The following is a 121,451-nucleotide window of genomic DNA, read 5'->3' as shown; positions in this document are numbered from 1 at the left end:
TATTATTATTATAATTAGTAATAAATATATTTAAATTAATATATTGAATTCAATAATATTAAATTAACGGTGTCATTACCATGTAAAAAATTATTATTAATTTAAAAGTAGATAAATTATTATTAATGACTAAATATGAAGCAATATCATAAATTAAATTAACTATTTAAAAAAACAATTTGTTTTTACTGATGAATTTAATTATAATAAATAAAAATAATAAAAGTTGATATATTATTACTACAATAATTAATGAAGGAAAATTATATCATTAAAACTATTATACTATCAGTTATAATATAATTTATAGTATTATATCAATTATAATATCATTAATAATGTTAATAATAATTCATTTATGAATAAACATATAATTTATGATTATCAGATTTTGAAATCGAAGGATTATTTATCAATTTTGAAATCTGATAAAAATAAATATTGAATTTTAAAATTTAGTGTGTGACATCCCAACTACATAATAACCACAATCATATAATATGGGCGTCAATATCCAAATAAAGAGAACAATTAGAGTATGACTTGTAATAAGTACGGAATTACAGTCATCCAAATATGAAGACAGAATTTTAAACTTAAACAGTTTAGAGTATTCAACACTTCAAGCGTTCAAATAGGAAATTCCTAAGTAGACTGCACTGCAGCATCAGTGTCCTCTAATTCTTGCTCCAAAGGTATCTCCTCAACAATTTCTGCTCCCATCCAAGTGGATGATCATCACAAAAGAAAACATACAAAAGCAACACACCACAAGAAGCAAGGGTAAGTTAGATAAACAAGCAATAATCATATAGTACAATCAATCGATGTCATCATGCTTCGTTACATATAAAAGAACAATTAAAGCATACCCTTTAAAACATGACTCAAACACTCAACAAGACTCATCCGGATTGGTATAACTGTCGAATTATTGGTCGTCTTTGCATTTGCATAGTTCAGCTGACCCTACCCAACACTATGCAAGGTAAATCCTCCAATCTGTCTATGTCTAAACTCTAAGACTATAGACGAGGACCTCCCTCTACTCTCACCACTCACACTGTTCTTCTCTATTTGAGCATGAACAGTGCTTTGAGTGTAGGGATAAACATACCAGTTCAAAGCTCCATACAGACAGAACAACATTAACACCCCGCACATCACTTTCAATCATCTCACCTTGAGATGTCCAGTTCACACTCAATTTCATCATTACAATTTGCAGTCATATTATTTCAAGCCACACAATTCAAATATATGGACATACATGACACTCTGTCAATCAAACAACATAACACTAAACCGAAAACCATCTCAAATAGACAACACTGTTATGTTATCTCCATCACACCACAAAACTCTACAATTTCTTGTAAAATAATACATCCCCACAAATAAAATTAATTTAATTAAGTACATAATATCATCATAAAATCTAAACTACCATTTAATTAACACTAAATAAATAAGTTTTCCAACATTAAAACTATTTACTTTATTTATTTTATACTTTTATAGTTTATTCAGTTTCTATATAGATTCTCGAAAACAAACTTCTTATTATATTATCCTAATTTCCCTTAACTTTTTATAATATAATATTTAATTATATTTCAAAAGATTTATATATAAAAACAGATATTGCACTTCTCTAAAATCCTTATATTAAATATATTATACGTCATCTATTTAAAATATCACAACACCGCTGTAACTCCATAACTAATATCATAAAATAATATTATAAGAATACCAATCAAATAACAATTATGATAACTTTATATAATATATTATTATATAGCATACAAAATCACAAAACTGAACTAAAACCAAAAGAATTCCTACAGCATACGCAACACTCCAACCTTTTCCATATTCAATTTTATTTCTAATTTCATTTAATCACACATGCCCCTCCCTTCTCTTTTAACAACTTACATCACTTCTACTTTGTGTAAACCTTAAAGGCCCCACACCACTTTCACTCATTAAGACCCTGGACGGCGCCCCAACCCCAAAATCCATTTCACCAATTTATTTCATGCACTTGATTATGTTAAGCATGCGAAACCATTTGGTTTCTCTCACCTCTGCACACAACACATTACATTACATAAAACATCAAACCCATTTTCCAGTGATCCAAGTTTTTCTTCCATCACCACAGTTTGATCACGTCCACATACTTTCCCAACTCTACTCTTCATGTACCCCACCCAACCTATAAGACCCATGGATTCTCTAAAGATTCTATGATCCCGCAAACGTCACAAAAACCAGATTCATGGCCATAAACACCCCAGACAAAGCACATACGTAACCAATATTTTTCAAAGAGAATTAAAACCATGAATATACTGAACAAGACAACAACCATTATCATAAGTGCTTAACATCCCTATCATATGACGCACGAAACATTCTTCAGATAAGCCAATGAAAACTAAACGAGACCAAAAGAAAGCCTAACCGAACTCTACAAGTAACAAAGATGTATTCATCACAACATACATGAAATCAATCGGAGATACATTAAACCATCCAACCAAACAAGCAGAGTTATCTCCCCTTACCTCAAAGTTGTATTACCAAGCTCACAAGGAAGCCTCTTTTTGGTATCTCACACACGCGAACTCAATCCAAACCCTACAAACCACCAAAGTGGTGACAGCAACAGCTCTTAGAGCTTGATTTGACAGAAACAGGAAAACGAAACCCCCTAGTAACATACAACCAGTAATGTTGCATGCTCTAGGTTCGAAGATAGTGAAAGAGAAGGGAAAAACGACTTACCGGTCCAAACGAAAATACGATCGGTTCAAAAGGAAGCCTTCGGTGTGATGAACGTCTGAGCACCTTCCAACCCAAGATTGAACGGTTCAGAGAGCTGGAAATTTAGAGAGAAGGCAGAGAAGAGTTTAGGACAAAGAGTCTTAGAGAGAGAAGAACTTAGAAAATGAAAAATCCTGAGGAGCCCTTTCTAAGGTTAGGTTGACTTTAGTCTGATGGGCCTGACTGCCCCACGTAGGACCCAATGACCTAAAATTAAATCAATGCTAATAATTTATCAATATAATCAAATTGCATTTGATCGAATATTTAAACAACTTTAATAAAATTTAAGAATATTTATTAAGTGTTGATTTTTTAAATAAATAATAAATGTTTCAATATTAAACATTATCATAGTAAATAATCAATATTTTTTCTTATTGTATTAAAATATTTTGTCTCTTTATTTTTTATTGAACCAACTATTTTTCCTAATATTATTAATTTAGAATTTGAATGTAATTGTGGGGACTATAGTCACCACCTTCATCTCCATCCAAGAGAGATAATCCCAAGATGATAAATAAAACCTTTCTATCTTGGTATTGTCTAAATCTATATGTAGAACAAGGCTTATCACTTGCAACACACCTTAGTAAGAACAAGGCTGTAATAAAACAAAGGAAAATGTTTTTTTAATAACTTTTTTTTTTACAACTTTTTTACAACAATCTAGTATGTGGTTGGTCTATTTCAAATATATAAACTAATAAAATAATAACACATAATATATTGTGAAAAAGTTATTAAAAAAAAGTTGTTTACTGTCCATCAAATTTTATGCTGAAAAACATTAGAAAGATTGTTGACAAATTTTTCAGACAAACATGTCAAAGTTTTCAGACAAACATTAGGATTCCTAGGTAGGAGTGATGGCTAATCAAGAACATTTGTATATTTTTCACTTTAAGCATATGAAATCATTTCTCGATTACAAAATTAATGTATATGGAAATTATTGTTGAGATGGTGGATAGGTGATCACAATAGGACTCCTCACAACATGTTTCACGTCAGTCCAAGTGACGTACCCGAAACCCTCCCTCTTTGGACCTTCAATTCTTAACTTGTAATTTAGCTTCTGGTTCTTCTCCTTGAACACCAACTTGCTTGGGGTGATGCTAACATTGAACCCTTTGATTGGTGTAACCCTAGCAGTATAGATTGTTTGTCCCTCCCCAACATTGGTCACTGTTCTAAAAAATTCCCAAGTTCCCATAGACTGTTTAGAAGAACCATTTTCACTGAACAAAGCAATGAAAGAAGGGTAGTTAAGATCCAAGGAAGGTTTGGAACAATTGTAGGAAGAGGATCTTGTGATGGTTTTGATGTGTTGTTGAGTTAAGTTCATTGCGCAGAGAAGATTGACGTAATCCTGAGCACCCGCATCGTAAACAAGTCCAGGGTCTAGGGCTTTGTTGGGGTTGACATGACCAGCTCCCATGACTAAAGGAGATGCTGGTTTGTCTCCGTCACCAATGTCTTTAATGGGTTCCTTATTGTTGTCGAATATATCCGATGTTGTCATGATGGCTGACCTAATAGCTGCAGGGCTCCAATCACGATGTGCTCCTTTTAACAATGCTGCCACACCTGCCATATGAGGGCATGCCATAGATGTTCCAGATAAAAGATTGAAGTTACTATAAAGGGGTATTGATCCAGGACTGGACACTGGAAGATTTTCAGGCCATGCAGCTAAGATTGATGTACCAGGAGCGGTGATATCTGGTTTCAACACAAAGGGGCAACTAATTGATGGCCCTCTAGAACTGTAACGATCCACTCTCGGTGCAGGTTTAATACCTAATGTTGTTATCTGAAAAGACATGCTTGCTTTCGCATCAGAGTTACTCTTGATGTATGCTTTGATCGTTTCTCCATTTCTTGGGTTTACAACGACGCCTACAAGACCAAGCTCATTAACAGTTGCAACATCGTTGAAAGTTGAAATGAACACTGATGCTAAAACATTTGAAGCCTTTATATTACACAAGATTTGGAAGATTTGCATCCATAACCTCACACACCACAATCTTGTTACGTGCTTTGACTAGTTCCGTGAAATTGTCACATGAACCGGAAAAAACAATAGGAACTTGGTGTGCTGAGAAGTTTCCTAATAGATAAGTTGATAAACCGAATAGTTTGACACCATTGCCAAGGGTAAGAGACGCCTGAATTTGACGATCCAAAGTGCCAGCAGCCACGTTTATGACCCATGGTATTCCATTGTGCAGAGTTTCACGTTTAGGCCCTGAATTCCCTGCCGACGTGGACACAAAAATGCCTCTATCCATGGCTGCAAATGTTGCTATAGCCATAGGGTCTTCGAACAAAGTCAAAACATTATAGCCAAGTGAAAGGGAAAGAATATCAACCCCATCTGATATTGCAGCATCAACTGCAGCTATCAAATCAGATGCGTAAAGCATTTCACCCCACAAGACCTTGTAAATGGCTACTCTTGCCCTTGGAGCAACTCCTTTCGCTGATCCATTGACATTTCCAAAGAATGATGCATTAACAACTTGGCTTCCAACTGCCGTGGAAGATGTGTGAGTTCCATGGCCATCTGTGTCCCTAGTTGAGTGCACAATTTTGGCCGATTTGGAATTCTTGGCAAGAAACCCTTTGTTAAAGAAGCGAGCTCCAATGAGTTTCTTGTTGCATTTGATAGTACTTTCACATTTGCCATACCATCGTGAAGGAAGCTTATCAGGCATCCCTTTATCGTTGAAGCTTTCACTTTCTGGCCATACTCCAGTGTCCACCAAACCAACAATGACATCTTCACCAAATTTCGCAGCAGGCCAAGCTCCTGTGTTGGGATTAAGGCCAAGGAATTCCGGTGAGTGTGTTGTGTCAAGCTTGGTCGGCAAATCTGGTGTGGAAGAAACGTAGCCCGGGGAGGTTTTGAGAGCTTCAATTTCCTGTGGTGACAAATTTGCAGTAAAACCATTCATGGCGTTGGTGTAGGTGTAAATCAGTTTAGAAGAAGCAATGTCAAGATTGTCATCATTGAAGGTATGAGCATTATCCAATACAGAGGAAAGAGTGGACAAATACCAAGCATGGTGGGTGGAAAATGCTTTCGGCATGGCTAATTTGTCCATGTGGATGATATAGTTATCAGATTGAGCCATGCTATAGACGAGGTTAAGGATAACGATGCAGGAAAAGCATAGAACAAAACGAGTCATGGTAGCCATGATCGAAGGCTATTTTGAGTACGATTGATCAAGATTGTGATTTAAATAAGAAAAATATTTTATGTATACTGAAAATATTAATTAACATTTATATATAATTAATGAGGCAAACATAAAAAATATTAATTAAAATTTAATATATGTTTAAAAAGGAAAGAAACTATCAATTAAAATATAATATATGCTTAAATAGGAAAGAAAATATCACTTAATATTTAATATATATGCTTGAAGACGAAAACAAAAATATTACGTTTAAAGAGGAAAATAAAACAAAAATCATAAATTTATAAATTATATATTTTGTAACTTCCCACACATTCAATAAACAAGAACAAATACTCAAAAAAAATACATATAATATGTTATTTTAGTTTTCCAAAATATAACTATAAAATATTATATATATATATATATATATATATATATATATATATATATATTATATTATATATATATATATAGGGGTTTGCTAACGCGCGTACGCCTGTTTTTCAGTTGGTACATTTTAGCAATGTGTACCGCGTTTTAGTAGACAAAAATATCCTTATATATCATGGATTCTAAGTTTTAAGGTTAAGGGTATTTTAATAATTTTCATTCTCAAAACTTAAAAGAAAAAAAAGAGAAACCCCCTAACCCTTACTCACCTCTCTGATTCCTCTCAATCCTTTCTCTTTCATCTCTCTCACTCCAATCTTTTCTCTGTCATCTACTGTAGTCCCAATTGAAAAAATCAGAAACACTTGCCTTTAAAAAATTGCCTTTGTAAAGAGTTCAGTCATTGACATATTCATTTTCAAGGCAAAGGTTCATTTATTTCATCATCTTCACTAACCTCTCTAATTTCATCATCTGTATTTGTTGAATCATAATCTCTAAAAAAACCCTCCAGGCCAATTATCAATTCTTTCGGATGTCATTATGCTTGTGAAAATTAGATAAAATTATATACGACAAAAATTATAAAATGAAAATTCATTATAAAGTCATTTTTTTGTAAGAAATTGTTTAACAATTGAGGGTTTTTTTTCTCTATCATCCTACTTTAGCCCCAATTGAAAAAATCAGAAACACTTGCCTTTAAAAAATTGCCTTTGTAAAGAGTTGAATTATTGACATATTCACCTTCAAGGCAAAGGTTCATTCAAGATCTCTTCAATTTCACCATTTTCAATAACCTCTCTAATTTCATCATCTGTATTTGTTGAATCATAATCTCTAAAAAAAACCCTCCAGGTCAATTATCAATTCTTTCGGATGTCATTATGCTTGTGAAAATTAGATAAAATTATATGCGACAAAAATTATAAAATAAAAACCCATTATAAAGTCATTTTTTGTAAGAAATTGTTTAACAATGGAGTGTTTTTGATTTTTTTCCAGGCTAATTACCAATTCCTTTGATGTCATTATGCTTGTGAAAATTAGATAAGACAAAAATTATAAAATAAAAACTCATTATAAAATCATTTTTTGTAAGAAATTGTTTAATAGAGAGTATTTCTGATTTTTTTCCAAGTCAATTACCAATTCCTTTATGCTTGTGAAAATTGGATAAAATTAGATAAAACAAAAATTATATAAGATGAAAACTCATTATAAAATCAGTGTTTTGTAAGATTGTTTAAAATGTTTCTGATTTTTTTCAATTGGGGTTATAGGTAGGAATGACAGAGAAAATATTGGAGTGAGAAAGAGGAAAGAGAAAGAGTTGAGAATAATGAGAGAGGTGAGTAAGAGTTTGGGGGGTTTCTTTTTTTTTTTTTAGTTTTGAGAATGAAAATTATTAAAATATCCTTAACCTTAAAACTTGGAATCCATAATATATAAGGGTATTTTTGTCTACTAAAATCCGGTACACATTGCTAAAATGTACCAACTGAAAAACAGGCGTACGCGCGTTAGCAAACCCCATATATATATATATATATATATATATATATATATATATATATATATATATATATATATATATTAAAACTAAAATAAGTCTTTCAAAAACAAGTGAAAAGAAAAGAAAAAAGATAACATCACATACTTGAGCAACATCAACATCCAACACTTAATTCGAAAAAACAGCATTCTCTACTCACACTATCATCATTATAAAAGAAAAACAAACACGCAAATAAACCAAAAACATAAATGATAAACTAATGTATCAAAAGATTTAATCTAAAACTTATACACATGTCATGTTAAAGATATCACTGATTCAAATAATCATACAATAGTTGATATTAACTCAACTTTTGACATAAGACTTCAATTAAAGAAATAGTATATTTTATATAATAAAAATGTTAACTAAAATTCTATTCTTGATCTTTTAATATTAAAATAAATAAGCCTTGTTGTTAAAAACATACTAAAAATACACTATTTTTTAATCTCTTACATACTATAATAAGGAAAGAGAGATAAAAAAATCTAAGATAAAAGAATCTAAAGAAATTAAGGAAAGAGTGATAAAAATATCTAAAATATAAATATATTAGATGAAAATGTACGTGTATCATCCGTTTCTAAATTTCACTTTTAAAATACAACCATTTAATTATTCTATAAATGTATTCCCGTTTTTATTATATTAAAATGAATATGATTTATTTAGTTTTAGGACTAGTCAATTATAAAATGAAAAATAATACAATTTAATATATATATATATATATATATATATAATTTGCAAAAAATATTATTAAGTTATGTAACTAATATTTATAAAATATCTAAGTTATTTACTTATTTTAAAATAAATAAAAGTTAATCAATTCTTTATTTTATTAAAAACTAAACATATTATTTTTTATTTATTGAAGATTAAAATTATGTAATAAAAAACATAACACCATAATAAGTTACCAAATAGGAAGTTACCGAAAATTATTAAATAGTTTTATTAGAAAAGAATATTAAAATACTATTTTCAATCTATTTACTGTTGGAAATATTGATTGAATAATTATCTTGCAAAACATAAAAATCATAGTAAAAGACACTCAAATTATTAAGTATTTGATGTCCAAAGGATATACGTATTTTTGTTTTTAATATCAGAAAAGGTTATACAAATATCAAATAAAAATATAAAAAATAATTGAATAAATATCAAATAATTATAAAAAATGTGGCATCCAAATATATAATAACCAGAATCATATAACTTAGGCGTCCACATTCAAGTAAAGAGAACAATCAGAGTAGAATAGTAGTTCAGTAGCTGATATTACAGTCATCCACAAAAGGACAGAACTTAAAACTTAAACATTTTAGAGTTCTTCAAAATAACACCAACTTAAATTTAGAAATTCTAAAAATACTATACTGCATCAACGGTATCCTCCAACTCTTGCTCCAAGGTCCTCAACAACATATGCTCCCATCCAAGTCGATGATTATCGCAAAGGAAAACATACACAAGCAGCATACAACAAAGAAGTAAGGGTAAGCTAGATAAACAAGTAGTAATCATATAGTTCAATCAATAAATATCATCGTGCTTAGCTACATATAAAGAACAATCAAGGCATACTACTTTAAACCATGACTCAACCACTCACACGACTCATCCGGATTGGTATAACTGTCGAACTATTGATCGTCTTTGCACTTGCGTAGTTCAGCTAGCACTCCCCAACACTATGCAAGGTAAATCCCCTATCTGTCTATGTCTAAACTCTAAGACTATAGACGAGAACCTCCCTCTACTCTCACTACTCTCACCACTTACACTGCTCTCCTTTATTTGAGCATGAACAGTGCTTCGAGTGTAGGGATAGACATACCAATTCAAAGCTCCATACAGTTATATAGAACAACCGCAACATCCTACTCATCACTTTCAATCTCACCCTGAGATGTCCACTTCATACTCAATTACATCATTGTAGTTCATATTCATATGCTTTACAACCACTTAACAACACCATACATACATCCTGGCAGTCAAACAACATCGATCAATACAAACAGAAGAAGAAAAATGAATGAGATCCCCTCCATACACCAGTTTACGTTCATATATATATATATATCATGGTTCTTATTTGGTAACTACTTGTCTAATTTTCATCATAGTAGAGATCTTACTTTCCCCCAATTGGTCACCGGAGAACGTTCAGATGTTTGAATACATCAGACTCACCTTCGGCGCTAGCACATGTGACTAGTCACAACGTACTGGACCAGGCCAGGACTGCTCTATGATCAGGATGTGCCAACTCAGGTTTTTAAGTCCCCTCTATCCTACCAACAAAGAAAGGCTTTTAACAAGTTATGATTTAATTATCTAAGTTATTAAAACTGTCCTACAGTGTTCTAGACATCAAATACCCAATTATATATATATATATATCACTTTTCCCCTCACAGTAACCTTAAACAGTACATGCCTATATACATGCTATCGCATAGCCCTTACTCCCAAACCCTAGTCTCAGTTATAATTATCCAATAAAAATTAACATCGTAGAACAACTTCACAAGAACACACCAGTTCAACATTCAACCTGCATATATTTGTATAAAATAAATTCATACAAAAATAATTAGCTCCCTTACCTGGAAAACTTCACAGTTTACTTGACAGGGATGATCTAAATAGTGCTCCTCACAGCAAAATTCAAAGACACCCTATAAATCACCCAATAGTGATAGAATTAGCTTTTTAGGCTAGAAATTACCACAAATTTGAAGTAGAATACTTCTAGTGACATGCATTGAGTAAAATAACAATGCCCTAGGTGCTAGAAACGGTGGAGAAAAGGAGAGAGTGACTTACCAGTTGGAACAAGAACCCGTTCGGTCCGTTACAGAGCCTTTGACGTGATGAACATTTGAGCACCACCTATTCAAAAATTGAACGGTTCAACATGGTGGTATTTTAGAGAGAAGGCATAGCAATATTTAGAAGATGAGTTTGTAAAGAGAGAAGGAAAAAGTTGACAGAGTGGAAAACTGACAAGACTCCTGCTAAGGTCATGTGCCTTTGATCTGATGGGTCTGCCTGCCCCACATAAGGTCCAAAGGTCCTTTATTAATTTTACAGGCCCTTAAAAAAAGATTAAAAAATCACATATATGTCTTATAACCAAGTTATGAAATTAAAATTAAAAAAAATTAACATAAATTCGTTAGATTATATAATGAATTAAAAGTGTTTTATTAATTTAAATAAGAAAAACGTATGAAAATAGAAATGAATACTGAGATTTATATAGGACAAGGAGTAAAATGGGATAAATATAAACATAAGATTTTAATCTCCTACTCAATTTAAAAAATTAAATATTTTTCACACACACACATACATACATACATATATATATATATATATATATATATATATATATATATATATATATATATATATATATATATATATATATATATATTTATTTATTTATTTATTTTTTATTTATATATATCAAAAAGTTTTCTAGTCAAACTTAGACTGAGATAATGTCCACATAAACGGGTTGATTTACATATCTAATTAAAACTATTTTAAATTAATTTTGAAGTGATTTGTAATTTTTAAGGTGATATAGAGATAAGAAGAATTATTTATATAAATTTAGGTTTTCTTTTTAAGGCATTGATATGTTTTTATGGGTAGTCAAATACTGTATTTATGTTACGTTTGATTTATTAATAGACCTCAAATAAAAATAAAACAAATTAAAATAAATACCAAAATTAAACGGATGGTCAAATGTATAATAGTAAGAAATAATATTAATAATTTTATCTAATCATTATAAGGCGTTTATTTTAATGAGTAGTATAATGTATTTATAATTTATTTGTTATTTATCTTGTTCATTGACTTAAATTAAATTATTTATTATAATTTGATCATCTCTTCTATATATTTTAGGTAAAGATTTATCTTCATCATCTACATACTCAAATAGATATAAACTTAGGTATACTTGTACCCGTTTGTAAACGACAGAAATCACAACAAAAAATAATTTGGAATCTTTAATGTTGAATTTTTTTTCTTTATTGTTTCTCTTTTATATCTTTAAAATACGCTGTTGGAGATTGATTTTGATATTTAAAAATATATTTAAGAAAATTAATTTACCAACCATTTTTAATATTCAATAGAAGACATATATAAAAATCTAATAGAGAATCTGAACTTAAAATAGGCATTATAATTATATAAATATAAAATAAAAGTATAAAAAATCATTAGATAAAAATGGAGTAATTATAAAAAATATCACATATGTCTCATAAAAAAGTTACGAAATTAAGATAAAAGAATGTTAACATAAATTTTTTAAATTACATAATAAATTAAAAGTAATGTAGTAATTTTAAATAAAAAATGTATGAAAAATAAATAAATATTAAGATTTACATAATTATTAAGAGAAAAAATGATGAATGTGAATATATCATCTTATTTTCATACCTAATTTAAAAAATTAAATATTATCCATATCAATAATACTCACATAATCTGTTGAATTGCTTATCTAATTAAAACTGTTTTAAATTCATTTTCAAGTTATTTTAACTGTAATTTTAAGGTGATATAGAGATAAGTAGAATTATTTATATAATTTTAAGTTTTCTTTTTAGGGCATCTATATGTTTTAATGAGTAGTCAAATATTGTATTTATGTTTTACTTTTAATTTAGTAGTAGATTTTAAATAAAAATTAAATAAATTAAGATAAATACCAAAACTAAACGGGTTGTCAATTATATAACAGTAAGAAATAATATTAATGATTTTATCTAGTGCTGACGTTTATTTTAACGAGTACTCTACTTTATTTATTATTTGTCTTGTTCCATTTAAGACATAAATTTAATTATTTATTTATTATTGATTTAATCGTACAGTGGTTCGTTTGGTGAAATTATTTACAAAGGTCTGTTAGGATTTTTATTTTTGAAAAATTAAAGTAATTTAATTTTGCATTAATACAATTAAAAAAGGTGTTATATGTCAAATTTTTTGTAAAAGTTTGGGAAATAACTTATAAGAGTTAATGGAAGACATTTGGGAGAAAGAGTGTTCTTAGAAGCACGAAACGTTTCAACGCATTCGAGCCTAACCCCAATCCAAGGACGCTCCCCCTCAAAACGACAACCAACTTGAGCCGCCACTCTCCCTTGACGATGAAACCCCCCTGTAGCCGCCGCCGAAGAAGGTAGTGGAGCTGGTGAACCCATGGCTCGTGTGGATCCAGTTGATGGAAATGCTCGCGCACCAGAATTACTTCGACCACAGAAGGATGGACGAGGATAAAATGGTCCTCGACTCAGGGTTCAATCCGCCTGTGGTTGCTAAAGGATTTGATTTCACCAAGGATTTCAAGAGCAATCACATGGCGTGTCTCAATCGCGGAAGAGACCGTTTTGATATATTAAGGTTTGTGTAGTCGAGAGTGTTGAATTCGTTTTAGTGATTGAATGGGTTTGGTTATGCAACAGAGGGAGAATAATGGTTTAAGGTTTTACATTGTTAACTAATACAATTTTGGAAATGACTTTTATGATAATTATTGTAAAAGCCAATGATATTGCTATTCAAGGCAATTTCTGATTGATTGGCATTTTACAAATGCATTATACCATCTCTCTTAGTTGGTCTCATTGTTTAATCCATAACACGTTACCCAATATTTAAATACATATTTTGTATAATTTTGATGAGAAATTCATTGATATCATGTCTGTAGTTCCTGCAGCTTGAGAACACGTTGAGCCGACCATTGGACATTAAGAGGAAGCTCCAACAATCTCTGCCAGAACTCTGACGAGAGAGGGAAAGGTCGGTTATCAACTAAAGTTCCGATCAGATACTCTGCCGTCTCCGGAGAGAATGTGCCACTCTTATGCGACGTCGACAGTACCGACCTCATTTAAAGAAATAAGGGTTTTTTCTCGCGATGCGGTTCTTCACCCTTCTACACTCTATGTGTTTCCTTCACTAGTCCGTGGTTTGTTTTTGCTACTTTGTTATTTATTGTTGTGAGATCTGATGGGTGATAGAGATACGAAGGAGAATAAAAAAAAATCTTGATTGAGGATAGAAAAAGCGAGAGAAAAAAAGATGCAGCAACAGTAGAAGAAAGAGAAAAAATTGCAGACAGATCACCATAGACTTAACTCTATTTATGCTAATTTAACGGAAAAGACTTTATTTATACAATTTTTACAACTTTGAGACTCAATAGATTCATTTTTAAAACCGGGTACTAAACATAAATTCACCTCTTAACATGGGGACGAAATAAGCATTTAAGTCTTATATAAACGTTAATTATGTTATCAGAGTAGTTGTGAATAAGGGTAAATTAAGAGTGTCAACGTTTGATAGTAGATCAGAGATGTGTGTGATCGAGTCAGTTATGTAGTAGTTCAAAAAGAATATAAGATTATGTGAAGTGATATAAGGAAGACTTTAGTTTGAAGTCAAGGCTAGCTAATTAATATATTAAAATGATAATCCTTTAGTCAATTTAATATACAATTTGCATTAAGTCCGATGTAAGAATGATCAAATTATTGAGTCTATCCCTAGATCCCAAATCACTTAAGTGCTCTATCTACGTTCGTTCCTGTTAAAAGTTACTTTCCAATAATCAAAGACATTCAAATAACATTATATTTTCATACAATGATAATAAATTCAAGAAAGAGCATATGAACGAACAACGATATATTGAGCAGAAAAATTATAGTGAGTTCATTACATCCAATCCCAACGAAAGAGAAATTTAACTACTCCTAGTCATCTAAAACGTACACATTTGAAGCAATGCCTTGCAACAATGGTGTCTTGATGCCTTGAAGTAGTCTCCGGAAGTTCCTGAGATGTTTTCCTTTCTTTTGTCCGGAACTTCTTTCAGAAGACGATATTTCTGTCGCTCTGTCACGTCTTTTAAAGTCACTTAAATTCATTAATTCGCTCAGCGCACATGTATTGGTGCACTATGCGAATTTTCTTAACGGTTGCATTTTAACTGATATTATTCGCTCAGCGCACAGGTATTGGTGCACTATGCGAATTTTCTTCTTCTGGCAGTGCGAATTTTGGCTTTCGCTTTGCGAAAATTGGCTGACAGAGTCTAAATAATACACCATTTCCTGTACAATATTTTACATAACAATCTACTACCTATTACAACTTTTCAATGAGGAACAACATGAATAATTACAAGATTGAGCTCATTTATAAGTATAAAACCAACTCTTTTTCACACTTATCAACTCCCCCAAACTTGAACTATTTCATGCCCTCATGAAATCACATAAGAAAATGAACATCACAACAGACATTTGACATTTTGATAAAATGGCTCTGCACATCAGAATAATCACATGCATTCCCAAAGATTTCAAACAAGTATGACATGGTGCATCACTCACAAAATCATCTGTGCATAGAATATGAACAACCAGATCGGCATTTATCATTACTCACACTCAAGTGTTTGTCCTCACATGACAGTAGAATTGACATAGAACTTCATCAGCTTTTGCATTTCATTTGATTCACACACTTCACACACTATTGGTTAAGTCCAAAGGTCTTTTCAGGTTAAGGCTTGGCTTGGCTAGAAAAAGAATCATGGTTTTTCTTGGATTCAAACACTACAAGAAATGTTAAAATTACCGGCGGGTATTTACCGAAGGCCTATAGGCCATCGGTAATCTTTTTTTATCGAAGGATCTTCCGAAGGATGTGGGCCGCCGGTAAAGGGCTCACGAAATTGGATTAAACATTTTTGAGGTTTAGTTTCCCTCTTCGAATGAAACATTCCTTTGTGAGCGTTTTTCTCTGTATCCCTATTGAGCACCTTTCTTCCTTCACAGGGCTCCCTTGTGTCGTCTGCTTCATTTGTTCAGTTCTCGTCACCTATCAGAGAGCCTCTTACCGACCATTGTGGTTGGTCGTCTATTCCGCCATCGTTTTCGGCCACTGGTAAGTTGTCCTTCTCCTATTTTGCAAATTGGGAATGTGTTCGGTGTTAAGACAGGAGCCCCTGACCCCTGGAGCCCCATGAAGTGGGTTAGGACAGGAGTAGGGCTGGGTTATCTCCATTGGCCCAGATGAAAAAATTCGGTGCGTGATTTTCACTCCACTGCTTCTTCTTCTTCTCCTCTTTGCACTTCTCTTTTTCTTTGTCGTCTTCCCTTTGGATCCCGCCGACAACCTCATCACCACCGGCACAATTCCTCCATAGACCTCTTCCAATTTCTTCCTCTTTGATGCTATTCAGCAGATTGAGTTATCGCAGCCTATTTACGATTCATCGTCCTCTCATTCAACAACCACTCCTCAACACCATTTGCTACAGGTAACTCATTTTTTCTCTCTTACCAAATTAAAGTTTTAAATTTTAGGGTTCGCTTTTACTCCAAGGAAAAAGGTCCAGGCATTTGTCTTTTTTCTTTTGTTAATTCCCAGCATGTTTATTGTTCCTGGTTGATTGCTTAGTACTGTTCAAAACTTTACGGAGTGTTTTGGAACTGTTTTACTTTTTCTTTTTTTGGTTCGTGTTTTGAGGTTGTTTTTTAGAATCCTGTAACCAAGGTAAAATGTAGATCTTTTTTTCTTTTATTTTGTTTATAAAAAGGAAGTTTACATGAACTGGGTGGTTCTTGGATCCAGCAAGATCATATCTTTACCGAAATTCGAATTCTTTTATTATCAACTGCACCAATTTTGGTGACTAATTTGTGTGTGTGAGAGCGTATGTTTTTGCCCCTAAATTGGACCGTGTTGCATCGTTTAACTGGAAGTTTTTATTAGATGCTCTGTTATATCATTATAAACCTGTAAATTCTAATATGAACTTGGTTTTGAACTTACTTTTGAACTTAGTTTTGAAGTAGAAAGTAGACATTGCAGCTTTGATTTTAAATGCATTGTGTATTTCAGCATGGAGCATTTAATTGTAATATTTGTCTTATTATATCAGTTTTTGGTGCAGTTTTTAGCTACTCCAAATTGCTTTAATTGAACTTATCATAAACTTATTCTCTAAATTTCTCAATCTGGGTTAATCATCTCTCTATTGCTTTTCAACCTTTTCTGTATCTTCCTCTAAAAGAAATTGGGTTAATCATCTCTCCGTTACTTCTAATTTAGAAACACTTTAAAAATCTAATTATAATCCAAAAGAAATTGGATCTGAAAACGGAACTTTTACAATTCTGTCAAATGATGGAATATGCAAATTAGGAGATACATGAGAAAAGTTACTTTCCAATAATCAAAGACGTTCAAATAACATTATATTTTCATAAAATGATAATAGATTCAAGAAAGAGCATATGAACGAACAACGATATATTGAACAGGAAAATTACAGTAAGTTCATTACATCCAATCTCAACGAAAGAGAAATTTAACTACTCCTAGTCATCTAAAACGTACACATTTGAAGCAATCCCTTGCAACAATGGTGTCTTGATGCCTTGAAGTAGTCTCCGGAAGTTCCTGAGATGTTTTCCTTTCTTTTGTCCGGAACTTCTTTCAGAAGACGATGTTTCTGTCGCTCTGTCACGTCTTTTAAAGCTACTTAAATTCATTAATTCACTCAGCGCACATGTACTGGTGCGCTATGCGAATTTTCTTAACTGCTGCATTTTAATTGATGTTATTCGCTCAGCGCACAGGAACTGGTGCATTATGCGAATTTTCTTCTTCTGGCAGTGCGAATTTTGGCTTTCGCTTTGCGAAAATTGACTGACAGAGTCTAAATAATACACCATTTCCTGTACAATATTTTACATAACAATCTACTACCTATTACAACTTTTCAATGAGGAAAAACATGAATAATTACAAGATTGAGCTCATTTATAAGTATAAAAACGACTCTTTTTCACACTTATCATATATATATATAGAAGAGGGGTGTTGGAAGTCTCATATCGACTAGAGATAAGATCAATTTAGAGTATATAAGTAGGTGCAAACCTCTCTTTATAAGCCGATTTTGTGAGGTTGAATTAGACTTAAAATCCATTTTTTAACAAAAGAACTCTAGGAAAGTAGTTTATAAAAAAGATTTTGTTTTTTAAAATAATAAAACTCATTCATACTTAGATACTTTTAAAACAAAATAAACCTACATTAAAATACTTCAAATCATTCAATTTTAAAAGAATGCAAAATATAGTTAATACATGGGTTAACTATATTTAAGGATTTGAAATCTTAATTATGCTTTAGTCACTAATTCACGAAATTAAATAAAATTATGATATATATTTATAACAAAATAAACCATGATCCTTAACCAAGTGTTATATCCCTAAATTTTTAGGGTAATCCAGATTTTTTTTAAAAATTGTTAATAAAATCTCAACAAACCATAATCCTTAAAATTTTACTTCTTCCTTTAGATTGTAGTCCAAAAATATTATTGCTGACGTTCACAAATATTGTCCACGTCTTGTTGAACTTCTTTAACAAGAGTTTAAACCTTAAACAGAAGAAAATATGTCCATAAAGTAAAAAATCAAAGCTTCAGGAAAAACAAATGACTTATTCTCCAATTTTGTTGTTGTCAAACCTTCATCCTTGAACCCTTCAACCAATTTCAACTATGTTTTCCTGTTCGTTAAGTCTTAGGCCTTTACGAAGTAAAATATATTGCAAAATAAGAAAATTGAGGGCAATGTGGGAAATAGAAAACTCAAATTAGATTGACGAAAACCACATTCCATACAATGGACAATTAGATGGGTTACTTCTAATTTTTCAACACAAGAAAATATGTCCACAAGTAAAGAAATCAAGAATTTTCTATGAAAAACAAATGACGTACTCTAACGTTATTGTTCTCTAACCTTCAACCTTCAACGTCTTCCTGATTTTAACTATGTTTTCCTCTTTGTTTTCATCTGCAAGCCTTCAACTTAGTAGACTATGTGACAAAATAAGAAAATTTAGGACAAGGGTGGAAAACAGAAATCGATGGATTAGATTGAGAGAATGCATACAATAGACGGAGAGGTCAGAGAAAGTAAATATATGCAAGGACAAGAAAACCAAACATTTACATATTAAATGAGACTAATAAGGAACAATTTGAGATTTCTCCTTAATAAGTAGAAGATAAATATAGTGAATAAAATAAGTATTACAAATGGTATGATAAGGAAAAAGAATATATATATATATATATATATATATATATATATATATATATATATATATATATATATATATATATATAAAGATAGGAAATTTTGGAGTATAAAAGAATTGATCTTATTTGGCAAGTCATAGAAAATCATATTAGTCAAGTGAGAAATGATGATAATTTTATGATAATTTTCTGTAGAAAATTTCTTTAGTTAATATAGATTTTTCACTTGATTCATGTACGAGCATAGATACATATATATAATGTTAGAAGTCGAATTTGAGAGTGGTGACCACAATGGGACTCCTAACCACATGTTGGATGTCCGTCCAAATGAGATACCCAAAAGCAACTTTTTTCTCTTTCTTCTTTCGTGGACCTTCAATTCTCAACGTGTAGTTCAACTTCTCGTACTTCTCCTTGAACACTAACAATTCAGGGATCACACTGACTTCGTACCCTTCCACGGGTATAAAGCTGGCAGCATAGCTTGCAGGTCCCTCCCCTACATGGGTCACTGTTCTCTGAAATTCTTGTGCTGTACTTGAATTGTTGCTGTTGAAGAAAGCAATAAAAGAAGGGTAGTTGAGGTCCAAGGAAGCTTTGGAACAATCATTGGAAGAGGTTCTTGTGATGACGGTGATGTTTCTTTGGGTGAAGCCAAGAGCGCAGAGCAGATTAACATAATCTTGAACTCCAGCATCGTAAACAAGGCCAGGGTTAAGGGCTTTATTAGGGTTGATGTGACCAGAACCAGATGCTAAAGGAGAGGCTCGTTTGTTGTCGTTGCCAATGTCTTTGATGGGCCCTAAGGTGTTATCAACCATGTCTGATGTTGTCATGATGGCTGACCTAATGGATGCAACACTCCATTCGGGGTGTGCTCCTCTTAACAATGCTGCGACACCAGCAACATGAGGGCATGCCATGGATGTGCCACTTAACAAATTGAAGTTACTGAAAATACTTTGCGACCCAAACACTTCCACCGGAAGATTTTGAGGCCATGCAGCTAAGATTGATGTACCAGGAGCAGTGATGTCCGGTTTCAACACAAATGGACAACTACTTGAAGGTCCTCGGGAACTGTAACTATCCACACTCGGTGCTGGTTTAGTACCCAAAACTGTCATCTCAAAAGACATGCCTGCTTTCGCACTAGAGTTATTGCTCTTGATGTAAGCTTTGACAATTTCCCCATCTGCTGTGGAAATAACAATTGTTGCAAAGCTATTATCTAAGAAAAACGAACTATCGGAACTGTTTGTTATGAACACTGCCGCGACAACATTTGCTTCAAAAATGTTAGACACTTGAAGATCAATGATTGTTCCATTGTCTTCACACACCACAATCTTGGTCCTCACTTTGGCCAGTTCCTTCACTCTGTCGCACAACCCCATGAAAACAATTGGAACATGGCTAGAGGAGAAGTTTCCATGATAGAGAGACATGCCAGTTAGTTGGACTCCATTGCCAAGAGTAAGAGCCCCGTGAAATTCACGGTCCAATGTTCCGGCAGCCACAGTTATGACCCATGGTATTCCGTTGTGAAGTCTTCCAAGGGAAGGCCCTTCGTTCCCTGCTGACGTCGACACAAAAATGTTTTTCTGCATTGCTGCAAACGTGGCTATAGCAACAGGGTCCTCGTACAAAGGTATATCATCAAAGCCAAATGACAAAGAAAGAACATCTACCCCATCAGATATCGCACTATCAATTGCGGCTATTATATCAGACATGTAAGCTCCATCTTCCCACAGGGCTTTGTACATGGCCACTCTCGCACGTGAAGCCATTCCCGTGGCTGTTCCAGAAGCATACCCAAAGTACGATGCACCTTCGACTACGCTCCCAGCTGCAGTGCTTGATGTATGAGTTCCATGACCCTCAGTGTCACGTGTTGAGTTCGCACCTATGGTGATGTTGGGGTTCTTTGCCAACAACCCTTTGTTAAAGAACCTTGCTCCAATGAGCTTCTTGTTGCATTTGATGGTACTTTCACATTGCCCTTTCCATCGTGAAGGAACCCCACCCATTCCATCGTCTCTGAAGCTTTCACTTTCTGGCCAAATTCCAGTGTCCACCAAACCAACTATGACATCCTTGCCAAACTGTGCCGCTGGCCACGCCCCTTCATTGGGGTTTAAGCCAAGGAAGGACGGTGAGTGTGTTGTGTCACGCTTGGCTGGTAAATCTCGCAAGAAAGAAACATAACCGGGGGAGGTTTTCAGAGCTTCAAGCTCTTTAGGTGAAAGGTTTGCACTGAAACCATTGATGACATTGGTGTAGGTGTAAAGCAGCTTGGTAGAAATAATAGATTTAAGATTATTACTGGTGGGTTTGGAACTTTTCAACGCTGAAGAAAGAGTGGATTGATACCAAGTGTGCTGGGTGGAGAATGCTTTGGGCATGGCTGATATATCCATGTGAATGATATAATTGTCAGACTGAGCCAACGTTGAAACAAGGTGGAGGGTTGTGTAGAAGAAGCAAAGAGAGAGACAAATATGGGTAGCCATGATTGGGTTAATGTGAATGACTACAGAGCAATGTTTCTCTTTAAATAGAGAATGTAGCTAGCTATAGATGTGGTATTCCTTAACTAGCCACCATAAGATATTCTTCACTCTCAAAGTTGGAAAATGAATTTTGGGCACTTTTAAGATATTTATTTACACCTTATAAAAGAAAGATAAATAATTAATAAAAAGTATTTATAGAATGTGTCTAAAGTATGATCATCTTAAAAGTTTTCTATCCCAAAGGTATCTTTTAAGAGACCCCATTGCCCCATGATTGAGGAGCAATGTACGCCCGTGCTGTGGATGATTTTGGACACCTTTGTCTGCAACTGATCATTAATTCAATAATAATTACAAATTTTCAGCCTGATATAATAATTCAAAGTTTTATTTGCAAATTAAACTCAAAATAAAAACCTATATTAGGTATTATATTTATAATTCAATGACCAGGCTGTACAAATTTGTCTATGAATCCAGCCTGATATTAGAAACTAGAAAGCGATTTTGTCAGTTTCATTTTGATTTGTTCATACGTGGATGATGGGTTCAACTATGAGGCACATGTATATCGATACTGTCATTAATATATACTATCCCCTTCAATACGTTTATAAAAATTAATGAAATGGTTGCATGGATCGATCTTCATTTAACGTGCCATATGCCACGATTGACTATCCTAATTAATTGATAACTGTATAATTTAATTGGAAAAACATGTTAGTTTTGTTTGTAGTCTTTACCCTCTCTTTTACGCTATCACCACAATTATAGGTGGAATTTTTCTGAAAATTACAAGAAGCAAATTATGTTGTCTGGAAATTACAGTGAGGAGGTCGCTGCAATCTTTCCTAGTATAAATACATAAATTGTTGTATAAAAGCTTACATAATCAAGAACAATATTTCCTGAGGCGTGTAGATTCATTGTCCTTAAGGACTTATCCGCGGTGTATTACGCGAATCCTCCAGAATACAATAGGAACTTCCCAGAATATCTATGAGGATCTCAGAACTAGAAAGGATATATAAAAAAGAGTATAAAATAAACCCAGAATAATTTTAGAAGAAGAAAAGAAGAAAGGAGAAGGAGAGAAGATTGATTTGGGATGTGTTTTGGAATGGAGAAAGAGCTCTCTATTTATAGAGCTAGGAAAGAATACAATCAATAAAAGAAAATAAAAGTCATTTTACCGTTGGAGCACTTAATAAAACGAATTTAAATGTTATTGGCAATTAAAGTTTTGAACGTTGCAATCCAACGTTTTTATTTTGCAATAATCTAAACAATCCCCCACTTATTGTAAAAGAAAGTTGAAATAAAAGGTTTTTGACTCAAATAGTTCAAATACTAAAACACAGATAAGAAACTTTTATGGGTCTCATAGGATGTAATGCATCAGACCTGGTATAGCAAGCTATATGAACCAGTCTTAGATTGAAATACTTAACACACAATGTAGTTGATATAACAAGCTATATGAATCAAAGACACTTGATGTGTGTTTAGAGGTTTATAAATCACAATACACCCCCACAATCCTTTCTGTTATCGTTGTGTTGCGCTTACTAGGCCATGTGCGTGCCCGGTATTCATGAGTGCTCTAGAGATCATGCCAAGATCTCATGCAAGCGGTCCCACTCGACACTCATATAGGTGATTTCATCAAGTGTATGTTGCAAATCATACACCACCCATAAGGGATATGAAAATCATTAAAAACTTTGTTTAAGCTAAAATTCTTTCACCACGTATAATTTAATAACAAAGTTTAGTCTCTCAATAATGCAGTCTCTAGCACTTTCACACACACCATAGGAATGGACATAATTGATTAAAATCAATTTAGTGCTATCAGAGCTAACAAGTGACTTGTTTTTACCCATATGAACCTTATTCATGGGATCTCCAATCACAAAGGTTGGGTTGTCATCACTTGTTTGTTTGCCAGTGGCTTAAGTCCCATTCCCCTTAATGTTTCTAATATCATATTTCTTCCCAAGGGTTTTGTCAGAGGATCTGCTAGATTCCGTTCTGACTTCACATAGTCAATGGAAATAGTTCTACTCTTTAGCAGCTGCTTCACAAAATTGTCTCAATTGAATATGTCTATTCTTTCCATTGTAATTTTTGTTTTTATAGCTATTATCGATTGGCAATCACAGTGTATTGACACCGATGGGTTGGTTTCATTCCTAGTGGAATGTTTGCTAAGAAGTTTTTCAACCACTCAGCCTCACTATTAGCCATCTTAAGAGCGACAAACTCAGATTCCATTGTTAATCTTGCAATAATTGTTTGTTTGGCTGATCTCCATGTAATCACACCGCCCCTAAGTGTGAATATATAACCACTAGTAGATTTTGTCTCATCTGAATCAGAGATCCGGTTAGCATCACAGTACCCTTCTAGTACAACGGGAAATCCACTATATTCAATGGCATAATCCATTGAAGCTCTTAAGTATCTCATAAGCCTGGAAAGTGCATCCCATTGTTCTTGATTTGGACATTGAGTGTACCTACTCAGTCTACCTACTGCATAACCAATATCAGGTCTAGAAAAGCTCATCAAGTGCAGTAAGATCCCAATTATCTGGGCATACTGAGGCTGAGATAATGATTCTCCTCTATTTTTCATTAATTTAAATTTAGCATCATAAGGGATACTCACTGGTTTTAGGTCATAAAACTCAAACTTCTTAAGAAATTTCTCAACGTATTGTTCTTGTGATAGTAATATACTATCTCTCATCCTTATGATTCTAATACCTAAAATCACATTGGCTTCACTCATGTCTTTCATGTCAAAGTTTGATCCTAGAAACAATTTAGTTCTAGCGACAATCTCATTGCATGTACCAAAATTTAACATGTCATCCACATACAAATATATAATGGCACAATCACTATTTTCAAATTTAGAATACTATCAATATCATTAGGTGAAAATCCAAAATATATTTTTTTCGAGTGATTAAGTAAAATTACCTATACTCCACAGTTTTAAAATATTTAAGATTGGTAAACGAAAAAATACATGGTTGTCCTTTTCTCTTTGTAGGTAAAGTATACGAAAATTTACTCAAGTACCTCATCTTCTTCGTCCTCATCCGCGGTCCTTACAAATGCGATCAGAAACCATCATTGCTGCAAGCACCTTGGCAGCCTCCGAAAGTTATGGGTTTCGCAAATACTGAGTTCTGAAAACAAAGTTTTGATCCTCTGGGATTGAGTCGTTGATGTCAGTCACAAGTCCTTAATATTGTTGTATAAAAGTTGACATAATCACGAACAATATTTTCTGAGGCGTGTAGATTCACTAACTTCCCAGAATATCTCTGAGGATCTCAGAACTAGCAAGGATAAAATAAACCCAGAATAATTTTAGAAGAGGAAAAGAAGAAAGGAGAAGAAGAGAAGACTGACTTGGGATGTGTTTTGGAATAGAGAAAGAACTCTTTATTTATAGAGCTAGAAAAAAATAAAATCAATAAAAGACAATGAAATCATTAAATATTTTACGTTAGAGCACTTAATAAAATAAACGTTATTAACAATTAAAGTTTTAAACATTCAATCCAATGTTTTTCTTTTATAATAATCTAAACATATTTGATAAAAACATATAACTAATAGATCCAGTATCTGAGTGGCTGCAATCTTTCTTTTTCCTCAATTGTATTTATTTATAAAACTCGACCGTAAAGGAAATGAAACCTAATAACACTCAAATTATAGACTTGTTGACTTTTATAGCTTTATAAGTCAACCCAGAACGAGATATTTATATTTTATGATTGTAAGAAATTATGCCCTAACTTCATTTTCGTACTAATAAAAATATAAAATAATGCTGTCATGTTATCTTTCTTCATATATCGTTCCAATTGTGTTGGTACACCAGATAAAGAAACGTTAACTGAGAAAGTGTTAGCTACAAAAATAGAAACTGTAGTTATATGGAAAAGCTGCTTGAAGAGATTGATGAATTAAGCAATGATCCACAGTTTAAGGATCTACTCATAGTGCAAATCTGCAGAAAAAAAATTATTATCATTTTCTGTTTTTCAGATTATAAGCACTGCTAAACGTGTTGTATTACATCATTTACAACGTTTTGGTTTCTTCCTCATTTTAATAAAGATTGTGGAAAGTAAAGACATGCATCAAAAAAAGACCAACTACTTTATTCTTAGAGTCTGTAAAATTTAAAAGGATATAAAAACTAGAAAAATTATGATTATTAATTAATGAAGTGTTTCATATTATTTTACTTTTATAATGAATAGCTAAATGTAGTAAAACAGTATGTAGTTTGTGACGGAAAAAAATTAAGATAAGGAGAAGAGTAAAAGGACAAGAGACAACAACGAGGCACAGACCCAAGTCTGTCTAGCCATTTGTTTTTCATCGGAAAACGAAAAATTGCAAAATGAAATTTCAAAAATTAATAGACACGAAAACGATGTTCTAGCTAGAGAATTTTGTCTTTTTGGTTGACGCATTTAAGATTCATATGATGAAAAAATGAGTGTAAACAGCTATTAATTGATATGTAGGTTTCGCTAACCCTGGTCCCAATAGGTGATTAGTAATTTGTCCTCACTTGCTCGTGAAGCTTTCTGGATTTTGGAAGCATATTGAAAGTGAAGTGGGTGACTGAATGAATGGTCTCTGCCAAATTTTGAAGGAAAAAGAATCTTTTTTTTTAGTGGGCACTCACACTTTCATGAGTGTATTGTGGGAATGTGGTCATACATATCATACAGTATTAGCGTCTAGGCAAAGTAACCACTTGGATTCTTTTGTTCTTTTTTTTATTAGTTTAGTAATATTTAAGGATGATAATGTTAATATGAGTGAATAATGTACTTAATGAGATGAAATAAATTATAAATTATCGTATGTATTGGTTTTTGTAATAATATTGTAAATTCAATATCATTATCTTTTTTCTAATTAATTAAAAGTGTAAAGAAATTCAACTTTATTAATTTTAGTATTTAAATTGATCTTCCTTGATAAGGTATAAGATTGACGTCGTCATCATGGCTCACTATATAGTTAGTAACCATAGATGTAGATAAACCTTCAAATGATATCCCACGACGCACTACTTGCAAGTGCGTATTTATTTGGACACTTTGGTTTTGGTCCATCCTCGGACATTCTTATTGCATAAAAATTGTCTTTTTTTTTCTATTTTTTGTCGTAAATAATTATTGAACAAATTTTAGTTATTCGAGGCAAATTAGTTAGAAATAAGATCATAAAACATTGCCTAATTAAGTTTATGGGGGAAAAACTGATGGGCGCACATACCGTATAAGATGATAGCAACCTTGCAACCAAGTTAGCTATTTAGTCATGCATGAGATATTACAATTTCCTTATGCTAATAGGAAAGTTTTCAAAATAGGATATTAAGGAGACTGATTGGAACTGCGAAAGTAACAAAATTCTAGTACAGATGACTACAATTTCAGATTCATCAAAATTTTCGGAGAAAATATTAAAAGGTTATTAATCCAGTAGATATTTTTCATGAAAATGGGAAATGGCCATAAAGAATAAATAGATCACTTATTCCACTTATACTTAAGTAAAAAAAAAAAGTAGGCCTATCTCGTTGACAAAGAGTATGTACAAAATAACATCAAAGGCACTATTTATAGGACTGCAAAAAGTATTACATAAAGTTAATGATCACAAAGAGTTTGTTTTTAGTGCGATAGTGAATTGATGAACAAAATATTACACTAGTACAAGAGATTCCTTAAAGTTGATTTACCAGGTTTATTAAGCTAACATAGTAAAACAAAAATGCGGTCATATAGTGAAATTAAAATTTTAAAAATTTATATCACGATGGTTTTACAAAAAAACTATAGTCGAACTAAAAAATAACAGCAGTTTGATTATTTAACCGTAGTGATATAGCTAATGAGGATTAAAAATGTTTACCTTTTCACTTTCGCGTGCATTCTTCTCTCCCCTTCCCGTCATCAAAGTCCACTCACTAGTAAAAAATAGGGTTTTAAAATCGCGTATTATGCCTCGGTTTTTGAAAACCCGAGACATATAAAAACGCGGTGGCAGAAATGTAATTTTAGAGACATTATATGTCTCGGTTCTTTTAAACCCGCTTTTAAAAAGAGTATACTGCACCGGTTCTTTTTAAACCCGCTTTTGAAAAAAGTATACTGCACCGGTTCTTTTTAAACCCGCTTTTGAAAAGAGTTTACTGCACCGGGTTGGAAATAACCGAGGCCTATATTTGCCTCGATTAGGGTTAAAGTTCAAAACTTTATTATTCACTCTCACTATTCTTCTTCTCGCAACCTCTCAGACTCTGCTCTCATATCTCGCGCTCTCGCTCTCATCTTTGCCTCCCTCCCTTTGATTTCTCCTCTCCACCAAACCCATCATCAGCGTCGCAAGCACCGCCGGCCACCACGCACAAACCTGCAAGCACCGCCGTTCCACCTCGCCTGCTACTGCATCGCCTCTCGAGTGAAGAGCAAGCGGTGGCCAGATCCAGATCCAGATCCAGATCCAGATCCCGTGCCAGTGGTGGAGTCGCTTGCCGCTTGCCGTCAGGAGCCGCTTCGCGCTCGCCGCTTGCCGTCGGTCGCCGCTTCGCGCTCGCCGCTTGCCGTCGGGAGTCGCTTCCCACTTCCCGCTTCCCGCTTCCCGCTTGCCATCGGGAGCCGCCTGCCATTGACGATTTTCAGAAACTGGGAAATGGGGTTTGAGGCTGGGTTTCAAAAGTATGAATCCTTGGTTTCTTTGATTTTTCTTTTCATTTGTTATATGCTCTGTAATATATTTGAACTATTATTTTCTGATTTTCTGATGTATCTGAACTTTAATGCTTTGTAATGATTTTTGGATTATATTTTCTGATTTTGTTTCCATTTGTTATATGCTCTGTAATGAACAACATGAATTCTTTCATCCCAGTGGCTTTTGTTATATGCTCTGTAATGTATCTGAATTGATCTCTGTAATGAACTTTGGTGCTCTGTAATGAATCCCAGCAGGTTCAGTAGTATTTTGAATTTTTTTTTTATTGAATTTTCTAAGATACGGTCTCGGTTCAAAGAAAGACCGAGGCAAAAACCGATCTCTTTTTGACTCGGTTCGCAACCGAGTTATTAAATTTATCCTTTTTACCTCGTCTTTATATGCCTCGGTTGCAGAACCGGTGCCTATAAACGAAATTAACCGGTGCCATTTCCGTGTCCTGTACTAGTGACTATTTCATTGCAAGTTTATTCCACATTGTTCTTCTTCTCCGTCATTTTGTTTCATCTCTTTCAGTCACTTCTTTAGCCATCATTCTTCCTCGTTCTTATGCTCTCATAAGCTCATCTCGTCGTTCATTTGAAATCAACAAAGTGGCCACCTCTCTCATCGTTCCTCTTCAAACCACCAAAGCGTCGCCACTATCTCCCCCACTCTCTTTTGTCCAGCCTAGTGTCGTCGTAATACTCTAGGTGCACCACTCCCTTTTCTCTCTTCTCTTGGCTTTCTTCCTAGTGCTACTCTTCGTTCCAAGTAAGTTGACTTTTCTTTATTTTTTAATTTGATTAATGTTTTTTATTTATAAATTATACATAATTAAGATTAATTGAAACACATGAATCTGTTGATTAGACAATGGACGATAGATTTCAGGACATGATCGGTGATGTTTGAGTACAGTCTTTTGTTGAAGCTGTGTATGAAAATATGTCTATCGATGCAAATACTTTGTTATATCTTAATTCAACTAACTTCACACGATTATCAAACAATGTTAAGGTTGATGAATTTGAAGACATTAAATGGATGGAGTAAAAAAAGTTTCACAAAATTGTTTTAGTTGTTGAAGGAAATGTTTTCTACAAGTAATACATTACCTAATCAAAATTATGATGCAAAGAAAATACTTTGTCCGATTAGTATGGAATATCAAAATATTCATTCATGCTTTAGTGATTGTATTTTATATAGAAAGGAGTTTACAAAGTTAAAAAGTTGTCCCAAGTATGGTTTGTCATGTTATAAGGTCAAAGATAATGACCAGGAGAAATGTACATCAACAAAGTCATAGTGGATAGAAAAAAACGAATTTACATTGCTCCATATATAGCTAAGTAAGTTTATCCTTATTAAGTAAGTTACATTTTAGCTTTTTAAATATGTTTTAACTATTTTTTAATGCAGTCATCATTGACGATTGCAAGTTATACCATTGCATGGTTTTTCTTCTTGTAGAAAAGCCTCATGGCCACTTGAAAAATATAGTAGATATGTAATTTTATTTTTAGAAAAACCTATAAAACCCCATTGACCTTGAACATACAATGTCATTTTTTTTCACATTAAATATTATTATATTTAGTGAGTGATATGTCATATGGCAATTCCTCAAGGTATTTATAATATTATCATTTGTTTACTATGTATTATCATATAATTTATCTAAACAAACTAGTAGTTTTGGGTGTGACTACTATGTCATGCAACGGATGACAATCATTGTGGAAGCTGGTTATGAAAGTGATTGGGATGAAGTAATATGATATATCATTTAAACATATATCTTAATTTATTTTCTTGTGTATTAATTTTAACTTCAATTTACTTTTGCAAAATTTTGATGACGAAATGTTAATGGATTCAGAGGCATTATTCTATGTTAAGAAAACATGGGCAAAGTATTTTTTTTTTAGATAAGAATTTAGAAGTTGATGGTTAGATTTAGTTTAGTAGTTGTCTATGTTTAAAAACTTTGTTTAAAGATTAAATAGTTATCTTTAAGATTCATTATGCTATATTATTATATTTATTTGAATTGACTATATTTTTTGAAACTTTTAACAGATTTTTGATAAAACTTGCAAATAAGTTATTCAAAAAAAATTACTAACTTTCACGACGATTATAACACAATGATATAGACTATTTCGATGAAAGTTATGACGTTGTGATAGACTTGTCATAACCAAATTCTTTGAATTTAGGACTACATGATATCACAACAATTAAGAATCAAACCGCTGTAATAATTTAATTCAAAATTTTAATTATTTTTTATATAATTTATTTGTTTAATAATAATATATAACACTGTTGTAGTTTATAACAATCACAATATTGTTCAAACTGTCATCATTTTAATCAAATTTTTCATAACAACGTGATCAACAACATGATGTTGAAGTCTGTTGAAAAATCTTGATTTATATCAAAGGCAAAATGTTCTTATGAACCTCAATCAAAATTTTGATTATATTAACTAAATAAATACAACCACCAATATTGTGTGAGAATAATATATTTAATATTGATTGAGAAATATATTTGTCCTATATGTTGATAAAATGTTGATTTTTTATATTCATTGTTTAAAAAAATGATCTAAACTGCCATTACCTCAAAATAACAATGAATATCGAATAAAAAAAAGTAGAGTTTAATATTGACTAAAACAATAATATTGTTCAATAATAAAACTTTTACCGTGATAATGTGAAAAAATGATACTGTCTTACATTAGCAAAAAAATAATCCTACAAAAAATTACCTCAATTAACTTTAACCCGAAAGAAAACTCTACTTATAATTGAAAAACTGATATTAAATCGAAGATGCTCTACAAATAATGTTTCCATAAAAATTGAGACAACAATATATATATGAATTAATAATACTCAACTCCATCGCAATATATATATATATATATATATAAAGGACACAAATAAAAAGTCTAAAAAAATTATAAATATAAAAATGTAAAAAAGAAATCAAATTCACACTTTTTATATAAATTTTGTAACATTTACCAATAATACCATTCGAAATGTTAGCACCTATGCAAAGATAAATTAGTTTGAAGTTATCAGCCGAATTTGTTGGTTTTCGTAGGATTTTTCATGGATAAGTGGTTGTCCTTAATTAGCATCAACCAAATTGTCTCTAAGGATATCTTCTTCTTTTTTATGAAATGGTCGGCAAAGTTATCAGAAAAAAAGTCATCAGAATTCTCAAAGTGTGTTTGATTTTTAGTTACAGATTTATACCATAAAAAAATGCACTTAGTCTCGTATCGTATGCTGCAATTTATACACAACCTATGAACCTAGTTACCGTATTGGTATGCGTAGTTCGCTGCCATCAATTTTGTTTATTCTGCTATAATCTTTTATTGTTATATTGCAATCTTCTTTGTCGTAAAAAAGAAATAAAAAAAATAAAAAAAAACTTTTTGGATAGAATGTTTTCGGTACTTCTGAAAGATTTCAAAATTCGGGTTTAGTTACTTTAAAATTTGTTGTCCTCGTAATTTTGAAAAATATAATTTTTTTTACATTCAAATTATTTAAACAGATCTTCATTAAATTTCAGAAAGATTCAATTTAGCAACATAATTCATTTGAGTGACGACTTATAACTTTAAGAACTATATTTTAATTTCAATAGTTTCATGCTCTTGCCTCTCCAAACAACCTAAAATAGATATGGACTTTATGTGTTCAAATTTCGGCTTCCTTTATGCACCTCCAAACTTTCTGTGTGCACCCCTTCATTGCATATGAATGTTCAAAATTACCTTAATTTTTTTAGGACCAATGATATCTTAACAAATTTTTTTAACAATTTTTTAATAATAGATTATGTATCATTGGTCAGTATATTTAAAATAGACTCATCACAATCTATCACATAAATTATTGTTAAAAAATTATTAAAAGAAAGTTTTTAAAAAAACCTTTTTCATTTTTTTAAAGCCTTTACACTGTGGAAACTGTTATCAGGTATTAAGACGTTTTTGGTTATCTACTTTGAAGAAGGCATTTTAAAAAAAATTATACTACAAAATGAGAATTCCAAAGTTTATAATCTAGAATAAAATTTTAATTATTCCATATTGTTAATTCAATAACACCTTGAAATGTGATTAATTGTACTTTTAAATTTATTCTGAAATGTTTTTTCTAAAAATTGAACATTAAACGATTTTGAAAAGTTTTGATTCACTTTTTGAAGGAACAATGACACCTTTTTCGATTCTTATTTTGACAATTCAACCATTTCTCGACTCCTCGTAAGTCCAATTGCATAAAGTGAGAGGAATCTTTAATCTTCTATTCATCTACCTAATCATATCATATCATATCACACAAAAACACTCGTGAAACCTCATTATGCAAATTTAAATATAAGAAAACAAAATATCATGGTAAATATTAATCAAAAGATGCTAAAATCATCTGGAGGACCAAGTAGCGTTTGTCTCCTTATCTGATTAGTGTTATTCATAATTATACCACTTTCATATTCTAATATTTAAAGTTTCACGTTGAATAATCAATTAATAATGAAATTAATTCATAATATAAATAGATATAAATTTCATTCTATAAATCAACTTTATAATATTAAGTTAATTTAAAATCAATTTATTAACCAATGCGAATAAAAATTTAATTAGTATTCCAATGTTGTTGTGAAATTTAAAACAGATATGTCTTGAAATAATTCATTTCTATATATATATATATATATATATTATAATATTTATATTAACACAAAAAGATGTGAAATATAATTCTCTAACCTATCTAATCTGCTGTTATTTTAATACGATCTAACAAAATAAATAAACAAATCTCAGTTCACATGCATATATTTACACACACGTACAACACCTGAAATGAAATATTTAACACGTCCACCAACAAACAAACAAAAAGATAATAATCATACTTGTTAAACGCTAACCAAAAAAGTCAAAAAGGAAAAATAATCAAATAATTAACCTTAGCTTGTTATTGTTCTACACCCATCTTCTCCGACATAGAGCCTTTCCAACTGCTAGCCAAACTCCACTGATCGGAGTTCGCCACCGACGACGGAACACCGTTGCCACACTTCGCCACCGTCCTCACGCTCTCTATCAACGCCTCGGTCCGCGACTCTTGCGACAGGATCTCTGACAGCTTCTCAGGGCTGATCACCAACTTCACCTTCCACACCCCACTACTATTGTATCTGGGGACCACTTCTGGTTCCGTGTAGACATTGTTGTTGTTATTGTTGCTTTTGTCACACGTGGACATTCGGTAAGGAGTTAAAGCCACATCGGATAATTGTCGTGTCATGCTCTTTCGGGAAGAAGAAGGGTTGAGAGGGAGGAGGTAGTAGACTTGGCCGCCGTGGAGCTCTTCCGATTTCGGTAGCGGTTCGGAGAAGATGTCGCGGCGGCTCCGGAAGATGCCGTGGCCGGGAAACTCGTTGGTTATGCACTCCACAGTAATGGGAGAGAAGAGTTCCATGATGCCTCCGTTTGAGGTTACCACCTTCACCATCATGTCTTCGGACATGTTATGGTGAAAGCCTTTGAACACGCAGTTTCCCATAACACGGGTCCAGTTGGATCAGATATAGAGAAAAAGAAGGAAGAACAAGGGGTTTTGGATTGTGTTTGTTGCGGTTAAGGTGGTGTTTTGTTGTGGCTAACGTTAATTATAAGGGTTTGGTTTTGGAATGAGGATGTTTCTTGAGGGTTTCTTGTTCATGGTTGGAAAGATGGGTGAATGAAGAAACCGACACAAAAGGACATGAAATCCTTTTCTTCTATGGGATCCAGAATCGGGTGTGCATTGCTTGGTGGCTATTATTATTAGGAGGGTGGTCCTACTTTGCTTGTATTATTAGGAAGGAACTAATAACTTAGATATACTATGATCCTTTTGTTCTATACCTTGTGATCTTCGATTATCATCAAAATTGCATCACAAGGTCAACGATTAAGGATCATGTGTATTGATTAACTTCATAATGTGTCTAAATGCAAAAATAATAGAGTGGGTAACCTTTGATTGTGAAGTATTGTTTATGTTTAAAATTATTGATTTGTTAGAAACCAAATAAAATAATTGAGAAATGATAACAAAATTAAATATGCAATATTGAAAAAAAAAATACATACCACGGGTTTTGTTTTACTTGGGTTTTTTAAGCATTGATATAATCAATATATTATAAGTGGAAGATTTATGAGATTGATGAATACCTAACTTTCAGGTGTATTAATGTTTTTCAAAAGAGAAACTTGATTTCTTTGCATATTTTTAAAACTCAACCAATTTCTTAGCTAAAATTTCAAAATATAGGTCTTGATGATTTACAGAACCCCATAATAATCTTCACCGGCAACAGTAACATCTTCATCCATACATTAATGATTATATATATATATATATATATATATATATATATATATATATATATATATATTATATATATATATAATATATATATATCAATAAAAATCGATTATCTATACTACTATCCAGCTTACAAGAACAATTTATAAATATATGTTAACCAGTATTGTAAAAACAATAATTCAGACAAAGATACTACTGTTAAAATACTGCTTTTTCACCTTAATTTAATTGTCAATTGTACAGAAGTTTAAATTCTAAAACATACAATACTTATTAATTGGAAAAATTCACACCATATATATAAAAACTAAAATAAGATTCTAAAGATGAACTCTCTTAGTCTTTAATTATAGGAATAAGAAAGTGATTCCAAAGTTCCTTTCTCTTTCAAATCACTTTCAGTATGTTGAATAGTTTCAATAGTTTAAAAATCGAAATTAACGAAGAATTAAATATATATATCTACTTTCTTAAATTTCTAAAACATCTACTAAGAATAAAAAATTGTGACAAAACTCCAAATTTCAAGATCTCAAATGTAATACTTAATGAACAAACCGGATGTGGGAACATGCTCTTATTTTATGTAAAGCCACATTCTTATTTACTTAGATAGAAATTAGCTATTTTTGTTATGTCTTTGAGATCCTTTTGCATATGTGAGTTCATCTATATTTAATTGAGTCTAAAAGCATTTTACCGTGTCGTTCGTGTAATTCTTTAATAACATCCTTCTGTGCATTTGTATTGGTTCATAACACCTTTTTTACAATTCATTTCAAACTCCACCAACTATGGATAAATATGTTTCTCTTATACTTCTTATGTGTTCAGTTATTTTCTGCATTTTGTTCATTCTCCTATTTTTACCTATTAATAACAACAATGAAATTATCTGTTGGAGTATGTAGGGTTGAGAACGACTTTTTCACAAATTGATTTTATTTCTTCTCTCAGCTTCACTTCTCTCTTTCTTCTAGCTTGTCGAGATTATCCTTATGTAGAGTCCAAATCTGAACAGTGGATACTTGTTAAAGACACTTCGACGCTTAAGTTAGTTTTCAATTAGGGATTGATTATTACAATTAAGTCTTAAATGTTTAATAAATGCAATCATTTATCTCTTTATCTTACCTATGTATTTATAGGTTCCGAAGTGGACTTTTGATTAGGATTAGCCCAATTACAACTCAAATATCATCTAACTATGTTTTTACTTTGTTAATCAACAAATAAGGTATTTAGATCGAATGACCATAAAGTTTAGTCCTTTATTCGATATATGTAATTGTGATTTTTCCTTGAAATTGATTTCTTGACCGGTGGGCATAGACCGGTTGATCTACTAAAACTTATATAAAAATATATCTACAAACAAAAAGATTCACTTACCCTTACTCTTTTAATATTTCTATTTTTTTTCATTTATTACGCTATATATTTTTCACATACACATAAAAAACAAATTAGTTTTGCATGATATTAAATTTTATTCCTCAACACAATTTAGTATTTTAAAAGTTGGAAAATTTTACCTCATTAGAAGTTAAGCCTAAATATATTTGGTCTTGTACTTTATACTTTTATGATCAGAAATGGTGATTGTGGTCAATGGTGCATTCCTTTGTGGTTCATATCAAGCTTACGTTTGCTTTATAGAAAGGGGACCCACTTTTGACCAGCTGCCATGAAAGAAGAGTGGGTGGTGCTCTAAAAGTTTATGAATATGTAAAAAATGTAATCAATAGGGATTCGTTTTCATTCATGGAATTTTATTCTTCATTTCACCTTTGCTTTACGAAAGGGGACCCATTTTTCACCGACGGACCAAAAACTATAAGTGATTGGTGTAACGGATTTAATATTAAAATGGAAATTTAACACTTCTTAAGTAAAATGATTACTTTTATCAAGGGTTGATTTTATCTTTAAAAATAAATTAAGTCGATCACATATCTAACTCTATCCAAGAAGAGACTCCTTATAATATTATTATTGCAAGTCTGAGATTTTTTTTTGTTACATGAGTTTCTATTATAGGGATCATTTTCACGATGGAAGAAGAGAGGCTAACTCGTGGGATTAATTAATATATCCAATTACGTTAACTAATTATATAGAAAATAAAACATTACTATTTGTGATAATTTTATCTACTTGAGATAAAAAAATGAAGTAAAGTGTGTGATTTAAAATATTTTTATAATGTACAGGAAAAAGTCTCGTGTGGTAAAGGATATGGTGGGTAGGATAAGGGATTTCGATTGATAAAGAAAGGTTAACTACATTGATTTTGGGGAGTCAAAATCAGACTCTTTGGCGACCAAACTCGAGTTGGCATTGTCTCACCAAATAGGCATTACTGTATACTTGGCCATTGTAATACCATCACTTCCATGGAATTCCAAGCACAGATGATTGCTTTGTTTGAAATTTAACTGAGTTTAAATTTCATTCTAGTGAATTTAAGTTTTAATTTGATAAATATGAAAAAATTTACATCATATTATCTTAAGATTTTAAAGTAAAGTAAAGTTGATTCTTATGTGATTTTGACTCAAGTTTTATATTATTATTATTTATTCTTAGTTAATTTCATTTTAAAGATACATAGTAGTATTAGAGTTGAAAGTTTATTTTGATGACTAACGAGAATGTGAATAAAAAATCATATATAACATATAAGATGAAATCCATGAACTTGGTACTGGAAGTGTATTAATATAAAAAGTATTTATCTTTAAAAAAATTGTTACAAATCTAAGTAGGGGTTAGAAGTGAACTTTAAGCCTAATTCAACCCCACAAAACCAACTTGTAGAGTGAGATTTGCAGATATTTTTAGTGGGTGATCCGATAACAGATGAAACAATATGCCTAACAAACAACAAATATTGCTAGGATAGGCTCTAACCATGACTCAAATACCATATTAGAAGTGGACTTTAAGCCTAACTCAACCCCACAAAACCAGCTTGTAAGGTGAGGTTTGCACCCACTTATAAACTATGAGTTGACTTTATCTCTGGTCGATCTGGGACTTCTAACAGTAGAAATTTAAATCTCTACTGGATAAAAATAAAAATAATTAAAATCAATGAATCTATTATATTAAGGTTTTAATTTTAAAAAAAAAAACTATCGATTTCTACAAATTCACTATATAAATTTTATTTTTCTCACTCAAGTTTTTTGGCTTAAAATTTCCATGGCCAATCGATTATACTAAGCTTGAAGTTAATTTACAACATAAACATAACCATATTTTACAGGATCCTTTCCTTGTTTTTCCCATTTAGCGTTGTGACACCCCTACAACTTTCGGTGATACTTGATTACGATTTGAAACTTGGGTTATAATGATGAAGTACGCTAGATTAAAACAACCCTTAGAATCATATAATAATACCTTTATTCTTTACCTCTATAGGACTACACGTCTGAGGTCGATCATTTGATTTATGTTCACAACTTTGGACCAACTTTTCAATAAATGACGAAAATGTTACAGATACCACAACTCCAACACACTTTATGCGAAAAGGTCTAATTTATATGGCTTTTGGTCATGTCGTTAAAGTTCTCACAAACTAATTAATTAATTATTAGCAAGCTTTTTGTTTTTTTTTTAATGGTCAAATATTCAAAGTGTGAGATTATATACAACACATTATTCCTTATTAATCTAAAGTTTCCTATAATGACACTCAATAACGGCTTTAATATGATGGAGAATTGAAGGAACTTTAATTTTCCTGTTATCATTGAATTCAGAACATAATTACCTCACCATATGGGCTAACTTTTTGTAACGGTTTCAATTGTTGTGAATGCTAAAAATGGTTGTTTGCTAGTTTGTGTTGTTTTTAACTTGAGTCTCAAGAATTTGTTTTCAAGAACAAGTATCAAAGTAAATAATAAACCCTTGTAAAAGAATGTTTGTGGATTATCTATTCATATTTATATTGATAATGAAGTTTAAATTTATATTTACGTATGAGGTATGAGCGTAATCTTTATTTACTATATCATTAAATTTTATGTTTAATGTTTAATTTCAATTTTTTTACTTTTTTTTTAATTATGTCAATTTTGTTCAAAATTGTCCATTTTTTTCTACCTAGTCTCAGTTTATGTAATTGTCTAAATCACATAGTGTCTATGTCAGTCATTATTGAATAAGGTCTAAGTTTTTCATATTTGTGGCAACTTAAATGAGAGTAATGTGGAAACCTGGTAATTAAAAGTGGTCACATCATCGTTTTCAACCTCTGACCACCAAAACTCTAGCCACCATCAAAACAACCACCATGTTATCAGACAATCGTGAAAGTCGTTAGTCATCAGAACCCAACACTATAATATCTTCAACCTCGCAAACCAACAAGCAGCTGTCATCGTGAGCATGTTCGTCTTCCTCAAACAACCACGAGCAACCTGTATTTGAAAACCCAAACCCAAGATTTGTAACCTGCAAAATCAAACAAACCATAACCTAAAAATCACAAACCCTATTGGGTTTTAAAGTATAAGAGACAAAAGAATGAAAGGGAAACTGATATATTTTATTGAGCATAAGCAGTAAATATTTATGCTACAGGATTTGTAACCGACTTTGAGAAATATCTATTAAACTAATTAATTAAATAATGCATAAAATTCTCCTAAAAAATAGGATAGGAATATGTTTTTACGTAATTGATTTGACTCTTTCAACCACATGTCGTTTGAGTCACAAAATTCCAACTCCTTGACTCAAAATTAGCATACACTAAGTTTTTTCATCCTTGACCATATAATCTAAAGTTCCTTCACTTTTAGAAGTCTCGATCACAATTTCTTGCTTACTCTTCACGTCCTTACAATCTTCCGCAACATTCTCATTTACTTGTAGTTATTCTTTTAGCTTTTCCGCATTTTCAACTTCTGCTTCAGGAAGAGTTGTCTTAGGCTACTCTTCTTCCTCTAATTTTTCTGGTTCATTTTTACTTTCACCAACTTTAACACTCACTAGCTCTACTTTCATGCCATTCAGAGATGGGGTTTTTTTAGGTCCTCTAACATCCTTATGTACTAACTGTAGTTTGTTTGTTGCTTTTCAAGATTTGTCTTTTGGAAAAGACAACCTTGTTTGTTTTTCATATTGCAAAGTTGCGCATACAGGTGATTTCTCTTCCAATTCAAGCAACCCTTGTATGTGAATATTGTCTTCAACCTTGTGCATAGCAAACAACTCTTTATCAATCAAATTCAAGGCAAAACTCTTGCCTTTGATTTGAATTCTGAATAATTCTTTATTATCTTAATATTTAATCATGCAGGTTTTATCTTCAAATGGAACTTTATAGTCTTTCTCTAGAAGTTGGCCAACACTCAACAAGTTTTGGTCAATTTCAGGGACATATAGAACATCAGTAATTAATTTCAAACCTGTGCAACCTTCAATCGCGATGGTCCATTTGCCCTTCACTGCTATTTTTGCCCCGTTTCCAATTCTAACTTTTGTGTTGTAGGTTGCATCAAGATCTTTGAATAATTCTTGGTCGTAAGTCATATGGTTCGTGCAACCACTATCAATTAGCCAACTTTCTGTTGATCTTGCAGTAGCAAAGCCCCTTCAAAAATTTAGTTGCCAAAGCCCCTTCAATATGACCTTCTCTCACGAGTCTTCTTTGTTTTGGAGCCTGAAGTGCGGTCAAAAGTTCTACCAAGGTAATAGTAGAAAGATCTTTTGAGTTCTCTAAGGAAGTAAATGTGGCTTCATATCTTTTTGGAATTGTTACAAGTATTGTTTGAACAATTCGAGAATCAGGAATCTTAGTGCCTAGAAGATGTACTTTTTTTGCAATGTCGAGAAGCTTGTCCACATAATCTTTAATTGTCTTCGAATCTTTCATGCTATTCATATCAAGTTCTCAAACCAGATTCAAAACTTGCATTCCTTTTATTCTCTCACTGCCTTCATGCTCTTCCTTCAAAAACTTCCAGATTTCATGTGTCATTTTCAATGTCATTATTCTGTTGAAAATGACTGGAGATACAGCTGTGAACAAAATTGATTTGGCTTCGGATTTTTGAAGCCTCCTTTCTTTGTGACTTTTCATTTGAGCAACCGTAGGATTTTTTAAGCCTCCTTTCTTTGTAACTTTTCTACTGCTTCCCATACACCATTAGCATCTAGATATGCTTCCATTTTGACAACCCACATTTGATAGTTTCGTCCATCAAATACAAGTACATAAACAATACAAAAGCATGTTTGAGATTCCATCTTATGTGTGGTGGCTATTTTGTGGTTGTAGGTGTTTGTGGGTTATATCACATATCTCGTAAGATCCTTTATGCTCTTGATACCAATTGTTGGGTTTAAAAGTATAAGAGACAAAAGAATGAAAGGGAAACTGATATATTTTATTGAGCATAATCAGTAAATATTTATACTACGGGATTTGTAACCGACTTTGAGAAATATATTCTAAACTAATTAATTAAATAATGCATAAAATCCTCCTAAAAAATAGGATAGGAATATATTTTTTTTTAACTGATTTGACTCCTTCAACCACATGTTATTTGAGTTACAAAATTTCAACAAACCCTAACTCGCAAAAAGTCCCAAATCGCGAGATTTGTCTTCTCCTCTGTATTATCAAACCTAAAAAATAAAACAGAACTCAAAAATCACAAACCTTAACTCGCAGAAAGCCACAAATCGTGAGATTTTTCTTCTCTTCTATGTCATCAAACCAAAAAAAAAAAACAGAACCAAAAAATCATGAACTCATCGTAGAAAGTCCCAAATCGTAAGATTTATCTTCTCCTTCGCGTCATCAAACCTGCAAAATACAAAAAGAAAAACAGAACCCAAATCGCAAAGAGCCACCACATTATAATAGAATTGGGAACCAAACACCTGTTGCGGCCTCTCGCGTCTCCATCTTTCAACAAGAGTCTCCACCACAGCAAAATCCTAATTTTTAATGGAAGATGAAATTGTGATGTGGTAGTCCTTCATTGGATAGTTGCCACATATGTCAAAAAAAAATACATCTTATTTAGTAATTGCTAACGTTGATAACAATTTAGATATCGTGATACAAAATAACTAAATTAAACAAAAATTAAAATAATTTGAATATCCGAAAAAGTCCATGATCACTTTAAATAAAATTGAGGAAAACAAAAACCAAGTATTAAATCAAGTTTTTTTTTTATATTTTCTGATATGCTATGACAAAGTATTTGCTTTGTAAAGTATTAGATACAGTGTGGTTTATATATTTTAGCACTGTTTTTCTTTTATCCAAAAACAATTTGATTTTTTAGAACTTTAAAGTAATTCATTTTTCTCAAATATATCCTTAATTAATATCTGACTTCTAGTTATACAGGCATCCAGGGTTAATTTCTTCAATGAGAAACATTTTAGTCAAATACAATACTATTTAATACTTTTATTGAATATATTCTTTTATTTTATGTCCTTTTAAACCCTTTAAACATTTAAAAATATGAAACAGATAGCGTTGGTTATTGTTATAGGATACGTTATTAGATAGATTTCTAAATAACTGATGAAATGTAATAGATATCAACCTATATAGTAAAGATTCACATTTATAAACACATAAGCATGCATGATAAGTTTATTAAATTTTATAACAATTATCTTCAAAAAAAAATGATAACAATCATAATTTCTATTTAATTGACAATGTAAAGTTGTTTTACACTATCAAATATATAAGGTTTAATATTTATTAAAAATATATTTACAGATTTTCATATTTCGAGACATTTTCTGCTACTGGGAACTTTGCAAAATCCACTTATAAAAAATTATGACAAAGTTATTTCTCACAATTTTTTTAATATTTATTTTTCACAAAATATATAAAAAAAATCTGGTAAATAAAAAGTTACTCCTCAACTGTGTTCATAAATTTTCTGAAACAAGGTTATTGAAACACATAAAATGTATTTATAAATGAACTTTTTAAAATGAGTTTTTTTTTCTCACAAACACATTCTCTCTTTCCTTTTTCATCTGCAGCTATGGTGACAGAGGTGATGGGATATGGTGAGGGCGAATATTTTAATCTTTGTTTTATTAATATGGAGTGTAGTTAGTAATATTGGTGGTGCAGGAAGAAATACCCTAGGTTTTGTAATAGTATTGGGCCTAAAATCTTCTGTCCAGAGCCCAAAAAAAATCCAAACAGATATATCAGCGATAGCAAATTAAATGAATTCGATTTGGTTCTACTACTATTAAAATAATTCCTTATTTTAAAAAAATAATATTATGATTTAAAACATATAGCAATATGTTATATTTTATATATCAAATTATTATACGTAAAAATTAAAAGTAACTTTATTAATGTAGTTTAAACTTTAAAAACATATGTTTTATATTATTTTATTTTTTTGGGATTTGAAATTACTTTTAAAGTGGACTGAAATAATTAGTAACTCAGATACAGGGTTAAAATAAATTAAAAGACCGCAACTCGTTTATAGTATTTTTTTTTACACGTAAAGGGTTATGAAAATCTTGAAATTTTTTATTATTTTTCTTAAAAAATATATAATATTTTACTTGTTAGATTTTACTACCGAATTTTCTTTTCACAAAACAACAAATTGTAATTACAAAAGATAAATGAGCACAATACACATTAGAGAAATTGACTATGAAAAGTGAAGAGAGTGTTTTTCCCTACACCTTTCCACATTTTTTTCTTCATCCTCACATTCTAAAAGTAACCTTCTTTAATGGATTTTTCTTCGAAAAATCCTTCAATAAATTTCAAAATTCGTTAAAGAAAAAAATTTAAATAAATATTAAAATTCGTTGAAAGATTTTTCAAAAGTTTCAACCAATTTTCAAAATTTGTTAAAAATTTAAAAAATTTTTAATAAATTTCAAAATTCGTTGAAATTTTTTTTTTTCAATAGATTTTGAAATTTATTAAAGAAAAGAATTGTTGTATAAGATTTTTTTGAAATGCAAGATATAGTATAAAATTTAAAAAAAATATGGCAGTACAGAAAAAAAAATGTGAACAAATATAGGGATAAACACCAAGTGAAGAAGCATCAACAAATTTTCTATCAAAATTAAAATGAAAAAGTTATTAACCCAATGGGTTGAAGAAGCTAATTTAAATAGAATAACGCACTTGATAAATCGGAGTTTTGTAACTTCAACTCTTGCCCATTAAGTCGTATGTTGTGTTTGGTATGTGAGAGATGGTGAAGAAATAAATTAAAGAAAAGAAAAGAAAAATAAATAATTATAACTTTTTTGTTCATTTAATAAACGTTAAACATAATTGAATTTTAAAATTTGTGTGGGTCTTACCCACTAAATCTTTTGAGTATGATTAAGTGCGAAACAAAAAATGTAAATGATTGTGACTGTTGTTGTAAACATAACTGAATAACTGACTTATGTCAGACAGTTACTGGGTGCCATGCACACTCTATATACTTCACTGTTTTTGATTCTTTCAATACAGTTAATATTCCCCACTCTCTCTGTGTGTGCTATCTCTGCTGTTTACAAGTTTCTTCTCTGCATACTGTTACGTTAACAGTGGTATCCAGAGCACAGGTTCGAAACTTGGTGGATCAACTCAAGACGATCAAGAAGATGACTGGCGTAATACACAGTAACTTTCCTGTGTTTGATGGTAAAGGGTTTGATGACTGGTGTGTCAAAATGGATGCCATCTTTGGCTATCAAGAGGTTGACGAGATTATCAAGAAAGGTTTCAAGGAACCAGTAAAGGGTGATCTCGAAGAAACAAAGAGATACAAAGAAAATAAGCGACTGGATTGCAAGGCACGGATGCTCCTACATCAATGTGTATCGGCTGCCATCTTTCAGAAAATTTCGAAAGCAGCTACGGCAAAAGAAGTATGGGAGATCTTGCAGGAGGGATACGGAAACTCAGGCAAGGTGAAGAAGATTCGGTTGCAATCCTTGCAGCGACAATACGAACTTTTGTGTATGGGCGAGCAAGAAACCGTGATAGACTACATCGGAAGGATTCAAGTAATTGTAAATGCGATGAGATCTTGCGACAAAATTGTGAAAGACAAGAAGATAGTTGAGAAAATTCTCAGAACGTTGACACCCCAGTTTGATCATATCGTTGTAGCGATAGAAGAATGCAAAGATCTTGCAACGATGAAGGTGGAGGAGTTACAAAATTCACTGGAGGCACATGAACAAAGAATAATCGAAAGAAGAAATGCAGAGAAAGAAGTGAATCAAGGTACAAACCAAGCTCTACAGGTTAGAAGCAATTACAAAATCAGAGGACGTGGAAATGGAAGAGGTAGAGGTCGTGCCCGGGGAGGTCGAACTGGAGGCAGAAATGCAAGTGTGTCTGATCAGAATGATGAAGATGAGTGTAGTGAAAACAAGAACGGCAGCAAGAGAGGAAGAAAATACTCCAGAGGGAGAGGAAGAAGTAACGTTGATAAAAGAAACATACAATGTTATACGTGCAATAAGTATGGACATTATTCTTCAGAATGCTGGCATAATGAAGATGTAAAGAAAGGCAAAGGAAAAGAGGAGGCTAATCTGGTGCAAGATGCAGAGGAGTCTGATTCAGAGCAAGTGCTATTAATGAGTACAGTCACAGAAAACGAAAGAGAATACAAGAATGGTAACTCTGCATGCAACAACAGATGTAACGAGTGCAAGAACAGTGTCTCTGCATGCGACAGGTGTTGTAAGGCTAAACACGTGTTGTTAGCTGACGAAACACATCATGCAGAAGATGAATCCTGTTGGTACTTAGACACAGGCTGTTCCAATCATATGACAGGGAAGAAAGAATTGCTATTGGATCTGAATCCGAGCATTAAAAGCAGCGTGCGTTTTGCCGACGATAGCGTGATCATGGCTGAAGGAGCTGGAAGAATTATGATCAAACGCACAGATGGACGTCCTGCCTACATGAATAATGTACTGTATGTGCCAAACATGAAGAGTAATCTGCTGAGTCTGGGGCAACTTCTTGAAAAAGGTTATACAATGACTATGTGCCAGAAACACATAAATGTATTTGACGAAAGACAACGAATTGTTCTTAGAGCCCCACTTGCCAAGAACAGAACATTTAAGGTAAATCTTAATACCCTTGCTGTTCAATGCTTAACTGCTGTTGATTCCAAGGAAGAAGCTTGGCTGTGGCACTATCGGTTCGGGCATCTGAATTTTAGAAGCCTGAAATTGTTGAAGAGCAAAGATCTTGTAAAAGGAGTTCCTGAGATACAGATTCCTGACAAAGTTTGTGAAGGATGTGTTGTTGGGAAGCAGACCAGAAACAAGTTTAAACAAACCATGTACAAGAGAGCAAAGCAACCACTTGCTGTTGTCTACTCGGATGTTTGCGGTCCATTTGATGTGGAGACAATAGGAGGTAATAAATATTTTTTGCTTTTCGTAGATGAGTGGACTAGGAAGATGTGGGTATACCTGATCAAAGAAAAGAAAACTGTATACCAATGCTTTGTAAAATTTTGTGCTATGGCGGAAAGGGAATCTGGTTTGCAGGTTAAAATTTTCAGAACAGACGGAGGAGGAGAATTCAACTCACTTGAAATGAATGAGTTTTGCACCAACAAAGGTATCGTGCATGAAGTGGTAGCTCCGTACACACCCCAACACAATGGTATTGCAGAGAGAAGAAATCGGATGTTGCTTGACATGACCAGGTGCATGATTAAAGCAAAGAAGCTGCCACATTGCTTGTGGGGAGAAGCAGTCTCTACAGCAGTTTATCTTCTGAATAGGAGTCCAACCAGATCATTGACTGAATGCACCCCAGAAGAAGCTTGGTCTGGAATTAAACCTACAGTTAAGAATCTGCGCGTTTTTGGATCTATATGTTACAAACATATACCAGATGAAAGAAGGAAGAAGCTAGACAATAGAAGTGAGTCACTTGTTCTTGTCGGGTATCACTCAACTGGTGCCTACAGAATGTATGATCCAAGAAAGAATCAGATAATTGTGAGTAGAGATGTTATAGTGGACGAAGAAAACATCTTTGATTTCAATATGACAAAAACCGAGCCAGACTTTGTTCAAGGCATCTTGGAAGACAATCATGTTGAAGAAGAACAAGTTACTGGAGGCATTGAAAGCAATAACAGACGGTCACAGAGAGTTAGATTTCCCTCAACGAGGCTGTCAGGGCATGAAGTGTTTGCAGATAGTGATGTTTTGGACTCTGGAGACTTGAATCATCTTGTGTTTTTGGCAGATGCAGAGCCTATTACTTGGAGGCAAGCCATTAACATGAAGGATTGGAAGGAAGCTATGCTTGAAGAATTGAGATCCATTGAAAGAAACAGAACCTGGGATATGGTTGAACTACCTCAGCATAAACGGGCAATTGAGGTAAAATGGATTTTCAAGACAAAGTACAAACCAAGTGGTGAGATAGCAAAGCTAAAGGCCAGACTTGTAGCGAAGGGTTTTCTACAGCAACAAGGAATAGATTATACAGATGTCTATTCTCCAGTTGCAAGACTTGAGACAGTAAGACTTGTGATAGCAGTTGCTAGCTGGAATAACTGGAAAATTCAGCAGTTAGATGTGAAATCTGCCTTTCTCAATGGTCCTTTGGAAGAGGAAGTCTACGTGATGCAGCCACCTGGTTTTGAGAAACAAGGTGAGGAACAAAAGGTGTATAAATTGAATAAGGCTTTGTACGGACTCAAGCAGGCACCACGAGCCTGGAACAATCACATTAATGCATTATTGATCAAGCTGGGATTTAAAAAGAGCTCTGTTGAATTTGGTGTGTATGTGAGAAGTGCTGGATTACAGAGTAAACTACTGGTGTGTTTGTACGTGGATGATCTCCTCGTAACTGGAGATTCTGAAGAAGAAATCGATATGTTCAAGAAGAAAATGGAGGAAGAATATGAGATGTCAGATCTAGGCAGTCTGAGTTACTTTCTCGGTCTGGAATTCATGGAAACAGCAAATGGAGTTGTTTTGCATCAAACAAGGTACATCAATGAAGTTCTGAATCGTTTCAATATGACTAACTGTAACTGTGTTCCAACCCCAGTCATTGCAAATTTAAAGCTTGGAGAGCAATCTGAAGAGGAATGTGTAGATGCTTCTCTTTATAAACAAATCGTGGGTTCCTTGAGATACATCTGCAACAGCAGGCCTGACATCAGTTATGGTGTTGGTTTGCTAAGTAGATTCATGCATAAGCCTAGGACATCACACTTGACAGCAGCTAAACACGTTCTGAGGTACTTAAAGGGAACAACAAATCTTGGTCTTCTGTTCCCCAAAGCATCCAGCAGCACAGAAGGCACATTGGAGGTATGGTGTGATTCAGATTGGAGTGGAGACACAGAGGATAGAAGAAGCACGTTTGGTTACTTCATTCAATATGGTGGAGCACCTATTTCTTGGTGTTCTAAAAAGCAAAGTGTAGTGGCACTTTCAACCTGTGAAGCAGAATATATTTCATCTGCAGAGACAGCGTGCCAGTGTATTTGGTTAGAAGCACTCCTTGAAGACTTGAAGCTGAAGTGTAGAAGACCCATACAGCTGATGGTTGACAATAAATCTGCAATAAGTCTGTCAAAGAATCCCGTGTTTCATGGGAGAAGCAAACATATCGATACTAAGTTTCATTTTCTAAGGGATTTAGTGAGCCAAGGTAGAGTTGAGTTACTGCACTGTCCAACTGATATACAAAAGGCTGATATTTTCACCAAAGCTCTCAGGCAGTCCAGGTTTGAGAGGCTGAGAGATTTGCTAGGTGTAATTTCGTTTAACTAGTTATGTTTAGGGGGGTATGTTGTTGTAAACATAACTGAATAACTGACTTATGTCAGACAGTTACTGGGTGCCATGCACACTCTATATACTTCACTGTTTTTGATTCTTTCAATACAGTTAATATTCCCCACTCTCTCTGTGTGTGCTATCTCTGCTGTTTACAAGTTTCTTCTCTGCATACTGTTACGTTAACAGTGACTATCTTTGCTTTTTTATACACATTGTTGCTTGTTGTATTAATTATGTAACGTTTCAAACTCCAGTACAACATGATGGATTTTATTCCTAGGTCAAATTATAAATTTATATATATATGTATGTATGTATCTATGTATAAATATATTGCAAATGATATTTTTTTTGTAAAATGGGGTGTTGTTATCTTTTAATGTTAATAATTTTTATTTTCTTAAATGATAGATGGCAAATAATGAAGAGTGGGGGAGAGTGGTTAGTTGGGTTCAGGTATTAACAGATAAAAATAAATTAAGAGCCAAATTATAATCTAGAATTTAATTTTAGTTTCGAATTTTTGTTATCTTTTTTTTAGATAGAATTGAGTAGAAAGAAAATATAAAGAGAGAGAAGCAATATTAAAATCAGTTATTTATTATAAAAAATATGATTTGATGTGGAAATTATCGTATCATGTCGATAAGGCACACACAAGAGGGAGTTGAATACAACGAAGCAGAGGTTCTGTGCTCCCAAAATGATACATTTTTTATGAATGAAACAGCACATGAAAAGCTTTGAAACAGTAAAAAAAGGTTGTTTTTCTTATTTGTTTCAATATTATGTTCAATCTTCTATATAACTTGTGTTGCAATGATTATATTTTATTATCAGATTTTTGTTTCCTTTCCCTTAGAAGGTAACAATAAGTTATGAATACCCAGAAGCTCTGTTATTACAAATATAATCTATGCATGAAAAGTGTATGAATGCTTTCAACTTTTCATTGATAATTCATTTGACGTCATCTTCATTCGAACATTTGTCATCCTATTTGGAAATTTGAGGTTGTATATCATTTAGAAATACACAGAGTATCTCCATAAAGCAATTCCAGATGGATGGTGGTAACATCAATTCAAGTGAACACATTGATACAACTTCTACCAAAATCTTTGTTGGAGGTTTAGCTTGGGAAACTCAAAGGGACACAGTGAGAAGGTATTTTGAGCAGTTTGGAGAGATTTTAGAGGCTGTTGTTATCACAGATAAGAACACTGGAAGATCCAAGGGTTATGGTTTTGTAAGCCCCATTTTCCCCTTTTCATTCTCATGTCTCGTTTCTTCTCCATTTCAATTTCTACGTGGTTTTTTAAACTATGAGTGGTTTTGTTTTGCTTTTTCTTCATAGATCACATTCAAGGATCCTGAGGTAGCAATGAAAGCAGTTCAAAACCCATATCCAATAATTGATGGACGGAAGACAAATTGCAACATTGCATCTATTGGTGCAAACAAGAATCGCAGACAGGCTCCACAACATGGTCTCAATCTGTCCATTTTCCTTTAACTTTTCCTTTCAATCTTTTACTATTTAGTTATGAATTATGTGTTAAACATCACAAGTTGTTTATGCTCAAAATAAGAAGAAGAATTCAGAAATAACTTCACATGGTGGGTGCAGGCTGGTTTAGAGAAGCACCTGGTTTATTGGCTTCACCTGTTTATCATGATCCTTTCTCTGCATTTTTCCATGAAAACAATGGACAATACACAATTCCTAATTCAACTTTTGGGTAGAACTTTTGGTCATTTTGCTATTTTGAAGCTCTATTTTATCGCTTTTATTTCTACATTCTTTTGATTTTGCTTCTTTGCCACTTTAGCAGATATATTCAACCTTCACATGACATGATGTACCCGATGATGGTAGGTGTTTGTGCAATAAATGTTTCACACGTATAACTCGTACCAATAATTATTTCTGAATGATTGATTATGCACATGTGTCTTCAATAACTTTGGCATACTTTTGTCTGCACAATTTTGTAGAACTGTTATGGAGTACTTGGAGAGCAACAGTTCTCAACTTACTACCCCTACATTGGACCATCTGAACCTATAAGATTGGTCCATAACACTTACCCTTTTTTTTCTCAGTATGCACACCATATCGAAGCTCAAGGTTTTGGATTCCATTATCCCCAAATGATGCATTCTCCAGTTATTCCTAGGCACTATGACTCACCTGGTATCCTTAGATTTCCTTCGTCAATGGAAAGGCCAACTATTAGTGCAGGTAAAATATATATATATATATATATATATATATATATATATATATATATATATATATATATATATATATATATATATATATATATATTATGTTACTGATATTGTTTCTTCAGTTATCAAATTTAAGCAAGATTGCATTAAAAGGAAAAATCATGTAACAGTTACCAGAACTGCAACAACAAAAAGAGAGACACTAAGAACATGTGCAGATGCTTCACAAACCAGTGAAATAACTTCTGAACAAGATTCTTCAGCTGAATCTTCGCATAAATAATCAAATGATGTCTTGAAAGCATGATTACAGAAGAGGCAAAGATACAAGTATGTACCAAGAGAAGTAATCCAACAACCCAAAAACGAAAGGGTTCGTTCAAGGAATGAATTAATGATGTACATTATATTAAGTTTGTCCACTAATTGACCAAATTAATCCTTCCTTTATGTTCTCACTATTGAATGTACTCTTCCTAATAGATTATTTTTTCTAAGTAGCTTACAATAATGACACCTTGTTTGTATGAAATGGCAAATGGCTCATAAGGTTTTATTTTATCAGCAATAAAAGATATATAAGATACAGAAAAAAACATTTCCATGCTCCAACCCTTTTAAGAGAAAGTATAAAATTTCTCTTAAAAAGAATTATGCGACAACTGGTGAAGTCATACAGCTATTTTTCTGAATGTGCCATTTGGTGATACTATTTGAAGGAAATAATTACTTCTTTTAGAATTATATTAATTATTAAAAAAATGTTAACTACTTGGACCCCTTGTAAATTAAACTATTTAGTATTTATTTGTATAATGTTTTCATTTTTTTACAGTTCATTTTATTAAACTTGAGCTTAACATAAAATAATTTACGTTAAAAAATTAACAAATTAGTTTATAGTGTAAAATGTTAGTTTATTTTCAATTAAACGTGTCTTTAACAACCAACATTTATTGTAAAATATTATAATGGCCATGACATTTTTATGCTGTAAAATTACATTTTACAAAAATAAACACACCTGTTGAAGCCAAAATACAGTAGTTAAGCAGTAGAAGTTAGCCAGTATCATATATAGCTTGCTAAGAAACGCTTTAATTTATGCATGCTAATCTTGAAGACATACTCTTATAAATACGTTGAAAACACTGATCCGAACAGTGTAATCACGGAGTCCATGTACATTAATTTCTATGATATATTTTGAAGAAAACAAAAAAAATGGAAGTAGGATAGAACCATAAGAAACAAATGGCTTAGGGAACTTCATGAGACTCACTAAAAAGGCTTCCTGCACATATATGGTCTTATTATGGAGTTGCCACATTTTCCTTTGCCTGTGGAGCAATTTCTTCTCCATCATCAGTTCCAGGTTCACTGCCAGGAACTCCCAAGCTTAGCAGCACTTCCTCCCACTTCTTAGCAGGTCCCTATTTCCAAAACAAATTTACCAAGATTAAAGAAAGAAATATAGTATGATAAGTTTGTAAAACTGGTCTACAGTTGATCATTAAACTTAATCTATAAAATGTAACACTCAGGTAGTTCTGCTCTCACTCACCTTCCATGAAAGATCTTGAGCCATGCAATTCTTGATCATTTCTGTGAAAGCTGGAGTTCCGTAGACTGCAAGGGCCCTTTTGACAGTTTTTGCTATAGCATCCACATCAGCAGCATCCACAGCTTCACACTAGATATTGAAAAATAGAATAATGGTTAGAACTTCATGTACTAATGGCACACTTGGAGATTATGAACCGATGGAAGATATTACCTCAACATTGAAGGAACCCATCTGAAATCCAGTGAAGCCTTCTTTGACAGTGTCAACTAATCCACCGGTTGAGGCAACAATAGGTACCTAGCACAGTGAAGAATAAAAGTTGAAGAAAAATGTAAAGACTGGGAAATGTTACACTAGATATGAAGGATTGTCAAAGCAGGGATTATACTGTTCCATAGCGCATAGCTTGTAACTGAATGAGACCACAAGGCTCAAATCTGCTAGGAACCAATATAAAATCAGCACCAGCAATTATCATGTGGGCCAGGGGAACATTGAATTTTGCCACTCCTCTGGCCTTGTCAGGGTATGCTATTTCAAGTTCCTGAAGCTGTTTTTCCATTTGTTTTTTTCCTGTTCCCTAAAACATCAACAAAAACATCCTTGAATGAGATTTCTTGTTTCTTTTCTTTTGTTTGAAGGGTTAAAAAACTGTTTACTTCCTTTCTTTTTCATTTTATACTTACTAGGGCTACCAGCTGAACATTCTCCTTGATAAATTGGGGAATGGCTTCTGCAAGAATATCGGAACCTTTTTGCTCCTCAAGCCTACCAATGAAACCAATGAGAGGAATATTTCTGTCCACTGGCAAACCAACTTCTGCTTGAAGGGCTTCTTTCAAAAGAGCCTTTGCTTCCGAAACCTAAGAAGGGGAATTCGTTATTTATTCGTTTCTATTATGAGGCATGACACATTTAGAGATACTTTAACTCTTAAAAGAAGTTCCTACTGTTGAAGCATCGTATTTGACGGCTATATACTTGTCAGTGGATGGATTCCACTCCTGAACATCCATGCCATTCACAATTCCAATGAAACGTTCTTCAATTTTGCGAAGGATGTTGTCCAGTTCCACACCTTTGTCTGGACTTGACAATAGTTCTATAGCATAGTTTGGACTAACAGTTATCACAAACCATGATTCTATAATTCCAGCTTTCATCCAATTGATTTTCCTTCCAACCACTGGTTTAAGATGCCTGCAATATTAGAACAACATAAAGTGGTTAAAATTTTTAGCTGTCTGCAATGGTTACAATTCGCAACTTATGAGCAACATACCCATCAATAAAGTCAAAGGAGCTTTTAAATTGGTCAGGGAGGTTTAGAAGTGCATAGTCTGCGAATGCAAATCTTCCTTGGTAAGCAATGTTGTGGATACATAGAACAACCTGGTAATAGCAACAACCAAAAAGAAAATTTGAAGAGCTTGTAAGTTGATCATGCATAGAATAACAAGCCAGTGTGATTTAGACCTACTCGAGCATTCTTATAGATGCCTACTGACTGGTACATAGATTTCAAGTAGCAGGGGATAAGGGCGCTGTGCCAATCGTTGGCAATGAAAATTACATCTTCACCTGCAAAAGAAAAATTTAAACATCATGCACAAAATATTCTCTGTTGTTGTGAGCTTTGAAGAACTTCATCTATGAACTTAGTCCATACCATATGGTCCAGAGAAATATTTACTGGAATTGAGATTGAGAACTCTTGGTGCTTCCAAAGCTGCCTGGAGATCAATTCAAAGAGAAAAAATAAGGAAAGTAAAAATTAGATGTAGATCAGTTATTATAAAGAGCACATATTGCTGCTTCATCCATCACATAACTCACGCAACTCTGCAAGTAGCTTCTTGCACTCAGAATTTCATATTAATACTTATAAACATGTTGCAAAGAGAATATTTCCAGTGGCAAACTACATACATTTTTTATATTCTATTAAAATGTGCCACACCGCCATAAAAATAACATGATGTCTAACAATCTGTGAAGCTAGTAGAATAGTGAAACCTCCTCCCAAGTTAAAACGTGTATCTGAGGAAAAAATACTAGTTTTATTATAATCTTTTCTGGTTGGAAGTAAAAGTTTTCTACCGAAAAGATTATAGAAACTGAAAATATCGAAAGGATGCGATATAGAACCTGGCAAAATAGACTAAAACGTAGTTGGTTGTCATCATAATCATCTCCTGTAGTTGGTCCATAAAGTTTTGTTCCGGTTTTCCCCCAGACCTGGAAGTTCAGTCAGTAATAAGTATCTGATAGCAAAACAGTATGACAGAAAAATTAAGAAATATTCCAACCTTTGCAAGAAACAAAGGGTGATCCACAAAGACACGATCAACTCCCCTCTTATAGCAATGGAAGTAGCGAACCTTTTCAGTTCTATCCCCTACTTTCAGCTGCAATCAGCAGATCCCAATTGGGTGAAAACCTCTTCTATCAGCACAAAATTGAAAAGTCAAGAACATACCTCAACCACAACACTTGTATCCCAGGCATCTTTGTATTGGTCATAACGAGGCGCGATAGTCATAACTCGATGTCCATAACCCTAGAGAAGGACTAATTAGAGGGAATCTTGCTCTCAAGAACTTCAAATATCTCAATCAATAAAACAATAACATTAAGCTTACTGCTAATGCTGGTGGAAGACCTCCAAGAACATCTCCTAACCCACCAGTTTTGCTCCATGGACCCACCTCCGTTCCAACAAAAATCAAATTCATGCCACATATGATTACACCTTTAGGCTTGACATTCTTGCCTTGAAGTCCCTTCCTCTTAGCTTGTACTGAGCTGGTTTTGATTGGGGTCCGGTTAAGTAGCTCATCCACCGGGTTCAAAATTCTCAGTCCATTATGAGTATTGGTGTGCTTTAGAGATTTCAATCTCATTGCCACTGCTTTAGACTCATATGATGCGGTTGGTCCATGTTGGGCATGAGAACTTCCAGAGATCAAGTTACTCGAAGCAGTCAAAGTTGCCATTTTTGGTACCTACTCTGAACAAAAAAGTTTCTTACTTCCTCAACTGAAATCATCTTGAAGCAACACATTTCTATTCAGTGTTATGAGTCCAAAGCTCTGAGCTTTTTCATATATTCAAGATGGCGGCATCATTGCAATGAAAAGGGAAACCATGTTTTTTTAAAATAAAAAAAAAAACAAAAAAAAAACTGTCTTGAATTATTAAGAACAATTGACACTTGAAAAAATGGCACATCAAACCAGGACCACTGAAAAGAGGGAAGAAAGTGAGAAAAGGAACCAACTAACCAGGCAATGAAGAAACCTGACTGAAGAGGTTTGCTGGAGTTTGAATGACCAAGATGCAAGGTTAATCAGAAGGACAAAGCATTAAAATGAAACATTATCAGTGAATTATTGAATTGCTTCAAAACATTGCACTGGGAATGCAACATTTGTAGTGTAGTAGATTCCACGTGGCAACCATAGATTGATTCTGTGTTCCTGCATGGCTTGGACACCTCAAATGATATTAGAGGCTTACAGAGTTTTTGAGATTTCAGAAATTTTGTGGGGGCCATGATGCATTGTATAATTCGAATATGCCTCGTATGGACAATGAAGTCTTAAATAAATAAGCATCCTTTTCGTGGGATTTGATAATTAATAACATTTTAGAGAACCCTTTTTTTCTTTTTGTTAATGATTTCACGGGTCAAGTCGCTAACTCATCATGTTCGTTGTCATTTTCCAGTTTGTGGTTTGAGATTTCGTGTCCGTCAGTGCATCATGTGCAGAAAAAAAAAAAGTGTGCAACGATGAATAGTAAATTTAGAATAACTCCATTTATATTTAATTTGTTTTTGGGAGGATGTACATGGAAAGTGATTCTATTTTTCTCTTCGACGGTGGAGGGCAAAGCTAAGCTTGAACACGAGTTGTGAAAGAGAGAAATTGTGGTCGCAAAAATAATAGAAACAAAAATAGCTAAGAAACAATATATACATACATCTTATATGACAAAATGTTTTCTTCCGTCAGACTATATATTTGAAGTATTTAACTTCATTACTTTTGTTTATAACCTATTTTTATTTAAAAAAATTAATAAATATCTTTAGTAGAGACTTTTCCTCTAAATATATTTTATTTTCATTAATGAAATTCAAAGAGAAATCTTCTTTAAAAAAGTTTAATATCTCGTTAGGTTCCTATTTTCGTCTAAAATCTCAAATAGGTTTCTTTCTTATTTGTCGTCTCAATTGAGTTCTTATTTTTGTAAAATTAAATCAAATAAAGGTCTACCGTTAAATTGATCAAAAAACGTTGTTAAGGAGGATGTTACGTTACGTGACATTAAAAAGGTGTGTGAAGTGTATTTTTTTTTTTATTTTTGAATTAAAAAATGGAGTGCATATAAGGGAAATAAAATTTAAACAAGGTCAAAGTGGGCAAAAGAAATTAAAATAAGTGCATCAGCCCTTTCTTTTTTGAAATTGAAATTAGGAAAAGTGAGTGTTAGGGTTCGTGGGAAAAAACAAAATCGTTGTTGTAGAGAAAGGGGTAACTTCTCGATCGACATTTCCTCATCTCGCTTCTTCTTCTTATTACACAACACCCTCCCAACGGATCTATCTTCACCTTCTTCCTCTTCCCTTTCTAAGTCATGAACAAATTAATCAGTTACCACCGTTCTCTTTGTTGAATATTGTATTAGGCTTTCTGTGCTTTTGTATTTAGGTTTGTTTTTTTTTAAAGTAAGGATTTAAATAACTTAGTTTTTTTTTCTAATTCCATTCTTTCTCTTACTCTCCTGCTCAACAAGTTCCTTTTTGTACAGGTTGCTTCTTTTTCTTTTACCTCCTATGTCACTGCTTCATCGTCTTTCTGTTCAAATTATATGTCTTTTCCACCAATTAATCACAAATTCCAGAAAATTTATAAATCAATTTCTGATTATTTTCACCCATCAGAGTTTATTTATGGAAACAACTTTTAATTAGCTTTTACTTTTCCAACAGATTCAATCTTAAAGTACTGAACATTATACCATTTATGTTCAAGGTAACGGGTGATAACGACATTAGAGTTGCGATTCCTCCATCCTAAATATATATTCCCAGGAGCCCTAAAACTCAACTTCTCCCAATTTGATTTCATTTTCGCAATTGTAGAGGAGAATAGGGCTTTCAGCACTTAATTTAATTTGATTTCCCAACTTTGCCCTTATTTAAATTATATTTCCACTTTGTACACTTCCTTTTTTAATTCAAAAGTTAAAAAAATACAATTGACTCACGTTTTTAATGCCACGTAAATTAAAAATACACTGTCAGAATGTCACGTAACACCCTCCTTAAAGGCGTTTGATCAATTTGAAAGCAGGCCTTTATTTGATTCAATTTTTAAGGGGACTTATTTGAGATTCTGGACAAAAATAGACACTTAACGAGACATTAAACCTTAAAAAAAAGAGTTTAACTTCTATTTTTTATATAAGCTTAATAGAGTTGGTCCAATTGCGGCCCAATATTATCTAAATATATTTTTACTTTGTTAATATGTGAATAAAAAGTTTAGACCGAATAACCATGAGTTTGAACATCTCGATCATTCGGTTTACCAGATTGTGATTTTTCCCAGGATCACTTTTTTATATGGTTGACCAGTCGGTAGGCATGTACCTTTTGATACAAATTTAAAAATGTATTGATATGCAATATTATTTATTTTTACCTTTAACTTTCTTTCAAAAATAAAAAATTATATGCATCATCATTATTATATTTAATATATATATATATATATATATATATATATATATATAAAATTTATATTCCATATTAGTTACACACATGCATGGCTAGCATACTGTACTCATCATCAAGATTTTTCTTTTTGTTGAACTTGTATCAAAAGTTTTGATTCGATCATGAAATGATTCAGGTAGCCTTAACTAGTTAGTAGATATTTCTATTATTTACCTTATTGGTTTTAAAAGTCTTATTGTGTTACATTTTCTCCAAGTCAGTGTATCAAGTTCTGTGTTAACTTAGTCCATGTCAGAGCCATTATCATGAGGACTTAAGTTTCTGATAGGTAAATAAAATGTAGTTGCATTAGTAGTTTAGTTTAGGCCATTTGCATGCATAATTATATTAATTGAATCATTTTATTAAGCATTATAGTTGTTTCGGATCATACAGTTGGATTTTGTGTTTTTTCTTGTTAATAGGTGTTTTGTGAGATTTAAAATCACAAATCAGAAAGAATAAGTGCTTAAGATGTCAAGGTGAAACCAGAGAGCATCACAACTGAACTATGGTTTTTTTACCCAACCTGTGGATTTGCTTCAGGAGATGTAAACTCAAAACCAGAGAGCATCATAACTGAGTTGCGGTTTTTTCGACAACCTGTGGATTTAACTAAAGTGTGCAGAATGGAAACCAGAGAAGTTAACACCCAGATTGTGGATTTTTCCATGCACTGTGGAAACGGTCAGAACAACAACCTCTGATATTACGTGGAATTAAAGATTAAAGAAAAACCAAAAAGAGACAGTTACTGAGAGAAGTAACGGACCAATTCCACTTCTTTGGAGGGTGAACGCACAACGCACGTAGGGGGAAGATATTGCCACAAATTTTGGAGACGGAAAGGACACGGACAATCAGAGGATCCAGGAGGCAAAAGTTTTCTTCTTCTTTCCCTTGGGGTTTTTGGTGATTTTTATTTTCCAGGATGCAGAACTAATTTCCTTTTTGTTAGAGGATTGATAGAGTACTTTTGATTATACTTTCTGAACCTTTTCAATTGATGTTGTTTAATTTTAATTATCCTTGTGTTCTATTTATGTTTTGAATGTCTTTCTCTATGAGCAATTTCACTATTGGGAAATTGGGAATTGCTTGCGATTGTAAATAGAGCAGATTAGAAATTGTCACAATTGGGAAATTGGGCATAGCTAATTAGTTTGCAATTGAGATGATAATTGTTCTTCATAACTTCATTAAATTTGATAACTGGCCTAAGGGATTGGGGGTTAGAATTTGATGAACACGTTTGCCTATCTAAGGAATTAGGGGTAAACAAGCTCTTAATAAACTCAATTAGATAATTATAATTTGCACATCAGTTGGGAAGGGTTAAGAATTTATATGAAAGCGTACAAAAATTCAATTCTCTAACATTGTTTATTTTAATTAAATTTTGTCATTTGTTTATGTTCACTATTTTACTTGAATTTTGGTTGCTCAAAATTATATGAATTAGTAATCTAGTACTCAACTATTTCAATCTCAGAGGACGATATTTTATTACTACAATAACAATTGGTACACTTGCCAAATTGCTAACAAGTTTTTGGCGCCGTTGCCGGGGATTGATTACTGTTGATATTAGTGATCTAATTGGCTTAAGATTTGAGTTGTAGATTTTAGGGAATTTTTATTTTTATTTTTGATTTTTTTTTCTCACGTAATTTCTATTGGAGTATTGTTTTTTTAGTTGTTTATGCGAGGTACTGTTGCCCCAGAAGAATTGCTTTTCGATTCAGAAATTGAACGCACTGCTAGAAAAAATAGAAGTAGTGCAAGAAGAAGAAAGAGAGAAAGAAGACAAGAACAAAGATTAATTGAACAAGAAAAGGAGGCATTAACAATGGCAGACCAACAACCTGTTAGAAAGACCCTTCGTGACTATTCAATGCCAAATCCTAATAGTTATCAAGGGAGCATTGTGAGACCTCCTATTCAAGCTAACAATTTTGAAATCAAGCCTGCGTTGTTGCAAGTCATTCAACAAAATCAATTTGGAGGTGCAAATTCAGAAGATCCTAATTCTCACTTGGAGAATTTTCTGGCAATATGTGATACCTTGAAAATTAATGGAGTTTCAGATGATGCAATTCGTTTAAGGTTGTTTCCCTTCTCACTACGGGATAAGGCAAAAAGCTGGCTTCAATCACAACCTCAAGGGAGTATTTCTACATGGGAGGATATGGCTACAAAATTTGTAACTAAACACTTTCCTCCTTCCAAGTCAGCTAAAATGAGAAACGAGATTACTACTTTTGTGCAACAGGACACTGAATCTTTATATGAGGCATGGGAAAGATACAAGGAGCTAATTAGGAAGTGTCCACATCATGCCCTACCAGATTGGTTACAGGTGCAGATATTTTATAATGGTCTTTCATCCTCTTTTAAAGCAATAATGGATGCAGCAAGTGGAGGATCATTCAATCTCAAAACACCAGAAGAAGCTTTGGAGACTCTTGAGTTAATGGCAAACAACACAGTGAATATGCAGTTTGATCGTCAAAATAGAAAAGCTGGAGTGTTGGAGGTTAATACTTTGGATGCTATCCTAGCCCAGAACAAGTTGTTAACACAACAAATCACTGATTTGACTCAGAAGTTGGGAAATATGCATGCAAATAATGTTAATACAATATCTTCAGTGTGTGACTTTTGTGGAGGAATGCATCAGAATGGTGAATGTCAGGCCACTCAACAAGAGGCACAAGTGAATGTAGTGGGACAACAACCAAATCAGTTTTCTACCAACCTTAATGCAAATTGGAGGCACCAACAAACCAGACCTTGGAACAATCCAATCCAATCTAATCAACCAAAGCCTCCATATCAGTATCAAACACAACCTAGCAATCAAGGAAACAAGATGTCTACGTTGGAAAATGCATTAGAGAAGCTAACTATGCAAACTTCTACCTTTGTGGAGCAGACCTCTAATTTCATGAATGAAACAAGGACTAATTTCAAGAACCAGGAGGCTTCAATCAGGAATTTGGAGAATCAAATTGGTCAACTTTCAAGACAACTCTCAGAGAGATCTCCTGGAACATTTCCTAGTGACACAATACCAAATCCAAGGGAACAATGCAAGGCAATTCAATTGAGGAGTGGAAGAGTGTTAGAGAATGAAAAAAGGAGTGAGATGGAGAGAGAGAAAAAGAAAAGAGTTGATGAAATAGTAGAAGAGAGTGCTGAAAAAGAAATTGAGAGAAAATGTGAGGAGAAGGAAGAGGGAGAAAAAAATCAAGAGAGTGAGAAAAAGATGCGTGAGTATGTCCCTACAATTCCATTCCCTCACAGGTTGAAGAAGCAAGAACAAGCGAAGCAATTTGCAAGATTTCTTGATGTCTTTAAGAAGCTCCACATTAATATTCCTTTTGCTGAAGCATTGGAGCAAATGCCAAGTTATGCTAAATTCATGAATGATTTGTTGTCAAAGAAAAGGAAGCTTCAAGAAGATGAAACAATTATGCTCACAGAGGAGTGCAGTGCAATAATTCAACAAAAATTACCTCCTAAGTTGAAGGATCCAGGAAGCTTTGTAATTCCATGTGAGATTGGAAATATAACAGTGGGTAAGGCATTGTGTGACCTTGGAGCAAGTATCAATTTGATGCCTTTGTCCATTTTTAAAAGGCTAGGTATTGGAGAAGTGAAGCCTACTATGATAACTCTACAATTGGCAGACCGTTCAATGACTTATCCTTATGGAATTGTGGAAGATGTCTTAGTGAAGGTGGATAAATTTATTTTTCCAGCTGATTTTGTGGTTCTTGATATGGAGGAAGATTCTAAAGTCCCAATTATATTGGGAAGACCATTTTTAGCCACAGGAAGAGCAATGATAGATGTAGAACAAGGTGAATTAATGTTAAGAGTAGCGGATGAAAAAGTAACATTTTCTATAAATGAAGCAGTGAAGCATAAATTAGACAAAGAAGACTGTTTCAGGGCTGAAACAATTGACTCTCTTGTGTTGGAAGAGATACACTGTCATGTGAGGAAGAATCCATTAGAGAGAGCTCTATTGTCAGGAATGGAAGCAAAGGACTTGAATAAAAAATTGACTGATGAAGAGGTGGTGAAGTGTGCTCATCAATTAGAAGTTCTCAAGCCAATATTCAATCCCAAGAGAGGAATAGAAGATCTACACAAGAGTGAGGACGGAGGAAAAGAGACATCCAAGATAGAATTGAAACAACTTCCCTCTCACCTTAAATACATGTTCTTGGATGAGCAAAAGCTAAATCCCATAATTATGAGCAGTGAACTTACTACCACTGAGGAAGATAAACTTTTAAGGGTTTTAAGAGAGCATAAATCTGCAATAGGTTGGAAAATTGAAGATTTGCAAGGCATTAGTCCTACTATGTGTATGCATAAAATTTATTTGGAAGAGGACTTTAAACCTGTACGTCAACCACAACGAAGACTAAACCCTACTATGAAGGAAGTGGTAAGGAAAGAGGTAATTAAACTTTTGGATGCAGGCATTATCTATCCAATCTCTGATAGTGAGTGGGTGAGTCCTGTTCAAGTAGTACCCAAGAAAGGAGGGATGACAGTAATGACAAATGAAAATAATGAACTCATTCCTACAAGAAAAGTCACAGGGTGGCGGGTATGTATTGACTATAGAAGATTGAATCAAGCCACAAGAAAGGACCATTTTCCACTTCCTTTTATAGATCAAATGCTAGAAAAATTGGCAGGACATGCATATTATTGTTTTTTAGATGGTTATTCTGGTTACAATCAAATAGCAGTAGCTCCTGAAGATCAAGAGAAGACAGCATTTACATGTCCTTATGGAGTGTTTGCCTACAGGAGGATGCCATTCGGTCTTTGCAATGCACCTGCAACTTTTCAAAGGTGTATGTTTTCCATTTTTTCTGATTTGATTGAAAATTGCATTGAGATATTCATGGATGATTTTTCTATTTTTGGTTCTTCATTTGACTCTTGCTTATCTAATTTAACCTTAGTATTACAAAGATGCCAAGAAACTAATTTAGTGTTAAATTGGGAAAAATGTCATTTTATGGTGAAAGAAGGTATTTGTCTTGGTCATCACATTTCTTCTAAAGGTATTGAGATAGATAGAGCAAAAGTAGAAGTAATTGAACAATTACCTCCTCCAGTGAATGTAAAAGGAGTAAGAAGTTTTTTAGGTCATGCAGGTTTTTATAGGCGGTTTATTAAAGATTTTTCCAAGATAGTAAAACCGATGACTAATCTTCTTGAAAAAGAAGCTCCTTTTGTGTTTGATGAGGCATGTATGCAAGCATTTTTAACCATAAAGAAACAACTTATTTCTGCTCCTATAATTATAGCCCCTAATTGGTCATTACCATTTGAAATGATGTGTGATGCTAGTGATTATGCTGTGGGTGCTGTATTAGGACAAAGAAAAGAAAAAGTGTTTCACGTTATATATTATGCTAGTCGTGTTTTGAATGAAGCTCAAAAGAATTATGCCACGACTGAAAAAGAATTGCTTGCAGTAGTGTTTGCTTTCGATAAATTTAGATCTTATCTTGTTGGGTCTAAGGTTATTGTTTACACTGATCATGCTGCTTTGAGATATCTGTTTGCTAAGCAGGATGCCAAGCCACGATTAATTCGATGGATTCTCTTATTACAAGAGTTTGACTTAGAAATCCGAGATAAGCAAGGTAAGCAAAATTGTGTTGCAGATCACTTGTCAAGATTGAAATTTAATGACATGAACCAGGATATGCGGCCTATTTCAGAGGAATTTCCAGATGAGAAATTATTAGCTATTACTTCCTTGCCATGGTTTGCAGATTTTGCCAATTTTAAAGCAGGTGGTATAATTCCTCATGGTCTTACTTTTCAGCAAAGAAAAAAAACCAAGTTCAAGCAGACAAGCACATTCTTCACCTGATAACAACTCTGTTGGTATTGTTTTTCAAAATGAAGAACAAAGGCTAAGGTATGATACATTGATTAAGAGAGTTATTGTGCCTACACGGTATTTAGATGAAAACACATTGCGGACATTAGGTATGTGGGAGGAAGTCTTTGGGATGATTAATAAACTGGGTTGGAGTTCTTTTGTTGCTCTCAAGTATCCTGCTTATGAGAAAATTACATTTGAATTTCTGAGTTCTGTGAAGACTGAAATTTTGCAGGGAAAGAATTGTACAGAGGGGTTAATTGCATTCAGATTGCATAACACTGATTATAATTTTACTCTCGCTGAATTTAATGCAATTTTTGGATTTCCCTGTGGCGGTAAAAGGAATTACCCTAGAGAATTTGATGCTCATTCATTTTGGTATAAATTGTCTTTATCTCGTGCTTTTGCTTCATCTGACTCTAAAGAATCTCATATACATAACCCCTGTTTTCGATATGCTCATCGCCTCATGGCTCATACTCTTTTTGCTCGGGGTGATAGCACTTCTGCAGTCAGAAAATCTGAATTATTATTTTTGTGGGGTATGGTGAATGATGTCCAATTAGATTCAGGGGCTTGGCTGGCACGACAGTTTACAAAGGTAGGAAGGGCTTCCTCTGGACAAATAGCAATTGGAGGGTTAATCACTATTATTGCTTTGCATCTCAACATTCCCTTGGAAGATGATACACCAATACTAGGAACTTCTAGACTTGATCTAGAAATGTTGGTGAATAATGAAATGTTGGTAAAGAGGGATGATCGTTATTACTTGGTAATGAGTGACTTGGTAGGCATACCACCTCAACCTCTTCCTAATCCTGAGTTCACTGCTGTGCATGGGAAAGACAGGTGGATTTTTGTTGAATCTGATGCTCAATGTCCTTCTCCTCACGCTCCTACCTCTGCTCGGATTCCTTCTGCTTCTACCACATCTTCTATGGACACACTTGCTCATCTTCAGCAGTCTATTACTGAACTACAAACTCAACAACTCAATCATTATGCAGAGTTTGTCCAGTTTCGAGAAGCCCAATTTCAACTCTTGCACGAAATTCTAGCTTCTCTTCGTTCTCGACTCTAGTCATCTGGTGAGTTCTAGCCTTTCCCATCAATCTTATTACATTGCGGACAATGTTAATTTTTAGGTGGGGGGTGTTCATTTGCATTTGCATATATCATTTTATGTTATTTTGTCTAGGGCATTATCATATATCATATATCATATATTATCTTACGTTACTTTTTGTCCTTGTGCATGCATGGACTACATACATTGCATCTCATGTTTTAGTGGAAATTTATCATCTTAACAATAGGTTTTAAGTGTCTTCAATGAGTTTTTTCGAGCACTATATTAAAATTCTTTTGAGCTTGTTTGTTGGGAAACTTCACACACTACAGAGTGATAAATGACATGATGACACTTAAGGAAGATAATTTTTGAGATATACATAAATAAGGTTTTTTTTTTAGGTTTCTATGGTGACATTCAATGCATTGGGTTACTGGAGAATTGTCTGTCAAATATCTTTTGTGTTCTAAAAAAAAAAAAAAAAAAAAAAAAAAAAAAAAAATAACAATAAAAATAAAAATTGAGTGAATAATTTGACACCCCTTTGAGACTGTATGTTACTGGGGAATAGACACTCCTTTGAGACTGAGTGTAATTGAGTGGAAGATCCATGCTTAGTTGACAGGTAAATGTCTTCTAAGCCAGGAACCTAATAGGAAATCCTTTTAATTAATGAGACACCAAAAAATTTCAAATATTATCTGCCTTGATGTCTAGTGTCATATCTCAAATAATTATTTGCACTTAGGGACCCAACAAGTTAGTCTCATTAGTCTAAAACAATTGTGAAAGGTGTGCTTGTGGAATATCATTGTTGAATTGAACTTGAGTTAAGAGGGTATATTTTCATTTAAATTCATTCATCATTTTGTTGCATTAGTGGAATTTCCTTTGCTTGAGGACAATCAAAAGTTTAAGTGTGGGGTATTTTGATAGGTAAATAAAATGTAGTTGCATTAGTAGTTTAGTTTAGGCCATTTGCATGCATAATTATATTAATTGAATCATTTTATTAAGCATTATAGTTGTTTCGGATCATACAGTTGGATTTTGTGTTTTTTCTTGTTAATAGGTGTTTTGTGAGATTTAAAATCACAAATCAGAAAGAATAAGTGCTTAAGATGTCAAGGTGAAACCAGAGAGCATCACAACTGAACTATGGTTTTTTTACCCAACCTGTGGATTTGCTTCAGGAGATGTAAACTCAAAACCAGAGAGCATCATAACTGAGTTGCGGTTTTTTCGACAACCTGTGGATTTAACTAAAGTGTGCAGAATGGAAACCAGAGAAGTTAACACCCAGATTGTGGATTTTTCCATGCACTGTGGAAACGGTCAGAACAACAACCTCTGATATTACGTGGAATTAAAGATTAAAGAAAAACCAAAAAGAGACAGTTACTGAGAGAAGTAACGGACCAATTCCACTTCTTTGGAGGGTGAACGCACAACGCACGTAGGGGGAAGATATTGCCACAAATTTTGGAGACGGAAAGGACACGGACAATCAGAGGATCCAGGAGGCAAAAGTTTTCTTCTTCTTTCCCTTGGGGTTTTTGGTGATTTTTATTTTCCAGGATGCAGAACTAATTTCCTTTTTGTTAGAGGATTGATAGAGTACTTTTGATTATACTTTCTGAACCTTTTCAATTGATGTTGTTTAATTTTAATTATCCTTGTGTTTTATTTATGTTTTGAATGTCTTTCTCTATGAGCAATTTCACTATTGGGAAATTGGGAATTGCTTGCGATTGTAAATAGAGCAGATTAGAAATTGTCACAATTGGGAAATTGGGCATAGCTAATTAGTTTGCAATTGAGATGATAATTGTTCTTCATAACTTCATTAAATTTGATAACTGGCCTAAGGGATTGGGGGTTAGAATTTGATGAACACGTTTGCCTATCTAAGGAATTAGGGGTAAACAAGCTCTTAATAAACTCAATTAGATAATTATAATTTGCACATCAGTTGGGAAGGGTTAAGAATTTATATGAAAGCGTACAAAAATTCAATTCTCTAACATTGTTTATTTTAATTAAATTTTGTCATTTGTTTATGTTCACTATTTTACTTGAATTTTGGTTGCTCAAAATTATATGAATTAGTAATCTAGTACTCAACTATTTCAATCTCAGAGGACGATATTTTATTACTACAATAACAATTGGTACACTTGCCAAATTGCTAACAGTTTCCATTCTCAATTCATCCATCTCCTGATTGTTCATTATTTTTTGTTCGCCAATAAAATCTATTTTCAGTTTTCCATTTTTAAAGTATAACTCTTTTCTTTCTCCCATTTAATTTTAAGTAAAAAAATCATTAAAAATTTATGATTTCTCTTATATTAATTAATCTGCTAATTAACACATAAGTGTGAAGCTCACATCTATGCATCGTACTTTTTAAGTTTTATGCGGGATACAATTATGATACTATATTCATCTAATCAGTAGTATCATAAATAACATGAAAGAGTGGTTACAAATATTTATAAGACAGTACCAACAGAAAATAAATGAGATCAAAGTTCGTGGTGTGTTTTGGTTTCAGCATGAGATTAAGATAAGTTATTGGCATTGATTACGGTTTTAGGTGCTAATTTTGCTGCTTCCTTCAAGCTATTTTCTAAAACTTTTATTTCCTTCTTCCATAATCCACTCAAGCCTTCTCTTTTGTCTTATTTTCTAAAAAAAATTTAAATAGCACACTTGTTCTTGTTGGATTAAGATGTATCCGCAATTACATGTATCCACTTACATGTTTCAGGTTGAGCTATTCTTTATTAGGTAACTCCTTTATGTCTCATTTCGTTATAACTTAGGTGTCCTAAATAAAAGAGTCAGTAGGAGCACTCCTCAAGTTGATATATCTTTTACTTTTATAGGTCACAATGTCATCTTTGAACGTGACTGGAGTGTCTGAAGTGGAGGGGATACTTATAAAACATTCTGATGTTCAAGATAAACATATGTTACAAATGGAAACATAGCAATGAAAATGATTCTGCCTATATACCTCGTGAACAATGACTATCTATAGTACCTTTATGGGTTTTGTCTATTGGGTCTAAGGTATATAGGTTTATACCTTCTTAGGGTTTCATAACCTTGTTTAATTACCTCCATATGATCTTAATTTGTATTGGTGTTGTACCTACATAGGTGGTTGTTGTGTTGAGATTATTTATGAGATGTTCTTTGTCCATCTTCCTAACACACCTCGGTCCTTCCTCTAAGGGGTACTTTGTCCATCTTAGGCTCTAGGTACTAAGAATGAACCTAAAGTTACATTCAAATAGAACTCTCATAACATGATTAATGGCATCTTCATGACTAATAACTGACCCATTATAAGAGAGGGACAAAGTGGTGTAGTCGAGCTTCAACATATGTTTTTACCATTTGAAAGTTAATCATTTTCAACTCCAAATTGTTTTACAACGTATTTTCACTGCCAAGTGACTCCATTTTCACATATATTTATGTTTTATACTATATGCAATCCTTTTACTGTTTCATTCACAATCTAACTAGTTAGAACATTATGTTTTTTACCAAATCTTTATGGATACGACACTTGTTATACTACAAACTACTCAGTATACATGATGGAATGTTTGATTGCTTTGCAGCAACTCCAATAACCATCTCATTCACTCAAACACTCAAGCTCTCTCTAGCTCTCTTTTTCTCATTTAAACACTCTAGCTAATTGGCTCTTGATACTACTACTTTGTAGACAATTAACCTCTCTTTATTGTGATTTTTTTTATCCATCTCTTATTGTTGTTTCATTCATGTATTCAACAATACAATTTATAGACTTACATTTTCATGACTATTGTGCTCAAAATAGACAAAAACATCTATAAACAACTAACTTATTAACTTCCTAGACTCCAACGATTAGTACATTAGCTACCTACAACAGTTAACTATCCACAACTGCTAACACACTTAAGTTTATAACAAACCTAACACATTCTTACTCTATATTTGGAGGAAACAACATGTGTGATTACAAAGGTGTTTAAGCGTGTCGTACCAACCAGTAGGAAAAAATAATTCTGACTAAGCAGAATAAGCTCTTCTTAGTCTTTACCACTCCCACAAGGATGGTTTCATCTTTTGTGCTTCATCATTTGTATTACCATTATAGACACGATATCACACCATAATCAACAACACCAACAGTAACACTCTCATCGGTGTGTGCTCTTTATCCATCATGACAAAATTCATTATAGGTCTTCTCCTTCACTATGTGGCAGCTTGTGTACATGTCTGACTCATTCATTGTTATGTATGTGTCACACCACAAACTACCATCACTCAACATGTTGTTTCTTTTCTCTCTCACTCACCATTCTTTTCATTACACGTTTACTCACTTTATTTCTAAAAAATTATTAAGAATCATTATTCATTTAAATAAAATAACTTATTTATTCAAAGACTACACCTTACCTTACTTTTCATTTCATTCTTTTGAAAATGGTCATTTTTATAAATATACATATTTTTTGTTTACAAAAAGTAGGCAAATCTAGTGGTAAAATTGTATAAATGAGAAAATTTTAAAAGATAGACAAGTCATGTTGGGAGAGGATGACATTAAATGAAGAATTTGTACATCCCCTCACACGACTTTTGTGAATCAATTAGTCAGAGCACCATGCTCAACTTAAAAGTTGTCAAGAAAGAACACAGTGTCCATGAAATGTAATTGATTACAATTGTAATTAATTACATTTTATGGAAGTTGTTGGGGGATTATCAACTTTTAATTTTAATTGAAAGTCATGTCTGACTTAACTTACTTCTAATTTTCATAATATTAAATGTAATCAATTATAGTTTGTGTATAATAGATTGTATATGATTGATTATTAAAAGAATTTTTTTCTTAAACATGTAATTGTTTTTTATTATTATTTTACATCTTTTTCTCTTAAAAAGTTATCATTAATAACATAATCATTTAATTAATTAGGATTTTCGTGAATTATGGAATGTGTCCACTCTAATAAGGACACTCTATATTAAATTGTAATTATAACTTTTTAGAGTTGCACATCAAAGGAAAAAATTCCCACAACAATAGATTGCAAGTATACTATAATTGATTACATTATTAAAGAAATTAGAAGTCATTTATCTTTTTACAACTTATAATAACTCGTCAGCTCCAAGGACTCCAATAAAATGTAATCTATTACATTCTATGAAAATGGCGTTTCTCCTTAACAACTTTTAAGTTAAACATGTACTCACCAATTCAATTCACAAAAGTCGTGTGAAAAGTGTATGAATTTTCATTTAATGTCGTCATCTTCCACTTGTAGTTTTTTAAAAAAATTTATGTTCCATTAATTTTGCCACCAAATTTATTTACTTTTATATAAAAAAAACTAAATTAAAACAACGGATAGAAAAAGTAAACATGAGAATGGAATTGAGAAACCTGATTCTAGAGTGTTTTGTGTTTGTGCAGCCTAAGTTTCGAAAAGAGTCTTTAAATTATTCTTGTTATTAAATTAATTTAATAATTTATTAATTAATGAATTTTTCTCGAAGTTTGTGAGTATTCAACAGCGAGGTAATCCCTTGTCTTACGTAAGAGAGCGTCTCTCTTCATTTCACTTCTTGTTTTTGATCTTTCCAGCACCGGCTTCAATTATTTCTTTTGGTTAATAATTTATTTTAATTTCATAATTCAATGATTTTTTAAATTAACAAGGAGAGGCACTTAAACAAGGGAACGGATACTGATATTGTATGAAAACTTGACATATGAATCTAAATATTCTTATGTAACATTACAATGACTTGAATTATAATTTTTTTATAAAAAACAAAAAACTAAAGTATCACGAACGTGAGATATATTATTTTAACAATTTTTTTTAAAAGTAAAAGAATGAAATAAATAAAAATTAGAAATTAAATTAATTTTCTCAAACGAATTAAAGAAAAAAATATTTATCCAATTAAATAAGCATAATGTGTACAATAAACAAATTAAAAGTGTCAGAGAAGGATACAATGCACTGCAGAGAAGGTGGGAAGGTGCAGAGATTATGCATATGCTGATAGCTAGGTGCCTCATGGTGGTGCTTTAGTTCTTATTATTATTGTGTAATGTTATAAAAGATTAAGATACACTTCCAAAACAATGATGTTTTGTTATGATAGGTGGAATGATATCCTGTTTTATTATTTTTTGTGATGTTATTATTTTATTAAAAATATAATAAATTAATAAAAATAAAAAGTTGTTCTAATGTTACAAAAAATTAAAGATACAGGTCCAAAACAATTATGTTTTGTTATGATAAGTAGAAAATGCTATCATTATATATATTATTTTTTAATATGTCTTACTAAAGATATAATGAATTGATAAATTAATAAAGTATATAAAAAAATTGTATGATAGGATAATGAAAAGTTAAGGATAAATCATGTAACTATTATTTTTTTAATAAATACTATTTAAAAAAGTTTAAAGCTAAAACTATATGACTTTTTTTTGTTTGAGTGATTCTTCCTGTACCTCACGGTCTTCCTCCTGCACCTCCAAAACATATTTCAATTCCAATGATACCCTTCACAGAGAAACTGCATTTCGAACTGCGGCAATTTCCTCCTGCACACCGCATTTCGAACTGCGGCAACTTCCTCCTGCACCTCCAAAAGCGAAAAGCACAAACCCACCGCATTTCGATCTGCGGCTGAGACAAACCGCACTTCGAAGTGCGTTAGATTTTTAGGGTTTAGTTTTTTAATTTTTTTATTAGGTTAGTATATATTTATTTTATTAGGTTTTATTTTTATTAGGTTAGTATAATAAATTTAATTTTTTATGTTAGTTGTTAAATAAAATGTTTTGTTTTAATATATTTTGAGTTATTTTATTTGTTTGTTAAATTTTGTTGAATTTGTTATTTTACAACGTATTATTATTTTCTTAATATATTATTTATTATGTATTTAATTTTATTTAAGTTTTTTAATTTTTTATGAAATTGAAATAATTATTAAATTGTTTATTGAATTAAATAATAATTATTATATGTAATGTTAAATATTATTTTGGATTTAAAGTGCAACAATTAATTAAAACGCACTTCGAAGTGCGGTTAGGAAACAATTAATTAAAATAGGAAACGCACTTCGAAGTGCGGTTAAGAAACAATTAAATAGATAGGAAACGCACTTCGAAGTGCGGTTAGGAAAGAAACAATTAATTAAAATAGGAAACGCACTTCGAAGTGCAGTTAGGAAAGAAACAATTAATTATAGGAAACGCACTTCGAAGTGCGGTTAGAAAAAAATTAATTAAAACGCACTTCGAAATGCGGTATTAATTTTTAACTTTTTGTTAATAAAGGGTAAAAAGGTAAAATTGGGGGTGCAGGATGAAGGCAGTGAGGTGTAGGAAAAATCACTCTTTTTGTTTTCTTTGTTAAATTGAATATTTGAGTTAAAATAATAAAAGAACAAAAGACTTGTGCGTATCGTCGTTGGGCACACACCATGGAGCCCGACGTCCGTTCACTCCTTAACTCTGCCTCCTCCTCCGCTTCTTCCTCCGACGCCGACGACGATGCTCCCCACCGCACCATCGATGAAATTCTCAACGACTGTGACACTTCTTCTTCCTCAAGCTCTCCCCCTTCCTCTCCCTCTCACTCTCTCTCTCCACTCACCAATTCCCATCCTCAAAACCCCACTCTTCAACCAAAACCACTCCAACCCGCACTCGATTCAATTTCTCGGCTCAAACCAGCCGAATTCTCCGACCGCACACGCGTTTCGCGTCCGTTCTCTTCTCTACTACAGGGCGTGCGGTCCAATGCGAAGCCGGGCGCCGCCCTCGCGGCTGCTGCTGCGGCGTCTCGATCCGTTCCTACGCCGCACGCGGCGGCGATCATTTCCAGGAGGAAATCTGCGGCTGCGATCAGCACTGAGTTGAGTTCGACCGCTGCCGCTAGCGACGATTATTCCGATGTTTCTTCTAAAGGCGAATTGGGCGAGCTTAGTGAGAAATACGATCCTGTGCCGCAGAGAATCGAGACTCAGTCTAGTGAAAGTGCTTCTGTTAACGGCGAGCATGTTGAGAGTGATGCAGATATTGCCATTGATTTGAAGGCTGGTAGTGCCGCTGACAATCAGGTGCATATTGATACTGATAATGACAGTAGGGATGGCGATGATGATGGAAATGGCAATTATAATGATTCTTCTATAGTGAGTGAGGAGAATAGGAATTTAGATGAGGTTGACGGTTACCATGGGAAGGATATGAATTCTTCAACGTTTGATGAAGATAATAATGATCGTGACTTGGATGGGAATGATGGTTCTGAAAAGAGAATCACAGCTATGGATTCAGCTGTGGAAACAGAAGAAACGGTGGATAATGGTGAAAGCTCTGTGGATCATGTTAAAAATGAGCTGAGTGGTGGCGGTAGTGACGATGGTAGTTCATTGGGTGATGTTTCAGAGCTAGTGGAAGAGAGGCTTGAGGAATTGGAAAGCAGAAGGGCTTCTAAGAGAGCAGAGAAGAAACGAGAATTTTCAATGAAACCACTTGAATTGGCTGAAAAATTGGAGAAAAAGCGAGCTTCAACTGGTTTGCATTTGGAAGAGGGTGCTGCTGCCCAGCCAATGAGACTCGAGGGCGTTCGAAGAGGGTCCACGACGTTGGGATACTTTGATGTTGATGCTGATAATGCAGTCACCAGGGCGATTTCGTCCCAAACATTCAGGCGTGAGCAAGGTTCTGCCCGAGCCGTGGCAGTTCATGCTAATTATATTGCAGTAGGAATGTCAAAAGGGCTCATTGTTGTCTTTCCCAGTAAATATTCCATTCATCATGCTGATAGTTCTGATGGAAAGGTTGCTTCCGATTCAATCAAACTCTTTTGATCTAGCTCAAGTTCAATGCTTAATGAATTATGGAAATTTAATTTACATCCTTGCCCACAAACCTATACCTAGTCTGATATATTAAACAATAAAAATAATGCAATTCTTAAAATTTGGGTTTAGTGCTTAATTTAAGTTCACAGAATCAGTGAGACTAATTACACCTTCACACCTTTTACCAGTGTTGTTAAATAGCCACTATAAAATTCATGGATTTGCAGTCTTGATTCTGTCCGCTTCTGTGGTCGTTGTTGGTGTCAGTTGCGTCATGCAACCTACATTCTGTTGTCATTTTTAGCGAGTCTTAAGCCAATTGAACTTTTGCGTTAATATTGTGCCAATTTTTGTGCTACTTGCATATAACTTATATTTAACAAACATATATGTCATATTTCAACGGCTATGTGCCTTTTGCTATTTACCTGCAACCCTATCTATTATATGGTGTAGTGAATTATTGCTTTCCGCCATTTTCTGCCATCTATGATTGATAACACTGCCTGGTACAATGAAAGAGGCAGCAATAGGCAAACCAAAGAGGATGCAATTGAGGTGGCTTTCCAACACAACCCCTCGTGCCGATGGCTACGGGCTGGGAGTGTGGACAATGCAAGTTACCCAACGATGGATTTATGATAGATCTTGATTGATCTTCAAATTTAGACTTAGGCTTAATTCAGCTCCAAACAAACTTACAAGGTGAGGAGCCTTATAAGCATTAGTTAGGTCATGTCGCTAAGGCAATGTAGGACAAAACATATCCCCTCATTCCTAGTAATATGATTATAAGGTGCTGGAGGCTACAATGAAGGCAGACCAATGAGGCTGCAGTTAAGGCCTGTCAGGAGTACCAACTAATATGACTTTTAAATAGTAATATTATGTTTAATGCTATCTTTTAACTTGATAAGTTTTTCTTTTAGATTTCACAGTAAAAGCATATTTTATCAGATTGGCTTGAAATATCTGAGGAATGAGAAAAAAAATATGAAAATGCAAACAACTTTTTTGTTTTTGATTTTTATAAAAATAAGGGATTAAACTACCTCACAAGAAAAAACCTGCCTCCCCAACACACATGCACACATTATTAATGGATTAGTATTAAGACACTCTTTAAATGCTTACTAGACAACGCACAAAACAGTAATGCCGACACTTATAATTTCAAGCATTTATGTGACTGAGTTTTGTTATCAGCTCTAACATCATTTATCAATATATGCTGTTTTCTTGTTAGATGTTGATGCTTGCTATGCAAGGTGATCGGTTGCGTGCTCCAGTGACATCTATGTCTTTCAATCAACAAGGAGACCTTCTTTTAGCTGGTTATGGTGATGGTCATCTTATCCTGTGGGATGTACAGAAAGGGGTTGTAGCAAAAGTTATTAGTGGTGAGCATACAGCACCAGTAGTACATACCTTATTTCTAGGTCAAGATCCTCAGAATACTCGTCAATTTAAAGCAGTTACTGGTGATTGTAAGGGTCTGGTTCTCTTGCACATTATCTCGGTTGTTCCTTTGTTTAGTAGATTCTCCATCAAAACTCAGGTATATAACATTTTTCATTAATGTGCAATGGGCTGAGTCTAGCGTTATGGTATAAAGGGGACCTATGGGTTCATTTAATATCCAAGCATCTCACATTTGTCCTTTGTTGAACTTGGGTTAATCTTGTAGTGTCTTCTTGATGGACAAAGTACAGGCTTGGTGCTTTCAGCTTCACCACTCCTTTTCGATGACTTCAGCGGAAGTGCTTCGCCTTTTTCTCAGGGAAACACCTCAACCCCAGCCAGCAGTATAAGCAGCATGATGGGTGTTGTTGGCGGAGATGCAGGTTGGAAACTCTTCAACGAATCCTCTTCTTTGTTGGAAGAAGGTGTGGTTGTATTTGTAACTCATCAAACTGCATTGGTGGTATGGAAATCTGATGTTTGTGCTGGTTGCTGGTTCCAATGTGCCTTTGTGCCATAATTTTTCATTCAGCTTTGTTGAGACTTCTTTGTTATAGGTACGGCTGAGCCCTACATTGCAAGTCTATGCTCAACTCTCTAGGCCAGATGGGGTTCGGGAGGGGTCTATGCCGTATACTGCATGGAAATACATGACACAAACACATAGTTCTACTGGTACCGATTCATTTTATCACAAATTATAATTGATGTTGACTTATTTCTAAATATTTCTTGCTCTTGTAGAAAATATGTCTGCAGAAGCTAGTGAAAGAGTTTCATTGCTTGCAATTGCTTGGGAACGTAAGGTTCTGGTTGCAAAGTTAGTGAAATCAGAACTAAAAGTATATGGAAATTGGTCTCTCGAAGGTGCGGCTATAGGTCTAGCGTGGTTGGATGATCAGGTATTATATAATCTTTTGTCCCTGGATTAGCTAGATGTATGGCCACTTTTTTTTTTTGTGTGGGTGTGTACGACTTTTATCCTTTTACACTTCCTGTTGTATTTCGTTGCTTGTTTGCTATAAGGGTAGTTAAAAAGATATTTTCTTGCTCAGATGCTGGAAGTTCAAACTTCAAGTGGACAACTGTATTTATTTTCCAAGGATGGAACTGTGATTCACCAAACAAGTATTGCCATAGATGGTATTGGAGGAGATGATCTAGTCTCTTATCATACTCACTTCATCAATGTATTCGGAAATCCTGAGAAAGCTTATCATAACTCTGTTGCTGTAAGAGGAGCTTCTGTTTATGTACTTGGTCCAACACATCTTCTCATTTCTCGTCTTCTACCTTGGAAAGAGCGTATTTCTGTTTTGCGGAAAGCAGGTGACTGGATGGGTGCCTTGAACATGGCAATGACTCTTTATGATGGCCATGCTCATGGTGTTATTGATCTTCCTAGAACCTTGGATGCCGTACATGAGGCCATAATGCCCTTCTTGGTGGAGTTGCTTACATCATATGTTGATGAAGTGTTCTCCTACATTTCAGTGGCATTCTGCAACCAAATAGGTAAAGTGGACCCATCCAATAATTCAAATAGTAGAAGCAATTCAGTACATTGTGAGATAAAGGAGCAATACAACCGTGTTGGTGGGGTTGCTGTTGAATTTTGTTGTCATATCAAACGGATGGACATTCTTTTTGATGAAATTTTCTCCAAGTTCGTGGGTGTTCAACAACGAGGTAACATGTTGTCTTAGCATTTTGTAGTAGTTTATTATTAAGAGAGCGTCTCTTTTCATTTCACTTCTTGTTTTGATCCTTTTCAGCACCATCTTCAATTATTTCTTTTGGTTAACAATTTATTTTAATTTCATAACTCAATGATTTTTTAAATTGACAAGGGATTCCTCTTAAGGAAGGGGTGCAGCAGAGAGAAAAGACAAAAAACTAATTCATTGTAAATTTGTAATTTAATGTTGATAGAAGTTCATTCTTTACAAACCAAAACAAAAGAGTAACCATGAAACATCTTCTAATATTTGGATGTTCTAAATTTCCTCTCTCCATGATTGAAATAAATGCTCTGTATTTTAAAACAAGTAAGCACAGAAAGTATTTATTTTTTTGTATAATATTCTTCCTCTGGCAACTAGTGTATCTTTGTGAGTTAATTAATGATATCTCAGTAAAATATTCGATACCACTTGACATAAAATATTTTGTTGAAAACCATATCCTCAAAGTACAACCATTATAAAAGTATTATATTTATCAATACCTCTAGCACTTAGTCCATCCTTGCTCTATCTGGTTAACGTTCTTATTTGGGGCTTCTATTTATCTTTTTCTTACTTGGCCAAACCATATTAGATGCAATTCTACATATATTCTCAATGGTTCAACCTGTGTTACTCTTACTTTCTCTTTGATACATTTAATCGTTATCATAGCTAATACATTCTCTTCTTTGCAACATTGATCTTATGCTCTTATTGGCCCTTCACTTCCCAAATGCCAAACATTCAGCAGTAAACAGAGACCTTAAAAGAATCATGAAAAGAAAATTAACTAAATATTCATTTAAAATTATTACATTGTCATCAACAGTTTAATTCTCTTACTTTTCTTTGATTAATGGTTGCATGGTTGAATGGATATTGTGCTAATTCTATTTTTCACAATTGATTTATTGAGATTACTTGATCCAGGAAAAATGAATAGTTTGTGTAAACGCTCTTACATCATTAATTTAGTCTTTTTCAACTTCAAATGGATAACAGTACAAATACTTCATAATTCTTTCCAGAAACATTTTTGGAGCTTCTGGAGCCATATATTTTGAAAGACATGCTTGGATCTCTACCTCCTGAGGTATTGGATTATGTTAAGCTTTGTTTAACATAGTGTGATAATACATTATCAATATTATCTTTTTGACTTTCAAATTTATATTCTTGATTGTTACTTCTAATAATATCTTTTTCATTTTTATGTTTTTTCCCACTTTTGTCTAGATCATGCAAGAATTGGTTGAGTATTATAGTACCAAAGGGTGGTTACAGCGGGTTGAGCAATGTGTACTTCATATGGATATATCATCCTTGGATTTTAATCAGGTTCTTGTTTGATCTTCTGATACATTTTTTCTTGCCTTTAATTTTTATTGTTGGCACAACTGTCAAATGGTTAATTTGATACTTTATTTAGGTCGTCAGGTTATGCCGGGAGCATGGACTTTATAGTGCCCTGGTTTATGTCTTCAATAAAGGATTAGACGATTTTAGGGCTCCTCTGGAGGAGCTGTTTGTTGTCTTACAAAATAGCCAAAAGGAAAGTGCTACTGCACTTGGGTATGTTTTCTTTCTCCTTATTATTCCACTATCCTATTTTTCTTTCTCCATATCCATGTATTATTTGTGAATTCCAACTCATGGCGAAAGCTAATATGGATTTGTAAAATTTGTGGATTTTGTTTGTCTTCTCAAGTTTAAAAATATGCCAAGTCTCTGAAGAATGCCTATATGAGCAGTGTAGTTATAGTAAGAGAACAAACGGAGATGGTGGCAGTGCTAGTAACCTAATAAATAATGGGAATCTCTCTAAAGCGTTCCTAGTTCTAACATACTTCCATTATTTTAACTTCCCGTGGAAAAGGTAAAGAGAAAAGAAAAGTAAAAAATACCATTATTCACCAGTACCTAATAATTACACAGACTAGCTATGTACAACCTGTATGTCCATTGACCTTATTTAGCTCCAGTTCTGATCTTGCATGAAGCCTTTATAGACAATTTTTAGACGTTAATTTTAATAAAAAATTGAATTGACTACAAATTGTCCGTGGCAGTCTGTATAATGTGTACAAGAAAACAGGTGGCAGTTTATACACTACGAAGAATTTAGAGAAACTGAGAATTGAAAGAGAAGAAAGTTTTTAAGTTAATGATTTTAGGAATCTCTCAACAGATGGCTGAGCTATTCTTAGTAAAGAGATTACAAGCAGCTTTTGTAACTGTCTGTAATTGAAATGACACAATAGATAACTAACTACAGCTGGAATAATCTATGGCTTACCGTAGAAGCTGAAACACTTGAGCTAATGTACAGTATGAGGTTGAGTTCTGTCAGCAGCTTAGAGTTTTTTTTCAAGCTGGTTTTGTGGGGTTGAGTTAGACTTAAAGTCCATTTCTAACATGGTATCAGTTGATCGTGGTTGTGTGACAGAGTGTGCGTAAGAGGATCGTGGATTGGGAAGCGTAGTTTTTGTGTTTTGTTATTTCTTTGGGTTGGTATTTCGTCTTTTATGTCGTCTTGCAAATCATTAGCAATTTGGTGTCACTCGAGTGTAGAAGTAGATATTTTCACTAAGTCGTTATGGATTATATTAGTAACAAGCTTTTGTACATACGATTTGTATGCATAGCTTGAGGGGGAGTGTTAGATATATTATATCTTTTATCTTTTATCTTTTAGATAGTTTGTTATTATTTCTTATTTGTATTTTGGGCTTAGCCCATATTTCTTCTATTATAAATAGAGAACCCTATGTGTGTATTTAACACAAGAGAGATTAATCCCATATATAATTTTCACTATATTCAACAATTTTCATTTTGGAATAACACTATTAATCTCATTACATTTTAAAAATAATTCATAAAGAGAACAATTTCCCTCTTTTGTGTATAAAGGGACAAGGTTTTTATGTTTATATATTATATATACTTATGTTTTTCGTATAGATATATTGGATATACATGCTTTAAAAGTGTGGACACTTGAACATGTATTGGATGCTATCATCAACGTATAAAGACAACAGGCATCCTTAATGAGAATTAGAAGAGAAGGTTCACAATTGCTTCTAACAAAGCCAAATCGTAGTAAGTGTTGGTCAACTTATCATGGCAGGCCCTAGGGGCCTGTTAAGACCACGCCTTTTGCAGCTTGCAAACAAGGGTTTTATCTACATGTTCAAAACCTAGGGAGTGAGCCATGTAGACATCTTCGGAGAAACCATTAAGAAATGTATTGTTATCATCAACTTCCTTTATGTGCTATTTGTGAGTGATGGCAAGGGGGAGGACAACCATAATTTTTATAAAGCTGTGTTACAAGTCGGGCCCTATACTTGTTGATTCCATTTTAGTTTTCATTGATTTGTAACACACAATTGCAACCAACAACTGTTATGTCAGGTGTTGAAGGAATCAATGCGAATCATATTCAAGCTGCATGGCTTGCTTCTGAAGAGGAGAGGAAAAGGCTTGTTTAAAGATATGACCAATTTATATTATATAAAGAGTGCAAACCCAACCTTGAAAGTTGGTTTTGGAAGGTTGAATAAAATTTAAAACTAACTTTCTAAGAAGTGACAGCTAGGATAACTAACTTTAGCTGGCATAACGAACTATGGATGACAAAGACTAACCTACTGCTTACAATAGAAGCTGAAACACTGAAGCTAATATACAATTCACCTACGCCAGAGAAAATTCAGTTTTTTCTGAACACATTAAAAGTGACTAAATATGTATTTTTTTTCCCTTCTGTCTCTCCTTTTAACAGGTATAGAATGCTGGTTTATCTCAAGTACTGCTTTACAGGTCTTCCCTTTCCACCAGGTAATATTCTTCCTTGTACTTTATAATCTTTTTATTTTTTCCTTTTTTTCTAGTTTGAAAATATTCCAATAATACTACAAGATAATGATTCAATTGTTGCATATGATTGTAGGCCGTGGAACTATTCCTCCCACACGCTTACCTTCTCTTAGAAGAGAACTTGTGCAGTTTTTGTTAAAGGACTCCTGTACTTCGAAATCTCACACCATTTCAGATTCTGAGTCCAGAGGACCCCACCCGAATCTTTATCTTCTTTTAAAGTTAGACACTGAAGCTACCTTAGATGTCCTCAGATGTGCTTTTATTGAAGATGAAATTCCAAATGCCTGCTCATCTTCACCAGATTCAGCCAATAAACCTATAGAGGAAGCAAAAAAAGAAGATAAAGCTACTGAAACTCAAAATGCTTTGGTTCAGAACACAGTTGATGCACTCATTCAAATAATTGATACGAATATTGTTCAGACAGATACAACCTTTAGTAGTGGTGAAGATGGGTTGATAAAAGAGTGGTCTTCGAAGGACATAGGTTATCTATTTGAGTTCATTGCATATTATGTTGCTACCCAAAGAGCTAAAATTTCAAAGGGTGTACTGTGTCAAATATTGGAATATTTGACATCTGATAGTCACTCCTCTACCGATATTTCTGTTTATTGCTCAACTCCAAAAAACAGAGAGAAGCAAGTGCTAGCACTGTTGGAAGTACTTCCTAAGTCAGACTGGGATCCTTCATTTGTGCTAGATCTATGTGAAAGAGCCAAATATCATCAGGTATGCATCTTGTTCATTTTGGCAATACTGTCTTCAGAAGCACAGTGATACCAAGTATGGACTTTTTATCTGATTGAGTAATTTTACCCACTTTTTTTAGGTTTGTGGATTGATCCATAGTTTCAGACATGAATATGTGGCTGCACTGGATAGTTATATGAATGATGTAGACGAGCCTATTCATACCTTTTCCTTTATTAATAAAACATTATCACAGTTGACTGACAATGAGCATGTAGCATTTCGGTCAGCAGTCATATTGCGAATTCCTGAATTGGTTGAACTAAGCAGGTAACCCTCCTTATTAGATTTACCCTATAATTAGTTGGATTCTTTTGAAAGGTTATGGGCAATTATGATTTCTGTATTCAAGTTATGTAACCAATCATCTTAATTTACAATTACTCTATCTGATTTCTTGTAGGGAGGGTGCATTCCATGTGGTTATCAGTCATTTTAGCGAAGAAAGTTTCCATATCATAACTGAACTTCACTCTCATCCAAGAAGTCTTTTTCTTTATTTAAAGACGCTCATTGAGTTTCACTTATTTGGCACCCTAGATTTGTCTAATTTGAGCAAGGATGACACTATGAATCCTCTTAATGGAAGGCAGGTTAAGGATCACTCTGAAGGAGTTAGAGATTACTTAGAGAATATATCCAATTTCCCCAAGTTCATGCGGGAAAAAACCTATTCACGTGCCTGATGATCTTATTGAGCTTTACCTTAAGGTGAGCTTTTATACCAATGCCTTTGCATGTCTGGACTAACTTGATTTTTTAATTTTGTTCTTTTTGCCATCTAGAACTAACTGTTTAGGCAGAGTGTTTTTTATGTGTTCTTTGTTCTTTTTGGGATGCACCAAATTGTGTGGTTAGTGGTCACTTCTTTCTATCTCTTAAAACTTCATGTCTCATGGGGTTGGACATACTGTCATCTTTTCTTTTCTTTTGATTTATTTACATAGCATTTATCATTTTACATTGGTTTTAAATTGTTTTCTGTATTGAGGGAATTCATTGTTGGAATTGCAGCAAGAACTAAGTTTTAATTCTTCTCATTATCTAATTTTGCAGTTATTATGCCAGTACGAAGGTAGTTCAGTTCTCAAGTTTCTGGAAATGTTTGATAGCTATCGAGTTGAACATTGTTTACGTCTCTGTCAAGAATATGGCATTATAGATGCAACTGCGTTCTTATTAGAAAGGGTTGGTGATGTTGGTAAAGCTCTTTCAATTACACTTTCTGATCTTAATGATAAATTCGTTAAGCTTGATGCTGCTGTGGAAGCTGTAGTTTTAAACCGTAGCAGAGTTGGTTCTTCACATGTGGAAGTATTCGACACTGTTTTAAGAACAAAGGAGGTTTGTTTATCTATTCCTGATATTATAGCATTTTAATAAATCTCCAAAGATGGAAGTATGCTTTGGTTTGTGTGCTTGTATGTTTTTTATCTATTTGGTGACCTAATACTTTTAGTGGTTACTAATCTAATAGGGAAGTGACATCCAAGATCTATTGCGTGCCTGTATTGGTCTGTGTCAGAGGAACACCCCTCGTCTGAATCCTGAGGAGTCAGAAGCGCATTGGTTTAAATTACTTGATTCGTGAGTTTAATATCAATTTAATTTCCTTCCTTTCACTTGTTCTTACTTGAGGTTCCCCCCACCCACACAAAAAAAAAAATCATGATATTACTTTTGTATAAATATGGTTGAGCAAACAAAGAACATTTTTTTTAAATCAACCTCCTTTATTGCATTTTAGACCATAGCCCTTGTTAGATATTCCACATTTTTTGGAGTTAGGTTTAAAATTTAGTTTATAAATAGAGAGCAACCGCAATTTATAAGTTAATTTTGTAAAATTGAATTAGGTTTTCAATTAAAGTCTGAAATGTCGACGTCTAGTTTTTCAATTTTCTTGCTTGAGAGTTTTCGGTGGAGGGATATGTGTTGGAGATGACTAAAATATAGTATATAAGTAGAGAGAAACTCTTACTTTACAAGTTTGTTTTGTAGGGTTGAGTTAAAATCAAACTCAATCTCTAAGATGATTGTATACCCAAACGAGCATACCTCATGGTTTAACCCATGTAAAGAAGAGTACAACAGTGATTTTCTATTTTATTCCTGACATTTGGAAAACTTCTATATTAATTACCATTTTCCTTTGATTGAAATTCAGGTTTTGTGACCCATTGATCGATTCAAATGTTAAAGGAGCATATGAAAGTAAAAATCATTTTGGAATGTTAGCTGGATCAGCAGATTCACAACAGGACAAGGACGCCTATAAAAGCAGCTGGAAAATTTCAAAGTCCCGGAATGGTCATATCTTGAGAAAATTGCTATCACAGTTCATTAAAGAGATTGTAGAGGGAATGATTGGTTTTGTTCACCTTCCAACAATCATGTCTAAGCTTCTGTCTGATAATGGTAGTCAAGAATTTGGTGATTTTAAACTTACAATATTGGGAATGCTGGGAACATATGGCTTTGAAAGAAGAATTCTGGTAAGGTTACTTCTTTTTCTGTTTATATTTTTAGTTTCACTAGTCAAGATTTATGAAGTGTAGTATTCTTCATAGTTTCCAATGAAATTTGATCTATTGAAGTTTTAAATAGTCTTGTCAAAAAGTGCTGTAAGAAACATGACAAAATTCATTCAAGCTAAGTTCTTACTCTATAATCTTTTTGTATTTGTTATCAATTCTTTTGGAGATAAAATATGGTCCTAAACTTGCTCCAGTACATCAGTTTTATCATGCAAGGGTCTGAAGCATGCCACCAAGTGACAAATAGTTGCTTGGTGCATTTTGTTTATCTCATTCGCTATGCTAAATTGTTTACTTTGATGTATTGTGTGTTAACTAGTGACATTTCTGAGAACAAAATGAACTTTTTTAAGTAGACATTTAAATATAACTTCGGTATAGAATATAAAATTGTTTGACAAATTACCGTTTCTTCTTTCTAGACAGCGAAAGATAATTTAAATTTTCTCTTCATCCATAAGGGCTTTTGTGTATTGTTCTGTCTCTGTTCTCATGTTGCTACTTCTGCACTTAGGATGCTGCCAAATCGTTGATAGAAGATGACTCGTTCTATACAATGAGTTTACTCAAGAAAGGGGCCTCTCATGGATATGCCCCCAGGAGTCTCGTGTGCTGTATTTGTAATTGCCTTCTTACAAAGAACTCTGGTAGCTCTGGAATTCGGATTTTCAACTGTGGCCATGCAATTCATGTCCAATGTGAAGTTTCGGAAATTGAGGCATCAAGCAGAGGATCTTCGTCGGGATGCCCTCTATGCATGCCTGGCAAGAAATCCCAGCAGTCCCGAAACAAATCAATCATTGCAACTAATGGCTTGGTCAACAAATTCTCATCAAGGCGCCAGTACCCCCATGGAAGTACCATCCATTCTCATGACAGTGATTTGACAGAGAATATGTATGGGCAGCAACAGATATCACGGGTAAATGTAATCAAATATTTGTATAATCACATCAATATTGTACAACTTCCAACACATTTATATTGAATTTTTTTCTGCAGTTTGAGATCTTGAGCAACCTGCAGAAAAATCAGAGATTTATGCAAATAGAAAACTTGGCTCAGTTGAAGCTTGCCCCGCCTGCTGTGTACCATGAAAAGGTAAATAAAGTTGCAAACTTTCTGACAGGCGAAAGTAGCAATAATTCTTCTGCTATTGAGAAACAAAGTAGAAACAAGCAAAACCGGGAGCTAAGAGTTAAGGGTTCATCAATCCGGTTTCCTTTAAAATCAAGTATATTTGGTGAGTAATGTTATTTAAGAAAGAAAATTATGGTTTCTCTTTGGTAATGCCTAATTCTGACACTAGGGAAACTTGTCTGCAGGCAAGGAGAAGACAAATAAGCGGTGACTAACTTTTTTGAAAACAGGGAACATTGTAGACAAAGAGAGATCAAGCACTAACAACTGTACAGACTAACAATAGATATCTTCATCTAGCTCAACCCATTGTTATTCTTTTATATTTTATTCTCCCCGTACATTTTACTAGCTGTTCTATCTGTTTGTTATCATACACAAATTTCTGTATGTACGTGTAAAATAGAAAAGCCATTTTAGTGAGTTTGAGATATTCTAATCCTACCATGAGCAAACATCCTCCTCTTTTCTCTTCCCTTTTCATTTTTTTTTCCGCTGGGTTGCTTTGTCTTCTTGCTCTCTCTTCTCAAACAAGCATCGTTCATTTTCTTTGCCGCACCATGTAGTTTTCATATTGTTGGGATGAGAGTGGCATCGGCGATGATTGTTATTTTAACCTTAGTTTCACTTGACTAAACTAAATGTCCTAAAATGCTCAATTGCGTAATATTTTCTTGGAAGTACCGAGATGTATATACTTTTCTTCACAGAAATTGTAGTATATAATGGGGCAAAATTATGAGCAACTCGTAATTAGGAATTGTAACTAGTTCAAGTATTGTTATACTTAGGGAAACAGCTGATCAGTCGAAGTGGGGTAAAATGAAAGAAAACGTACAGAATATAAAAATAAAGACGTCATATTTTGACGAATTTGTATTTTGCTTTTATAAATTCATAGTTATTGGAGTTTTATTTGCAAAAAATGGCATAAATGCTCCAGTTGCGTAATTCTTTCTTGCAGGATATATGATGGGGTCAATTAATGGCCGAATTTATGATTGAAAGTGGGGCTTGCTTAAATAATTTGTGCACATAAAATTCACTTTTGGGGGGTAAAACATAATTAAAAAAGAAAAGGGCCCAACCGGGTTCGAACCGGTGACCTCTTGATCTGCAGTCAAATGCTCTACCACTGAGCTATGGACCCATTTGTGATATCAAAGTGGGACTTAACTATATAAATAAAGTTTCCTGTTTTGGGAGTAAAACACAATTAAGGGCCCAACCAGGTGACCTCTTGATCTGCAGTCAAATGCTTTCCACTGAGCTATCTACCCATTTAAATTTGATATAAATATGTCATTTCTTAGATTTATAACTAGAAAATTGATTCACAATTTGAAGCATTTCCATGCTTCTTTCTCTCTTCGATTATAGTAAATATCATACAATTACCGTATATAATTTATACTTATTATATATGTATATGTAAAGTTTATTTACTACTTTTTGAAGATATTTCTTAGTATTCATGTAATTGTAATATTATATACTTAATTACCTTTTTTATCCATTTATTATTTTTCAATTTACTCCCTTTAATAATAAAAAATTAATAAAGTTTCTCTTAATTTTTAGAATGTATCGATGTGACCATTATATTAAATCCCTTAATTAATTTGTCAAAACATTACTTTTATAAATTATTACTATACATTGATTAAAATTTATCTATATCTATTTTTTTTAATAATTTTTTATTAATTAAGTATTTTCAACTTAAAAATTTTAGATAATAAATTTGAATGATTCATTTTTATATGCATTTAATTTCTTCCCCTCTTAATCCAACACATCAAATGTATATTTGAAAAAGAATTTTTTTCTCTATTTCCATATATTTTGCCATTAAACACACTAGAATCACTTGAAAGAAGTCATTTTCTTAACTTGTTTAATTACATACTAAAATTTTATTATGTTTGAACATTGTTCTATGTTCCTAAATTTTGGAACAATTTTATTACTCAATTTTGAAAATTATTTTGAAGTTGAATATCTCATGTAAGGAAAATTATTTAAACTTTTTTTATATAAAATCATTATATAGATAACCTATATGTGCATGTGAGTTGGAAATTAGATTTTTTATTTGATATGTAGGGATTGTGGTTGGTTAAGAAGAAATTTTAATGTTTAAACTTGAATGTTGTATTTTGTATAATAAATTATTGTTTCATATGTTTTGAATTTAATATTCTTATTGATACGTTGATCTCACTAGATTATATATGTTAATTATGGAATTTTTTTAAATTGAGTTTTGAATATGATTTAACTAACTAGAATAAATTTATCTATGTTTCTTTATATACTTTTATGAAATTGATATAAGTTTAAATATGCACACTTTAAGTTAAGAGACCGAAATTTATTTGAAATAAGTAAATAATGATATTTGAGAAAATCATGATTTAGATTAATCATTGAAATTATTTAGAAATTGTATTATTAAAATACTTTTAAAATTATTCTTGAAATATGATATTTTTAAAAGAGTTATATGGTACTACAATGCTTGTAAAGATTGATGAAATTTGTAAAAATTCGAGATTATTCGTCTCGATAATATTCGAATCCTTATTTTAGTTATTAATTAGGTACTCTCACATATGTTGTAATATAGATCTCTTAGCTTTGCGGATGGTTTAAGTCACATATTGAGATATCAACTAGTAAGAAATTTGGGTAGGAGTTATCACATACTATAACATGTGTAAATATGCGGCTTGGATTATGATGAACTTACTCTTATTTCAACAAAGATCTCTTAGCTTTATTGATGTTTAAGTCACGTATGTTAAGATATCAAGTGGTAAGAAATTCAGGGAGGGTTCTCATATACTATGACACATGTAGATGTGTGATTTAGGTTGTGATGAACTTGTCATAATTTTATGATTCATGAGTTCGCTTGTAAATTCATATATTAGATTGGATCAGATGTTTGTATCTGGTAGGACGTACATAACATGAGTCCTTTGATATGCATGAGTGGATATTCTATTGGTTGAATATCTTTTAATGAATAAGATTCATGTGTAATTATTAGTTGTCATATCGACAAATATACCAAATCGTTCAAGTAATATGAAATTGTAGGAACAAGTATCATTGTTAAAAAAACTCGTGTAATACTAAATAATTATGATAAAAATAAAACGTTCAAAATTATATTCAATAAAAAATATATTTCACAAATATAGTTAATTTTTGTAATACTACAATAATTAATGAAACCATATAATATATATATATATATAATATATATATATATATATATATATTCTTTTTTTTAATTTGTGTTAATGTTTTCAAATCGTTATACACTTTACTTTCCTTTTAATTATTTTCACTTTACTATACTTTATACTTTATGAACTTAGATCTAGTTATCTTATTCATTTATTTTCAAATTATTTTATTATTTGATCATTCAATTTCTTTTTCATTGCAATAACTTTTTGTGCAATACTTTATGACTAATTCACTCTAATTAATATTTCTTATTTTTTATAATTCTTCTATTATTTAAGTCAAATCTAGTCCTTTCTTCAAAATTCTAAAAGTTTTCTTATTGATCTCAAATTACAAAACAATAAAAGTGATTAAATTTTACTTACAGAATTTTTATCGAAATAATATATTCTTTAAATTTATAAAATCTCAAAGAAAAATCAAAAATTATGAAACATTACTAATCTAAATAGGAAAAAACTTACAATCATATTTAAATTTTGGTTTATGATATTTAAAATACATTTTCACCAAAACACTTACCATTCAAATTCGTAATAAAAACTGTTAAGAAATAACATCTGTTTACGGATTTTTGCTTTATACTATAAATAGATAACAATAACAAACTAAAACATTGCATGTCATCTTATTTTAATATTAGTAACTGAAGTAAAGAAAATCAATCCTAAAAATCCATTTCCATAGAAAAGAAAAGGAAGAAAAAAAAAATATACGTATGGATAAGTATTGTGAAGATGATGAAAAAGACTTTGGACTATTTTCATAAATGCTTTGCCACGTGGCCATATAAATAAGGTTCACATTTTCATTCAATGTCTTCATACTTTCTTGTAACTATTATTCACTACCATTTCCAATATTCTCTCTCCTACTCATCGTTCATCCTTATTTCAACAATCATTTCAATTAAAATAATAAATAATAATAATAATAATAAATAATGCAAAACCTTTTCGATTATTACCATAAGATTTCCATGTTAGCTCCTAGGGTATCACTAATGGTAATATGATATCAATGAGTCTGAAATAAACTTTTAATCATAACAATAAAAGTTATTTTAAAAGTTAAATATAAATAAAATATTATTAAAATGTAAATCTTATTATACCATTCTTAATTATATATTAAAGCAAAAGTCATAAAGAAAATCACTTTACACGACTATAAATAATTTATTATGGTCAGTTTCGAGATATTTATATCTATTTGAGAAAAATTAACTATATCGTAATAAATTTATATTTAACAGAATTTTATAAACTAACTTGTTAAATAAAATTTACAATTTCATATATATATATATATATATATATATATATAATATTATATTCTACTTTATTCATATTATTATTTTAATATTTTTATATTTGAGTATTGTTTGTATTTTTTTCACCGAATAGAGGAATGTTTATTTAAGTTACACATTGTCTCACCTCCTAAGTTATTTAAAATTATTACTAAATATATCGAAAAAGAAATTCTTAATTTATATGTTTTAAAAAACTATAAAAAATTACAGAATTTAAAATAAATAATACTAAAAAACAACAATTTATCAAATAATATTATCTAAATAAAATTTAATGAAAATAATACTAATGTAATCTGACACACAAATTTTAACTGATATGATTATAATACACTTTAAATAGTATTTTAATAATTAAATTTAAAGTTAAATATATATTTTTTCCTTAAGTTTTAGTAAAAATTAAAAATATTTTTTTTCAATTAATCTTTCAATTTTAAAAGTACGTAGATTTAGTTTTTTAACTAAATTTTGTTTGATTTATCTAAAATTTAAATACTTTTTAGTATTTGAATTATTTATACTATTTAATATATTTTTATTTAATATTAATTAAGAAAATGTTTGAAATATTAAATAAATTTAATAACATTTGGTTAAAAATACTAAATTTATATTGTTTAAAAGAAGACTAAATTAATCCAAAATTTTAAAAAATTATTTTTGACTAAAAGTAAATTAAGTAAAAACATAGTTAATCCTTAAATTTATATATAATGTAACCTTTTTATATCTTATGTAACATTTCAAAATTAAATTTATAGATTGAAATTTATCTTCTATTTTTTATTTTATAACTTAATTATATTAATATTGAATATGAAACCTCTATTGTACTTTTTTTTTTGACACAGAAATTATTTGCTTTCTTCTAGAAGAGAAGTGATTTCGTGTATGTTTTATATTTTAAATGCACCCCAAAAATAACCCATCATTTGTTGGTTTCCTAGTTATAGGATTACATCCTGTTTTATACTATTAAAACATGTTACAAGTTCAAACATATAAATTTTGAATTGAAAATAAATGTTTCATTACGATAAAAATATACTATATTACTTTATTTTTTATAACAAATAATTAATATTTCTAATGAAAATATCATATACTTGTTAATTCCAAAAAAATAATTGTATAAATATTTCTAAAAAGAATTTAAATAAGTCAAACATATTTAACTATTCTTAGACATCATAATTATTAGAATCCACGATTCTTACGTGAAATCTCCCTTGGACCAAACTTTTTTGTAAGTTAAGTTTTTAATAGATATTACTATTTTAATTTTTCGTTTTTAGAAAAATACAAATTTATGGATGCTCTCAACTTAACATTATTTTTTCTTGTTTAATTTATCCATACGCATTCTTTTTTTCATAATAGTAATATATTTATTGGAGAATAAATTTGTCTTACAAAAGAGTGATTATATATATATATTATATATATTATATATATATATATATATAGATTGTTTTCAATTTAAATAAAAGGATTTAAACAATATTTAGTGTGGGGTAAGAGATAAATAACCTATAAATTTCTTGAATACTTCTTAACACGTTTTATTTATGGTGTAAATTTGTTTCTTTTAGTTTACATTACAACAACTTTTATTTTGTAGGATTATTTTTTTAACTGTGTAAATGAGAAGAAATAATTAGGTAAAAATCAATGACAAATATAAGAACAATTGAAGATGTTTGGATGAAAAGGTCTAGAGAAAAAGTGACTTAAAAATATAAAAAATAACTACAATTTTTAAAGTTTTGTTCTTTTGTTCTCCGACCCATGTGCCATTTTAGTTTTTTCCTCACATCCCTCCCATCTTCACAACCAAACATCTTGTTCAAGATGACCATAAAACTCATTAAAAAAAGGAAGCTTAAATTTGTGAATGTAGGAAAAGTTGGTTGGATTTTGTGGTATTCATTAATGTTTGTTTGCAATTAGAGTAGACAACAACATACATAGACATAAAGAAAGTGTCACTCAACCCAACCTTAAAGACGGTTATCTCCAAGTCTCACTCCCTCGTTACCTCCGCCCCTGTTACTTACTTCCTTGTTTCTCCTACTTCTCTTCTCTTCTATAATAAAGCCCACTTTTTTGCTTCTTTTTCGCCTCAATTTGTCACACTGATTCCATTTGGCGTTTTGTTGCAGGGAGACCAAAATGTCTTTCACTGCAACCAAGTTCGCACCCTCTCCTCTTCCTCTCAATTCCACCACCCCCAGATCCAATGACAAGCCTCTCTCTTTCTCCTTCGATCACTCCAAAACCAACCCTTCTTCCTCTTTTCTTGGATCCACTCGCAAGCTTCTTCGCTTCACTGCTCTTGCCAAACCTCGTGCTCAGGCTCGTGCTTCTACCCCTGTTGCTGATGTTCTTCTCCAGCAAACCTCCAATCTGGTGACCCTTTCTCCTTCTTTCTTCATTGAAAAATTCCTGCTTTCGTGGATGGGTATTGGTTCTCTGACATGGGTTTGGTGAAAATAAAAAAAGTTCCGTTTTTTACTCAATTTAGCTCATTCGAGTTGGACCCAGTTTAATTTTTGAGCTGGCTGATTCAAATGTTAATTTTTTTTCATATAAGTTATTATTTGGGTTGCTGTTTATTCTTTTTACAATACTTTGTTACTTAACAGTTCGTTTGGGTTGGAAATCTCAATTTTTTCATTCAATTGAGTTCACTGGAATTGGATCCGGTTTGCTTATGAGCTGCTTGATTCAAATGCCAATGTTTCTTGTTATTAATTTATCAATTGGGTTGCTGTTTTCAGATGTGTGGTTCGACAGACTGTGGTTATATATTTATATTTTACGGCACAAAAACTTAGATGCATTTCTACAAGTGTACTTGGTATTGTTCTTCAATGAGAATTGGAGTTTCACCTCAATTAATAAAGTAGTCCGTGTTCTTTTACCTTTAATGGAAACTTTTGTTACGTGAATTAGCTACGTGAAAATATGATTGAAAAGCAACCAAAAAAATCATCTATGGAATCGCGATGCGGTTAAGTTTTGTCCTATTTTATGTGGGTTTTAGTTGTGTATTAATTGTCTAACTGGCTTCAGAAGTTCAGATGAATGAAAATTGTTGGTGTTGTGCTACTGCTAAAATATGTAAGTTCGGAAATTTTTTGTTTGGGAGTTAGTGTTTTGAGATTATTGCTTTTGTCTGGATTTGTGAGTGCAGCTTATTACTAAAGAGGAAGGGTTGGAGCTGTATGAAGACATGATACTAGGGAGGTTCTTCGAGGACAAATGTGCTGAGATGTATTATAGGGGCAAAATGTTTGGTTTTGTTCACTTGTACAATGGCCAAGAGGCTGTGTCAACTGGGTTCATCAAGCTTCTGAAGAAGGAGGATTATGTAGTGAGCACCTACAGAGATCATGTTCATGCATTGAGTAAGGGGGTCTCCTCTCGAGCCGTAATGAGTGAACTGTTTGGAAAGGCAACAGGATGCTGCCGAGGCCAGGGCGGTTCAATGCATATGTTCTCAAAAGAGCACAACATGCTTGGCGGTTTTGCATTCATTGGTGAAGGAATTCCAGTGGCCACTGGGGCTGCATTTTCGAGCAAATACAGAAAGGAGGTGTTGAATGAGGCAGATGCTGATCAGGTGACATTGGCTTTTTTCGGAGATGGGACTTGTAACAATGGCCAATTCTATGAATGCCTGAACATGGCAGCTCTGTGGAAATTGCCAATTGTGTTTGTGGTGGAGAATAATTTGTGGGCTATTGGAATGTCACATCTCAGAGCAACTTCAGATCCTCAGATATGGAAGAAAGGACCAGCGTTTGGAATGCCAGGGATTCATGTTGATGGGATGGATGTTTTGAAGGTCAGAGAGGTGGCAAAGGAGGCAATTGAAAGGGCTAGAAGGGGAGAGGGACCAACCCTAGTGGAATGTGAAACCTATAGATTTAGAGGACATTCATTGGCTGACCCTGATGAGCTTCGTGACCCTGGTGAGCATTTACTTGGATAATTTCTTCTCTTCGTAGTTCTTAATTTTGAAGTGTGTATGTTGATGTTCCTTTGCACTTCATGTGGTATTTATCTTCAGTGCACTTTGTATAATCATTACAAATTTACTTTGCCATATAGTTTGCTTAACTTGGTCTTAGATGAGTGATATTAATTGATGGAGGAGGTCATGCATTCTAAATTTTGTTAACAGTGTGAAGAGGTATCATACTCAGTGAAGAGAAATATGGCCTAAACAACCAATTTGTCAAACTTTAGTTATTTTTCTCACATTTGGAATAGCATTTTCAAATTTGTTTAAGCTTGGCTCACACAATACATTTCTATTTCTTAGGTACATATTATAATTGAAAGAAAAACTAACAGATTTAAAGCCAATGGTAGTAGAATAGAGAAGAAGTGTTATTAACCTGACTGAGAGTTTACACAGAATTATTAAAATGGTCTTGATTTAAAGAAAAATACTTGTGTGAATATTGAACCAATTCGTGTAAGGGTATGCATATTCTGATTGACGAACTTCATCAGACTATAACATCCTGTCGGACGGCACCTCAATCTGTTAGATGACAACAATCTGGTCCTCTAACAGATGAAGTTGTCGTCTGATAGTTTGGCTTCAGTTGTTTTTGCTGTCTATTTTCTACCTTAATGTCATTCAAATTACACTGAAATATGATGGTTTTAGGCTTAGTTATTCTAGCATGGTAAATGGGTATCCTTTTAAGATGTTCTCATAAATAATAACTATGTTTTCTACTTACATATGCGTAGTAACCCACCGCAAGTAGTTAGGTGAATACATTTTTATTTCTTGATGAGTTTGAGTAAGCTTTGATAAAGTCTTTTGTTTGTGTATCTTGCTCATAAGTCATAATAGTTACTAATCATAAATTCTTGTGCTCTGGCAGCTGAGAAGGAACACTATGCTGGTAGGGACCCCATCACTGCACTGAAACAATACCTTTTTGAGAACAATTTAGCCAGTGAGCAAGAATTGAAGGCCATAGAGAAGAAAATCGATGAGATTCTTGATGATGCAGTTGAGTTTGCAGACAACAGCCCTCTTCCACCCCGTAGTCAGCTTCTGGAGAATGTGTTTGCTGATCCAAAAGGCTTTGGAATTGGACCAGATGGAAGGTATAGATGTGAGGATCCAAAATTCACTGAAGGCACTGCTCAAGTCTAATCTTTTCTTTCTTTCTTTCAACTTTCAGTTTTGTATCAGTGTTCTTTTCACATGCTTAATTAGTGATGAAATGCTACACAATGTCTAATATAAACAGGATTTGTTCTTTAGGTTGGAAACTTGGCTTTATGTGTCTTACATTTATCATTGTTTGTTGAACTAATGTCAAGAATGATGACAATCTTCATTATAGATCTTCATTGTATAATAAAACTTTTTGTTGTTTCTCTTTGCTCTTGCTTTTTATCAATTTACTGGTGAAATTCCATAGAACTATAATATAGATAGGATCAACGCTTCTTCTAGTGACTGAGTGAATGAGTGTTGTTTCTGTTGTGAATCTTTTCGAAAAATACGATTTTTTTTCCTTATAAATTAGTGAAAGCATTTTTATTAATCAATGTTAAATTGTTGTCAGTTTCACTCCAAATATGTGATTAAAGGTCTATAATGATTGTTGTCTAAATTTACTTGTACTATTTGCAAGAGATTTTTATGGAAGATTTTTAGTTTAATGGCCATGTAAGGTTTGTATAATGTTTTTATACTTTTACTAATAAAAACTTATCGTTTATGCGATTTTAAATAATATAAAGGTTACCATTTATGTAATTTTTTATATATTTATTATAAATTGTTTTACATACAATACTTTTTTATTTATTTATTGAGTGCAAAGTGTTTTTCTTGAAATCCATAATTTAATTTCTTATGCTTTTTTCACAAACATAATCTTATTTAATATTGTTATTTTAAAACTATTTTGGTTAAATTTGAACACAACTCGCAACTATTATGATTCACAAAAAGTTTAGAAGTTATAATTCTTTTAATTTATGAAATCAAAGTATTAAACTAATTTAACTAAATTGAAATTTTTAACCTTTTCAATCAGCACAAAATTAGGTGTAAAATAAAAAGTTTATAAATTATTTAAAAATAATAATTTTTGCATAAATGTTACAATATTACAAAGATATCATAAAAAGTCATAAATATTATATATATTGAATACATTGGTAATTTGTATAATATTTATTGTTATAATTTTAGTATTTATAATATAAAATTTCATCATTTTAATTTTCGATATTAAACTTTTGTTTTTAAGTATTAACATGACAGAAATTATGTTACTGGAGACGCTACCTGATACTACATGTCTGATGAAACCTATCCACTGTGCCAAAGAATTAGAAACCAAAATGATAAAAAAATCACAAACATATTTAAACGAAAATAAAATTTAATCTTTTAATTAAAAAATACTAAAAAGAAATATTCATGAATTATCACTGAAAAACAATTTTGTCAATTAAAACAATTTTCTAATTAGATTTTAGTTTTCATTCTGTACATTTTACTTAGGTTTTTGAGATAGTGTTATAACTTAGGCGCAAGCTTAATTTGTTATCCTCTGTTCTATCTACTGCACTTCTCACACTTTCTCTTTGGGTGGATAAAAGCAAAACAAAACATAAAATGCCACACACCCTTTTTCACACTTTCTTTACACCACCTTCTTCTTCTTATGTGCTACCCTTCAAACTGTACAAACCCCAAGTGAAACGATTCGTTTTACATTTCGGGCTTCCACGGCGTTCCCGCACATCTCCAGAACCTTCATCATCTTCTTCTTTCACTCCGCAGAGGAAAACTAGGGAGGTGGTTGAAGAACGGATTAATGGAGAAGAATCTGTTTACCCTCAAAAAGGTGATGGTTTAGTGGATGAAGAAGATAACGAAAGGCTTGGAAAATCGTGTGAAGTGTACGTGTGCAACCTCCCCAGAAGCTGTGATGCAGCATACTTGCTTGACTTGTTCAGGCCATATGGGACCATTCTATCGGTTGAGGTTACGCTCTTAGCTTCTCTTCCTCTTTTTTTTCTTTAATTACTGTTTCTGTTTTTTAATTTTGTTTTTTCATTATGAATTAGCTCGTCCAATTTATTCAAGAAAAACATGTCTGGTATTTTTGTTTTTAATTTTAGTTTATGTATTATCCAAAGGAAAATAATTCAAAAATGTCACTTTCATTCCTCATTCAAACTTAAATGTTCTTTTATAGTTTTTTGCAAAAATAAGGTGGCATTTATAAATTGTGAATAAAGCTAGTTAGCAAAATATAATTCTGCAATTAAACTCCTAATTAGGAGTGTCTGACAAATGTAACATAAGGAAGAAGTATCTGTGCTCATGTAATAGGTTACAAGATTTTAGTTGTCAAATTTTGCTAGGCCAATTTGAAAACTGTTTATAAAGCAAAATTTCTGGTCATTATCATTATAATCTGAATTCTGACTCAACAATTCAGAAATGATAGGTGAGTGTTATGACTGAGAGTTTGGAATCAACATTAGGTCTTATCTTTATCGTGTTGTACTTGGTTTATTTCAGGTTTGCCGAAATGATGAGACTAATGAAAGTAAGGGTTGTGGTTACGTGACACTGGGATCTGTATACTCAGCAAGAAATGCAGTTGCTACATTGGATGGATCAGTTGTGAAACTCTCTCTCCTTTGCTCGTGTTAGAATCATTATGCATGTCTAGGTGTTTGATTTAGTTTCTTTTTTTCTGTTTTGGACTGAAGGATGTTGATGGGCGCGAAATGAGGGTTAGATTTTCAATTGAGGTGAATTCTAGAAGGAGGGGTTTTAATAAAGCGAACTCTTCCACCAAGAGGATCTTATACTATGAATCTTCTCATAAGCTGTATGTTGGCAATCTTCCTAAGACAATGAGACCTGAACAGCTGAGAGATCACTTTAGCAGATTTGGAAATATAGTTGGTGCCAGAGTATTGCTTGATTTTAAACAAGGGAAAAGTCGAGCCTATGCCTTTCTCTCCTTTCAATTAGAGGCGGAACGTGATGCAGCAATGTCTCTCAATGGAACAGTAAAATCTGCTTTGACCACTTTATGATTTTTGTTTCATTTGTTACTGTTTGTTGCTTAGTTTGATCTTTCTTGCAGGAATTTTATGGCCGAACACTAATAGTTAAAGAGGGTGTTGAGAGGACAGAGCCTTTAACTGAAGCTTAAGTGTCTGCATAACAATGGGAGCAATTTTGGTTTTACTCATGGAGGAAGATTTCTAGTGTGTATAGCTGAGGCACATTTGCGAGGCTTCTACACTAGAAAATGGTCGGTCAAGAAGAGGTGACCCTGTCACTGCGGCAGTTCAGAAAAAATATGCGTTCATTCTATTCTATTTCTCTTGTATTTAAATTGCAATGAGTAATATGAAGGTATTGTTGTTGAGTCAAATTTGTCTTTGAATTTAGCGATGGGATGAAATACTGCTACCATTGCTAGTACACATATTGCAGAGCATTGTGATGTAGAACATGAATAAACTCCACGCAGAGTAAAGCTAGTACATCACGAACAGGTGCCTTACTATAGGTCACAGTAGCATGTGTTAGTGTGTTTAGAAATGGGACTGTTTTTAATCTTGAAACTAATCCCAAAACTATATTGTGGGTAGCCTTCATGAAAAGTGGCATGTAACACAGAAAAAGTGTTTTCTGGACCATTGAAGACGTTTTATTTTATAGTTTCTAGTTTACAGAGAGCTCACGATAGCAACACATGATATTGAGAAATATTGGATGAAAATAAAACAAATAAGAGAAAGTAAAATCCGAAAAAAAAAAAAAAAATATATATATATATATATATATATATATATATATGTTATTAGTATATACACTAATTGAGTAACCTTTATTTGAATTGACAAAAACACTTTCTCTTAGTTTAATTTAAATAATAACATATATATATATATATATATATATATATAATATTATATATATATATATATCCAACTCAATTATCGATGGAGCATTATATCAATTTTTGTTTTTTATTGTTAACTTGTTCTTTTATAAAATATACTTTCTATATATTTATTGAATTGTTAGATAAATTTATAATTGAATTATTATGAATAAATGGTTGCAAAGGTTTTTTAACAAGACTTAATGGTTTTTTTTTTCTATTTGAGATATTTATTCAATGTAATCTCTTAACTTTTTATTCCTAATTCATATCTCATTTTATTTATAAAAAATTAATATAATCTCTTTCAATGTATTAACACGGTTTAGAAGGTAGTCACCTATAAATGACATTCGCTTTCTTCAATCTTTCATTTTATTTTACTTATTTCTTTTGTCTTTATTTCTTCAACTTCCTTCACCTCTTTCATGGTCTTTTTCATTTCTCATCCTTCAATTTTCTGATACCATAACTTAAATTCATGAAAGATATAAAGTTTAAATTAAATGAAAATCCTTTCTTCCCAACTGTTCCACTTTTTATCACCTCCATCAACTCTCTCAGTATCAAGATAAACAATTACTCAAATTCTTCACCACCACATGTTTTCTATTTGGTGTTAATCAATCTTTTGACTTAACTTTCACTCGGACGAGTCTGGTAGCATTTTGGTGTTCTCTTCTTTATGGAATTCCTGGAAGTTGTTTCCTTCTTGTGAATTACATGATTTAAATTAATGTTGGGGTTGAGGATAAGGTTAGGGTTGGGTCAATGTTTGATTTCATCATTGTTTAACAAATTTTCACTAATTGGCGTGATCATGTGTGTTCTTGAAAGATAATTCTTTATGGGAGTTAATCTTGTTGAGGAAGTTTCAATATTTCTTCTTTAGCCTTCAGATCTTCTCCACCAACTAGTTCTTTATTCGAGCATAAAAGTATTGTTATGGTGAGAAAATCCTTGTTGAGTGGTGTAGTCAATGAATCCTTAAAAAGGTTTTCCTAGAGTCATTAACACATAATCACTTTTCAAACAATATCAATAAAGTTTTATCAACTATTTTGAATATTAAAGTATTTAAATAAATAATAAAATAATAGAAATATCACTTTTGAAGAAAGGGAATTAGCATAAAAAGATCAAATAAAATCTAAAAATCCATTCTTTTCACGTGTTCTTTTTTACAAAAACAATACTTTTGTTTCACAGATAGCTTTAATAATATATTAATAATATAATGCTAATCTTACAAATTTACATTGTTATTAGATAACTTATATTATTGCATATGAATTTGATTAAGTGTGAAACTTAGACAAATACTATTATGTGTTTTGAAAACAACGTTAGTTATTATCTTATTTAAAGATTTTCTTTTTTTATCGAGTACCATAAAATCTTAACGCCAATGAGACATAAACAAGTCTATACGAGAGATTAAGATATCATTTTTGACTAAAAACTTAAGGTTCTCCCCCTCAAGTATGAGTCTCTCCACATTGAAACACCTCTCTCTCAAGCAACCATTGGTTTTAATACCATTGGGAGACCATCTGGAGATTTAGCATTAATGGGACATGAAAAAACCCACATAAGAGATTATGATGTCAGTTTCAAATCAAAATATTAAGGAACAGGTTTATGAGACATTCTACTTATATATTGTTCATCTTACTCCTTTTTATCCAATGTCAGACTTTTAACTCACCTTGAATTCCTAACATGATTGATATTTAACCAAGCCAAAGATGGTAGAGATGAAAGAAAGAAAAATCAATTGGGGTTAATCTTTCTAAAAATCCTATCTTTGACATCCATAAAGTTTACTCCCAAAGCGACTTAAGACGTTGAGATCCAACCAAATTTCTTTTGAATTAGTGAAGTCTACAAGAGAAAGCTTGAATGCTGAAAAAGGAGAATGAGAAATTAAAGTTGTTATGTCATGTTTGTAGATAATGCATTTCATTGTAAGAAAAAAAATGAAGGTTGTGGTAGTAGGTCTTCGGAGCCAATTGGTACGTGTTACTACAACAATCTCTCTTTGATCAATTGTTCCACGATAAATTAAACTCTTTGGTTGTGGTTGACCTCTAGTATGTGCACCATGGTATAATTGATGTGGTTTTCAACAATTGTCTTACCAAGAATTAAATTTGTGACATTAACTCAAATATCAATTATTGGATATTTTTAGCAGGGATACACCATGGATATTTGACACTAATGTGCCATAAGAAACCCATGTAAAATATTATTACATCATCTTCAACTCAAAACCTTAACCAATAAATTTGTGGGTGCTTTTTCTTTTACATGTTTCTCTTGCATATATTTTTACCCATTGTGTGACTCTAACTCAAACTTAACTCATTAAATTGTCACTTAAATGTGAGTCTCTTTCACATTGGTTATACTCCCTTAATCAGAACAAATTTTCACCCAGATCATGCCAATACTTATATGAAAGATGACTACCATCAAACTTAAATTAAGTATTGTAGTTGCAAAAACTCTTCATCGTAAGTAGTCAGAGATGTTAAAAGTACATTCCTACACGAGGATATGAAGGAAGACATCTTTATGACACAATTAGAATTTGACGTACAAAACAAGAAGAATCTTGTTTGCAAGTTTCATAAAAGTTTGTATGACTTGAAACAAACACCAAGACAGTGGTGTAAGAAGTTTAATGAGTTATGAATTTTGAGCAACTCTTGATTTCACATATGTGATACTAAGAAATATCTTGAGAATTAGGAAATGAAGAAAATGATTGCCTTTTATTTAGTGACATTGGGAGTGTTATATGTTTTGTTAAAATTCAATCCCTTATTATAAACAAAAGCATATATAACCAAAGTATAATTTTGTCAAAGATTTGATAAGTTCTGAAATTGCCTTTGTTAACGATCTAAATCACAAAATTCAACTAATATGTTAACCAAGATTGTCACAACTAATAAGTTTAGGCTTTATAGTGAGACAAGTAACTTTCAAGGATAATCGATGATGAAAATATTACACTAAGCGATAGTATAAGTCAAACTCTATCTAAAAGAATTACGAATATTGTGGAATTTGGTTTTAGTCTCTCATAATGTCATATAGAGGAATATTGTTCTCTCTGTTGTTATATAAGTAACATATTGTAAAGCTTTTAGATACATCAACATAAAGTACTTCCTAGTATAGTCATGAACTTAGATATATGTATTGTGTAAAACTATGAAAAACTTTGTGTTATTTATTTTCATCTCACATATTTCTTTTGTTTTACTCCTATCAATGGGTATCAAATCCAAGAATTCTATTTCCAATAGGATAATTATTGAAAGGAATATTATTGCATGACATAGGACAAATGGACCCAATCATAATATTTGGATTGTTATGAGTTTAAGTGTTTTGACTATTAATTATAACTTTTGGCCTAATATTAATCATTGGATCCAACCCACATATTGTCTTAAAGCCTTTTATATGAATTGTCTTTTAGCTTACATGTCCCAAATTTTCTTATTTTCACCTAAAATACCATAATGATATTAGAACAAAGTTTATTTTAATGTTTTGGTAAACCCACAACGTTTAAGATTAATGAAAGTGTATTAAAAAACTCAAATATAATTTAAAAATTTAAATATAAATTAAAAGTCTTATATTAAATAAATAAAAATAAAAACTAAACGTCACATAACAAAATTTAACTAATTCATTACATTAAGGTTATAAGTTGAAAAATAATATTATAATTCTTTACACATTTTTCATGACGTCTTGATATTAAAATTTTCGATATTTACTAATATGAAAAAAAAAGAAGGAATATGGATAACGTATTAAAGTGACTGGACTCACAACCAAAAGAAAGGAATGAAAAAACAAATAGATTAAATCTGGGTGACTCCACGTGTCAGTCTGTAGACCACGAGATCAAAGCATTGTAAAATAAAACCAGATATTACTGTACAGAAAAATATCGGCTCTGAGAGAAGATATAAGGACGACAAGTGTCCATTGGGTGGACCCCACGTATGGCGGAAGATCACCTCAAGCGTTGCATATTAAAATAATGGATGGCGGAAACTGCGCCACGTCATCATGGGAGTAGCTATCCACCTTTTGATGATCCAGTGAGAGGGATGGAGATTTTGGTGGGAAGATATTTTTGACGATTTTCGCGGTTGTGGGCGAAAGCTGGTCACCAGTGAATCAGAATCGGAAGCAACTAAAGAAGAAGAAGAAGAAGAAGAAGGGTTTGTTCCAAACAAAACAAATCATTTTTCTCTTTCAAATTTAGTTATTTATTATTATATTATTGTTGTTATTGTTGCTCCTGAAGACGACGACGGTGATGAGGTCAATTTCATTTACTCTGTTTTCTTCTTCTTCGTCTTCCTCGTCGTAACTGATTTGGGGTTTTCTGTTTGGTCGTGGAATGAAGCATGCTTTTGTTCGAGAATGGCTGAGTTGAGTAGTACGATGCAAGAGCACGGGACGGGCAACAATGGCGATCGCTCTGCAGAGGGGGTTCAGTGGGAGAGGTTTCTGCCGCGGATGGTGCTCAGAGTCCTGCTTGTAGAAGCTGATCATTCCACTCGACAAATAATCGCTGCGCTTCTTCGCAAATGCAGTTACACAGGTTGCTTCTTCTTCTTCTTAATTCGGAAGAACCTGTTATCGATTTCGCTGTTTATGTCGTTTTCTTTTGGATAATGTTTGCGGCATTGTATTATTTAACTAGTTGCCGTTAGTTTGCTAAAATTTTGCTTTTGTTCTATCGTTTTGATTATGGTCTATGTAATTAGGTTAAGTGTATAACAGCGGTGATATCCAGAGAATAATTCTATTTAATTTTCCACCTGTTCGATTCGGGTAACGTCATGGATACGTTGGTCAATGTGTTGCTATTTTTTTTTTGTGATAAATTTTATAAAGTTTTTGCAGTTATGATGAATTATGACCTGAGTTTATGAAAATGAGAATCTCTGTTTTCATTCATACATAGGCTTATTTGTCGCTATGTTTAGAGTGTTTAAAACTCAATAAACCTGATTAATTTACCAAGGTTTTTAAAAACAGGCGGCAACCCTGTGCAAGTTCACGAGCATCGATGATCGTAACAGTAGAAGCATAGCAATTAACACGATGAAACTGCAACTCTAACCCGCAATTTAAAATCTTGACTCCCACTGTAATTTTGGTTTTAGTAGAAGTATATTTGGTAATATTTCAATAATCTTTGTTTATCAAGGGGTGTAGTGTAAGATGTTATATATTCTTGATACCCATTTTGTCTCCATCCTTTGAACAAAAAGTGAATAATCCAATTGTTTTAATTTCAGCCTCTTTCGTTTCAAATGATGTATTTATTTGCATTGTATTTCGGGAAGGAAAGTCTGGTAACCGTTTATTATATGTGTGTGTATGTATGTATGTATATATATTTGGTTGGAATATCAAACAATTTATTATTTCAACAAACTCATAATGGAAAACATTATGGATGATCGAATTTCAGCTTGACATTATAATTTTCAGGCTTTACTACTTCATGATAGTTTTCTTTTCCATGTAGTTATTGCGGTTCCAGACGGATTAAAGGCATGGGAGTTGTTGAAGAAGAACGCGTCCGAGCTAGATCTCATAATAACTGAAGTGGATCTGCCAGCAATATCTGGATTTGCCCTTCTTTCTTTAATCATGGAACATGAAATTTGTAAAAACATTCCTGTCATAAGTATGTAAACTTGTTACTTTGTATTTGTATTTTTAGTCTCAATGTTAGATAGAAATGGCTAATGAGCTCAGGTTTATTTTCATCGCTGTGCAGTGATGTCTTCTCATGATTCTGTAAGCATGGTGTTGAAATGCATGCTAAAAGGGGCTGCTGATTTTCTTATAAAACCTATTCGGAGGAATGAACTAGGGAACTTGTGGCAACATGTATGGAGAAGGCACGCTGTACGTCATATTTTTCAATCTTTTTATAGAGATTTTTTGTATTATTTTCTTCTTTTATAATGGCTTGCCCATTTACATATATTTACTTGTTCTTTTTATTTCTTTCCTCTCTCTGCCGTATGCTATTTATTCAGAGTAGCACTACTGCTCCAATTACAACATTTTCACCAAAAAATCTTGAAACTGCCTCCGAAGACAATTCTGCAAGCAATAAATCTAGTGGTTCCGTTGCCTCCTCTAAGGAAAACAACGAATACAGTGAGAGATTAAGTGAGGCTCAAGTAAGTTTCACTGCCTCAATTTTGCGAAATTTGTCTTTTATTGTGATTCTCAGAGTCAATTTTCTTGGAGTTTGGTTTGTTGAGTGTGAAGTGATTGACTTTTAATTTAATTATATTTTATATCTGAAATTCTTTCTACATTTTTCACTCTGCATGGATTGAGTGACATATAAAGACATGCAACCTAAATTTTATTGCACAGTGCATTTACAAAACCACTTCACTTGAAGAAAATATCCTTTCTAGATTAGTTTTGCTTCTGAAATTTCACATAGAAACAGTAAGTTTTGCAAACTCTTGTCTAGAGCACTTGTACATTGCCAATTTTGGATGTTTATAGTACATACGTGGAAACCATGCAGGATGTGCCCCAGCTGAAAAGGTCTAAACAGCAGAAAATTGATTTGAAGTATGAAAAGTTTACCAGATTTGAAAGTGAATCAACTAAGATGGATAATGAAACAAGAGGTATACTAATTTTATTCTACACTTCGATATGAATGTGTTTTTTTGTCTTGTTTTAATGTATTGACTGTTGTGCTATCTGTTAAAACATTTAATGCAGATAATTCAATTATAATTGTATCAGACACTGCAGGGTGCGACAAAACTTTTGAATCGGCAGATTTAAGGCTAGAACAAGACCATGGCTGTGCTGATACTGAAATTGAGGTTGAAATCTTAAAATCTGATTTAGGCATAGGAGATTCTAATATTAGTTCTGAGTTGCATGGATGCAGTGATGAAGGGGTGAAACCTATTAAAGGAGCTATTGACTTGATTGCAACATTTGGAAATCTTCCAAAGCACCCTGATGAAAACTGTAGTCTTAATGGTGGTAATACAACCATGTTTTATGGTGTTACGCAATTGGAACTTTCTTTAAGAAGTGATTTTCCTGGAAGTTCATGTAAACAAGCAAGCGAAGCAACTGAGGAATCTCAAAGATTGAACCATTCAAACACCTCTGCGTTTTCTTGGTGAGTTCTGTGTTTTGTTGTGACTTTTTTGGTTCTTTAAATGACATCTACAATACCGTAAAATCTTTCTTGTAAGAAACTAATTTTGACCAGTGGAAGGAAGTTCTTTGTCGAGTTTTGTTATATTGTTTCTCTCATGTTCTTTTATGTCTTTTTGTCAGTTTGATTTATGCTGTTATAAATTAACATTGTGGTGACAGCTGAACAAATGGTGATTTGGAGTGAAACATAATTTTGAGAGCCTATGATCTATTATAATCTCATGGAAGGATCCAATTCATGGTAAAACTTAGAGCCTTATGCTTCTAAAACCTTAAATACTGAAGAGACCACACAAATGTGCGTGCTTTTGTGCACCGTCATCTGCATTAAGAGGAATTCTTCAATGAGGCTTGTTAAAATAAATTGGATTCTTCATTTTCGAGTTTATAGATCAAATAATCACTTTGTTAAACTAAACAGGTTGGCCCCTCTTTGTTAATCAATAAACTTCTGCACCCTTATGGTTACCCCAACCCCCAGCACCCAAAATTAAAGGCCATGTTTAAGCTTTCACTTGGATGATGTGAAATCAATATCCAATCTTTCATTCTAAATTATGTTTCCTAGTGATCCTTTCAGAAAATCAACTTGCAATAATTCTTTGCGATTGCTCATTTTCTGACGGTGGGTGACAATTTCTATATGCAGGTATAGTAATAGTAAATTGGTGCACCCTCTTTTTCGAACACCATCAATTACATCCGCCGAAGTAAACAACCCCAGTTGGGATTCTCACGAATCCCATAAATTGTCTCGAACTACTTCTGGAAATTGTTGTCAGTATGGTGGCTCAAATAAAAACCTGGAGAATATGATCGGTACGGTCATTGATCAGTATGGACAAGTTAAGCCAAAATTATCAAACAGTCAATGTGGAATGTTACCTGTTTCAGGGGTTGTTTCCGATCTTAAGTCCAAGGGACATGGTAATGTTTTCACTTCAGTGTTCTACGCAACATCTGGTACTCACCCTGTGTGGAGTCCGAAACCAGTCTGCCAGAACGAGAGTTCTCCCTTTCCCACAAGTACCTCCTCCCAGTCCAATCCTGAAAGTCACAACTCTGACCAATATCATGAATATTCCAATGATGCTACATGTCTTAATCAAAATGTAAAGGAAGACACTGATTTGGATCAGGCAAGGCGTGATTCTCCTGCTGCTGATCAGAGTGCTGGTAATAGTTTATGCCATGATGCTTCATATCATGTCAACAGTAGTGCGTATGGAAGCATGGACAGTGGAAATGATGGGCATGCTACTTCAGCTATAGTATCCAAGAACAACCCAGAAGTTTTCAGCGATAGTGTTTGTCATAATTATGATGGGTCTCGAGGCACAGAATCTCATCACACTAGTCAAAGAGAAGCAGCTCTAACCAAGTTTCGACTGAAGCGGAAAGAGCGATGCTTCGAGAAAAAGGTATTACAACCAGCATTGTTATTGTTAGTAAAATGCTAGTTTACTTTAAAAGTATATATGGTAAAGATAAATCTATGACTAGAGTTAGGTTGGAAACTCCTATACCATCTTCTGCTGATGATCTTATTAATAAGAACTCTTAATTTGTTGTAAAGGTTCGATATCAAAGCCGGAAAAGGCTGGCAGAGCAGCGTCCTCGGGTCAAAGGGCAGTTTGTTCGCCAAGTACACAATGATCGTCCAGTTGCTGATGCCGGTGGTGATTCATGAAATTTGTTTTTTAATTTACTTAGGCTACCTGTAGTATTAAACTACTGCTGACTGTAACACCGATTGCGTCAACAAGGATTAGCTGTAGGTTGGTTTGGTTTCTGTGTGTTGGTGGAATCTGTTTATCGTGAAGCATTAGACAAAGTAAGAGTAGGCCAGTAGGGAGATAACTAAAGGGCAGGGTCATTTATTCTATGGTGTTTCCTTCTGAATTTATATTTGTACTGCCGCTTGCAAAATTAGGATTTTGTAATATTTAGCGGGATCGATTTGGTTTTACCCTGTGTATATGATTTCTTGGTTAAATACTTGTATGGGTCTGTAGTTACATAGTTTGTAGGTTTCAGTTTGAAAAAAAAAAAAAACCCTCGAGAATCTCTGGTTTTACAGTTGAAGGATCGTTCTTTGCAATCGATTGTTGAGCATGGTTTTAAACTCACATCATGCAGTTGCCCTATCTATTTCAGTTTGCAACCATTACTGACATTAATTCTCTGTTTACTCGATACATAGCAATAAGTGCCAAGGTAAGATTGCATACCTGTAAGTCTCCGTGCCACTTGGAAGGTGGTGGTAACCTGGGTGAGTATATGAATTATGGCTTGAATACTGTATGGTTCCCTCGCATGTTCATGTTCATGTTCTACAGTTTTCTTTCCTCGTCTCTAATGAAGAGATTGGAACGCAGTTTATCTGAAATGCCGAATGTTAATAAAGACAAAGAAAGCAGTTTCATAGTGGCTACATGGTGGACGATTGACTGCGGCTGTGGATACATTGACATTGAAGAGTGGTCCTTGATGAAACCAGCACATGGACTTGTACAGGAAAAGCATCAATAATGTGCACTTGTGGGACACCATAATGTCTAGGATGATGTGGGACTGCAAGACGCAATCATCCAAACTCCAAACTCAAAATAGTAATGAAGACACGTTAGCAATAATCGGCACATCATGCAGAAGCTTCACAATTAATTTTGTCCATACATTTCCGAAAGGGTTCAGATCGAGCCACATCACCTTCTTCGGCTATTTTATTGCTGATCCAAAAGAAAAAAAAAATTGGCTATTCTTTCTTCATCATTGGCAGTTCTATTACTATATCACTCTTAACATTTTGCTTCTTTCTGTAAAATAAATTAAGGAGCGTTCGGTAGTACTGAATTTTTTAGTTTTTTTTTTAATTCATCTGGTCCATCTTCTAAAAATAACAATTCGCGTAAACTAGGTTCTCCATAAATGTTTTTTAGTGAAGTTTTTCACAAGAGACATGCCTACCCGAGCCATGGCAATTTAACCTTTTTTAGTTAAAATTAAGCGTTTATTTTTATTACTGTTTTTTTTATCGGCGATAAAGATTAAATAAATGAGGAAGTATTTGAGGTATACAATTTATTACCGTGTTTATTACTGTTATTAAATAGTTAAAGAGTGATAAAATTATCATTTAAAAAAAAATTAAAATCCTTAATTGGTTTTGAACCTGAACTAATGAAAGGTAATCATGATAATATTTGTACAGTGAAAAATGAAAATTTTCTTAAGAAAAATTTAGATTGTGGTGTGCAAGTAAATTTGATTTCTTGGTTTGTATGTCTTCTTTGGAGGATATCACTTCCATTATGAATATTTCATAGATGACAAAGTGAATCAACTCAACCCGTTCTAACCCGGTCCATCTTGTTTCGTGAGTTGGTCCTTGGATCACTACCCATTTTGACACTCTTATTTGCAGGGTTTATAACAATTAGAGATTCAATTTATAACGACAACTCATAATATTTGATATGTAAGGAGACTTGTTTTGTAGATAAATTAAAAATAACTTTTAAATGGACTAATATGTTTGGTGAGAGAGAATATTTTAATACTGAAGAGGATCCGACTTAGATTACAAGGAAACTTAATAAATATAGACTAAAGAAAGTTAACACTAAATCTTCCAAAACAAAAACTTATAAAAATTAAAGATATTTTTTGAAATGTGAAAGTACGAACTAATAACAAAATTTTTAATATGTTGAGAAATGCCTTTTTTTTCCTAGTATATAGAGCTTAAAGTATGAAATAATTTTAAAATTATTAACTTTTTTTCATAAAAAGTATTATTTTTTACTTTGCACGAGATAATTTATGTGATTTTTTTACATTTTTTTTAATAAAATCTTAATGTAATGACAATGATGTATAACATAAATAAATAGAAAGGGTTAGTTTCACACTTAAAAATACATCCATTTAACACTCTTTTAATAATATAATAATATATTATACTTTTAAATTAAAATTAATATAAATATAATTAAAATGTTATTATTTTAGAATTTTAAATGAGTGTATTTGTTGTGATGTTAAAGTATCGTGTCCATACTAATGTTATTAATGTTAACTAAAAGTTTAAATATTCTTTTGATCCTGGTCCACTCTCTTTAATGTGAAACTCATTATTTTTGGATATTCATTATGATTCCTATTTTTGTAAATTATTTTCATTTTTGTAAATTATGTTCAATTTGGTCTCATTGCGTGTCATGTGTTAGTTCATATTTTGTTTTTTAGATTTTTTCTTAATTTAAAAAAAGTTGTCCATGATTCAAGTCAACATTATGTCACATGAAAATGTCAATACTACATGTCAAGTTAGTATCAATGTCATGTGTCAGTGTACTGTATTCAATTAAGTCAAAGTTTTCATTATGTTTGTTCAATTTACTCCCAAATTTCATTTGTTTGTTTAATTTAGTCTCAATTTTAAATTTTAGAAGGAAAATTATTTATTATTTTTAAATTAGATGAATTCTTTTTCATTATTTTTAATATTGAAAAGAATATTTTTAATTATTTTTTAAATTAGAAGAAAAATTCTTCATTATTTTTAAAATTAGAAGGAAATTTCTTCATTATTTTTAAAATTAAAAGGAAAATTATTCATTATTTTTAAAATTAGAAGGAAAATTCTTCATTTTTTAGAATTAGAAGGAAAATTCTAATTTATTTCTAATAGTAGAAGGAAAATTATAATTTATTTTTAAAATTAAAAGGAAAATTATTTATTGTTTTTAAAATCAAAAGAAATTTTTTCATTATTTTTAAACCAACTATAACCCTATTTTTTACATATAAAAAAATATCAAACATAAATCTAATAATTATATTCCAATTGTAAGGGTCTGTAAATTTATAAAAGGGTCTCTGGGCGTTATGTGGGGCAGACAGACCCATCAAACTAAGGCCAACTTGATCTTAGGAGGGCTCTTTAGAACCCATTTTCTTCCCCTGAACTTCATTTCTCCTTCTCTCTGAAACTCTCATGCCCTAAACTTTCTCTGCCTTCTCTCTAGATTTCCAGCTCAAAGAACCGTAGGAATTTGATTTTTGTGTTGCCCAAGCATCCGCGACGTAGAGAGCTCCATTTCTACCGAACATTTCTTCATTCCGACTGGTAAGTCGTTTTCCCGTCTCCTCCACTGTTTTTGGAACCTAGGGCATGCCACTCTACTGGTTGCATGCAGCTGGTAGCTTGTCCTTTTGTTTTTCTGTCCATCCCAGCTCTAAGAGCGATTTCCATCACATTTTTGGTGGTTGTAGGGCACTGTTTAGGTTATTGCTGTGAGGTACTGTTAGAGCGTTCTAGTGGGTTGTGCTGCTCAACTTCAAGGTAAGGGGAGCTAGATCTTGCTTTCTGTTCTGTAGATTAGGGTGTGCATGAGATAAATTGTTGTTTGATGTGGGGAAATAACGTATGTATGGATTGTTATGTATGGGTGTTGTTTGTACTGGAATTGAAAATGTTGTATGTGAACTCGATTGCTCAAATTTGCTTTTTTTTGTCTAATAGTGAATCTGTGGAATTGTACGTATGAATTGGTATGGATAAGGTTTGAGACTGATATTGAATGGCTAGATGAAGTGAAGTCTTCTAAATAGGTGATTAGAACAACACTTAAGTGAATTAGGGTGTTTAGGGTCTTATTAGAGAAACTAAGGTGGTCAAATTGAGAATGGGGCATTACAGATCATTCTGGTCAGTTTAGGTGGTTTAGGCAAGTCAATTGGGACCTAATTAGACCCCTAAAATGGTCAAAATCAGACTCAAGGTGGTAGAATTATATTTGAGCCCCTAGGTTGAGAGATTTTCAGTTTTCAAGTATAAATCAATGCATAAACACTTTAAAAAGATGTTAGGAAGGGTTATAATCAGTTAGGCATGTTTAATTCAATATATACTTCGAGTTGGGGGTGTTAGAAGTTCACCAAAATGGTTAGAATGAGTTTGGAGTGGTAGAGTTGTGCAAATCTGCAGAATTTCATTGTGCAGATTTTGCACATTCGTAGAGCGAAGCCTTTCGCTCAGCGAGTCACCCTGGCGAGGTGCTCTCTGCCAGGGCATTCGCATAGCGACTCTGTGCGCGATGCGAATTATAACAGAGGGTTGCTCTCTGTGTTATAAGTCGCGTAGCGAATGTAGTCGCTTTGCGACTGTTGCTAACCTGGAAAATTAGCCAAATTAGTTCGAATAGCGAATTAGGGACGCTATGCGAGGGTTTAGTGACTGATAATGGGTATTAGAATTTTAGTTTAGCATAGTGCACAAACTTGGTGCGCTATACGAATTTTAGTTGTCCTCTTGTCAGGAAAATTCGCCCAACGCATTAAGGGTGGTGCGCTGTGCGAATTTTTGCTGTCTTGTCTTGCACCCTGGTGCGCTGTGCGACCTGGTTTAGTGAGTTTCACATTTTTCCTCATCTGTTTGAGCTGTTTGATGTTGTTTGACTGCCAGGATGTATGTATGTCTATATAACTGATTTGGGTGACTTGATTTTGCAACATGATTGAGGGTATGTTGTATTGTGTGTGAATTATAGTTTGGAAGTATGTATGAAACAAAGTTGTGATTGGCGTAAGTGTAACAGTATGGTTGATGGACGTAATTCCATGGATCTCAAAGGGAGGTCACATAGTGGTGCCCTATGTTATGGACGTAATTCCATGGATCTCAAAGGGAGGTCACATGGTGGTGCCCTATGTTATTGGATGTAATTCCATGATCTTCAAGGAGAAGATTCATGGTGGTGCCCTGAATGTTTAGAATGATTTGCATGGTAGCTCAGTCTTGGGGGTTTTCCTGACGCTCCAATGGTCTTTCATTCTCAAGCAGAGATGATTGATCCATGTGGTGAGGAGTAGTAGGAGGTCCTAGTCTTGGAGGCTTCCAGTATGCTCCAGGGCGTGGAACGGACTAACCTCATGAGTGTGGTAGGGTGGAACCCATTGGCAACGACTTTGCAAAGCAGTAGAGGCCACTACGAGTGCATAACCCGCCATAGCTCGACAATCATTCTAGTCCGGACGAGTCGGTTTATAACGCAACAAGTCTTGTAATGTCATTTACCATGTTTTGAGTGAACTATGCATGTTGTGTGTGATTGTATAACATGATTTTTGTATATCTAGCTCACCCTTCTTCTTGTGTTTGTCTGTTATTGTGTCGTGTTTCTGTTGCAATGATCATCCACTTGGATGTGAGCAGAGGTGGATGAGGTACCCCTGGAGCAGGCCCTGGATGGTGATGATGCTGCAACTTAGTTTGTTTAGGATTTCTTAGTTAAGTTATACTATCTTGAAATACTCTTACGGGTGTTTAAAGTTTTAAATTATAGTCATTTTTGGGATGACTGTAATTATTAAGACTTTAGCTACAAGTTTGACTCCTAACTGTTCTCCTATATCAGAATTGTGGACTACCATAATATATATTTGTTATATTTTTGGGATGTTACACCAATAATACAGATAGTGTTGGTTTAAAAATAATAAAAGAAATATTTAATAGAAACGTGAATTTTAATAAAAATTAAAGTTGGTCTTAGTTTAAAGAGGAACAAAATTGGAACTGAATTGAACAAAATTAACAAAAATTGGGACAAAATTAAGGAAAATTGAAACTAAATTGAATATAAGACTTCGACACATAACATTGGCATTGATATTGACTTAATACATGACACTAACACTTGACATGTGACCCTAAGATATTCGCATAGCACATGATTGATTTGATAGGTGGACAATTTTTTTAAATTAAGAAAAAAAAAATAAATAAAACTTAAAAAAATCACAAACGGAAACATGGCATACCCTCTTTTAACAATTTAGATAAAATAATAAAAAATGACTAAATTAAATATAATTAACCAGAATAAAAACCAATCAACAAAATAAATCTCACATTAAATAAAATCACGAAAATAATAACAAAAATAATATTTAAGTCTTAACTAAGTATCTCTCCTACAGCCTAGTTTACGTATATTAAACTGAATTTTATTTGGTTTCAATTTGATAATTTAATAATTCAATATTTCAATTCTAGCATTTGAGTAAATTAATTAATTAAGATTCTTAAAACTTATCTGCTGACACAACAAATTATTCAACACAGCTTTTGCGTTTAATATTTGAATTGAATTCAACATTACCTAGTTAAGATGAGTTTATGGTAATTAATACATGTTTTCAATGCTATCTTGCATTGGTTATTCTCTAATTTAAGGTTGCAAACAAATCAGATCGAGTCAATTTGTTGAGAGTTGTCTGCTTGTAAAATAACTTCTTTCCATCAATCATAATTACAAACTTGAGTTTGATATATTAAAAAAATATTAAGCTTGACTTTGTAACTTAATTAACTTTATTTTTATGAAAACTTTCTTAATTAAATTGTTTTTCAAGTTTAAAAATATAGTATCTTTAATTATTTAAATATTAATATCTCCTAATAAAATATATGTATAAATTCTCAGAAAAAATTATTCATATATTAGAAAAGAAGTTACTGTTTATATAAGTGCAACTCAATATATACGAATTATAATACAACATATATAATTTGTAAATCAAGTGTGTTAGCATCTAAATAAAACCTAAATAACACTATATTAAAAAATAATTAAATATATAATATATAAACAAGTTATGTCAATCTTTAATGTCAAATTTTTAAAATTAAAATTTAATTTATTTGATTAATAAAATCTAACTTAAAGCTGAAATTTTTTTTTATTTTTCAATTTAATAAACCACAATTTGTAAATTAATAATTTGTGACTAAATACTTTACCAATAATTTGACTGATTTACTCTACTTTCTAAGGTATATAATGTTGAACTTGTTCATTATCATTTATTTGTTTAATTCATATCATTGACCCAAATTTGACACTTCCAATGGGATAACTGGTTTTATTTTGTATAATGCATTAAATTCATTTGTCCTTTCTGCATTAAATCATTCTGTCTTTTAAATGTCAATAACTATTGATCAATTATTTCTTGTTGAGGTGTCTGTGATTTGGGATCACAAGAGAATAAGTGAATAAATGCAACCCTGTCCAGATGCATGCAAATCTCCTTCGATCCACGTTTAAGTTGTTCTTTTCATGCATTAATGATTGAACCTTCAAAATGCATAAACACTTCATTTCTTTTATAAAATAATTGTCACATGACTACGAATTTTATACTTTTAGTATAAAATTATTATTTGTTTAATTTATTCTCAATTTAATTAAATGTTTTTATTTTCAATTAAAAATTATGATCATTTTTCAATATCAAGTTTGATTAATATTTAAAAAATATTCTTATATATGATTTTTCATTAAAATGTTAAGTTAGCAGTATTGTTTTTTTTTTTCTTTCAATTTGAAGTTATATTAATTTTGTTTGGTTTAATATGCTTTTAGTTTCTATATTTGTGAGAGGATTTAATGTTTTTTCTCGGACTATTTTCTTGATGAGATTCTTATATATTTTTGTTTTAAAGAAAACTCAATGTGATCGTTTTTGTTAAATCAATTATTTCTTTCATTTTTGTTTTTAAAATTGAATAATAAATGCATAAAAGGAGGATTGATTGTATTAACATATGGCAATTCCATTAAAATAATTTTTTTAATTATTGAAAAAATATTATTGATGACAATAAATTTATTGGTGAACTCAAATTTATCTAATAGATTTTTCTGTTGGATTTCACATTTTAATTTAGAGTTCTTACGTAGACATGAAATCAATCTGTAAAATCTTTTGGTACATTATAACTATTATTATTGATAAATATTTTCATTGATACATTATCATCATAATTATTGTCAATCTCATTTCATCAGTAAACATGTTACAATTTAAAAGACAAATTTCTCACCCAAACGAAATGTGTATTAAGGGAAGATGAGTGAGAAAAGGATGAAGTGGAGGAGGAGGACGGCACGACAATGACTCTACGGTGATGCAAAAGCTTGCTGGTAACGTGTGCGTTGACATTGATGATCATGAGTGGTGTGTAGGTGTAGGATATCAGTAAGAGTGATTGTCAGGGTTAGAGAAGGAGGTGGAGAAAGAGGAAGAGAAATAATACGAGGAGAGAAGGATGAGTCAATGAATAATTATTTGTTGTGTTTGGATATATTTTTTATTCTCTATAGTTGGGGAAGAAACTCAAAATTATTTACAACTATTTTTCCCTTTTGTGCATGTTAAGTTAATTATGTGTGAATTTGAACTGTTAGAACTCATGTTCGAAATCATCTTACTAATTCAAACACTTATGCTTGGACATGAGTGACGGGAGATAGATGAAAAAAAATATAGAGAGGATATAAATGTGTGAAATACTTTTTGTACAAGTTGTGAATTTAACTGGCATAAAAAGTGGTACTTTCTATACTAATTCTAAAAGTTTTTTTATACTGTTTGTATCTATATTGGTTTTGAAACCGGTATAAAAAATCTTTTTAATTAGTATAAAAAGTCTTTCTTTCACTAGTGAAATTTCTACCTCCATCGATAAACATTTTACCAATGAATATTTGTCTATAAATAAACACAATTTATTAACAAATTTTTGATATTGCCAGTAAATAACACTTGTTGATAATATGTAATTTTTTTAGTCATCTTTAAAGTTAATTAATAGGCTTAAATGCTTACTTCGTCCCCATGTTAAGGGGTGAATTTCTGTTAGTACCCGATTTTAAAAATGCTTCTATTTTATCTCAAAGTAGTATAAATTGTATCAATTAAATTCCTTCCGTTTACTTTTTCTTCTCTCTCCTCTGCATTTCCTGCAATGTTCCAGCTTTTTTTCTCTCTCTTCTTCCTCACATCAAATTCAACACAAACAAGAGAGAGAAACATGAAACCCAATGACAACGTGCCAATACTGACCAAGACAGACTCCGAGGTTAGCAGCCTCTCCCAGTCCTCACTGCCCCGCTCTCCTCGCCGACCCGTATACTACGTCCAAAGCCCTTCCCGTGAGTCCGCCTCCACCCGCTTTTTTGGCTCCCGCAAGAGCAGCTCCACCAACCGCATGGGCCCATGGAGGCCCTGAAAGGACCACTTCCTGTATAGTTGCTACTCTTCCCCATTCAGAATGGGAGTTAAGATTAGGAGGATATTTCTTCTTTTGAAGAATTTATTTAATGCCTTTGATGGTTGTTGTGGAAAAGCATAATAATATTGTGCAAAAAGGAAATTGTTCTGTATATACGGGGATGGAGATCATAACCAGAGTATTTTTGAATGTCATGATAATGTTGTCTCAGTACGTTTATTTTTGTTATAATCAGAGATCATGACTTGGGAAGTCATGGGGCAAATGGAAACACAGGAGGTCCTAGCAGGGTTTGGACACAGGAGTCCGATGAACATATGCCTTGCTGGACTAAGGACCACTGTGTATTAATACATTATGCATGTGTATTTGTCAAAACATTTTATGTTTGTTAATAACATTTCTAATCCGTGGGCCTGATTTGACTATTTATTTTTTCTCATTTACTATTGCTTAAATTTATCATATTCAGAAAATGGAGAAGGACTTCAAATTCTTCATTACGAAGTAGGGAAAAAATACGAGCCTCACTATGATTACTTCCTTGATGAGTTCAACACTAGGAATGGAGGCCAACGTATTGCTACAGTCCTTATGTACCTGTAAGTTGTCATTGTCTTTACAAATTATGTTCTTGCCTGTGGTTTCTAATGGATTTTAGATTGAAACATGATATTTCACTTTGTTTTTTCTTTGCTTAATCTGCAGTTCAGATGTTGAAGAAGGTGGTGAGACTGTATTTCTTGTAGCAACTGCAAATTTTAGCTCTGTGCCATGGTGGAATGATTTATCCCAATGTGCAAGAAAGGGTCTGTCCGTGAAACCAAAAAGGGGAGACACTCTGCTATTTTGGAGCATGAGGCCTGATGCCTCATTAGATCCATCTAGTTTACATGGTTAGAAACTCTTCATAATTGTCACCAAATGAGCTGTAAATACAGATTGTTACTATAGCGCGTTAAGTTCAATTTATCCATATTTTACACATTCAATTATGAGCCATTTTTCTACATTTAGGCTCTGCTTGGTGTATGCATTTGTTGCTGCGTTTATTCTTTTGCGTGCTTGCTCTATTTCAGGCCTCTGAGAAAATTATAATGAATATGTTATGTATGAACCATATGTTGAGAATATTCTTGCCATCTCATTCCATAATTTTTTCTTGCCACTTGTGGAAATTAAAAGCCACACGACACAGTGTTCTATTCTCACAATTTCTTTTGGTTCCTTGAAGGCAATGACTAGTAAATTAATTTAAATTTTATCATTGCTCCCAAGTGGTTATCCAGTAATTAAAGAAAATAAATGGTCTTCGATAAAGTGGATGCATCTCCATGAGTACAAGGTTTAAGCCATCGTCTTTGTAGGTACTTCTAGACACCAATTATGAACGTATTCTTCTCTTGTAAATAGTCACATATGATCTAAGATAACTTTCAGATGAAAATTCGTCTCCCCCCTTTTTCTAGACCGGACTTCCCAATTATATATAAATAATATATTTGCTATGTACCAAAAAAAAAATAGTCCAGGGAAGGTCAACCATTGTTTCTCCAAAAACAATTTTTTGCCTTGGTTTGCAAGCATATCTCATCGTATATATGAATGTTCACATACTAAACACTGTAGCACCTACCTTACTGTGGTTGTTGCATCATTGAACCTCCTCAGTTGACACATTTACTAAGCACTTGATGGTTTTATATTTGCAGGATTAATGTGGTATACTGAGTATTTCATCGCTTTTTTGGACTGGATCAATGCATTCATATTAACCTCTTATACCTGGTGATGTTTTCCTTTGCTCAGGTGCGCTAGTTTTCTTCACATGTATAATACAATCATTTGCTTTTTCTTTCCCCATGGGTAGATAATTTGGCTCTGCCGAGGGTAAAAAGAGTGCTTATGGTTAATGATTCTAGTTACAATTTTTATAGCCTTAATAGAGTTTTCGAAGGGAAGATGTCTCTAGGTAAGAGGCTCACTATAGGGAGTGATGTGTGGAATACAAGTAGAGATAATTTTGTAATTTAACATAGTGAAAGGATAGTATATTGGTCATAGAGAAGTTTTTGAGAATGTGATGTCTTTCAAAGAATAAAAAAGAACACATTTGGAGAAGAAATAAATTATAGTCTGTAAAAAGGTTTATTTTTCCTACAATATTGGTGTAATTTTTATTATGTGTTGTTTCTTCTTTTAAGTAGTTCGTCATCAAGTCAACATGATATAGTCAATCTCATATATTAATTTGACTGTTGTGTTGCACAACTATTCATTATAGTTGTGCATATGTAAAATCAAATTCACATACTTTAATCGTTATAGAATATTATTGTCAATTTTATTTTAAGCTATTGCTATTCTAGGATGACCTTTAAATTTTATTACAGAAACTTTAGATGCTTTTTAGGTTAGAACTGGGTATTTGGGCAAAGGCTCGCGGACTACCCATGTAACCCGCAAGCCTTGTGGTTGTCAGTTTGCATGTTTTTAAGCTAAAAAATGAATGTGGGTTTTTAAAATTTGGTTTGAATTATCTGTGTAAATGAGTTTTACCCGCCACATCCATGGAAAAAGAAGTCTAATACTACAATCCAATATATTAGTGCAGAAAATGTAGAGGAGAGAGAAGAAAAAGTGAGGAAGAAGAACATAAAAAGCTGGAACATTGCAAAAAATACAGAGGAGAGAGAAGAAAAAGTGCAGATTCGTCACGGGAGGGATCTAATTGATACAATTTATACTACTTTGGGATAAAATAAAAGCATTTTTAAAACCGAATACTAAACAGAAATTCACCTCTTAACATGAGGACAAAATAAACATTTAAGTCTAATTAATTCTACAGATTGAGTTCTTTAAAAAAAACATAGGAACCATAAGTCAAAAGTAAATCAAGAAAAATTATTGAATCTTTATTAGACATATGGAACCAAAATTATTTTTAAAAAATAAAATAGGAAAAATTGTTTTATCTTAACTTCTAAATTATAGGAGATTATTAATTGTGCCACACAATATATTTTAGTTTTTCTGAATATCAAATATGCACCTATTTCTATGCAGCTACATCTAACATTTTTTTAAAACAAAGATGTAAACGAGTGTCATGTTAACTTAGGTGTATCTTATTCACGTTACGTTGGTAAAAGCAAATAAAGAAACAAAGTTGGATAAAGACAAAGCAAGGCATAAAACAGGAAACAAAAAAGAAGAAAGAAAAGTAAAACACAGCATCAAGTGAGATCAATAATCAGCCATTGATATGATCTAAAAAAACTAAAAGAGAGAAACACACCCTCATGCTTTGATTCCAAGTTTCCCTGCTATTCCGTCTCATATGGATTTCCTTTCACCTTTTAACTTCTTCACTATTTCCACAACCTCCACCATTTGTAGCTGCCACTTCTACAGAACCATCTTCATATATGATACACCTAACACTCACAAACACAACCTCTTTAACTGCATATCAAAGACTCCTCACATGGCAGAAATGCATATACAGCATCAAGAAGACCACAACCATATCCCTAACCCTAACCATATCCCTAATAACCCTAACCATAATCCTAACCCTACCCATTACACACACTACCGTTTCCCTGGCAAAGTTCCTCACCATCAAGTCCACAACATGGACAAAGCTACACCTTCACGCTTCAGACCCAATGCACCCAAACGTCAACACTGCATTTGCATCACCGTTTTCCTCCTCTTACTTGGCATC

The 121,451-nt window shown here is 32.7% G+C and overlaps 9 protein-coding genes, 2 non-coding genes and 2 pseudogenes across 14 annotated transcripts; 7 read left to right on the top strand and 6 right to left on the bottom strand.

Moving 5' to 3' along the window:
• Positions 1-3,678: 3,678 nt before the first annotated feature.
• Positions 3,679-6,047, bottom strand: LOC148196424 (subtilisin-like protease SBT3 pseudogene; annotated as a pseudogene).
• A 13,291-nt stretch (positions 6,048-19,338) lies between these two features.
• Positions 19,339-21,723, bottom strand: LOC148196423 (subtilisin-like protease SBT3 pseudogene; annotated as a pseudogene).
• An 11,582-nt stretch (positions 21,724-33,305) lies between these two features.
• Positions 33,306-34,483, bottom strand: LOC148196422 (uncharacterized). The gene has a single exon (XM_088094890.1). It carries the CDS (start codon positions 34,124-34,126, stop codon positions 33,536-33,538), a length of 591 nt encoding a protein of 196 aa, XP_087951016.1. The 5' UTR covers positions 34,127-34,483; the 3' UTR covers positions 33,306-33,535.
• Positions 34,484-49,526: 15,043 nt separating this feature from the next.
• Positions 49,527-51,571, top strand: LOC124835324 (putative RNA-binding protein ARP1). Its single transcript, XM_088095478.1, has 6 exons — positions 49,527-50,033; positions 50,142-50,274; positions 50,415-50,526; positions 50,617-50,659; positions 50,783-51,029; positions 51,190-51,571. The coding sequence occupies exons 1-6, from the start codon at positions 49,848-49,850 to the stop codon at positions 51,300-51,302; spliced, it is 834 nt and encodes a 277-aa protein (XP_087951604.1). The 5' UTR covers positions 49,527-49,847; the 3' UTR covers positions 51,303-51,571.
• Positions 51,572-52,131: 560 nt separating this feature from the next.
• On the bottom strand, positions 52,132-56,027 carry LOC124835325 (granule-bound starch synthase 1, chloroplastic/amyloplastic-like). Of its 2 annotated transcripts, none has more exons than XM_047310234.2 (14): positions 55,871-56,027; positions 55,229-55,596; positions 55,066-55,146; positions 54,896-54,994; positions 54,735-54,824; positions 54,256-54,319; positions 54,067-54,167; positions 53,869-53,978; positions 53,537-53,786; positions 53,273-53,449; positions 52,975-53,166; positions 52,797-52,883; positions 52,584-52,712; positions 52,132-52,452 (listed from the first exon to the last, which is right to left on the bottom strand). In XM_047310234.2, exons 2-14 carry the CDS (start codon positions 55,580-55,582, stop codon positions 52,333-52,335), a joined length of 1,854 nt encoding a protein of 617 aa, XP_047166190.1. In that variant the 5' UTR covers positions 55,583-55,596; positions 55,871-56,027; the 3' UTR covers positions 52,132-52,332. The 2 variants fall into 2 exon arrangements, with proteins under 2 accessions (XP_047166190.1, XP_047166191.1); XM_047310235.2 differs by having other exon boundaries at positions 55,229-55,591; positions 55,871-56,025.
• A 4,046-nt stretch (positions 56,028-60,073) lies between these two features.
• Positions 60,074-65,384, top strand: LOC148196420 (uncharacterized). The gene is made up of 3 exons (XM_088095382.1): positions 60,074-62,833; positions 62,927-64,205; positions 64,321-65,384. The coding sequence occupies exons 1-3, from the start codon at positions 60,074-60,076 to the stop codon at positions 65,382-65,384; spliced, it is 5,103 nt and encodes a 1,700-aa protein (XP_087951508.1).
• Positions 60,608-60,714, bottom strand: LOC148196421 (small nucleolar RNA R71). Its single transcript, XR_015781276.1, has one exon. It is a non-coding gene; the product is annotated as a small nucleolar RNA R71 (small nucleolar RNA).
• A 7,507-nt stretch (positions 65,385-72,891) lies between the features above and the next one.
• LOC124841213 (uncharacterized) lies at positions 72,892-86,254 on the top strand. Its single transcript, XM_047317448.2, is given in 20 exon segments — positions 72,892-74,285; positions 75,556-75,867; positions 75,997-76,233; positions 76,328-76,445; positions 76,515-76,672; positions 76,826-77,459; positions 78,526-78,590; positions 78,734-78,835; positions 78,927-79,069; positions 81,288-81,343; positions 81,456-82,117; positions 82,218-82,408; positions 82,542-82,803; positions 82,805-82,849; positions 83,195-83,482; positions 83,616-83,725; positions 84,306-84,633; positions 85,190-85,597; positions 85,678-85,918; positions 86,001-86,254. Coding segments are annotated over 20 exon segments (5,751 nt in total). The 5' UTR covers positions 72,892-72,920; the 3' UTR covers positions 86,027-86,254.
• Positions 86,255-86,893: 639 nt separating this feature from the next.
• Positions 86,894-86,965, bottom strand: TRNAC-GCA (transfer RNA cysteine (anticodon GCA)). The gene has a single exon. It is a non-coding gene; the product is annotated as a tRNA-Cys (tRNA).
• Positions 86,966-92,409: 5,444 nt separating this feature from the next.
• LOC124841215 (pyruvate dehydrogenase E1 component subunit alpha-3, chloroplastic-like) lies at positions 92,410-95,806 on the top strand. The gene is made up of 3 exons (XM_088094800.1): positions 92,410-92,803; positions 93,591-94,371; positions 95,302-95,806. Exons 1-3 carry the CDS (start codon positions 92,567-92,569, stop codon positions 95,577-95,579), a joined length of 1,296 nt encoding a protein of 431 aa, XP_087950926.1. The 5' UTR covers positions 92,410-92,566; the 3' UTR covers positions 95,580-95,806.
• Positions 95,807-96,961: 1,155 nt separating this feature from the next.
• Positions 96,962-99,154, top strand: LOC148196419 (28 kDa ribonucleoprotein, chloroplastic-like). Its single transcript, XM_088093982.1, has 4 exons — positions 96,962-97,433; positions 97,977-98,081; positions 98,171-98,476; positions 98,554-99,154. Exons 1-4 carry the CDS (start codon positions 97,062-97,064, stop codon positions 98,620-98,622), a joined length of 852 nt encoding a protein of 283 aa, XP_087950108.1. The 5' UTR covers positions 96,962-97,061; the 3' UTR covers positions 98,623-99,154.
• Positions 99,155-103,462: 4,308 nt separating this feature from the next.
• Positions 103,463-108,598, top strand: LOC124841209 (two-component response regulator-like APRR9). 3 transcript variants are annotated; one of them, XM_047317441.2, is made up of 9 exons: positions 103,463-103,619; positions 103,808-104,005; positions 104,942-105,103; positions 105,197-105,327; positions 105,462-105,608; positions 105,971-106,076; positions 106,174-106,588; positions 107,279-108,050; positions 108,206-108,598. In XM_047317441.2, the coding sequence occupies exons 2-9, from the start codon at positions 103,825-103,827 to the stop codon at positions 108,317-108,319; spliced, it is 2,028 nt and encodes a 675-aa protein (XP_047173397.1). In that variant the 5' UTR covers positions 103,463-103,619; positions 103,808-103,824; the 3' UTR covers positions 108,320-108,598. The 3 variants fall into 3 exon arrangements, with proteins under 3 accessions (XP_047173397.1, XP_087950410.1, XP_047173398.1); XM_088094284.1 differs by having other exon boundaries at positions 103,565-103,722; positions 106,198-106,588; XM_047317442.2 differs by having other exon boundaries at positions 103,565-103,722.
• A 164-nt stretch (positions 108,599-108,762) lies between these two features.
• On the top strand, positions 108,763-119,069 carry LOC124841211 (putative prolyl 4-hydroxylase 10). The gene is made up of 5 exons (XM_088095381.1): positions 108,763-109,112; positions 111,711-111,763; positions 118,191-118,320; positions 118,427-118,614; positions 118,996-119,069. Exons 1-5 carry the CDS (start codon positions 108,763-108,765, stop codon positions 119,067-119,069), a joined length of 795 nt encoding a protein of 264 aa, XP_087951507.1.
• Positions 119,070-121,451: the final 2,382 nt, after the last annotated feature.

Source organism: Vigna umbellata, chromosome 7, assembly GCF_029865625.1.
Source record: "Vigna umbellata cultivar VRB3 chromosome 7, Vumbellata_1.0, whole genome shotgun sequence".
NCBI classification, from domain to species: Eukaryota; Viridiplantae; Streptophyta; class Magnoliopsida; order Fabales; family Fabaceae; genus Vigna; species Vigna umbellata.
The sequence above is the reverse complement of the archived record's forward strand: the minus strand, read 5'-3'. Positions and strand labels throughout refer to the sequence as shown.

Bases quoted from the DNA above. Each gene is read 5' to 3' on its own strand.
- LOC148196422 (XM_088094890.1), bottom strand. From the start codon at position 34,126: ATGGGAAACTGCGTGTTCAAAGGCTTTCACCATAACATGTCCGAAGAC.
- LOC124835324 (XM_088095478.1), top strand. From the start codon at position 49,848: ATGGATGGTGGTAACATCAATTCAAGTGAACACATTGATACAACTTCT. The intron at 50,660-50,782 runs GTAGGTGTTTGT...ACAATTTTGTAG, and splicing joins ACATGATGTACCCGATGATG to AACTGTTATGGAGTACTTGG. The intron at 51,030-51,189 runs GTAAAATATATA...ATCATGTAACAG, and splicing joins AAGGCCAACTATTAGTGCAG to TTACCAGAACTGCAACAACA.
- LOC124835325 (XM_047310234.2), bottom strand. From the start codon at position 55,582: ATGGCAACTTTGACTGCTTCGAGTAACTTGATCTCTGGAAGTTCTCAT. The intron at 53,450-53,536 runs GTAGGAACTTCT...TCCCCTTCTTAG, and splicing joins TCAAATACGATGCTTCAACA to GTTTCGGAAGCAAAGGCTCT. The intron at 53,167-53,272 runs GTAAGTATAAAA...TTGATGTTTTAG, and splicing joins ATGTTCAGCTGGTAGCCCTA to GGAACAGGAAAAAAACAAAT.
- LOC148196420 (XM_088095382.1), top strand. From the start codon at position 60,074: ATGCGAGGTACTGTTGCCCCAGAAGAATTGCTTTTCGATTCAGAAATT. The intron at 62,834-62,926 runs GTAAGGAAAGAG...GTAGTACCCAAG, and splicing joins ACCCTACTATGAAGGAAGTG to AAAGGAGGGATGACAGTAAT. The intron at 64,206-64,320 runs GTGGTATAATTC...TTCAAAATGAAG, and splicing joins TTTTGCCAATTTTAAAGCAG to AACAAAGGCTAAGGTATGAT.
- LOC124841215 (XM_088094800.1), top strand. From the start codon at position 92,567: ATGTCTTTCACTGCAACCAAGTTCGCACCCTCTCCTCTTCCTCTCAAT. The intron at 92,804-93,590 runs GTGACCCTTTCT...TTGTGAGTGCAG, and splicing joins TCCAGCAAACCTCCAATCTG to CTTATTACTAAAGAGGAAGG. The intron at 94,372-95,301 runs GTGAGCATTTAC...GTGCTCTGGCAG, and splicing joins TGATGAGCTTCGTGACCCTG to CTGAGAAGGAACACTATGCT.
- LOC148196419 (XM_088093982.1), top strand. From the start codon at position 97,062: ATGCCACACACCCTTTTTCACACTTTCTTTACACCACCTTCTTCTTCT. The intron at 97,434-97,976 runs GTTACGCTCTTA...GGTTTATTTCAG, and splicing joins GGACCATTCTATCGGTTGAG to GTTTGCCGAAATGATGAGAC. The intron at 98,082-98,170 runs GTGAAACTCTCT...TTTGGACTGAAG, and splicing joins CTACATTGGATGGATCAGTT to GATGTTGATGGGCGCGAAAT.
- LOC124841209 (XM_047317441.2), top strand. From the start codon at position 103,825: ATGGCTGAGTTGAGTAGTACGATGCAAGAGCACGGGACGGGCAACAAT. The intron at 105,328-105,461 runs GTACGTCATATT...CTATTTATTCAG, and splicing joins ATGTATGGAGAAGGCACGCT to AGTAGCACTACTGCTCCAAT. The intron at 105,609-105,970 runs GTAAGTTTCACT...GAAACCATGCAG, and splicing joins AGAGATTAAGTGAGGCTCAA to GATGTGCCCCAGCTGAAAAG.
- LOC124841211 (XM_088095381.1), top strand. From the start codon at position 108,763: ATGCAGTTGCCCTATCTATTTCAGTTTGCAACCATTACTGACATTAAT. The intron at 109,113-111,710 runs GTCCTTGATGAA...GTGTTGCCCAAG, and splicing joins TACATTGACATTGAAGAGTG to CATCCGCGACGTAGAGAGCT. The intron at 111,764-118,190 runs GTAAGTCGTTTT...TATCATATTCAG, and splicing joins ACATTTCTTCATTCCGACTG to AAAATGGAGAAGGACTTCAA.